Source organism: Anastrepha ludens, chromosome 2 (assembly GCF_028408465.1).
Source record: "Anastrepha ludens isolate Willacy chromosome 2, idAnaLude1.1, whole genome shotgun sequence".
In the NCBI taxonomy this organism is placed as follows: Eukaryota; Metazoa; Arthropoda; class Insecta; order Diptera; family Tephritidae; genus Anastrepha; species Anastrepha ludens.
Genome location: NC_071498.1, coordinates 102,078,681 through 102,184,066, shown reverse-complemented (window position 1 = coordinate 102,184,066; position 105,386 = coordinate 102,078,681). Strand labels below are relative to the sequence as shown.

General features: G+C 35.8%; 1 protein-coding gene across 8 annotated transcripts; it reads left to right on the top strand.

The window, feature by feature from the left end:
* Nucleotides 1–2,442: 2,442 nt before the first annotated feature.
* LOC128854928 (glutamyl aminopeptidase-like) lies at nt 2,443–54,810 on the top strand. 8 transcript variants are annotated; one of them, XM_054089415.1, is made up of 12 exons: nt 2,443–2,464; nt 2,567–3,000; nt 19,985–20,355; nt 50,196–50,343; nt 50,436–50,874; nt 51,365–51,462; nt 51,522–51,811; nt 51,875–52,018; nt 53,223–53,308; nt 53,374–53,779; nt 53,855–54,133; nt 54,203–54,810. In XM_054089415.1, the coding sequence occupies exons 1-12, from the start codon at nt 2,458–2,460 to the stop codon at nt 54,585–54,587; spliced, it is 3,087 nt and encodes a 1,028-aa protein (XP_053945390.1). In that variant the 5' UTR covers nt 2,443–2,457; the 3' UTR covers nt 54,588–54,810. The 8 variants fall into 8 exon arrangements, with proteins under 8 accessions (XP_053945390.1, XP_053945389.1, XP_053945388.1 ...); XM_054089414.1 differs by lacking the exons at nt 2,443–2,464; nt 2,567–3,000; nt 19,985–20,355 and adding exons at nt 23,010–23,133; nt 49,219–50,051; XM_054089413.1 differs by lacking the exons at nt 2,443–2,464; nt 2,567–3,000; nt 19,985–20,355 and adding exons at nt 23,010–23,133; nt 49,140–50,051.
* The last annotated feature ends 50,576 nt before the right edge of the window (nt 54,811–105,386 follow it).

Sequence of the window (105,386 nt, the reverse complement as noted above, 5' to 3'; positions counted from 1 at the left end):
GGTGTGTGATTGGGGTTAGATTCGTTAAGAACGAGTGTAGTATATTCTTTAACCCCAACTCTAACTCTAAGAGAATATTGTCAGACATCGTCAGGAAAGCACCAATGCATTAATATTTGCTTTAACAGATCAGAAGATTTTCTAAATGGACTGAGAACGGAAATATTAGTTTGGGGAATAATAAATCTATTATTTTCTCCGTAGGTGGCTGTAGTGCTCGATATCTCGGGAAGTGTCGATTAAACAATTTAAAGTTTATGCTCGTTGTCAAGGTGGTATATCACACTATAAAAATGTGTATGCTATTTTTCGTTTGGTCCATTCAGTTGGGCGTTACAGAGTGTTAACAATGAAAGAACCCAAAGAGAAAATTCGGTACATTTCGCACTTTTTCTTGGATAAAGGCGAAAATGCAAGCGAGGCCGTTGAAATTGTGAATGGTGTTTATGGTTTCGTCGATTCCGTTAAGGCATTTTTGATGTTAAAAAAATGTCGATAAAATCGCAGAAATAATCGAACTTTACCGGCATGTTACAATAGTAGTCGTAGCATCGCCCAGGAGCTAAATATCGACCATAAAACAGTTTTGAACCATTTGCGCTAAAATTTACGGAAAAATAATGAATTTCTTCTTCCCCAGACTATTTTTTGAAATGTCAACACAACAATGACTTAGTACTGGCGCATAGGAAGACATGAGTCAATTTAATTCAATCCACTGCTGTCCAACGGATAAAAATTATGTAGGCGATTGTGCGATTTGTTATCTACCTACATATTTATTTTTATCTACATTATTTATCTATTGGTAATTTGTGATTAAATTTACAAACCCCTTCATCAAAAAGTTCGCGGAAATCAATTGGTTTGAGTTTTTTTTTTTGGCTTGGCAAGTTGTATTGGACTTGAGTAAATCTACCTCTCCACGTGTTTTCGATTTTTACAGTTTTAAAAATGGATTTGAATTTGCACCCACTAGTTGGAATTAAATTTTACGTTAAAAATGGTGCGAAAACCTTCCAAATGTTGGAAAATTATTTCAGTAATCTTGCACTAAAGAAAACAACCATTTACGAGTGGCAGGACCTTCATTCAGAATGACGAACGTAGTAGCAGGGCGTCGATATCGAAAACTAATGAAAACATCAATAAAGTGAAAGAAAAGTTGATCAAAAACCTCAAATTAACCATCAGAGGGCTAGCAAAGAATTTGAACATTGCTTATGGACCCATTCAAGGCGTTGTAGTTAATGATTTGGGGTTGGGCTGTGTTGCTGCAAAGTTCGCCCCAAAAGACCTGAGTTTCGCGAAAAAATGCACCGCGTTGATAGCGCTAAGATATTACTTCTAATGCCGAATCGTACCTAACAATCGTCGAATGCATGGAAACGAGACGTGGATTTATGAGTACCACACGCAATTCAGACATCAGGCGAGTGAGTGGAGAGCTTCAAATGAACCAATACCACCAAAAACGTCATTTTAAGTAAAAAAAAAGAAATCGATGCTCACGGTTTTTACGGATTTCAACGATATTGTACACCACGAATTTTTGCCGGAAGGTCTGAGAGCTAATGAAGACGATTATTTGGGCGTTATGAAAGTTTTGCGTGTAGCCATGCGCCAAAAAAAGAACGGATTTGTGGGAAAACAGGAAAAAAGGATTTGTGCACTCCGATAACGCATCGTCGCACAGTATCATCATTATCCGTGAACTTGTGACCAAGAACAAATCCAATACCATCCAACAGCTATCGAATTCACTTGAAATATGGCTCCCTGCGACTTTTTTCTGTTTGATCGAGTCAAAAAACTTCTACGGGAAACAAGTTTTAACAGTTGAAAGGATGTTCCAAAAAAATTGATATACTGAAAATATAGTTCCAGAAATGTCTCGGTAATATCACTTTTGAGTTTTCGGAATTTATCTCATTTTTTTTAATATTAATTATGTAAGATAGTAAATTTATTTAAAAATAATTTAGATATTCTATTATCCATAAACTAATTATGACCAGGGTTGCCTGCTAATTGATTCTTAAATGGATATTAAGTTGACGAAACTCAGTAAACAATTTATGACATAGCATATAAAAAATACCCTTCACTGCAGTTATTAACGCTTTAGCTACTATTTGCTGCAAATTATTTACTGCTACAAGTATTATTTGAGTTATGTAGATACACACCGATAAAATCGTCAATTGAAGTCATAAAATGCAATAAAATGACTCGCAATAAAAAAATACATATATATACATACATATATATATATTTGTGCATACCAAATGCCACATTTTGAAATTAATGAAATTGGTCTACTATACATAGTGACCAATATCGAGACCTTAGCAAAAGCTATGAATTAGTTCGAAAGGTTCACTCCGACGAACTAGTCTACTACTTGCCATAACAATTGTCTAGCAACTGAGCAAATTATACTGCCAGTAGTACAAAATGTTACGTAAGTATAAAAATTAGGATATACTTCTTTTTAACTATATTACAAAAAATATAAAAATAGTTGGCCTTCAATTTAAAATTCATATTTAATTTATTCTTAAAGTGCTGACAGCTAAAAATTTTGCCATATTATTTGGCTTGGCCACGACGGCTTTCTGTGTTTCCACCATCGTCTTGGCCGTACAGAAGGCTGAACTAAATGATGAACTACAAGATGCTTTGGATAAATTGGATTTGTTATCCACAACCGCGGCGACACCTACTACACAACTAACTACAGAATCTGAAAATTCAACAAACACGGCTAATACAACAACTACTTCCATTCCCACCCCGCCAACAGCTAGCTCAACATCTAGCCCAGCCTCAACCGTAACAGCACCAACCCCACCTGTTGCTACAGATTCCACTCAAACGACACGCACAACACTACCCGTTGTTGTGCCAACAATAACAGTTACGTCTACCGCAGCAACACCTGTGACATCAAATCCAAACTATCCAACATTGCCAACAGGACTGCCAGATCCGGAAAATGTGAGTGAGAAATAAATGAAAGAATTAAATGTTGTTTGCATGTGTGGAGCTTATGTCTTTGAATGAAAGATTGAAATGCGTAAAGTAATGTTTAATTTTGAGAAAGTGTTCTCAGATTTGAAACCCGTATGCTATTTGAGTAATGGAATGAATGTCTTTATAAATTGCATAACGATTTTTTTGGTTTTTTTTTTGGATATCGAAGATTATTGCTCGTGGAGAATTTATGCCATTAAAATTGATTATACAATAACATAAATAATCCGTGTCGCTAATAAGGTATACGAGATCATTAGGAATTCTATAATGCGGAATAGGTAGACATTAACTGTAAGCTAACTGCACGAAACTCTCATCACTAATTTTCGTTCTTTTTATGTAGGACTATTAAAAGTGTATTTAAACTTTTTCTTGCAAGTCAGTACTATAAAATGATTCCATCAATGGATATTTAATTTATCCCTACTTAACAAATTATTTTATGTTAAACGAATTAAAAATTTGAAATCAAGTATTTTCAATATACCATTGGAGGTAAGAAAAATATTCAGTAGAGAATATGAATTGAACAGAATGATTCTCAATCACACTTGACTGTAAATTTGGGTGAATACCAGCAGTCATATATGGTATAAGTGTGTCATTCAGTACCAGTGCTAATACACACCCGATACAGCAAACAGTTTTGACTATTTACTTATTCGTTTTATAATGTCAAATATTTTTGGTTTTTATAAAAATACTAGCTTTAACCCGCAGCCCCGCTCGCGTAGGAGTAGTTTCGAGGAATTTAGGATATGTATTTATATAAAAGAATTACAAACAATAATTTCATAGAAAATAATTTTTGATTAATAACCATAACATTACAATACCCGGCATCCGATGCTATGCCTCGTTGAATAAAATCAAAACAACCAATCAGAAAAATATCAAGCAAAATTATTTTTATTAATTTTCTATCTCAAACCGTTTTTGAACTTTGCATTTGGGCCATAGTTAAACAGCTTATGCGGATTATGAAGTCTAGAGTGTGCTATAAATAGTGGGAAATAGGAAAAACTAAGATTTTGAAAATTAAATAAAAATTACAATATATTAAATTTAAGCAAATATTCGATTATTAGTGACGAATGAGAGTGGTGACGCGGCCTGGGGGCTGTGGGAAGGGAGTTCCATCATAAAAACATGCCTATAACCTTCATTAGGTGAAAATATGAATGTATACACATTTTTACGTCATTTGGTGTTGTCGTTTCGTAGTGATGCGCGGACAACGTACAGATATTCACCTTTATAGTATAATAGTTCGCTCTACAGCAAAGGCCACAGTAATTGAAGTTTCAAACTTCATATAAGATTTAGAAAAATTCAACCAATTTTCATAAAAATTTCAAAGTGTTTAAACCAATTTTTTTCAATTTGGGTACGCACTTTTAAAACTCTTTATTTATCTTATGAAAAAACCCAAAATTATTATTAAGAAATTTTGATTACTTCCTTTATTATAAAAATATTTTTCTTAAAATATATTACACTAGCAAACCCGGCCCCCTTCGCTGGGCACACTAAAATAGAATAGATATGGTTTAGAACAGAAAATATATGGTTTTCATATTATTTATTTCTTTATTCTTTATTCAAGCGCTTTGGCATAAACAATATTTTTTGTTTTTCTATTTGTTTTTGAGTAAATATAAAATATAAATTGAAAATCAGGAAAAAAGAAGAATAACTAAGAAACAATCGTCTTTTTTCCTGATCATCCATGAATTTTTCGTTTCAATTTATATGTTTTATTAAGCATTGGAGCTTTTTTAACCATTATCCATTTATATTTTTCAAAAAAACAAAAAACGAAAAAAATTTTTTTTTCCACGGACACATAATTTCATTCGGATTTCACATTAAATTCTCAAATTTCTTAAGAAATTATTCACTGTTCCAAAATCCACTCCAAAAAAATTCACAAACAATTTTTCCTTATTGCATCCAAATCAGAAAGAAATATTGACACATTGTAACTCACACTGTCAATTTGACAGTTCAGTTCCGCCCCAAGCGTTAAAAAAGTAAGCGACATTATGGCTGGTTCAAAAGAACGCTGTACCCGTTGCCAGTGCTCCGAATTACAACCAAACTTTACGAAACCCATTTTCAATACTTACTTAAGAATGTGCGTAAGTTTGGTTTAATTCGGTGCAAAGACACGGCGGGTCCACGTTTTGGCATATATTTCGAGACCCTAGTCATCAATAGGTATGAAAATTACCCCGTATTAAAGCACTTATCAACAGCTTTCATTTGATATCCATATTGTACAAACACAATCTAGGGTCCACGTTTTGGTCTCTATCTCGAGACCCTAGTCACGGAGCGGATGGAAATACTCTGACCTAAAGCATTCACCAACAGCTTCCATTTGATACCCATATTGTACATACACATCCGAAGGTTACCCGGGTCCACGTTTTGACCTATATCTCGAGACCCTGTCTACCAATAGGTATCCAAACTATACGGAAACCATCTTCAATACCTCCTTAACAATGTGTGTAAGTTTGGTTTAATTCGGTTCAAAGACACGGTGGGTCCACGTTTTGGCATATATTTCCAGACCCTAGTCATCAATAGGTATGAAAATTACCCCGTATTAAAGCACTTATCAACAGCTTTCATTTGATACCCATATTGTACATACACAGCCAAATGTTACCCGGGTCCACGTTTTGACCTATATCTCGAGCCCTATTTCCAAAATAAAATATAATCCATGTTACTCGTGGATGATGTAGCTTTCGAATGGTGAAAGAATTTTTAAAATCGGTCCAGTAGTTTTTGAGCCTATTCATTACAAACAAACAAACAAACAAACAAACAAACAAAGTTTTCCTCTTTATAATATTAGTATAAATATCTAGTTTAATTTAAACTGAAATAATTACTATTTTTAAGTGCTAATTCACTTTATTTAATTTTATGATACTTAATTTAGTTTCATTTGTATTTAAATTATTTCGTCTGATTTAATTTTAAGTTTTTTAATATAGTTTTATTATTTTAATTCTTTTATATGTTCATGACATCAGTCATTTTCCTTTTAATTTATTTTATTTTACTTTTATTTACTTTATTTAGCAAAATTAATTTAATTCAGTTATATAATCACATTTATTTGTTTATTATTATTAAATTTTATTTTATATTGTTTTGCTTTATTTTATTTTAGTTTATTCCACTTAATTTATTTATTTTTTTATATATATATACATTTTTTAAATATTTTTCTTAAATTGGATCAATATAATTTCGTCTTATTTTGTTATATTGTATTTTATTTTATTAAATTTTATTGTAATTTAAATTATTTAATTTAATATTGATTTATTTTATATAATAATATATATAATAGAATTTATTTATTTAATTCTACCTTGTTTTATTTTATAGTAGATATATTAAGTTCAATTTACATTGAAATCATTTTTAAATATTTGTGACTCATTTTATTTTATTTTAATTAATTTTTTCGATTTATTCATTTAACTCGTTTAATATTTATGACTTATTTTCCTTTATTTTGCTTTATTTTTATTTAAATTATTTTATTTAATATTAATTTTTTTTTATTTAGTTTTGTTTTGCTTCATTTTAGTTTTATTTTTTTATTTTATTTCACTTTGTTTTATTTTTTGTTTTATTTCCTTCAATTATTCAATTTAATTCAATTGAATTAATTTCATTTTATTTTATTTTGACTTTTTTAATTTTTTTTATTAAATTTTATTGATATATGAATCATTTAATTTAATATTGATTTATTTTATATGATGTTATTTTATTCAATTTTGTTTCATTTTATTTTAGAAACTAAATAAATTTTAATTTTTAAATTTATTACTTTTTATTATTTTTTATTTTTTTTTTTGTTATTTCACCTTATGCAATTTTATTTTAGTTACTTTAATTGTATTGGGTTTAAATTAAATTGTTTTATTTTCATGTTATTAATTTTTTTTAAGCTTATATTATTATTATTGACATGTTCAGGTGTTACAATACATATAGGTATATGTACTAAGAACTTAGTCTATCTACAAAAGATTTCCACATATTCCGATTGCTGGCTAGGAATTTTAATTCTTTGAATGGCTTTTTGGATTCCTGGTTAACGCATCTACGCCAAGTCATTTTGGGACGCCCTCTGTTTCTAGTGCCTTGCGGGTTCCATTGTAAGGCTGAGTAGACTATTTCATCGGGTTGTTTTCGGAGGGTGTGCCCGATCCATTTGTACTTTCTGTGCATTATTTCCTTTTCAATAGGTTTTTAGTTCGTCAGTTGCCACAGGCGAGGGTTAGATATAGTACGTGGCCGCCAGATACCGATAATGCGTCGCAAGCATCTGTTTACGAATGCCTGTAGTTTTCTCGTTGAGTCTTGTTTCATGTGCCACGTTTCGCTGCCATACAGTAACACAGATTTTACGCAAGCATTAAATATACCGATTATAGTGCCTCTTTTAAGCTTATATTGTTTTATTTAATTATGACTGATTTCTTTTTCTTTATTTATTTTTTTTATTTTAACTTATTTTGTTTATTTATTTATTCCATTCCATTTTGTTTTCTATTTTATTATAGTTAGTTTATTAGAGGAATTTATTTATATATTGTGACATATTTTTGCTTACTCCGCTTTATTTAGATTTATTAAAATCATATTTATTTTATATTGTTCTCTTTTATTTTTTTATATTATTATAAATTAGTGCAATTTATTTCTATTTGTTTTCAAATTTACTTGATACAACTCTAATTTATTGGTTTTAATTTTATTTTAATTAAATTAAATTTATTTTCCTTTATATATTATATTATATTTGATATTACATAGTTAATTTAATTTATTTTTATTATATTTAATTTTATTTTACTTTATTTAATTTTTTTTTCTATTATTTTGTTTTTAAATGAGTTAAGAAAGAGTGTAGAAATTTTAACATTTTTAATTACCGATAAGATAATGAAGAAAAGCAACAACTACGTAAAGAATTTGCTTTACCAAGTTTAAAATTTTTCTCTGGAGAATGTCCTATGAAGGCATAAGATCTCGGTCATTCATTTTTGTTTTTTCCAATACTCACACACATAAAAGAAATATGCTCAAACAGCCAACTGTTTGGCGTGAAGCCCCTCTCCTTCGAATGGAGTAACTCTCCAGAGTTACGAAAATCGAGGTTTATCATATGTACCTATTTTTGGGTAGCTTAGGGGTTTTCAAGATGGCCTAGAATGCGTCAACGTCAACATTCGAAGCATGTAATCATAACTAGTTTTCCTATACTCTAATTATTAGTTAACATTACTACCAACAAACTTTTGCTGAAGAATAATGTTAAAGCGAACCGAAGATATTGCGCCAATTTATTGTAGACTTCTTGTGGAGAGATTTCTTCAGCATTAAGCTCTCTGCCAAATCTTCGACCGTGATTATTCCTTAGGCGAAATCTGCGTTAAAAAATAGGATTTGAGTTTATTGAAGCTGTGAATTAGGAAATGGCAGGTGTGCAAATCGACCTGACAGAAGACGGCTTCCAGCACTGTTTCCAACAAAGAAGATTCACTTTGAGCTCAGTAGGGATAGGGAAGGGTAGTATGCTGAAGATAAAAATAAGTAAATATGGATGAAATTAAACGCTTTACAGTGCCAGTTTCGTTACATAATAGCGATACCTCGTATAATTAAAATCCAAGCAGTGTAAAAAACTGAGCACATTCTTACATATGCAATTAACGTTTTCATTATGTTAATTATTTTGTGATACGTTTTGTTATGTTACGTTGTGTTTTGTTATATAATATTACGAGAATAATTAAAAACTAAGCAGAGTGAATAACTGTAATTAATATTTACGTTATGTTAAATATTTCATGTTACGGTAATTTACGTGCTACTATGATATGTTACGTTATGTTGTGTTATGTTATGTTATGGTGTGTTATGTTATATTGAATTATGTTATGTTATATTAGGTTATGTTGTGTTATGTAATGTTTTATTATGTTAACAAATAATATTCCACTTACAGTTAAAAGTTTTTTTAATAAACTTCACTTTAAAATTATAAATAAGATCTAGTCGAAAGCTGCATGTCATAAATATTCTCTATAATTTTTATGATTCATATCTGCAATAGGCACCAAAGCTATGAATTTCGACACAAAAGCGCAAGTGTCATCGGCGGCCAATATGGTGAGAATATCATGTCGTAATAAAGGCTTCTACATACATACATATCGCACCCTAAATACAAAAGGGTCACAACTCAAAATGTACTTCTGCTCAAATATGAACGAGACGTTATCAATAAAACGGTCCGCGGATGACGTATGGCAAAAATAAATTTTTTGTTTTTTGGTAGGACTGTTATAAGCTTACATGGCAAATTTCAGCGTGATATGTCACATAGTTTGTTTTCTGTGCTACTGTAAACAAGTCAAGCTCGAGTGTGGAAAATTTTGAGTTGTGCCCCTTTTGTATTTAGGGTGCCATATATACATGCATATTTCTTTGAGAGTAGTAAATGCATTTGAAATTTAAAAAAAAAAACTAGATATACAACTTTATGCCCTATTACTCAATTGAAGATATACAATTTAACACCACTCAAGGTCCATTCTTTTCACTTATCAATTTACAATGCTTTTAAAATTTGTTCACTGCTATTAACAGTCTGTCTGCCCATAGTTACGAGTATATCGACTATAGGTAAGATATCCTAAATACGTACATACATACAAGTATATCTGATAAATTTGGCATGAATTTGAAAATTATTACCAGCCTTGTTGATGGTTGCAGTAAACCACTTGAGATAAACTCACACAAAATTTGTACACATATGCCATACCTATGTACCATGTAGATACATATAAAACTAATAAAATACCGTTGCTTTTATGAAGGAGATAGTTAGTGTCGGTCTCTATAAAGATACGTATTTGATATAAATGTATATACTATACATATGTATGTACAAGCAAATTTGAACGGAAATATTGATATGAAAAATGATAAAATAAAATGTTTGACGTGCAATTTTGGTAATTTTGTTTGGTTATCAAGCAATTGGGCAATTAGCATGTAAAGCCAATTAGTTGCTTTGTAGCGCTTCAACTGAAAGTTTAAAATCACTTAGCTGCTCAAGATGTTTGCGCGAATTTCGGGTAATGCATATGCCTCTTAACCAATATTATACAATTATTTAGTTAAAAATGTGTTACAGAATTCCTGACAGCGCGTAGAGTTGCCATTACGCTCTGTTTAGCAACAACTATTTTGATTGTTGCTTTGGTCGTCGTAGCAATTGATGATAGTCAGAGAGCGATACAGCTGAAGGAAGCGCAAGAGAAGTTGGATATTTTAGAATTATTTATTCGATCTTTAACGGAGAATACAACCACTGCAATACCAACTACATTGACACCATCGACAACAACGAACAGCGGCTGATTAATTATTTCAAAATTAATTAATAAATAATATTTAAATAAAATATCAGTGTTTGTAGATGATTGTATACAGAGAGTTTTGTTAAAGACTACAAAAACTTTAAGTCTCGATTCATGACAAAAGATACCTAAAAGTTAAGGTTCAACACATACACCCAAAGAAAGCGTGTCTAAAAAAATACTCCATTTTTATATCGAAGGTTTAAAGATAGATTCCTTCGAAAGCTAATAAAATTATATACTAGATAGACTCCAAATTGTTTGTATTCTTATCAGACACTTAAAATGAGCGAACAAAGAAAACCAAATTTACAAGAAAAAACAAGTGTGTCCGCCCCTGATACGCTGGTTATTGCTTAAGTGACTGGAACTTTTTTGACCGATAGTCGGTTATTTAAAGATAAAAACAATACCTAATTTCAAACTTTATGTTTGCTATTTAAGGAGCTATAGTTTTTTAAACTTGAACTTGCTTTGCAAAGTTCCTTAGAGTTTATTATTTTTGTCAGCGAACCAATTAAGTTAGCCTTGAAAATAAATGCTTTGTCACTTCAAATATCGCAAAAAATTTTTAGTCGCGTTATGCTTTCAAACAAGTTAACTCTTTGTGGCTTTAGGATTACAATTGTTTCTGTTTTAATTCCTAGACAAGAGTTTAGAATTCTAAAGTAAAAATGGCTAGTAGCCCAAGCCACCATATAGCAGATATTTATTCTGAAAAAGGAGTGTTCAATAGGAGTTCCAATGTTACTCTGCACGCTTATCGACGACGGTTTCCAAAGAGATGCACGCCTAATACAAGTACGAGTCTGTCCCTCTATATTCTGCGCCTTTGCAACACTACCTGTGACAAACTGTAATTTTCATCGAAAAGTTTAGTATTTCTTAGCATAAACTTACATATAACGTTTTGACTTACGAGCTTTAATTATTCTTTTGTCAGTGAGTTGAAAAATTCATCTCGTCAAAAAGATGGATTAACTCGGGAACATTTTCGTGCGATGGTTTATTACGATTTTCGACGTGAGTTATCGAGCCAGGACTGCATTGATGAAATTATTTGGACTTTTGCATTGAAGCACCACACCCAGTTACTGGGAAACGGTGGTACAACGAGTTCAAAACTGGCCGCTGATCCCTGCATGATGAATTTCGTGAAAGCCGTCCAAAAACGGATAATTTGACAACTGCTCAAAAAAGAAATCTTGTCGATTGGTCGCTTCGCACAGTGCGGCCGATTCCCGAAAAGCTGGCCAAAACTCAAAAAATTAAGTAATTGATTCAAAATTTCTTACTCGAGGGTTGTCGGGGTCGCTGATTACGAATTTGATCTTAAAATTTTGAAAATCCACCCCCTTCCACCCCTATTGGCCACCCCCTCACGTGAAATAGCGTATATTCAAGAGCATAATCAAGATGCATGTTAATTTATATGTTTTCGGGGTCGCTGATTAGCAAGTGGTAGCAGCTGAATCTTGTTTTATTCAGTAACCATTACTTTTTTGAGTAACCTTTAATAGGTTTCAAAGCAGCATATGACGGCGTTGTATTACTATACAGTTTGAAAACTCAAATTAAAAAAAAAAAATTGCAAAAAATGTATCTACGTATTGCTGCAGCTAAAAATTTTGTGTCGAGGTATTGATATGTACTAAAGATTTCTCGTATTTTACTAACCTACCGAAGATGATTCCATTTGGTTTTGTTCAATTTACTCCATTGCAAAATCTTTCAAATGTGTACAACTTTCACTATTCATCGACAGTAATACGATGTTCAAACGAAGGCCACGTTGCGACTGAAAATACAGAGGATACTTAGGGTACAGGACGTTGCTATGAACGGTTTTCACTACTCAAGGCATTACTGTAGCCAACCCAAAGACAAAAAAACTCTATCTAGAAACTTTTTTTTTCGACTTTTGGCCAGCTTTTTGGGAATCGGCCGCACTGTGCTTCGTGTCGGTTGGGGCACAGAAAGGTTGAAGAAATTCAGGCGCTGTGGTTCAAAGCAGGTTTGTGACATCACAACGAATCGACAAATCTTAGATTTACGCATATTAGCCGGAATTAACGCAGCAATCGACAGCACTAGTGCTTAATGCAGCAAGATGAGCTTAATCCAATAAAGTTGTTTGCGAAAGAGCCACCTCAAATCAAACGGTCGTCTGTTGATTCGGAAAATCTGGTTATGTCTTAAGGGGGAGCCTGGTTCATGAGGTCTAAAAATTGCATCTCTTTGCGACTTTTTTTTTTAAGGAAAAATTTAATTTAGCACTGCAAAGTTTTTTCTATCTTTTAATGAACATTTAAAAAGTATAAAAAAATTTTGTACTGGTTAAAATAAGTTGAAAAAAATGTTTAACATAGAAATTAGTAGAGCGCTGCTAAAGCAAAAAATTCAAACGGATTTCTAATTATCATGTTTTTTATTCTAGATGAACTAAGGAAACTGAGAGAAATTCCAAAATCCAAATTTTTGCAGGTTTTAAAGAAAATAATGCCTTTCTATAAAAAAAAATTCACTTCAACTTCGTATAAAAATCTTGAAAAATTTTTTTTATCTATTTTGTTAGTTCAAATAGAAGAGAATTTAATACTTTTCATTCATGTACGCCAATTCAAAGAAATCATAAAAATGAAAAGTCGAGAAAAAAAGATAAAGTTTGTACTAAGCTGTCCGGTCACAGCGTAACTACCTAACGCTCGCCTACCTTTGGCTTTGTATCTACGGAAATATTGAGAATTAGGCTCTGTAACTTTGTGTGAATATTCTGAAATATATTAGGAATCGCTTAAAATGAAAAAAAATTGATTTTTTTGACCTTATAAACCAGGCTCCCCCCTTAATTGTTTTACAAAACAGTAAATTTTGAATGCTACACAACCATTTTTTTGCCAGAAGTTTTCAAAGAATTAAGGAAAACCAACCGCCGCAGACGAATCAACCTTCACCAAGGCAACCTTCACAAGCACTTCTAACGAGTTTGTTGGCATTCAAAAGATCGAATTAATGGGCCAGCCACCTTACTACCCTGATTTGGCACTTTCTGATTAATTTTGGTTTCCGAACATCAAAAATAAAATGCTCGTTTTAAAGGTATCCACTTCTGAACAGCAAAAGCGCTTTGAAAATTGATTCAACGAATGCAAAAGTGTGTTGACTTCTAAGTAGAATATCTTGAAAAACAATAAAGTCATTTTCGTTACTATTTAACTGTATTTTCATTATTGTGCGCAAAATATAATAAAGGCCCTCATACATTTATGTAGGCAAGCCTAGCTAAGCAAAAATACCTAACCGAACGATACCGCCAAAAGCAGGAAGCATTTTTGCAAACACTAAGCGTGATAACAAATTTTCAATCTCCAAATCTGACACACAACAAAATGAGCCGCAAAGTAAGCAGGTAGTAGGTAGCAAAACCCCCTGTATTCATATATATTTATATATGTAGGTCTTACTTATTTTCGCTTTTATTTCCGAGCATAAACTTGTTTAAGGGAATAACTGTAGTAGTAGAATTATTGGCATACGCTACTAACTGGATAAAAAGTTGTATTACCAAAGTACTTAAACTAACAACTAATACTAAATCATCGACGCGACATATACATATAAGGGGTATAGTTATTAAATAATGAGACTGACGCTGCTGAAAGCAGTACCTCTCATTTTCGTTCGCCTTAACCCTCAAACATCGGTAATTTTTTGTTATAAATGAGTAGTTACTATAATATTTACTCATCAGGGAAATTTATTGTACAGCCTTATAGCATCGAGTACAAAATTTGAATAGCTTCTCATTCAAAAGTCCTAATAGAGTGAAGGGCTACTTATTAGATCAACCCCATCTTTCGGCTTTAACAAAAATATTGTAATATAAAACAGGAAACCAGGAAATGGATCCAAACTAAAATCGGGGAACTCTAGAATGGCACAAGCGACCTTAATCACTCCATACAGTTTTTGAGCTTCAATGCCAACAGCGCAAAATCTGCTCTAACCCTAGATAAAAAGGGCCTCAGATTTCTCTGTGGAGCACTTACAGGTCACTTTGACTGTAATAAACACTTTAACACAATATAATTACCTAGCACAAGATTATGCACGTGCTGCTGTGATGAAGAGGAGTCTATCTATGGAACATGTAATCGCCAACTGTGAGGCATAGGCCACAGGAGACATAGAATCCTGGGTTCGTACCTACTAGAGGAGGAAGACCTACAATTGCTCCCTCCTAAGGAGCTGGTTCAATTCCTCGGTATACTAAATAATTATAATCAAGTAATTAAGGGCGTACAATAGATCAATCTGGTCGCAGTGCGCAAATGCTTTAGCCTACCCCGTACAACCCTTACCATTACCATTACAGTGTAGCTCGTACTTGATTCTCACATTGAGTCAATATCCTAAGTAAATTCGAGTACAAATATTTAGCAAGGATATAGACAGTTCAATTAGAAAATTGTGTCAAATTGAGCAAACAATAGAGCATCCGAACATCAGTAAGGTGGAAAAATGTTTATACTTAAACATTGAGTTCTATTGAAAATGAACTGAACTTCGTTCCTGAAATAATGCACCAATATATGAAATGGAAACAAAATATGCTTAGGCGGCCGCCGTAGCTGAATGGGTTGCTGCGTGACTACCATTCGGAATTCACAGAGAGAATGCAGGTTCGAATCTCGGTGAAACACCAAAATTAAGAAAAACAGTTCTCTAATAGCGGTAGCCCCTTGGCAGGCAATGGCAAATCTCCGAGTGTATTTCTGCTATGAAAAAGCTCTTCATAAAAATATTTGCCGCTCGGAGTCGGCTTGAAACTGTAGGTCCCTCCATTTGCGAAACAACATTAATACGCATACCCCAAATAGAAGGAGGAGTTCGGGAAAATACCCAAAAAGGGTGTACGCGCCAATATATGAAATGGAAGAGCGCAACTTGAACGAGAGCAAAAAGAAAGACAAAACTTTAATGGGGAAATCAAATTTCAAAGCAATCAAACTGCTAGTGAAGATTACTACCTTCAAGTTTTTGTTGAGCCCAAGGGTTGTGGGTTTAAAGACTTGGCTTTTTGTGACATGTGCATGGAATGCAAAAAAACTACATTCCATTCTGTACTACATCTTTCTTTTTCAGACTATCCTAACCAATTCCAAGGAGTTCAAGTCATCTAATTTTAAAAGCTTTACTAAAAAGACTTCCGTTCATCTACCGGTGAATGAATGGATGAGTTTGATGACCGCTCCTAGACCGTAGTTTGATACCATATATAAGTCGCAGTTGACTAGCAAAAGGGATATTTTTCACTGTTAAACTAAGAAAGACTCGAGCAAGCTGTACGCAGATTAGAGAAAAATTTCCGTGTCATATAGAATACGTCAACAAGATGGTCTGGCAAAAGCGATTTAATTTATTCAAAAATTATTGCAACGATCCAATACAGTGATTTGAGTATTTTAGGTCGTCAGTCGGGATTCCCATGATGATATTATTGGCTTCCTCAATTGATGAGATAAGACATCATCATCAAGTGTAAGGACAGGAAAATTCCAATATCCAACAATAATAAAACGAATAGTATGAAGAATAAATCATTGACAAAAGTTTAGGTCAAGCTGCTCCCTAATTGTCGTGTCATGATACTACGTATGTTTATAGGTCGCTGGCCATGTGAGTAAATTGGTACTACAAGCTTTAGCAAATTTAGGCATGAAGCGACAACGCAAAAAATATCCGAACGTGTTTTGAAAATGGTCCTGCTGCAATAAGTGCATTTCGGGTAATTTTTTCGGCCATCTAATTGGATATGTTAACAAACAAATATGTCGCATTTAACATACTGAATATCCACTTCATCGCAAAATGCTGCTGGTAATGCTCGTACAGTGAATGATGAACGCCGAACGTTATCATGACAAACTTTTCATGGCCCGAATTAAATGACATGGGCGTGGAGGATGTGTTTGTTAGCATTCTTATGGAAATTTTAGTATTTAGAATCACTTTTACAAGAACAAAATACATGTAAATCTAATATTTGCTCAAGCGCTATTGTCTTTAATACAGTCGCCTTGCGTGCTACTTGCCACACAACGCTTGCAACAATGGCCCTATTGCAATCGAGCTTCCTAGGACACATTATTTCACGAAAAACGAGGTTAAATAGTCACCGACATCTTGCAATTGAACTTCTTTCATTGGGGTATGTGAAATGTATGATCTAACACATGGACTTAAAAGTCCCGGGTCTACCACATATAGGGCACTAGCGTTATTGCATTCATCACTTTTTCAGTTAGCACTAATCTCAAAAATACAGCTGTTAAATTTTCATGCTATTCTATTCATTAATTCGTGAGTTATTGTGCTAAGAGTGACGCTACTTTTGTTATTTTCAAAACAATGCATCAAAAATACTTTCTTGATGAGAAAAACATACCGCTCAAGCGTAGTAATGGCTTGAAAAGTGTTATGAGGACTCCGCTCCATCAGAAACAATAATAAAACTATGGTTTGCTGACTTCAAACGTGGTCATAGAGACACTGATAATGCACCACGCAGTGGACGTCCGAATGAGGCGATAACACCAGAAAACATCAGTAAAATCCACAAAATCATTTTGAATGATAGAAAAGTGAAGTGGTGTGAGTTAGCTGACATCGTAAAGATATCAAAAGAACTTGCTGGTTTTATATCGCATGAGCATTTGACTATGAGAAAACTACATTCAAAGTGGATGCCGCGTTTGCTCACTGTTGACCAAACGCAATAACGTGTCAACTATATGAATTGAACTTCGAATTACTCCCACATCCACCGTATTCGCAAAATTTGGCTTCCAGCGACTACTGGCTATTAGCAGACCTACAAAAAATGCTCGCCGGTAAGAAATTTCGCTCGAATGAAGAGTTAATCGCTAAAACTGAGACCTATTTAGAGGCAAAAGACAAATCGTTGTACAAAAGTTGTATTAAAATGTTAGAGTGGCGTAGGGATGGTTCCGTTGTTCTTAAAGAGATTACATTGATGAATAATCCTACTAAATTCGAGCCGAAGAACTAAATCATAAGCGTTATAAAAAATATACAGCTCAAACTATGCCAAAGAGTTAAGAAAAACTTTGACATGCTCCTCTTGTATTTCCAGAAGAGTAATGATGAGGCGGCCGCCGTAGCAGAAGAGAGAGAGCGTCGGTTCTATTAATTAAATTTACGTGCGGCTTCTTGCGAAGAGTGTAGGACCTAAAGTTATATGTTTTTATCGCTCTACGGACTGTTTCCAAATGCACCTCCTTGTCAATGTTGCGACCTAGCTCTGATGCAATCTGCACTGCGCTGCAAAAGGGATCCTTGTCCACCCGATGCTTTATTGTGCGCCTGTCACGATCGGAAAGTGCAGGTGGCCGGCCGGATCTTTTGTTTTTTTTAATTCGCCCTGCGTATTTGAATTGCCCAATGACATTCTGAATAGTGTATTTACTTCTACCCATAATTTTAGCATCTGCATAAGATTTTTGCTCGTTTGTGTGGATATGAAGGATCTTTCCACGTTCACGCGATAACTATTTTCGAGGCATTTTGTCTATAAAAATCAAAAATTTTGTCCAGTTCAAGCAAAATACGCCAACTATAATGAATTTACTCATTACTACACACATTTTTCAAAAATCCCCGTTATTTCTAAGAAGAACGCTCGCGCCAGACAGCGCAATAAAATTAAGAGTACGTAGACTTTTGTTGACGCAAATATTCCAGTGTGTTTATATTCGTTGCCATAATGTAAGACTAAAATTAAAAGTAATTGTTTTTCTTTTATAGCTTAGAAGAAAATATATTGTTTTATTAGCCTACATCGAAGTTTTTTAAATTTAACAATTGGCAAAGTTACAGGGGGATTTGTCCAAATATAACAAGAGTACGGTGACTTAAGGGGCACACGGTATACGAATTAAAATCTGCGGCCTTATTGAATCATCTTTTAGGCTCTTTTGATATTCCATAAATCCAATTATTCTGGAAAAAGTGGTTCAAAATTGGGCCTGAAATTATTTATAAGCCCCCAGTGTCAAAAAATTCGAAATCTGATTAAAAAGCTTTATACCTACAAAACCCAGTACAGTACAATCGTGATAGTCCGACATTTCTTAATCCGACACGTTCGGTAATCCGACAACCTCATAACGTCTATGGATGCAATTGGCATTATTTTATTTTGATCAGTCGTAGCAGAGCAGCAGAGGGGGATCGTGTTTCGTTTCCCGGTCACAACGTATTTGTCATTAAATTTGAACGACGCCCGTTCTCTCGCGATTTCTGACGGTGTTGATGTGATTTTTTTCTGTTTTTTCGTGTCATTAAATGGAACCTTCGGTAGTCCGGAATATTTGGTAATCCGACAACGTGTCGGTCCCGTATGTGTCGGACTATCACGATTGGACTGTACTCACATATTTATTTATGCATTATTTCTATATACATATGTACAATATATACAACTGTATGGTAATATTGACAAGTAGTAGTAGAAGTAGTAATTTCTTTATTTATTTTTAAATTTTCAATTAAATATAAATACATAAAGCTCAAAAATTAATCAAAAATTAAACTCTGCAATAAGAAATTCTCTATAGCGTAAGGCTGAGTATATAGGTAAGTTAGTCTTTTCCAAATGTGGCCATTACTTATATCTATTACTTCTGCTTCATTTAGCTCCGCTGCGTTTAGGTATCTTGTCCTGATTTTATTCAGTACCGGACATCATCCCAAGAAGTGCTGCACATCTTCTTCCTCGTTCAAATTGCAGAGGGTGCATATTTTCTGGGTATTTCCATACGTAGTTGCATTTAGCTTTAATAAACCACATCTTGCTCTGAAAATTGTTGTAATGTCAGCTAGTCGCATATCTTCTAAGATATATGGTTCCCCTCTTGAGTAGTCTAAATTTTTATAAATGCGCCTCGCGCTTTTTGCCTTGTTGTTGCCATTTCTTTTATTTTCATTTTGGTAAGAAGTTGCACACATCGATCTTGCCAGTCTATAGCGGTGATGCTTTCTTCAAACTCCAGGCCTTTCTCCATTTAAGCCAAAACGCATTTTTACTTAAGATGCCTTGGGTTAGTTTGTGTGGGAGTCTGTTGCAATTGTATTTATAAATGGTTTTCTAGATATACTTCATGTGCAGTTCTAAAGAATAAATGTGGCTATCTTCTAAATTAGTTTCTAGTGTTATTGCATAATTGGGAGTGAACTCGGGTAGTTTGAGGATTCTTTTAATGAAGTAACGTTCAAGTTTATTTACTTTATCGAATAAGACATACCCCTAAACTTGCGCTGCGTAGGTTTGTATGGCTCTGAATACCGTTTGGTACAGCTTCCAGTTTGATTTTAATGAAATGAATGATAATATTGATTATAAATAGAGCATTTACTGAAATTAACTAATTTATATTTCCATCTCCACCCAGATTACTTATCGCTTACCAACTGAAATTCGACCTATTAAATATCGTATTTATTGGTATCCAAATTTCGAAACGAACACCTGTGAAGGATATGTGACCGTACAAATTGAAGTTGATGTCCAAACCAATTTGATTGTTATGCACGCCAAGGATCTGGAGATAGGAAGTATTAGTATTCTAAATGTCATGGCCTACCTTCGTATTCGTGTAAAATCAAAATATTTGAGTCCTGATCGTGAACTACTGATTATCGAATTGGAGGAGCTATTGAGTACGGCCACACCATATGTGGTTAGTATGGATTTTACATGTCAACTGGATGGACTAAATGGAATGTACTCAAGTGTATACAATGACGAAGAGAATGCACAAAGGTGAGTTTTATATTTATACAAAAATATGCAAAACCCAATATTTTTTATAAGCAAATCTCCAAATTGTGTGTTCTTGACTGAAATATTGTGATTTCCTTTAATATTCCGATGCATCGCAATAAGGCTAAAGAGCCTGTAGTCGTCTATAAAACTCCGCTACATGGCAACACTTTTCGGGACAGAAGTCAAACAAGCAACATCAGCGCTTGCAAAAGGCTTAACATTTTTAACACGTGCGTTTCGTCCGTGCTGATGTACCTACGGATCCAAAACTTGACTTGTGACATCGACCACGAACGCAAAACGACAGGCGTTTATTAATAGGTGTTTGCGTAATATATTTAAAATATGGTGGCCAGGAGTAATAACAAACGAAGAGCTCTGGATAATAATATAATAATAAAAGCACCAAAAATGGAGTAAAGAAGAGAAAATATGGATGGATAGGGCACACTCTGCGAAAGCTTTAAGATGAAATACCGTATGCCGCATTGACTTGCAACCCGCAAGGAACGGTAAAGGACTGCTTGCAATAAAAAAATCGTTTAATGAACTGAGACTTACGGCTAGATAGAAATGTTTGACTCCTTACCCTCCCAAAGGAGTATGGAATAACTAATAATAATGACAAGTCCAATACAAAATTAACTCCCTACACTGGTGTGTGCTTACCAACCATATGAGCTCCCCCCTGAGCTTTGCATGATAGTCCGATGGACCTAAAATCGCGGCGGTGTTAATCTGGGTGGTAATTACCACTGCCTTCAATTAGCCTTCTAGGCTAGATAAATGCACTTTAGCCCCTCAACGTTCTAATTATAGGTATATAAAAAGAGATTACTAAAGAGAGATAATTAGTGAGTTCTTACATCCCACGAATACAAAGAATATTAATTTTGTTTTTATTAATTTGATTTAAGTAAATAATACGAAAAAGGCTCAATTTAAGTTGTGATTCATTAGCGTTGAAATCTAAAACTCCTGCAAAATTATTACAAATCGTAAGCAACTGTTAATTCGTTTATCCATTACGTAGTTTGCCTTATGTGTTTCATCTACTAAAAACTTATTTCTATGCAGATTAGTGGATGACGGTTTATACAATATAAATTCAAATAGTTTAAAAAACAAAGCAAATTATTTTTCTGCCTATCGCTTAAGCGTAGCAACCTTAACAACTTCTTTTTGACCTCATACGACAAAAGATCATTTGGCCATGGTATTTTATAAGTTAATATTTAGTTTGAATCCATTCATTTGAGTAAAGTGATAATTATGAGATGTACTAGGTTGTTCAATAAGTTTTACGTTGCTATTAGCCAGTTTTTTTTTTACTATGTTGGTACACTCTTCATATGAACGAATGTTGAAGTGTACAATATATAAAGATTTTTCGCCAGCAAATAGTACAGTAGAACGATGGGTTACTGAATTTAAACTTTGTCGTACAAGCCTTAAAGACGATCCACGTCAAGGACATCCAAAAAGAGATACAACACCAGAAATCGTAGAAAAAACGTGATATCGTATTGAAAAACTGTCGAGTGACTGAAAGAGATTTAGTAGAAGCCCTAGGCATCTCATTGGGCAGTGTAAGCAACTGAAGTATTGGGATTCAGAAAGCTGTGTGCCTATTGAGTGCCGCATTCGCTAACAATAGAACGAAAACACATTCGAATGCGACTTTCTCAGCAACATTTAGAGCGTTTACGAAAGGATAAAGTAGATTTTGTGCGTCGATTCATCACTGTGGATGAGACTTGGGTCTATCACTATGATCCTAAATCAAACCAAGATACTAAAGAGTGGTGTGAACTTCGATTTTCGGCTCCGAAAGGAGTTCGAATTTAGAAATCGGCCAAGAAAGTTTTAGCATCAGATTTTTGGGATGCGAAAGGAGTTTCATTTGTAGATTACTTGCAAACTGGTGAAACAATTAATTCAGAATATTATTATTAAATTTTAGACCAGCTGCATGAAAAAATTTGAATTCGTATTGCAAGCCATAAAATAATGTTATCGAACCGCAAAACTTATTATTCCAAATGGTAGATCAGCATTCAAGGACATTTCGAATGCATAAAACGCCTATATTACACCATATAAACGCATCATCGGGAAATCCATGTGTGCAAATATTCTCATAAAATGCAATAGATTACAGGAGCAAATTTTCCCACCCTGGTTGTTTTGTTTTTCTTGTAGTGAAATTTATGGGGATTTACTCACGTGGAATTCACGTAAAGGCTTATTAGCTCTTCTTTACTCTACTCCTCCGACCCTTACTTAAGCTAAACAGTGCCAAAAATCTGCATTCCTACACGTATTTGTGATTTTCATAATTCAACCCCCTTTGAGAACTGCAGCAAAGAGAGGCCAAAGTTTACGCGCAATTAAAGAACGATCACAGCTTCACTCTCAACCAACTCACATGCTCTCTGCAATAAATGCACTCCTAGCTTACTTAACTTCTTCTTCCAATATTCCAAGCTCCCAAAATAACGACAACAACAACAGCCAATAACCATTCAAGCTTAAAATGTCAAATACCAGGTTGCAAATACAGTGGCTTGCAGCGGTAAGTTTGGCAAGTCAGCGTTGGCTGAGCACGGCAGCTGATGGACTTGCACAGACGTGCGATTAGAATTCCTTCACCGCGGCTCAGTTAGTTGACTACGTGCATTTGAACGAGTTGGTTGCGAAGCACGCACGAGTTGGACGGAGAAGTGAATGATTAGCTAGTAACAGCACGTATTAAAAACGACAAATAGTGACTATGTAAATATTATACGCGTATACAACTCGAAGATATGTAATGAAAACAATAGCAATAAGCAATAGCGAATGAGGGACCACGGACAAGCACTATAAAATGAGGTGTCACTGATCGCCAATGATGAATTGCTGTCTATTTGCCATAACTACACAATTGAGTGCATACGCACCTTCTAACGCGCGCTCTTACATACTGATACATACAAACATATAACCGAATTAGAAATCGGTGACTATTGCAAGTTTATATGTGCGTGCGTTATTGGCGGCTTTAAGAAAATTACAAGCAACCATACAAAACCAAACCGAAAAAAGCGTTTATTTTGAGAAGTGAAATGTTGGCACTAAATGCGAAACAGAAACGGATCGCAAATGTTTTGTTGTTATTTGTGCATATTTCTTTAATTTTTATTTGTTGGGGAAAGGTTTTTACCGCTGCTTGTGCGCGTGTGTGTGTGTCTGGGAAACCTGAATTACGAGCTCAATAGAAAGGAAAAGAAAGCAAAAAAACAACAATCATAAAAAACGTTTTATTGTTACACCAGCAACTGTGAAATATTAGCTGATGCTGTATACAAAAAAAAAAAAAAAAAAAAATAATAATAATAATAAAAATAATAATAGTAAATCTTATCAAAAAATTGTAGCAAATGAAGCTTAGCAAGTGAAGAATATGTAGGCAAAGAGTGCAATCGGATTAGTGTGAAATTAGTTCATGACTTCAACAGCAAAACCACCAACAAGTCGTACCAACAACAGCCAAGTTCTATTCATCAACACTTGTTCTACTATTGAATAAATTATTATTGTTGGCTTTATTATTATAGTATATACAAACAGACATATGAAGATATATATTACTTATACGAGTAAAGTTCTTGCACAAAATGAGTATGTGAAAAATTGTGATTGCTGTGTACGAAGAGGTTGTGCCGAAAACGCCCACAAATTACAATTACAATTTTTTGAGTCATCCACTTGGCTTCTGAACACTTACTGCTTAATATAGAAAGAAACAGATGTGGACAACTAAATAGAGCCAAAATTATATTTTAAGCTTCTCGAAATAGTTTATTATTATCTTTTAGATTACAGTTATTTGTTTCCTTTTGCAAAGATTTGCAAATCTTTTGCGCAATATGCAGAGCAATTAGAACAATTTTATACATACGAGAAGTGGTTATTAAATAACTAGACTGTTACTGCAAAACAGTTTACTTGGATTTCATACATGTATAAAAAATAACTTTTAACTGCAGCCTGTAACTCTTGTGGTTACATCCTGCTTAAAAAAAGATAATCTATGAGTATTCTTTCAAACTCAGGCCACATAAAGTCTTCAATCAGTAAAATCCGCCGAATTCTTGAAACTGTCGAGATATCGATGTTGAAGGTTGTTCAGTAACACTTTGCGCTACAGCAGGAATATTCTTAACAGAACGTCCAATTTTAGTCCGCCAGTTCTTTTTCAATCCTCGATAGCATCAGTTTCTTGAAATTTTTCCCACAACCTCTGAATTGTCGACTCATTCGGACGATTATTTTTACCAAAAAAATCATAAATTTTGCGATATGTTTTTCTTAAAGATTGACTATTTTAATAAAAAGTTTCAATAGTTTTAACGCGTTGTTCTATTGTGTAAAATTGTACATCTGTCTGCTTGAAAAAAGTCAAAGATGACATACAAAAAGTTACAGCCTAGGAATTATTCAGTACTGACATCTACATGATTCTTGAAATTCCAACTGCTAGCTGACATGGGTGTGAGCATAACTTTGTCCTTGCCAGCTTCAACGGGCTCTTTATTTCTATTCAGGCTTTTCGTCCTTTTGCTGCGAATTTAACTATATAAAACAGGTAGAAGTGGTACAGCATAAGATCCGGGTGATTGAGACGGATCATTTAACGCTGGAATGCTGTACTCGAAGAAAAGACTGTAAATAATATGGAATGAGCCAGCATATTACCTTTTTCTACTTATATTGCAACACTTTACATATAATATTTTCGGCGAAATAAATAACACTCAAAATCAAACGAAGTCTATGGATCTCCTTGTTTTACTGCACCCTACGAGTTCTGCGACTCATCTCCAGAAACTCCAAGCCTCTTCCTCCTCAAAGGCCGGAAGGAGAAAACACCTCGGTTCAGTAAAGGGAGAGCGCATACATGAGCTGTAATCCACTGCTAAGAGAATATTGTCTAGATGAAGTATGGCGGATAGTAGAAGCCATCGATCCATTTTCGGACTTCTTCATAAGAGTGAAAATGCCGATCAGCTAGAGCATGAACCGACGATCGAAACAAATGATAGTCGGAAGCAGCAATCCCTGAATAGTGTTCCCAAGTAAGTCTTCACCGCTTTTGTAGCATGAAGCCGAGCGTTATCATGCTGGAGGATAATTTTATTTTGTCTATCATAATACTAGGGTCATATTTTCTCCAGTACTCAATTGCTCACACATTATCCTGACACAATTACGTTCTGACTACATCAGCTGATTGAACTTCTACTTATTTACCGCGGCACACTCAATATACTTAGCCCTGCCATAAGTTCTGTTACAAGTTAAGTCCATTATAGATATGAAATTAGAATACTTTTTTAATGAAGTTAGTTTTATTTAATCATGGGAAGATTAAAAAAATAAATTTTAAATTTTCAATCGAAATGATCAGCATTTGCTTTTACTAAAGCCTTCAAACGGGTAGGCTATGCAGCTATTGCAGCCCACATGGTTTCCATGGATATTGACGTTGCTGCTCGAACTGTAAGTTCTTCGGCAGGCTATGTTCTCCAATAATGACCACAAACTGTAGTCCAACGGACTCAGATATGGACTTCCACACGGGCAATCTTCCGCGGCTATGCACCCAGGAACATTGTGTTTTAGCCACTGCTGGGTGCTTTTTGCCTTATGGGCTGGAGTGGCATCTTGCTGGAAGATCTAAAGCTCTCCATTAAAGAGAATACTACTCAACTGCTGAACCACGCCTTCTAAGACATTCTCCTGGTATACTTTTGCCCCGGTTTAAACCCTTTTTTCGCAGAAATGAAGAGATGTAATATATTTTCAGGACGTTGACCGCGTACCACGGAAGAAGCTGCTTGCATCTGTGGAGTCTAATTTTCTTCAAGCGCGTTGTCAAAAGATGATCAGTTGAGCGACAGAAGACTTTCATGTGGAGATCATCAATATAATTTGCCTTGATATGGATCTGGTCGATTCATCAATTTCTCCGCACATAATTTTCAGCTTTCTAAGAATTTCCGCGAATTCTTTCTCAAACGGCTTTTATGGCCGAACTGGTTCGAACCATTCTGTCTGTCACTTCAGACGTTTGGGGAAAACAATTGATCGTGCGGTGAACAAACATCACTGCAATGAGATTTTCCTTAGCTCCCCACTCCATTGTTAACCAGCGAAATTTGCCACGAAGCTGAGTATAATTTGTGAGTAGACAAAGCGTACGAACAACAGCAAAAATAACGGAACATTTTTCTGCAAATTTGTTCTCGCCGAATGCAGTGTAAAATTTGTCACAGAATTTATGGCAAGACTAAGTACACATGTCCGGCATGTGAAGATACCCCGCGTGACACTAACCACATCTTCGTTTGTCCGCATAAGCCTATTCCCCTAACACACGGCTTCCTTTGCTCGGACTCCGTGGAAAAATTACGTTTCCTGGCCTATATTTTGATGAGATTGATAATGATTGAAGGTTTCTATGCTCTAAATCAGCAACAACAGTATCTGTTTTTAATTTAATTTGAGTATTTCGTACAATATATGTATGTATATAGTAACTTATTTGATTTTTAACTTCTTGTACGCTCTTAGTATTCTCATGTCTCATGTAAGCTCCTGAATATTCTGCGCTTCTGTGGAGAAAAAATTATTCAAAAACATTGATTCACACAAAGATAGAACCCAATCTTTAGCCGTAGAACAAAGTTGCTAAGTAATGCACAACACTGTACAATGCACATCTAAGTAATATATATTTCACACTCTTCCTCTACAATCTGCGCTACGCATAAACAAATAATACATATGACTTACCTACATCAACATCAAATACTCGTAGACGAACACGACCAACCAATCAAGCCAACAAACGGGATTTACATACATATCTACGTACATATTTATTTACAAGAAAATTTGCATTCAATTATTAAACTTACAAATGAATCAAAATGTTGCCTTGCAAGTAGATGAGAAAACAACAACAAATCTTAAGTGTAATGAAACTGTTTGCTGAGGCCGTAGAAAAGCGGTCGGTCGCACTTCGGTAACTTATCACTTTCTTTCGGAAACGTGTGCAGGTGATGGCCGGTGAGGTGATGAGGCCGGTGAGCATGATGATGGTGAACCCCAAGTGAGCTGGTCACTCGTAATGGGCACTGTGAAACTGGTTTCCCTCACATCGGTTGCAGCCTATGAGACGCTTTTGTGTTCATTTTTCATCAACAGCAACGTGCGCCGTCACCGATCAACAAACTAGCTTACTTACATACATACACATATAGGTATATATGGACATGTGTATGTATATATGTATGTTCTCACAAATGTATAGAGCTCATATTGTATGCAATTTGTGTACGCTGCGGTATTAAAAATCTGGGACATAATAATTTTAAACAAAAAATACATATCAGCTAATACATGTGTATACCCAAAAACTAGAAAATAAATTTGTAGGGAATAATATCATCTTCTAAATATGCGGGTTAAACAAAAAGTGGCACAATTTCTTTGGAAATCGTATTTAATTGTTTAATGTTTACAGTTTTTTGGAAGCTTCTTTGTAAAGCAATCTTAGTTACTAAAGAAATGAAAGCGTCGTCAATTGAGTTCAGTTCAAAACGATTTATACCCAAACACAAATGTAAAGAAGTTATGTTTTTAAGGTCGTACCAATAGGCAAGCAATTTCTCACCTTTTCTATCTTTCTCACTACATAAATATACATATGTTTTTGTTGCCTTTTAGGTGTATTTAACAGTTTCTTTAATTACTATTAACGATATGAAAAAAATACAAGGAGAAGGAATAGCTAATTTAATTGCGCTGCTAATAATAAACAGTTGGAGGAAATCCGTATGCGACGTTTATTGAGGCAAAAAATTATGGCAGCCATGCGCATGGGATATTCAATATAACATTTTATAATAAGTAATAATAAGAGGACAAAACGTTTATGGACACACACTTTTTTCTGTAAAATGAATCCCTAATTAATAATATTTAACAAAAATTTTATTGGAATTATGTTTACATACCTGCTTTCTTTGCCGGCATCCGTTTCATTTAGTTTTTATTTTGATGTTTCTCTTTACTTTCGTAATAATAATTACCGATAACATATAAAACACAGGGTTGTATGTCAAAAAGTATCGTTATTATCTAGGATTATTTTATAATCTCAGATTTTGGGAGAGAAATTTTGTATGGGAAATCGCGCTTTTTAATTACGGATTTTGAGTTAAGCGTTGCGAGATTCTGCTGACAACTGGTAGATCAAGGGCGCTCAAGGAAACTTCTAGGGCTAACAAAGTCGCAGCTCTCGAACTTTGCGGGGGTCCTTTCGGGACATTGTCAATATTGCTTCAAGGCCTTTCTGCAGCAGCTGTTTCGGGTGAGTTAGTTCAGCATCTTCTCCTCATCTGACTTGTTCACGCCAGACACATTTGAAGAATTTCATTAGTAGTATAAGACGGTTAACGCAACCGTAAATAGTTATCGTTTCGTCTCCTTCTCTATAACAATCAACCACCCATCAACCCTCACCATTATCCTTTCTCATTTTCATTTTCACTTTCTGCCTTTTACGGTCACAATGGTACCACAATATATATTTTTTATATATTCGCTTGGCCAACCATCTTACCTAACCTAATTTAACCTAGTGAGATTGTTCCACAGAAAGGTCAATCGGTAACTACTTATACACAAATTCATTGGAATGCCCAGAAAAAGGTCATTAATTTCTTCTAAACTGACATTCCGGCCAATGTGATCTGCAATTTCTACATGCCGGTTATCATGCAGCCTAAGGCAACAAAAAAGTGGTCGCTTGCTCGATATGTACAGGTTGGTACAGGTTGGTCCATATCGATGGTTTTCGAGAAAAGCGACACAACTCAAAATTCGGAGTTTTGCCGTTAAAAGCAAAAAATCAACTACAGAGTTAATATATTTTTATCTGGAAAAGCGTCATAAGCGAATCTTGAAGCAATTCTGAGCGATGGCGTTAGTGTCGTTTTCGCAGGTGATCGAATTGGCGCGTCACTTATCTAGAAAAATTACCCAACTCAGTATTTTGTATTTTTGAATTATGTCACTTTTCTCGAAAACCACCGATATGTGGTTGCCTCATCTGGCATCGGAGTAGCAGATCCGGCTAAGCCTATTTTCCTAACCCTGTTTGCAATATTTGATTCATTTCATTCTACAAGATGTAATACTGTTTTTCTGTGAAGACTTTCTGCGGAAAAGAGCTGTAACTGTCAAAATAACATTGAAAAAAAAAATCACTGCATATATTACCTAATAAAAACACTATGTATATAGGCCACCTATATTGTGCCAAACCTCTAAACATTCAATGTTAGTGATTTCCGGGCATTTTTCTCTGCGCTCATCGGTCGAATAGTAACCCAAGTGAGCACATTGCTTTCTTGGCGCTATGCTTTTATTCAGCCTTTTTCTTTAAACATAAATGCCTCAAATCTGTATACCTAACTATTAGTTTCAGTTTCCAGTTCATTTTATACTGTTAAAGGTTCAGACGGCAACGGAGCAACATGAGCGCTTATTGTGTTAATTTTTCTCGTATATTACCAACACAGTCGCAGTTTTTTTGTAAAGATACCGCTGTCATTACCCCCGTTACGTCAGCCAATCAGCTTTCAAATTCGCTGAGAGCCGGTTAACGAGGTCATCTTATGCTTATTCCAGAAAAACTGTGCTTTCGATACGGTTTTATAAGAGGGAAAGATGGGTTAAACGAGTTGGGAGAAGTGATTAGCAACTAGAGGGCTCTCTTCACAGGTATGACGTATGTTGAGTGCATCAGTGTGCGACAAGGCTGGCATTAGGAGAAATACTATGAGACTACAGATATAAACTTTAATTTTTTCCACTATGTAATTGGTGACTTTTTTTCACTGCATCTATTAATTTTTTTATATATATTTTCACTTAAAACCTGAACAATAAAAAAAATGCGAATCGAATACAAGTGCGAAACAATTACACTGTGCGACAGTGATTTTATACTTTTATGGAGACCTAGTACAACTTGTAGGTATAGTAAAACTAAGAAAAATGGTATAGGAGAAATTTCCAATACACCCCCAAAATCTCGTTTTATGGCCATAAAACCGTTTTTCAGTAGGTTGATGTGAAGAATCACTCCTAACTTCGCCAGTTTCCATCCATAGTTCGAAAGAACAAAAACAAGCCTTTTTGACAGTGTGTTGACAATTTTTCTGAAATGACAACTGACGAGACTGTAGGCGGAAGTATTTGGAATTTTTTTATTTTTTCTCTATTTTTTCAACTTTGACATCATTTTTACGATATTATCCGTTATGGAAGATTTTTTTTAGTACACTACTGTTATATATTAATTAGTAAATTTAATTTTGTACCGAATGAGCCATATTTGGCTGTAATTGAATTAAAATTAATAGAGTTGTGTGAGTTTTAAGATTTTATTTTTTTTTTTACTAATTTGGTATGTAGGTATAACTTACGCTAAATGGGAATAAGGACGTGTTTTGATGCGTTGTTATAGATACGTAATATTTATTGGAGTATATATGTATACATAAGAGTACACTGTACTGCATACAACAGAACTGGTTAGATCTTACGAAAATATCTGACATATTATAGCACTTTTTTTTTCAATGGAAATATGAAAAAGCTCCCAAGTGTACCAAAGTTCACACTGTACATTGATTAACAAAAGAAGTTTGTTATTATAATTTAACTTTATTAAAACGTCAAAGTTTTATTGTTTGTTTCATTGAAATTCAAGAGATATAAATCAAAACGTTGCCAGAAAAGACGAATTTCTCAATATTCTCCGATGATGTGGCATCATCAGCCTTATCATAAACCAGATGATTGTTATTTTTATAAAACGGACGTAAACGGTCATCATTATAAAGCTCGAAAGCACATAAAGTATGCTGATGTTGCAATTGTTAAGAACCCCGTAGTCTTGGACGATATGATTGACTCAATTGCAGGAACTGAAGGAAGTTCAAGTCATTGCTGATGATGATCAAACTGATAACAATAAACCTGATGTTGAAGAGTACTTTCCGTCTGGTTCTAAGTCTTCAGAACGACACATTGTATCATATTCAGATTTTCAGGATCTTTCTCGTGATTTACTTCTATCGGGAAGACAATTTGAAACGCTCGCTTCTCGATTTAAACAATGGAATTTAGTTGATTACGACTTCAGATGAATGATGATGATCGAATTTCTTACAGAGAAGTATTCAAAACTGATGAAGAGAATGACAAATGTACCGTACCATACTAAACTCCAAAGGGCCGTTTCCAATGCATTTTAAAGTTTGGAACCAGTTCCGTTGTGTACTGCACCGTACCATACCGTACAATGCTGCACTGCACAATACTCCAATAAATATTATGTGTTTATAATGACACTTGTTATGATTTTCATGCTTGGATGCCTACATACCAAATTAGTAAAAAAGAAAAATAAAATCTTAAAACTCACACAACTCTATTAATTTTATGTCTCTATTAAAAATTATGTCAAAGTTGAAAAAATAGAGAAAATATAAAAATAAAATTCCAAATACTTCCGCCTACAGTCTCGTCAGTTGTCATTTCAGAAAAATTGTCAACACACTGTCAAAAAGGCTTGTTTTTGTTCTTTCGAACTAAAAAAGCAAATTCGAAATCGGATGGAAATTGGCGAAGTTAGGAGTGATTCTTCACATCAACCTACTGAAAAACGGTTTTATGGCCATAAAACGAGATTTTGGGGGTGTATTGGAAATTTCTCCTATACCATTTTGTTTAGTTTTTCTATATTTAATTTAATTTTTTATATTATATTTAATTTTTTTTTTTTTTTGTCACACAGTGTTATTTTACTAGAACAATTTGAAATTGTCGGAAATTTTAGCCGCGCGAGCTCGTAAAGTTCGTTAAATTTAGAGAAGGAAAAATCATTAATCTTCCAATTTTGTGTTTGGATAACTTTTTTTACTGCATAGAAAAACGTGATTTTTGAAAATCTTTGTTTTGATTTTTACCCGCTCCATTGCTTGTCGATTTGTAGACTGCAGCAGTCTAGTTCTCTAGTGTCAAATATGATTGACGTATGACGCTATTATAAAGCTTCCAAAAGGCGATTAATTTTGCGCCACCTTGTACAATATCCGAAATGAATTGTGTCAGTTTGCTTTACCAATTAATTAAGTAATTAGTATTTGTACTGGTACTGGAATTTTGTAAGATCTCTTAAGTTGAGGTTTCTAAGAGAATACACCAGATTCACTTCAATACTGCTGTACATAATTTTTTGAGTCTTATTTGAAGGCTAGTGTTCCTATATCGTCAACCCATGTTAGAAAATATGTATTTTCTAACCCCTTTTATCGTTCAAAGTTAAGTCACGATCTACAGCGTAGCTAGCATTTGCATTTTATATGTATATGAGAAAATTTTTATAAATGCATAAAATATAATTTGCATTTTCTACGCCACATGCAGCGTAGGTATTTTAGTAGTAAAAGCCTACAGCTTATTAGATAGATAAGTAGATAGAGATAAGACACATACACACACTTACATACCCGTATATGGCATTGATGGCATACGCCGGAAAGAGTAGAATATGTTTCCTTGAGTAAATATTTATATTTTTGTTAGTAAAGTTTATTAATTCATTTAAATTAATTATTTATTGTTATTCGCCATATAAAAATTCCCACGTGATTACGCTTATGATGGCTTTTACTCAGCTGTGGCATACATAGTCAGTGGTTTGGTGCGTTACTACCATTCCGTTGGTTCCAAGTTCGATGCACAAATGGCAAGCAGTTACAAACCACTGGAGCGCATCCAAGTGCACTGGAAGTGGAGAAATGGATATGTTACGATTGCAAAAAATTGATGAAAAAACTTTACTTGGAATGGTAAAAAAAATCAGCTTTTTAAATCAGCTGATTTAGAAAGCTGATTTTTTAATTTCGTTATTCATCCTTTTTAATCTTTTTGTGGAATTCGGTGCTAGTCGTTTTTTTTTCTCTTCGAACCGAAACTCGATCTTTCGGATCTGCAACTGTACATAGTTATTACTTTTAATGGACTTTACAGCTAACATAAATTTGTATTCATAGCTTGGCATGCGCATACATACATATGTATATTAGATCGGGACGATTGAAAGGGAATTCATAGCATAATATCTATATGTACTAAAAAAATAACTGATAAATTAATGAAGTTAAAAACTAGAGAAAAATTTGTGTTGAATACAAAAGAACTGAAAGTTTTAAAGGAAAATAAAATATTGTTCGAAAACATTCTTTATCGGATGCCTTTAATGAAAATAAGTAACTAAAATGAATTTCTTTTACCAATAAATACTCGAATGTTTACTTTCCACAAAAAAAAATTAAATTGCCTTGAATATTCTAGTTATGGCGCCTCGTAGTTTATTTTAGGCTTTTGTCCAACAAGAACTTTTTGTCAATAATGACCAGATGAATCATAATTCCCACGGCGTGGTATCGTAAAATTTTATTTCATGCAAAACGCCCCAGCCTAGTGTACACCTACTTATATATATAAAATAAGTGAATGAAAATATATTGAAGTTCCAGTGGACAAGAGCTTCGCATAAAATTTTATAATAACTCAAGGAAAAGAATTAAAAGCTATGAGCTCTAATCAACTTTATGACGAATAAACCAATTTGTAAGCATTAATAAAATATTAAAAATTTACACAGTAATTTTGTGAAAGTTCAAGTGGTGCAAATATTCGTCCGCAACAGTGTTGCCAAAAAATGCATGAACTATTGAATTGGAAATTCAAATTCTAAATTTAACTTAAAAACAATACTTGGACTAAATTGGGCCGGTTATCTTTTAATCAGCTTTAGCTTTTTCTACGCTATTGAGAAGAGAAATATTTGTCCACTTTTAAATGAAAAGGTACGGTGAGAAGCCGAAAAGTTAACAGAATGGAGGTAGTGGAAAGCAGAGGTGTTTTTTTTTTCATTATTTTACTTTGAACCAATTGAACCATCAGCACCAATCTTTAGTGAAATTGGTTTAGTAATCTTTTAAATATTGCTGCATGAAAAAGTAAATCGGGCAGAAAAATTCACCTGAGAAGAAAATTGTGCTTCGTGCAGTGATTAAGTTCCTCACTAAGGAAGAAAAAATACTATAAATATAAATAATTTTGGAAGATATGTTATATCTCTACGAACACTCTTGTTCAGTAAAAAGTATTTAAAAGTGGTATAGGTTTTCAAGCGAGGAAGGATGCCAATTGAAGAGCTCAGAGAATAGAGTGGCTTCGACGGCCGCAGCCATGGTTTAAAAATTCGAATAATTTAGCTTTCAGATACACTTTTGAAAAGGAGGAAATACATAGGGGTTTGAGTATCATCTATGCTTCTTAGAACATATTCCATGGTCATCTTTGTATGTTTAAGGTTAGGATACTTCAGAAGTAACAGCGATTCGAGTGTTCCAACGAATTTTTCAATTTGTGTAGCAAAAACAATTATACATTTTTCAACCTGATCGTTACTGAAACTAAGTTTCTAAGTTCATTGTAGGCCCGAGTCAAAGTATTCACATTCTTCATTTAATAATCTCATCAACCTTATCATATCAAAACCGTACGCCACTCTTGGATTTTTGCGTTGAAATAGTTCCAATTTCTCAGATTATTATACTTTGAAACTACCATCCATAAACATCTTTCAAACTTGAATACACTATTGGCAGATCTCATCACAAATTTGCTATTGACAGGATAGAGCGTATAAAAAGTTCTTCCTGAAATATGCGCCCTTAACATATTGTCTTTGAATTGTTAGATTCAATCTCTACCCATGAATCCCGTATCTTTTTAATTAGCCTAAGTGGACTATCCTCTCTCTATCATTTGTATTTGGCAGGCTATTCTGTTCCTTATTCCAACCAGGACTTTTCGTTCATATTATCCTTTTTACAATAAGAGCTTTGGTACGAATTGTGCCATGTACGCTCCTGTAGCGCTTTCACTTCGAGAACTAAACGAGATTTCAATTCATTACGCTTGCTTTTTCTTTGTCAACGTTTTTTTTTTAATCTATTAAAGTCTAATCTATTAAGCTTATTTTACACTGCTCACAAAATGCTTCAACATAGATTATAAAATTTTGTTTACTGTTTGAATTAAATAAAACAAGAACAAAAGAAAAAAAACCTAAGACTTTTCAAAGTAGTGAATCAGTTTGAAAGATGATGATTTAATCTTTTTGAAACTCAGAGGGCAACATACCACTATACATAGTCTTTTAAAAAGAAAACAGTGAGAGTATACGGGAGTGTATGACACTACGAATATAGATGGGGGATATGAACCCGAAGTGTATTTCTTTTGCGACAGTGCGGTCATTCCCAAAATTGAGGGGCGGGCCTACAGAAAGCTGGTTTCAAAATACTTAACTATTCTTCCTAAACTTCTTCCAAACAAGCCTCTTCTGAATATAATTTATTATGAAATATCTGCCAAAAGTATTAGCCTCAAAAGAGAATACGTATATCGAAAAGAAAAAATAATTTAATAATATGGGTAAACTGGAGGTCGAAACCGACCTGATCAGATTTATCTATAAAATGCTTAGCGACAGAACTGCCTCGGCAGAATGGGGCGGCATCTCCATTTACCGGCAGGTGAGTAGGGGCACTCCGCAAGGTGGTGTTCTCTCGCCTTTCCTCTGGGTCGTTGTCGTAAATGACTTGCTGGAGGAGCTGGTGAAAGGGGGCTGCAGGGTGGTTGCCTACGCGGATGACGTCGCATTAATCGTCAGAGGAAAATTTGTGGATACCCTGTACAACCTGATGCAGGGATATCTTAACGTAGTTGTTAGATGGGCAACGGATTGCGGCCTGTCCGTGAATCCTCTTAAGACGGAGCTCGTCTTATTTACGAGGAAACATAAAATACCCAGAGCTCAACTTCCCTCACTAGGGGGCGCTCCTCTGATGCTTTCTGACAAGGTAAAGTACCTAGGTATTATCCTTGACAGAAAGCTTACATGGAAGCCCAATATTGAGGAAAGAGTGAGGAAGGCAACAATCGCCTTGTATGGATGCAAGGGCGCAATTGGTAAAAGATGGGGCCTCTCGCCTAGAGTTGTTTTCTGGCTATATAACACTATTGTAAAGCCTATCTTGTTATATGGAGTCATAGTCTGGTGGAACTCACTAGAGAAGACGACATTGGTGAAGAAGCTGGAGAGAGTTCAGAGGTCGGCACTCATTGGAATCAGTGGGGCGCTTCGAACGACTCCTACTCTGGCGCTCAACGCAATGTTAAATGTGGTACCCGTAGACATCGCAGGCAGAATTACCGCTTCGCGTACCGCAATCAGACTGAGGGGCTGGAGCTATAAGCTTAATCTCACTTATGGGCACTCAAGCATCCTCAGAAACCTCGAGTTCATCCCTATGTCAACGGATCAGTGTATACCCTCGTTTAGTCCAACCGGAACCTTCTCCACTTATATTCCGTCAAGGGAAGAGTGGACGGAGGGCTACACTTGGGGGCAGGGCCTGGTGAACTTGTTCACGGATGGATCGAAGTTGGAAGGAAAGGTTGGCGGATGAGTCTTTTGCGAGGAGCTCCCCATTAGACTCAAATTCAGGCTACCGGACCACTGCAGTGTGTTCCAGGCAGAGGTAGCCGCAATCAAGGAGGCAGCCGATTGGCTGCTCAAATGAGTATTAACGGTCAAGAAAGTAAATATTTACTCCGACAGCCAAGCGGCAATAAGGGCCTTCGGGTCTATGACGGTGCATTCGGAATTGGTCAAGGAATGCTTGACCTCGCTTTCGACTGCGTCCGAATTCTTTAACATCAGCCTCATCTGGGTTCCTGGTCACAGCGACATTGCTGGAAACTGTGAGGCATATGAGCTGGCCAGACAAGGGACATGCGAGGTGATTTCCCCGCGAAGGGAGAGAATCGGGATCCCCCTGACTACCTGCGGTCTGCTTCTGGAAAGATGGGTATCGCACCAACTCAGCGAGCGCTGGGCAAGTACACAAAAGTGTAAGGTCGCGAAATCCTTCTGGCCACGTGTAGACCGGAGGCGCTCGGGCGAGCTTCTGAGGCTGACAAAATATCAGCTCTCTAATCACGTGGGCTCTCTCACAGGACACAATGCGCGAGGAATGCATGCTGTGAGACTTGGAATCGCCTCGAGTCCTTTCTGCGCCGGATGTATGAAGGATGAGGTGGAATCATCTCAGCACCTTCACCTTAGCTGCCCTGGCGGGGCTAAGATCTAGGCATCTTGGCTCTACTTTTTTGCCACGCCTGCTGATATAGCTGGTGCTGACGTTAAAAATCTGATGAATTTCATCAGCAGCATTAAGCGGTCGACGCAAACATAGTCATCGTTCGTAATCCGCACGCTCCTAACCATCCCAGCACCATTTCTCCCCGCCCTCTCCCTGTATCCCATCGGTCTTTCTCTCCCGCCTCACCCCTCCATAATGGCATCACAAAGGACGAATCCTTCTTCGTCCAAGTGTGCCCATTCCCTGGGCAACCATATCAACCTAACCTAACCTAATATTAGATTTCATATGCCTTGCACTTAACTGAGTGAAGTTTTTACCTTCTATAGAATTATGTATGCGAACCCAGACTACATTTTGGAGAAGTTTTAGTAAGAAAACTGAAAATTACATCCATTTTCTCAATTTTGTTTTTACTTTAAAGCGATTTCAGGCAATATTTTAAATGGTGATATGGTTGCATTTTTGTATTTATTAGAGGAATTCCGGCTATTGTGGCGTAGAAGTGCACCGTAGCATAGACGGCTATCTCCAGTTCTAGAAAGTTTTTCATCACTTTAAAATTAAATAAAGTGACTTAAAGAAATGGTATTTAACCAGCCAAAGGCAAAAAACATGTGATCGTATCACAAAATGTCAACTTTGTTAGATTTTTCTCACTAAGCAAAAAAATAATTTATAATACAATATTTCAAATAACAAAAAAAATGAAAACCACAGCGCTAAGCAAAGCCTGGTTGATAGACTTGAAAAATATCTCATTGACAATTGAGAGAAGTTACGCTAAAATTGAGCAAATCCACAAATTACGATCTTGCAAGCGATTTTAAGGAATATTGTGATAGGTTTTCCCATTGAAGCATTAAAAAAACTGAAAATAAATGAAAGCACGTCGCAAGTTGGCCGTAAGAAGCCTACTATATATGTAGATAAAGTGTGATCGCCTGATAAAGGTAAACTTTTAATTTAGTAATTTTTGGCTGTTTTCGTAGGCAATAGGAGCGAGGCTCATATGGTACAAATATAGCTATTTTATATGTAACTGAGAAGTTATTGAGACTCCAGCCTAGAGTCCGGATTGGAACCCAATACAAAATAAAACATTTGAAAGGAAAAAGTGGCAAAACAAGTCCTAATTCAGCATTTGGGAGAACATTAAAAATCTCTAAATGCGTACAACATAAAAATCCTATTCCCTGACTGGAAAGGCCATAAGCAGCTACATACCTACATATATACCATAGGTTGCCAAAAGAAACGAATAAGTAAATAAGTTATGCAATGAATATTTTATGTTCTGAGAGTGATTTTTTTTTCAGTTTTACTGACCACGTTTTTGATGGTTTGTTTGGTTTTTTTGCTTGTTTTGCAAGCCATGTAATTTGACATATCTCGAGTAATTAAGTGAATTAAAAAAAAAATACCAAATCACCAATTTCGCACTTGTAAAAAAACATTTTTCTCTTGCAAATACACTTCTTGACAAACTATGCTTACATAACTACATTATTTCTCCCATTTTATCACTGTTAGCGACCCATAAAATTAAACTTACTACCCAAGCCAACCTATGCTCATTCCTAATTGACTTTCTAATTAACTTGCAGATAATAAAAAATAATAACAGTTTAAGTGGGCAAAATATGCTGCATGCATTTCCCCATACTTTCAGCTTTGACTTGAGCTCTAACTGAAGCTCTGTGAAAACTCCGACGAAAAAACCATGCAAACGTTGAAACGCAAATTGCTGTTTGTTGGTGTACTCGTATTTGGCAGCATGAAAATGCAAATACAGTGAAATCGCGATAACTCTTAATCCATGGGACCATCAAAATATTACGAGTAATCGCAATTTTCGAATTAGGAGAATTAGGAGTTATGAAAAGAGAGCAAAATTAAAAAAAATACTAGTTATTCAGACTATTTATTTTTATTACTTTATTGAAAGGATAAATTTTAATATATATAAGTACAAGGTGACGCTAATTTATTCATCCAATTTTGTTTTTGATTAACTTTTTTACTAAATACAATAAGAAAAGGTTGTTTTGAGTGCTGGAAGTCTTTATTTTGATCTTGTTTGTCCGTTTGTATATTGCAGCTGTTTAGTTCACAGGTGTGAAATATGATTGACATGAGACGTCATTTGCAAAAATAATAAATATTCTCATAGGGTCCGCCACCTTTTACATTTCACTCATTACGAGTTATAAGGCACTATCAACTGGAACTTCGAGCTATAAACAAAAAAAAAAAAAACTAAAAGCAAAAGTAACGGTTAATAATGATTTGCGATCTTTTACTACTTCGTTAATTACGAGTTATAGATCAATATGATTAATGGATATGAACTACAGAGCACTTTTGAGTTTTATCGAAATCGTGCGGCTGTGAAAAAAATACGATTTATAGAGGGGACAAAATTGCATGCAAGTAGGTTTTGTACGAGTTATCCACCGAACCGAATTATCGCGAATTTCAAATAATCGAGCTTGCGTGTTATCTGGTTACCCACTGTATATGTACTTATACAAACGTATGTATGTATACATGTGCACCTACATATCTCAATCCAGTATTTGCCAATTTAGCGGTGAATAATTGTGGCAAGTAGACAATAATGCATGGAATATTAATGAGCTTTTTGCAAAATCATTCATCCACATAAAGAGTGTACAAAAATATTGGCATACATACGCCAGTATTTATATGTACGTGCATATTTGCATAAATAAATACACAAAAATTTATTTAAACGCTATAAATTTGATGTTTTGTACTTTATTTGCTGGGGTTTCTTTGTTGCAGTCAAAAACAAAAAAAGTATATATATTTGCTGTGCGCTGAACTCTCAAAAATTTAAATGTAAATTTTTTACTAATAATTAATACTAAAAAAGGCAATAAAAAAATGCTAATTTGTTTGAGGTTAGTGGAGCGTAGAGAATATGCGTAATATTTGCGCCGAAATGATTCACTTTTATTTCACTTTAGTGAAAAATTTTATGCACACATTTATACATACACGTGTACATACATATGTAGGTCTACGAGTATTCATTCATATTAACACACACAGATATTTTTCTTTTTTGATAGGAAAAGCTTTACGTACATACTCGTACATATACGAGCGTGTGGACATTCTCAATTTTTTTGCACCTAATAAATGCCATCTACAGCAAGTAAACTAAACACATTAACTATGTACATACTTACACATATATTTGTGCGTATCTACACAGTCTTTGACCCACTTGTTACTCTGTGGGCTATAAAATGACATGTAATATATATTACAATTTTTTTTTAGTTTTAAACTTGAATTAATTTTCAGCCTAGTCACAACCGGAAAAAACTGGTGTCTGATATTTTCGTGGTCAAATTTTTGTATAACCGGCTTTCTATTTTGTGTCGGTTTCAATGGCCCAGTATAGCAATGCACTAGTCCCGAGCTGTTGCGCTTCTAATGAATTCTCAACAATGACAAGTCATCTTTTCTTCACCTTTCTATAGAAGCAACTGATGAATTTTAAACAGCGATTTTCTAGAAAATTTCAATTGCCGTCAGACGTGTCTTTCTTTCGTTAACTCCTAGCCACTGTGACATATTTTACGCGGCATTATAGCCAAGAGCGTAGGAATTCACAAACTATTTTTTAAGTATTAGTTTCGACTCTTCCGATGGACAAACAACTTTTTAGTGTTATATTATTCTACAACGAGTCGCAAAATTAATCACCCTATCGGAAAATGTGTAATGTACCTCAATCATATTTGACCCTTGTGCACTAAACACAGCTGCAGTATACAAACCGCCAAGCAATGGAGCGCGTAAAGGTCAAAATAAAAATTTCCATCACTCAAAATCCTTTTTTTTATTTAGTAAATAGGTTTTTCAAACATGGCGGCGAGGAGCTGGTAAGGTGCATGCATCAGCTTCTATGTAAAATAGGGTCGGATGGAAGCATGCCTGCCGATTGGAAGTTAAGTGTGCTCTGTAGAATCTATCTTGCCAACAAGTGCTACTTTGGACTAAGTAGGCAACTGAGCAGTAAAGTCATCTCTCGACGAACAAAACTAACACTCTACAAGACTCTCATCATGCCCGTCCTAACGTATGGCGCAGAAGCTTGGACGATGACAACATCCGATGAAGCGACGCTTGGAGTGTTCGAGAGAAAGATTCTGCGTAAGATTTTTGGACCTTTGCACGTTGGCAACGGCGAATATCGCAGGCGATGGAACGATGAGCTGTATGAGCTTTACGACGACATAGACATAGCGCAACGAATAAAGATTCAGCGGCTACGTTGGCTGGGTCATGTCGTCCGAATGGATAAAAACGCTTCGGCTCAGAAAGTATTCGATGCGGTACCAGCTGGTGGTAGTAGAGGAAGATCAGGTAGAGAAAGACTTGACTTCACTTGGTGTGTCCAATTGGCGCCGGTTAGCACGAGAAAGAAACGACTGGCGTACTTTGGTAAACTCGGCCAAATCGCGTAAGGGGTTATCGCGCCAATTAAGAAGAAGAAGAAGAAGTAAATAGGATTTTCAAAAATAAAATTGATGATTAATTTTGCTCCACCTTGTATTTATTATTAGGTTAACTAAAGCTAGATTAAATTATGTGATCAGCGATGACTTCAGATTAATTATCTTAATGATGCGGGGAGAATCCTAAATATATTGCGGGTTCAAAAATATTGCGGGAAAAGACCTATATCCAATCCAATAATGAAGTCTGCTGGATGCGGGCAGAATCCAAGTCGATAACCTCTGAAAGGTTTTGTATATAGTATATTGCGAGAAGTATTCAATTCAAAGGATCAATAAATTATCCGGCTCGTAGGAACAAAAATGTCGTGAAGTTATCCCAAAGTCTTGTAGTTTTTGAAATGATCTTGTTGTCACAAAAATCAAAATATCCTGTGTTAATTGAACTGATGATGTTTATGGCAAAAATTTAAATAATAATTTGTTTCTTTAGCTTCAAAATTACAATTTCTCTACAACCTTTATTTTCCAAAGTTTTCCCCTATATATACACATTTATTTCAAACAAAACCTACTTATTTACACAGAAAATTATAACAAATAACAGGAGTTGAAAAACATTAAAGTATTTTAAACGAATCCTAAATTGGACTCAACATATCTTCTACTTATTAGGTTAGATAAACTCAGATTATCTGAATTCATAATTTGTATTTATCCAATTCGAAAAGTACAATTACATCTGCATCCCAATGCATGAATCAAAAGTTGTATGCTTTTGAGGTCAATAGGAATTTCGGTTATAATTATTTTGTCATATTTTAAAAACGATCACAATTGACGAAGTGGCTATACGTAATATTGAAACAGAGATTAAGTAGTTAAGAGTTTCGCATATATTTTGACACTGAAGATTACTCTAAAAACCCCGGGAAATACTGTAAGATTATTTCCAAATAGAGATGCAGCTATTAAGTAACGAAACAGTTCCTAATATGGAGATGTGCTCATTTACCACACGCCCGTAACTGCCAGCTGTTTCTTTCTTTTGCAAGAAGAGCCTTTTGGTTTTATAAAAACACAAGCAAAGCAAGCATTAAAGCAGCTGTTTTCTTTCACCGGAAAAACATTAAACGTAGTGAAATTGTGGTAAAATTGGTATTAAAACTTATACTTCATTGGAAGAGGTATGGGCAGTGAATATTTAGTACGTGAAAGTGTTTTAACTGGTTTAAGGATTTCCCAAATGGCCGAGAAGGCTTTGAAGCTGATTGAAGCACTTTAACGTCCAAATTCAAATCAATTATGACTTTTTCTTTCGAATCTCATGGGATTGTATACCTTCACTGTGTTCTTAAAGGAATAAGTTGAAAACCTACCGAATTTTGGAAATCATGTATTCATTGGAAAACTGTATATCAAGGCAATGCATTGGCCCATTCCGCAATATTGGGTTTAACAAGAAGAGAGCGATACAAAGGCCAGAGAAGGCCAAATAAGGAATTAGGGATCGTATTCATGTTGTTAAGCAATACATTTTTTTTAACTCTGCTTGTATTATACTAAATGAAAAATATTTTAAGCAAACTGTCGAAGCTGACCCCATCCTTTAACTGCAATTTAATTTCTTTCGTCCAGGTGGTAAAAAGGGCTACCGTGGGTTTATTTGGGAAAAGCTGGAGATTCCTAGCATTGGAAAACCGAGAAAGGCTGGCGAAATAATCGTTGACTTTAGAACACAAACTGTCTACGGTATATATCTATGAAGTGAGACTTTCAGCTATTAGTCCATAGATGTCGCTAGGAGTATTTTTAAACCTTCCCAAATGTCTTGTTTTTTTCGTCTGTGATCTGTCAACAATATCCAGTTCATTGTTTGTTACGTTTCATACAACAATGTATTTTTGTCGCTCTTAAAAATGTCGAATTTCGTGCCTTCCAACTACGATTTGCGGACATCGTGAAACCACTTTTGAAATGCTGCTCTCCCGGTTCAAAAGAAAGTCTTTTTTGCATCGAATCGTTACGGGTGATGAAAAATGGGTGTATTTCTTCAATCCCAATCGTAAACGATCGTATGGTCCGCCCGGCCGCCACAAGCCAAAAACAACAGCCAAACCAAATCGCTTCGGCCGCAAGGCAATGCTGTGTGTTTTCTGGGATCAGCGTGGTATGATTTGGTACGAGCTATTAAAACCAGGTGAAACAGTTGACGGTGCATGCTACCAACGACAATTGGCCGATTTGAACAGCGCTATACACCGAAAACGCCCAGAATATGCCGATCGGCGTCACAAAGTAATTTTTCTTGATGACAATGCACCACCACATGCACCGCCACATCGAACAAGAGCGATCCGGGAATTGGTGGACACGTACGATTGGGAACCGCTGGTGCATGCGGCTTATTCAACAGAATTGGCGCCTTCCGATTATCCTTTGATTACATCGATGGGCAACGCACTTTCCGAGCAGCGCTTCAATTCTCACGAAGAAGCCAAAAAATGGCTCGATGATTGGTTTGCGGCCAAAGACGGTCAATTTTTTTACCGCGGCATCCACAAATTGCCTGAGAGATGAGAAAAATGTGTAGCTAGCGATGGCTATTATTTTGAAGATTAAATTTGTAACCATTTTTTGGTAATAAACGTTTGAAATTGAAAGAAAAGTCTCATTTCATAGGTCAGCCATGCCTAGTACCCTCAGCCTCACTACTCCTAGTCTACGAGCAGCAGTCTTGGTCATTAGTTTCTACTTAACCAGATGGGCTGCGATTTCAAATGAAAATACGATTTGAAATCTATAGTTTTAAACTTATAATATAATATTTATATGTATGTACGAAGTACCAATCTTCTCTATCTGTATGTTTGTAGTCACATAGACTTTAGTTCATCCATACATATAAGCACATTCATATATACATTACACTCAAATGTGTATAATTATACTGCATTTCGCATGCAATTTTCAAAGCAATTTGTTATTACTTCATCGCACTTTATTGCTCCACTTAATGCTCTGTTTTTATATGTTCAGCAAATCGAGGAACTATGATAATTTTAATTGCATTAGACACATATCTCATTGTCATTTCGCACAAAGACAAAAAGTCTTTGCGTGTCTATTGATTTCAGCAAAGAGCGCACGTTCACTGGCATAAACTGACTTCATTTGGCAATAGCAGAAATATTTAGATGCAAATAGACACGCGAATATGTACAAATGCAAATATGTGAATGTGCGCATGTGTGTATGCGCTTTGGCAAGAGTGGATTTTATTTCGTTGGGAAGAGATTAGTATTAGCATTTAAATTAAATTTTGTGAATGATTATTTCACAGTTTTACAATCACGTATACACACATACATATAAGTATGTATGTGTATGACTGCTTAAAACAGGAATTTTTAATTTCTTGACCAGTTTCAAGCCAAGTTCAAACATTTGAACATTAAAGTCTGTTCAATAGTTTCGAGTCGTTTGTACGAATTTCGTAAGAGCATGAAGATTTTATTTATCGCCAGTAAACATTTAAATATTTATGATAACATTTACATACGTACATACATGTGTACGTGTGTGCTTTTATATTCGATTTGCATTTTCTTAAACGGCGCAAAATTGCTGTTATGTTGCAATAAATTTACTCATTTCGTTCGATTACCTCAATCAAATTCCAGGTAATGAATTTTTACGAAATAAAGTGCAATGTTTTTAAGCAATTTCAGGTAGGACATTCACAAATTCAAAATAAAACAAGTTAGGAAGTTTTTATGAGTGTTCCAAAGTAAACTGGATTTTCAAATTGAATATTTTCTGTTGGTGGTATTTTCAGCCAACTTGAACACACATTATTTTGCAACCTGCAGTGCAAAATTAAAAAAAATTTTTTTTAATTTCATGACTGGATGCGAAGTTTCTGCGTACACAGTGCTATTAGTTGATTGAAAAGCAAAAATAAAAGACTCTGAATGTCTAAGTAAAATTTGTTTTCATTCGATCTAATGACCTCGAATTTCAATATACTAATTCCATGGGCGGCCGCCGTAGCCGAATGGGTTGGTGCGCGATTACTATTTGGAATTCATAGAGAGAACGTTGGTTCGAATCTCGATGAAACACCAAAATTAAGAAAAACATTTTTCTAATAGCGGTCGCCCGTCGGCAGGCAATGGCAAAGCTCCGAGTGTATTTCTGCCATGAAAAAAGCTCCTCATAAAAATATCTGCCGTTCGGAGTCGGATTGAAACTGTAGGTCCTTCCATTAGTGGAACAACATCAAGACGCACGCCACAAATAGGAGGAAGGGATCGGTCAAATACCCAAAAAAGGTGTACGCGCCAATTATATATATAATTCCATTGGTCAATACGTCCTTTACTCGACGAAAAACGCTTTCTACTAAGAAAAGTTTAAAGTTTCTGAAGATGAAGTTTTATTTCGCCAAGTATAACTCTTTCTATATTTCCGCTATAAGAGTTATGCCTATGAGTTGTTTAAAATTATCAGAAAAAATAAATTGACAACTATGAAACAAAAACGAAAGGCCCAACCATAGAGGAAACATTTTCTGATATTACGAGATAAAGAGTGATGAACTTAGAATTATGGGATTTTAAATTGAAATAAAACAACAATAATTCAATTTGATTGGGCAATTTTTTTTATTTTTGTGTAGAACCATTCATGACATTTATTTTTTAAGGATAATCATTTCAAATGTTGGCCGCAACTGCGCCGTAATTCGCCCATGCGTAAACACCAATTTGGAATGTCTCGCTGGAGGACGTCGGTTGGTATCTTGTGAATAACTTTAGTAAAGCTGGCTTCCAATGCTCAATCGAAGCCGATTCATCCACAAAGCATTTAGACTTTACATACTCCCACAAATAAAAGTCCAAAGGTGTGAAATCACACGGTAGCCAATCTACTGGTCGGCGACGAGAGATAAATTGTTCATCGGAACGACGGCGCAATAATTCCATTGTTTTACGGGCTGTATGGCAAGTAGCGCTATCTTGTTGGAACCAAATGGTTCGGACGACATGACCCAGCCAGCGTCGCCGTTGGATCTTTATTCGCTGCGTCTGTGTCGACGTAAAGCTCATACAGCCCACTCGCCGTCCCCAACATGTAAAGGTCCAAAAATTTTACGCAGAATCTTTCTCTCAAACACTCCAAGCGTCGCTTCATCGTCACCCTTCAGCGCCATACGTTACGACGGGCATGATGAGAGCCTTGTAGAGTGTTACTTTTGTTCGTCGAGAGATGACTTTACTACTCATTTGCCTACTTAGTCCAAAGCAGCACTTGTTGGCAAGAGAGATTCTACGTTGGATTTCTAGCTAACATCCAATCTGATCACCCTTTATACATATATTTTCTTCGTTCAAGAAACTTATACTCGTATTAACTTATACTCAAATTAACTATCAACCAACATATCTTTATCTTCGTCGACTTCCTCGTCACAGTGTTCAGCGTAGACATAATTTGTGGTGAAATGTTTGTCCTTCGTAACAATTTGGGGAGTTATTTTTTTTCTCATATTTAAAAAGACGTAGAACTCAAGGGTGATTGATTCTCACGTTTTGCCTTTAGCTATGATGAAAAACGAAATTGAACGAGTAACTTCCGCTGCCACGACACCAGGTACTCTACACCCGAATTCTGTCAAGGAATTATTTTTACAATGGAATTCTGTCCATCCATTTCACACGTGGAACCTACGTGTGTATGACAAGAGGAACCTCTGTAGGGTTGGAACATAGCCAATTATCATTTCTGCGGTTGGTCTTCTGGTCTTGATCAAAGTTTTTATCGTCAGAAAAAATCATAGCGTCTCAGGCATTTCAAAGTGTTTAATTTTGTTTAGGAGTTTTAATTGAATAACACGTTGTTCTCGTGTTTGCTGCGATATAAATTGTCTTCTACGCATATCGTAGGGTTTATACTGGAGATCTTCGTGGGCAACTCGACAGATCAGACCCTCAGAAACCTTAAGCTCCCTCTAATTGATTTGGAATGGTCGTCGTGAATAATTGCTTGCACTTGTGGAATAAATTCTGTAGGTCGGACAGTGTCCGAACGTTCTTCGTGTGTTTTACGTTTTGATACAGACTCTGCATCGCTGTCTGATGCTTCTAATTGACGGCAAATCTTATGAACGAATGAACGGGCGAACTTAAGAAAATAGTGTTTTCTAATGGTGCTCACACTCTCCAACGTAAACGTACGCCTGTATAAGTTGACACGATAAAACAACGTTCTACGATACTACGGAAGGGAATGGTAGTGAGAATTCATTTACATGGGACTCTCATTAGTTTCATCGTGTCAGCTGATAAGGGCGTACGTTTACGTTGGCGAGTGTGAGCACCATAAATCTGTGTGAATCGCATATACATGGACGATAACCGCTCTCTTCGTATATATTTATAATAGGTTTCCGGTGTTTGGCCGAGCTTCTCCTCCGATTTGTGGGGTGCCTCTTAATATTGTTCCGCAAATGGAGGGACCTCAAATGTTTTTTTGAGGAGCTTTTTCATGGCTGAAATACACTCGGAGGTTTGTCATTGCCTCCCGAAGGGCGACCGCTATTAGAAAAAAACTGTTTCCAATATTTTGGTATTTTATACACGGAGATTCAAACTTACGTATTCCGAATGGTAGTCACGCACCGGTCCACTCAACTACGGTGGCCGCAGAAGGGAAGTTATTGAGATTTCCAGGTTTACAATTTACTTCTATTGGTTGGCCTTCACAGTAATGGACGGATTTAATTATCCAGCTCCCCAACTTAAATTTTTTGAATAAGTAAAAATACTATTACCTTCCTTTTAACGTAAAATAAAATAATTCAATTTAACAAAATTAAAATATTATAGTGAAATCTCACAACTAAGTTTAGATCATAATGTACTAAAATTCAGTGCCAACATTTTGAAAATTAAAAAAAAATTAATTATCGAAATATTTTGCTAAAAAAGTAAAGAGAAAATATGTACCCGCAATCAAAAGTACCGCCGGTTCGACCGCGCTCCAGTTTATCAACAGACGACCATCATTACCGCGTACGAGACTGTGATTCACGGCATTGCCGCAAAAAACCGAATAACGCATTCATAACGCTTGTTGGTTTTTGCTTGGTGTTACTCGTTTTGTGCGCATTCCTACTGGGTGCGCTCATTTATGTCGGCCGAACTATTGTGAACGAGCCCGCGCTTATGAGAACTGCGGCAACAACAGCAAAATCCAGCGAATATTTGGCAAACGATCAATTGTTTTCACCAGCGGATCTATCAATTTTACGGATTAGAACAACAACAGACTTTTCTACTTCTTTGGCGACACATTCCACTAGCGATTCCAAAATGACAACGACCGCGTTAGCTATTGAACCTGCCATAGTTGCTGCCTCAAAAGTACTGCAAAAATTGAGTTTTCGTTTACCGAAGGAAATCCGGCCAAAACAGTACAATTTGCGTTTGACACCAGATTTAATCAACAAAACTTATCAGGGCAGTATTAAAATGAAGCTGGAAGTGCTTAGCCCAATATCTTACATACCGGTGCATGCGAAAAAATTAAATGTGATTACGGAAGAGGTGGTACAGTTGAGTGAGGGTGGAGCGCCTTTAGCTAAACTCACGCCAACATTGACCTTTGCACATCCGGAACTGGAGTATTGGGTTACGGAATTTAAAGATCCTTTGGAAATTGGTAACTACTCGCTGCATCTAACATTCAGCGGGTCGCTCACCGACCGTATAGTGGGCTTCTACGCATCCTCCTATTTGGATAGCAAAACAAATGAAAGAAGGTGTGGTAAAGCAAAAGCAAGCAACTGAAAATTGTATTGCATCATATGAAACTGTAACAATATATAATATTTTATTGCGCTCCTTTTTTTATAATATACTTAAGTTGAATTTTTGATTTAGTAAATGCATCTTTTTCGTTGCAGATGGATTGCCACAACTAAATTTGAACCGACTTATGCGCGCACAGCCTTCCCTTGTTTCGACGAGCCGGCACTAAAAGCCACATTTATTATTACTGTCGCGCGTCCAACTGATGGCGGCTATCATGCTCTTTCAAATATGCCTATTCAGGTAAGTTTTCCTCTTTAGCTAAGGTTGATTGTAGTTATATATGTATGCTGACAAGTTACACGTACAAACACATTTTGATATTCTAATTTCAGAGCGAAGTCGTAAATGGCAATATTACCGAAGTAACTTTCGCAGAAAGTGTACCCATGAGCACATATCTGGCCTGCGTAATTGTATCCGATTTTACTTCTCAATCGAAAACTGTAAATGGCACAGCGACTGGCACTGACGATTTTGAAATGCGTGTCTTTGCAACATCCAATCAGATTGAAAAGGTCACTTATGCCTTGGAAACCGGTGTTGGCATCACTGAATATTACATTGAGTATTTCAATGTCGCATATCCATTGCCAAAATTGGACATGGCTGCAATACCAGACTTTGTATCGGGCGCTATGGAACATTGGGGTTTGGTGACATATCGGGAAACAGCGTTACTTTATGATCCCACAATCAGTTCGAGTACTAACAAACAACGTGTTGCCACCGTGGTGGCGCACGAATTGGCGCATATGTGGTTCGGAAATCTGGGTAAGACTATTATTTTTAGTGCTACAAGATTTTCTAAATATGCTCATATATGTAATTAAAACACTATTACGTACATATGTTTATGTAATTAAACAATTAAGTAACTCAAATGCGTTTAACGTGTGAATGCTCAGCGCTCTTTTTGTATGAGCCGTCAAACAGAATCTTTTTTTTCTAATAAATTACTGGTCGAACAAGTCTGTACTATGTCCATAGCATATGGAATATTTCGTGAATTCGTAATAACTTTAGATACATTTTCATACAATTGACCAGTAAAAATGGTCTTACTTGTTTGTTGTTTCCAAAGATTTGCTTTACATTCCGTTAAATAATTGTTTACCATAAAAAATTGTTACAAAAGTGTACAGTTAGAAGCATGCGCGGTATTTTAATTGTAGTGACCTTGATTCAAGTGGACTTGTTAAAATATTAATTAATTCAGTAATACAAGTTCTTTAATACTCCTTTTTTTTTGCCCTTCTTGCAGTCACAATGAAATGGTGGAATGATTTGTGGCTAAATGAAGGCTTCGCCTCCTACATTGAATACAAAGGAGTAAATAAGATGCATCCAGAATGGGATATGGTAAATATATTTATATCAAATATTATTGTAGCTCGCTATTTTATATTCCCACTTATTAGCTTGATCAATTTATTGTCGCTGATTTGCATGGTGTACTCGATTATGATTCCTCTTTGGCCTCACATCCTATTGTGCAAACGGTTGAAAGTCCGGCGCAGATTACAGAGCTTTTCGATACAATTACATACTCGAAAGGCGCTGCCGTTATACGCATGCTAGAAGATCTAGTTGGTGAGGAAACATTCCGTAATGCCACCACGAATTATCTTGGAAAATACTACTACGGCAATGCAGAAACGGATGATTACTTTACAGAAATTGAAGCATTGGTATCTGATTCCGACATAAAGTAAGTGAGACCATATTCGTTTATGAATTTAGTTGTCTAATAAATTGTTAAATATTTCTGCAGATTAATTATGCAAACATGGACTGAACAAATGGGTTTGCCTGTTGTGGAAGTGCAAAAGGATGGCAACACTTATACGCTTACGCAAAAGAGATTTTTGTCAAATCCAGAATCCTACAATGCTACGTTTGAGGAGTCGAAATTCAAGTAATTAATTAAGTTGGTTTAAAAACAATATATATATGTACATTAGGGTGGGTCGATTTAAAAATCGCTCATTGCTCTGTGAAAATCGTATTCTAGGGATCAAAATAAGAAACTTTGCCGAAGGAACCATACCTCTAAAACGAATTCTGATGTCCCCCAATTTAAAAATATCACAATTTTTGGCCTTTACATGAAAAAATCAGCTAAATGGCTATGTTTTTTTTATTTTTATTTATTTATAATAATATTTATTATTTATTTATAATAATATCTATTTTTTCTCTTGAGAAATTTATTTAGTCAGAACATATGTAAATGAAAAAATTAATTTAAGTGAGTTATAGAAAAGAAACTAAAAAGTTCGACCCAAATTGGGGGACATCAGAATTAGTTTTAGAGGTATGGTTCCTTCGGCATAGTTTCTTATTTTGATCCCTAGAATATGATTTTCACAGAGCAATGGGCGATTTTTTTGCCTCCCCACAAATCGACCCGGTCTAATATAATATATGTACATACATACGAAACTTCTAATACAGGAGAAACGGAGAATAATTTAATTTAGATCCAACAAAAAATGCCTTTAAGATGGTTAACTGGCGGCCGCCACAGCAAAATTATAGAAAAACTTTTATCTTTTCCTTTTTTTTTTCAATATAATACATTGCTTACATATACAAAATTTACGAAATAAGTAACAAGTTTTCATATAAAAATGTGTACCTGTTACACGTACACAAGAAAAAGTAGGTTCTGCAACGTGAGAAAAAACTCTAGACGCTTTTTGAAATTTGAATGAATGCATGTACGCAAGAGTGCATGCATGTAGTAGTGCATCATGGCATGAACATACATATGTACAAGGTGGCGTAAAATTAATCACCTGAGCGGAGGATTTACAATTTTTGCGCATGGAGTTATACGTCAATCACATTTTGCACTTGTGAACTAGACAGCAGCAGTATGGAAACATGCAATCAATGGCGCGCCTAAAAGTCAAAATAAAGATTTCCATTACTCTAAATCATTTTTTGTTTTTAGTAAAAAAATGTATTCAAAAGCAAAACTGATGATTAATTTTGCGCCACTTTGTAAAATATATAAACAACTTTCCAACAAAATAAACAAAATAAACAAGGTAATATAGAATATGTTGTTTTTGTATGTCACATATGTAATCGTTTTTTTTTCCCTTTCTTCGTAGCTACCATTGGTCTATTCCAATCACATATTTTACAAGCGATAATTCTTCGGTTGAGCGTACAATCTTCAATTACAACGATAACGAAGGTATATTTGCCTGCATACACTTTACTTTTGCCTTCTAACACAAATATTTCCTTTAAACAATACAGTTAAAATAACGCTAAGCGCAGCTGTAGATTGGATTAAGTTTAATAAGAATCAAGTGGGCTATTACCGTGTAAATTATGCACCTGAACAATGGCTGGAACTGACGAATGCCTTAATTAATGCACGCGGCCAGTTTAGCAATGCCGACCGTGCCCATCTCATTAATGATGTATTCGCTTTAGCCGCTGCCTCACAGCTGGATTACAGTATTGCACTTAACTTTTCGAAGTACTTGGAAAAAGAATTAGACTATGTGCCATGGTCTGTGGCCAGTTCGAGTCTAGAAAATTTGAGAAATCTGCTCTACTACACCGATTCATTCCGCGATTTTGTAGTTTTCGTACGAAAACTGTTAGTGAATGCTTATCAAAGTGTCACCTGGGAAGTGAGCGCGGATCATTTGGATAAGTAAATGTTTCTCAAAATAAATACATATTTAACAAATTTTTAGTTGGTTATTAAGTAAAAACTTTTTCTTTTCAGCTTATTGCGTATTAAGATACTTAATTTGGCTGGTAATTTTGGTTATGAGCCAATGTTAACGGAGGCATCTACTCGTTTCACTGCTTGGCTGAATAATTCCACCGATAGACCCGATCCTGATATTCGTTCGGCTGTGTATTACTATGGCATGCAAACTGCAGGCGATGAAAAGTCGTGGGATCAAGTGTGGGAGTTATTCATTAATGAGACTGATGCTCAAGAGAAAGTAAAATTGATGGAGGCCTTGTCGGCGGTGAACTCTCCATGGATTTTGCAGCGGTAAGTAGATCATATAAAAATTTGCATATTTTCATCTTTAACAACATATTTGCTCATTTAAATTTAAAGTTACATTAACTTGGCATGGAACGAAAGCTATGTACGCGGTCAAGATTATTTTACCTGCCTCTCATACATATCAACTAATCCCATTGGTCAAAGTTTGGTGTGGGATTATGTGCGTGAGAATTGGTTACGTCTAGTTGAACGCTTTGGCATTAACGAACGTTATCTGGGTCGCTTAATTCCAACGATTACTCGCCGATTTGTGACACAAACAAAATTGGAAGAAATGGAAGCATTCTTTGCGAAATATCCTGAAGCAGGAGCTGGCACAACAGCACGCAAACAAGCACTGGAAACAGTGAAATTTAATATTAATTGGTTACAGCAGAATAAGGAGAAAATAGCGGAATGGCTAGCGACACAACAAACGGTTGACTCCAGTGGTTAGCACATAAATAAACGAATTTATTAATATCGTATTCCACCCATAGTCATGATTTCGTGAATTTATTAAAGCTTTTGTTTACTTTTTACCTATAAATAGTATTTTGAGTAGTATTGTAAATTTATATAACTACTTAAATCGGAGTGTAAAATTTGTTAACTTTTATTGAAGTGCGAAAATTGGAAACGAAGACAATAAAAAAAGGTTGTTTATAAAAGTAAGTGAATCTAAAGCTGCATTTCTTTTAGAAAGCATGATTCAATTATAGAAGGCTAGGTAAGTAAGCAGCTTTCTCGCTCCCTCTTGACAAATCGGCTCCCTTATTTGAAAACATGATGCTTCTTTACAAATATACCTATATTTTTTACGAAAAAACTTTTAAATTGTAGTAAAAATTAAACTTTTGGTGCAAATTATGTGGTCAGCAACATCGTTTTCACTTTGCCGCTTTGCCTTGTTATTATTCGTTGAAAATCATTTATCTGCTTGTAAACGTTCAAGTAAGTATAATAATAAAAGCTAATTATTTTGTAAATTAATGTAATTTTTCACTATTTAGGTCGATTATGTCTTACATATGGTGGTAGTCGATTATTTGGAGTAGCCTTTCTGCTGCCGAAAACTACCGGTTGGTGAATTTTCATACACGTAAGTCCAGATCAGACATTTGTATAAATTCTTATTAAACTTTTTCATTCATTGGTTTTTAGAACAGTGTTTTTGCAAATATAATAGTGACCACCTTACATACAATACATAAACTACAGTTAGTAAGTTCTGTTAGAATATTTGGTAATAAATTGGTTTTAAAAGTTTTTATTTGTAGGACTTCACAGACGAGCAAGTGCAGCGGAAGATGTGTGTTGAAGAGCTGGTTTTTAGAAACGAAGGCAAGTATGCGCGTATTTCTACCATCGTCACATGTGGTGCTACGGACAATTTCATAGATGACATTGAACGTGCTGTGTATGATGGTGCAAATACCTAGTAAGTGTGACGGTCATTATGTGCCTAGTTCTGCTACCACTGAAATCAATTTGGCTTCCGAACTAGCTCTTCACGTCGATACCCTACTCGGTTTAGAACAATATGCTGTACGTAGATGCATGCGCAACACCTACACGAGCAAGTCCTCGCGCTTTACGTCTACATTTACACGTAAGTTGTAGTGATATATTTATGAATTAACAATTTTTAAGATTTTTGGTTTACAGGTTTTTGATTTCTGCCCGAATCATCACAATTACTAAAAGTGGACTATTATCAATATAGAAATTTTTCGATGTATTAGTTTTAGACTATATGAATATATTTCCTAACTCTTACTAATATTAGGGACGCCAAGTATATTGAGGTAGACAAATTTTAAACAATAAACTAATACATTTGTAATTTTTTCAATTTTAACTCTTCTAACTCCAATGTTTTTCTTATGTGGAGAAATGATCGACTGAACTTCTGCTTTCGCAATGTCTTTACGGTAACAAATATACATACTATACATACATATTATAGAGTATTGATATTTACAGTTAGCCTAAATAACATTGTATAAATGCATATCAATGTAAATAACATAATTTATCTATAACAATCACTCTCACTCTCTTTATATACATACATACATATTCACCTTATTAGTAATCTTTGAAATAAGAGTCAATGTTAATAAACTGAACAGTTGTTATTTGAACTGAGAACGAGCTGGTTGTTTCCCTCTATTGATACACTACACATACATATGTATATTGTTATGCTCGAAATACGAAATTAAATTTTCTGTTTTATCTCATTCCTGTCGTTAACATATCATGGCAGCCAAATCTATATCAAATTCAATGGTTTAACAAGTTACTCTCTCAATGCATATGAAGGATGCTAAAAGTCAGCATTTATTTCAGGAATAAAAGTTTGTAAAACCAGTTATGAAAAGTACATTTACGTTCGTACGATACTGAAATGAGGAAATTTGCAACACGTCGTAATGCAAAGGTTACTAAACATTGCTTTATATGCATAAGAGTGAAATAATTTTCCAAAATATTTTTGTTTACTAGCTGCATTTCCATTTTAATGTAATGAAAATGCTCCTTTAGAGACTCCATTTTTTTACTTTTGTCTCGTTTCCCATCTAACTAATATTTGTTTTACAACTGCGAACTAACTTAAAACACATACATAAGTAACATCACATATTTCTGCGTGCTCTCGTGTTTGATAAACATCGAAAATATTCTAAGTAAATATGGGTATATTCAATAACGCATTATAATGCGCAACGTACTTTTGCAGTGTTGGCAATGCGTTCAGAAATGCAAATATGGCAGTACTGCAAATGCATCGCGTTCCAAAACACCATTTTTGTATCAAACGTCGCGCATTATTTGCAGGAAAAATTTTAATACAGCCAATCTATCAATTGCAACACTTGTCACATTGGCAGTGCTGCCAGCGCTGCAATTACTGCGCATTTATAATGCGTTTCTGAATATACCGTATTATATATATGACACAAATCCATGGGAATAGTTAAGTTAAAAATATAAATAATTAAGTACCACTTATAAAATAACATAAAATTATTCTATGGCTTACAACGACCTTTTTCAATTTTTACTACATTTTCAGAAAGGGGATAAACTTGGGTATATTCAATAACGCATTATAATGCGCAACGTACTTTTGCAGTGTTGGCAATGCGTTCAGAAATGCAAATATGGCAGTACTGCAAATGCATCGCGTTCCAAAACGCCATTTTTGTATCAGGAAAAATTTTAATACTGCCAATCTAACAATTGCAACACTTGTCACATTGGCAGTGCTGCCAGCGCTGCAATTACTGCGCATTTATAATGCGTTTCTGAATATACCCCTTATGCCCTTTTTTCCCTTGCTTCCAAATTGCATCAATGGATTAAGTAGCATCCGAAATCAGTTGTCAAATTTTACTTAACCTTGTATAATTGAATCATGTTTAGAAAGCATATTTCTAAGATAAGACTTTAGCAAGCACATATGTTGCTGTTGTACATACACATTTCCCATAAATGTTTGGGAAATGCTACTGGAGTACCAGTCCTTGACTGGATAGAGGTCAAGTGAAGTAGAACCGACTTTTTTGGGAACGATTTAGCAAGTATGTACTCGTATGGTTTGCGACACATTTTTTTTCAATAGCGCGCTCTTCTACCGCTCAGTTTAAAGAAAAACTAAAACAAAAAAAAGAGGATGTCTGTAAAGTCGATTTACTGACGATAGTTTAACGTGACAACGTCATAACAAAATACCGATGGAATGGTTGCATTTTTCAAACGAAAATTTTAATTTTATTTGTTTGATATTTTGTTTGGATATATAGAAGGAGGTAAATGGAATCGCAATGGAATAGGCCAAGCTACATTTACACAATTGATAATAATATTTTCATGGCCGTTGACCACGTGCCTCCGAAATAGCTGCTGCATCTGTCGCGCCTAATTTTTTTCAACCCCGCTGTCAAAAGATGACCAGTTGAGCGACGGAAGCCTTTCCTATGAAGATCATCTCTTTAGTATTGACATGGATCTGGTCGACATATTCATTTCTCTGGTCGTGATTTTCTGCTTTCTAAGGGAATTTCTGCGAATTCTTTGACGAACAGCTTTTATGGCTGCACTGGTTCGAATAATGCTAGGCCCTCTACTTCTTTTTCTATCTGTCTTTGATCATAAGGTGGTGACAAGACACACTTCGATTCTTTATATGTGAATATTTATAATTACAGCTAGCAAAGAGTTTTATCTTCTGTTGACCTTTACCTTTTGCCTGTTAGTTTAAGTCAGAGGGATTTATTAGTTTCCCATATCCCACAACGGATTAGGCAATATGGTATATAAACAACAATTTTTTAGACTGTACAGTTATGTATAAAGGTTTACGTAATTAAATTTTACATATTGCTGCGAACGGAAAAGCTTCGCGAACTGACTATCAACAATAAGGAGCAAAATAGGACCGAATGGTTCGAACAATGCTAGGACCACTACTTCTTTTTCTATCTGTCTCTTCAGACGTTTGGGAAAAGCGATTCAGGAAGCTAGATTCTCGAAATATTAAGTGTTTTCAGCAATTTGTAAATCTCACTTGAACTTTAACCACAGTGACGTAATGCAATCACTGCGATTTTTCTTAGCTCCCCACTCCATTGTTACCAAGCGAAATTTGCCACGAACCTGAGTATAATTTGTTAGTAGACAATGTGTACGAACAACGGAACTTTTTTCTGCGAATTTGTTCTCGCCGCATGCATTGCTAATTGGCAAGGCAAAATTATATGAATACCGATTTACTTTTGAAAATTGCGAGAGGTTCTTGCAAAAGCGTTAAGCTTTACAACCAGGTAAAAATCATTAAAATCTCAATTTTGCCCCGATTACCCTGAAATGCCGGGAGGTTCTTCCAAAAGTGTTAGACTTTACGACCATGTAAAAACATGAAAATCGGTTGTAAAACAACAAAACTGTCAAATGCCGACTGAGCCGGAGGACCTCCTAATTCAAGGCTGCATTGACTTCACCATAACTTTTTAGTAGAATGTCTACAACTCCTGAGTCGTTTAAGGTGGTGAGCAGAGGATCGATCACCATGCACCAGAGCAATGGGAGTAACCTCTATTAACGCCGTATGACACCATCTTCCTCTGCTCACACCGAGACGATTCTTTGGGCCAGCATCGAACGAAAGATGCCCATAGCGTAGTCCCTCCTATCGATATCCAGCTCTACCCTAGCAACAAGGCTTTGCAGTGCCGACTCTCACTTTCACATTTTCCACTTTGATAGGCATGATGAAATGGAGACAGAGGGTGAGCCTTCAGCGACTTCTGACATATGCGCAATTCCACCTGTCGTTCGAGACTTTTTAGTATGAAGGAAATCATGCTTGTTATGTATGTCTAGGCAAGAGGATGCGATAAATTCGAATAGCCGTGAGCCCCGTTCATTGCACTTGCTGCTGCCCCAGATTATATGCTGGGCATTAGGCCCATATTGCGCCGCTCACCGAACCTCACGAGACTAGTAGCCTTCCCAGGTGGTGGTCCTTCCAGAGCATCATAAGGAAAATAAGCAGATGCAATCACAAACTTCGACCATTCGCGTGTACCCCTATAACACACCTCCGCCGCTACCAGGTCTTGGCACCAGAATTGCTCAAGACCCGTCACAGTGAGAGCTGTGAGTGAGCTATTTGTCAGTAAAAAATGGGTCGGATACAACAAATACGGGTATTAGCTGCTCAAATACTAAGGAAGAATTAATTATTTAAAAAAATTTTGAATTACATCTTTTTAAATTGCTCCGAAATATCAAGACAATTAATAAATTATTATTATTACTTCGAACATGTTAATAAAAGTTAGTATTGCATTCAATCTTTCTTGTTCTTTTTTTAAAAGCTTGACTATTTATTTATTTATTCACAATAGATGTTAAACGTAATTTTTCGGCAACATTGCCATCGAAAATTCCCCTAATCCGCTTAAATTATCAGAACTAAGTCTAGTTGTCAATGCGCATTCTTCTTCTTTTTCTTAATTGGCGCAATAACCGCTTACGCGATTTTGGCCGAGTTTATGAAAGCGTGCCAGTCTTTTCTTTCTCGTGCTAACCGGCGCCAATTGGACACACCAAGTGGAGCCAAGTCCTTCTCCACCTGATCTTTCCAACGCAGAGAAGGCCTTCCCCTTCCTCTGCTACCACCAGCTGGTACCGCATCAAATACTTTGAAAGCCGGAGCTTTTGTATCCATTCGGAAGACATGACTCAGCCAAAGTTGCCGCTGGATCTTAAAGCTCATACAGCTGTTATATTCGTCGTTGCCAATGAATCGACGAAAAGATGTTGTGTGTCGATTCTTTTTTCGTGGGTGTTTTCCAAGATTTGGCGTATTGTCAATCCGCATTAGTTGAACTTATTTCCTCAGATAATTGCAAACTAAGTCGTTTATAGAGCTCTGGAAAGTGGGTAGATAGTCAAGGAGGGAAGGAGAAAAGTATCAGAAAGAGATAAGAAAGAATAGAGACAGAGATGAAGTCCTGTGAGAATTTTCTACATTCTTTGGCAAATCTTTAAATATCCTCCAGTTTTAGAGAACGAGAAGTTTAAGGCAGGACACTCACAGAGTCAGTGCTATCCGCCTTATCTAAGTAAGACAGGCACACTGGGTGCTCAATGATTCCAATGTTGGTCATATGCTGACTCCATGGGTTGTGTCCTCTAATAATACCGACCACCAACCAAACGTCTTTCCTTCCAAGTTTTAGTAGAAAGTTTGAAAGTTTTCTGTTCGGACTTGTCACAAAACACTTTGCAGTTCTGCAGCATTCTAGACCGGACCATCGCTCTTTATGCAAATTGCATACATAACACAGCGTTACACACATTCTGTCCTATGAACCAAATATACTTTTTCGGAAAGGGGATAAAAATAAAAATACACGTGTATCGGCGATTTTCATGTACACATCACAATTTTGTTTTTTTGTATTTTATAACTTTAAACGATCTCAGGATTAGCTTAACGGATTTGAATGAAATTGGGTACACAGATAGTGTATTATTATTATTACATTTCTAGACTTTTCACCTAGGTGTTGCCACTGACAATGTTTCTCAGGGTTGCCACCTGTTCGAAATTAAAAAAAAAAAGTTGCATGAGATATGCCGGCGTGGGTATCAAAAGAAAGGTATTTCACTCCGCATTACAATAGAGATATAAAACCCCAAATTTTTTTATTATTGTAATTTTATTATAATATATTAAAATTAAAAATTGTTACATTATAAATTTTAATGCTTTTAAAGAGACTTAGGCCTTTTATTTTTGCGTTTGTAAGCATTTGTGTCATATGGAATACTGTTACGTCGATCACGAGCGGCTGTTATTTTAAAATCAGCCGCCACTATATTCCACTGCTTAAAGCGTGATGCAAAGAGTTCGGCTGTTCTCTTTGACAAATTTCCTTCTCGTACAAGGTCATTGAAGTCGGCTTGCGTTACTGAATGCGGCACTGCAGTCCCAAGTTCATTGGGTGTTGGTACAAATTCCGATACTTTTGGTTACCCGCATCTCGCATTCGATGCAAGAAATGTTGATAGCATTGTTGGTGCTACAGTTGGTTCTCCATCCCTTAATTTGGGAACATCATCAAAAATCTCCATTGAAGCCGCTATACGTTCTTCTGGTGAGTACAGAACCGCTGGAATATCCGATTCTACATTAGCGTAGCGAATTTTGTTGCGGCGAAAGTATTGGTACCCTTTAGTTTGAGTAAAAGTTACGCAAAAGTAGCACAGTTCACTGCAGTGCCCCGTACGTGGTAGCCAAATTGTTGGTGCAGAGTACTTTATTGTTGACCTTCCATCAGTAAACTTGCATAAATTTCTATAGCAATAGTCGCACACGACTTCCAGAGTATACCACAAGTAAGGAACATAAGCAGTCTTGAATATTTTCTGAAACGAATTAACCACTGTTTTCGTAATATTTTTAAAAATTTTACTTGGTGCGAATAAGCCACAAACGTAACAAAAGTTATTTCGAGTCGGGCACTGCATTTTTCGTAAGATGAAATATACAGAAATACGTTTTCGCGCAACAGAACTTAAAACAATTGTCAAAGTTTATGTCTCCTAGTAGCGCAATTGTCAGATGGTCGGAACTTCCGGAACTGTAACAAACACACAAGCGGCACAGAGTGTGTTGTATGAAACAAAAAATTAAAGGTTAATAAGTTGTTTAAAAATTTGGAGTCCCTTCAAGTTATGCCGAAAATTTAATTCAAGAAAATCTAAGAATTAATAAAATTTTTTTTTCTAATTTTACATAATAAAAGCATTTCCACGAGTCTGCCTGCAGAAATTCAGCGCGATTGGATCACGGAAAAAGGGTTAAAAATTGATCCAAAGTTTTTCACACAGGAGGACTACGAGCTCTATATTTTATACATAAAAAAAAAATTCTGACGTGTACATGAAAATCGCCGATACACGTGTATTTTTATTTTTTCTCCCCTTTCCGAAAAAGTATATTTGGTTCATAGGACAGAAAAAAAGTTCGTTTTTGTAACGCAGTGGGAACCCATAAAAGTACAAGCCTGTTTTGTCTTGCGACAGAATTAAGCTTCTTCTTACATTCTTGAACAATCTTTGAGGTTTGCTTCGCGTTCTCCCGGGCCTTTAGTGCAGCCTGACTGTCACTGAAAACTCCAATCTGTTTCCCGCTCCATCTCCTCACGATTATCCATTCGGCTACTTTCAGGATGGCAAACATTTCTGTTTGGAAAACAGTTGCCATTTCCATAGCTTGCCATAGCTTAGTGATACTTATTACTAACGTTTAAGTACCATCCGGCTCCAGACCCTATTTCATTCTTGGACCCATCGGTACAGAAAATATCCGTCATCAGTGGAAATCTGACTTCAAATTTCCTTCCAAATGAAACTATGGGTATCAGATCGTCTTTAGGTGCCAAAAACAGTGGTTACTGGTTGGTTGGTTGGTTGGTTGCCGATATGAAAAATATTTACACATGCATTGGCATTTTTTGCTGATCACAGCGAATAGATTCTTATTTACAACAATGTTGTTTACAATAATTATGGTTTTTGGTCACTGGGTATGGCAGCATGAAATGTCACAATCTGCTTAATGTCATTATTTTTTATATCTGGATACATTCCATTTCATTAATTTTATTTATATCAGTGGAATAGAGTAAGGGTTAGGTCTTTTAATGTACATGATTATATACAATTAGAATGATTTCAGCATGAACATTTCTTAATACACATTTTTACCCCAGTTAATTAACAAATCAATCCAATGTATGTAACTTAAAAATAATAAGATAAAAAAATGTATTAAAATGTCCTAATTTCACTTACCAACTAACAAAAAGATTTTAAAATTAATAAGAGCGTACAATTACTCCAAAATGGTTGGATAATAAAATTAAAATGTGAGAGATTTAATCATTTTTCATTCCCACTTTCGCTCATCATTTCCATGCTCTTTGCGTTAACAACTTACTCTAGTTAGCCTTTGCAAATACCTCACCTACAACTCTGAAACCTTAAACATTTACATATGAATCCTTCGTTCAACTGAGAAAGGGTTATAATTCTGCTAAAAATATACTTATGTACATAAATGTAAATACGCAATACACGAAATTTTAACCAGTCAATTTTACTACAAATATGAACTCATACACACATACATAAATATCCATTGTAGTGTATAAAACTATTTGTATATAAAAGACAAGAACATACATATGGACACATAGCATACAAACATTCATACACTCGCAAGAGCATAGTTTCACTTTACTCGAAATGGAATCATAATTTATGCAAATGTGGCAAACAATTTGTAATTTATTGCTAGTGTTTTTGTTGACAAATAAAGTTTTCCCTTGGAGCGCACCATATTGGCTTAATAATGTTATTAAGGGGTTCTCTTACCCTATGTAACACTAAGAGCCAGCTCACACTGCAGACTTTTTAGTTGGCAAACTATTTGAACGGTTTGGGATTAAGGCACGCATACTGACCCAACTAAATAGTCGGGTTGGTCAAAGATAATAGATTCAAGGATCGGCCATCCGAGGCAAAATTGTGAGAGGAACATGGATCGCCAATAGGGGACTCGGCAGCGGAATTATGTTCGATCACTTCACAATCGTCCAATCAGTCGTTGTTCAGATGGCTGCGAAGTCATTTGAGTGAGAGCTCCGCTGATATTTACGTATATCACCAATAAAATCTCAGGTCTGACGTAAACAAACCGCTGTCATAACTTCTGTTACGTCAGCAAATCAGCGGATTCCTTCAACATTGCTGAGAGCCGGTTAAGGGTCTGATGTTGGCCCCACTTTCTGAATTCTGTCCACCATGGAGTTGATGGTGGGAGTGCACACTGCAGACTAAATCGTCGCGCAATTGCTTGTGCAGGGTTGCACTTGTTCTAAGTGCATAATTAAGGATTTTATTCATATACAATGTGAATTAGCCTAAGCGGACACTTCTTTTCAATATCCGCCAAAAATCCTTATATTTTTTTCTCTGGAGAGGACAACCCCCTTAATATATTTTAAACTTTATTGAATTTTTCTCATAAGCAGACACCTCCCATATGCGGACAAATTTTTCATTCCCTAGGTGTCCGCTTAAGAGAGAGTACACTGTACCACAAACCTCGATTGGAAAATTTCGAAATTTTCGCGTCTGCCCAATGATTGAATAAAATGTTGCCCGAAAGTGTTACTATTGCAATTATTGATTTATTGTTATTCATTTAGTATCCAACTAGCGCCTCCGCATCAATTTGTTGCCACATCCTCGTTACCAATTTCTTTAACGGTTATTTACAGCATAACTAAATCCAGTCTGTGCAGTTCAGGAACCTATTAGGTTGTTGACATCTAAGACAGGTAGGCAGTTGTTTGAGACTCTCGAATAGCGGTTTGCTCAGAGTTAACATTCTGTCCTTCCATAGGGCAGGACATTCACAGAGGAAAGTATGGATTGTTCCCATTTTCTCTGCTTGTTTACAACTGTGACAGTGTGTGTTGTGAGGGATGCCCATTTTGGTTGCTTGTTCTGCGATAGACCAAAACCAGTTATGTCTGGCCATTTTTTTTTCCAGCGACCCGGAATAACGTGTGCCAGTGCGTTAAGAGTGTACCTAGGACATGATCTGATTGCACCGACCGTGTCTAATCTCTGTATTCTACCAAGTAATTTGTTGTTGTATTCTCTCCCTAGAGCTTTCCACCATACTACCGAGCCATACGATAAAATTGGTCGTATAACCGCCTTATGCAATTATAATGTATACTTGGGTTGAAAACCCCATCCTCTTTCTAACATATTCGAAGCAAATTCTGCTTTCTTTATCCGTTCTTCAATGTTTAATTTCCAGCTAAATTTGGAGTCCAGAAGTACCCGTACGCACTTTGCACTGGACTGCAACCACTTTTATCCCACCTCCATTAAATTTTATTAAGATTTTGCTAATTACCCTGTGGAGTATCCCTATGGATTATGGAGTATCCCTTAGTTATGATGATATTCAGCACTCGCTTAGTAACCGGGAAAATTTCCAAGCTTCAAAAACTACACGCACGAAGAAATTACCCATTTTTTATGGGCATACAAATTTTCTTTTTCTGGAAATTATAATTTCAATACGGGTATGCTGACACGTTGGCCGACTAAAAAATCTGCTGCGGGCCCAAGTATAACCTTATTGATCAAGCATTTGGCCGATAGTTAGCAGACTTTTTAGTTTGATTGCTAAGGGGCTGCACATCCAACAACTTATTCGGCGGCAATTAAGTTGACTTAGCCGATAAAGCCAACAGTCTGTGAGGGCTCTAAAACAAACAAATATATGCGGGTATGTAATTAAGAGTATCCCTGCAGTGAACGTAGCTACATAGTTATAAACTAGCGATTTGACTAAACTCCTGTTGGCATCACTGGTCCCACGCTAATAAGTAAATATGTCCTTGGATGAAGTCAGTTGCCCTCACTTTGCATTACTATTCATCAGTCGTCTCGCTAGTACTAAAGGGTTTTCCAATAAGAGGTTTTATTTTGCTATAAGATCATTGGTTTCGTTTCTTGTATGGCACGTAGCGCCGTCTTGTTGAAAATAAACGTTGTCAAAATGAATACCATCCAATTCCGTCAAAAATCGTCAATCATCTCTCGATAGCGCAATCCATTCACCGTAACTGTTGCTCTAGCTTCATTTTCGAAAACCATAAACCGCACCAAACAGTCTCACGTTGAAGATAGAGAGGCTTTTCAACAATAACTATTGGATTTTCTGAGCCCCAGATTCGACAATTTTGCTTGTTGACGAAGCCACCGAAATAGAAATGAGCCTCATCACTCAAGATGATTTTTCGATGGAATTCCGGATCATTTTCATGCATTTCAAAGACCCAATCAGCAAAGACACGACGGGGTTCATGTGTTAACAAAATACGGTGTAATGACGTTTGTGGAATGTCTAACGGCGGCCGCCGTAGACGAATGGATTGGTGCGTGATTACCATTCGGAATTCACAGAGAGAACGTAGGTTCGAATCTCGGTGAAACACCAAACTTAAGAAAAACATTTTTCTAATAGCGGTCGCCCCTCGGCAGGCAATGGCAAACCTCCGAGTGTATTTCTGCCATGAAAAAGCTCCTCATAAAATATCTGCCGTTCGGAGTCGGGTTGAAACTGTAGGTCCCTCCATTTGTGGAACAACATCAAGACGCACACCACAAATAGGAGGAGGAGCTCGGCCAAACACCCAAAAAGGGTGTACGCGTCAATTATATATATAATTCCAAGGAACGACGAGGAATGGACAAACCTGGGTTTTCTTCAACACTTTCTGGTACAACAGCAATATTTTTGGCTGTTCTTCAGCGACGTGCACGGATTTTATTTTTCACATAACTAACTTGTCCCAACAGCTCGAATTTTTTCACCAATTTCTGTTTTGCGATCCGACAAGGTGATTCACGATGCCCCAAAAATGTTCGAGTTTTACGAACCGTCTCTGCCACATTTTCACCATTTTTATAATGAATTTTAATAGTTTCCTTGCGTTGTTTAAGCGTGTATTGTTCCATTTTTATTATGGCGAATATAAAAAAATGGCAGCTTCAAAGGTGACATCTACTGAAAAAACACCTGTTATTGGAAATCCCTTTAGTAAAATAATTTTTTCATTAGTACCAGTTACTAACAACGTAGATATGGGCTAGAAATAGAATTTTAAGCCTTGCTCTAGTGGACTGTTCTTATAATTATACGCAGAATCCGAATGTGGTAGAAATGATGTCGAAATAAATGGACATGCCCTAATTTATGTACATATAAATTTTTCCAGACACTTCTTATTAAAGCAAATTTGTAATTGATTCGTCTTACCTTGTAATAAAATACAAAGAAATCTCCATTATGACCATAAGATATATATTTTTTCTTGAAATAATTGTTTTAGTTATGTTATATATAATTTTTTTTAAATAATAAAAACTCTGAAAATAATACCTTTTCAAAATTTTTTCATTTGCTGGTAGCGGCACCTAAATATTATTTAAAAAATTAGAAAAAAATACTTACCGTGTTTTTAGAATAAAATAAGGTTAAATAATACATGGGTTGAAAAGTCTCTAGCCTAGCAAAGAAAACACGTTTTTTGTTCAAATTTAGCTTTATTTATCAGCGTTTTTTTCATCCAGAACAGCACAATCATTCCAGTGCCGCTCAAACATTTCAATAGCACTTTTGTAGAACGATTTATCTTTGGCCTCAAAATAGGCCTCAGTTTCAGCGATATAATTCGAGAGAAATTTCTCACCGGTGAGCATTTTTTTTAGTCTGCAAATAGCCTGGGAGGAAAATCTATTCAATTCATGTAGCTTTGCCATTGTTTTGATTGACTGAGTGCGTTGCATTGATGACAAAAATTTTTTCGATTTGCCATATGCGGACGTTTCTTTGCAATTTCGGCCTTCAAACGCTCCAATAACGCAATATAATATTCACTCTTGATAGTACTTCTCTTCTCAAAATAGTCGATGAATATTACGTCACGCACATCCCAAAATACCGAGGCCATAACTTTTCCAGCCGATTGTTGTGCTTTCGAGCGCTTTGGACGAGCTTCCGAGATTCCGGAGGGAAGTGATGATTCCATGTTTCATCCATTGTTGCATATCGATGCAAACATTCCGGTTTATTATATTTAAACAAGGCCAACAGTGAGCAAACGCGACATCCCTTTTTGAAAAGAGCTTTCTCATAGTCAAATGCTCATGCAATATAAAGCTAACACGTTCTTTTTAGCTAACTAACGCGACTTCACTTTTCGATTATTCAAAACGATTTGGTGGATTTTTTTATGTTTTCTAGTGTTACCACCCTATTTGGACGTCCACTCCATTGTACATCATCGATGTCTCTACGTCCGTGACCACTGAAGTCAGCAAACGTTCGTTCTATTGTTGTTTCTGTTGTTGCTTCACTTGAACGGTATTTTTTCTCATTAAGAAGTAGTGTAAAATTCTTCTTCTTCTTCTTAATTTGTCCGATAACCGCTTACGCCATTTTGGCCGAGTTTAATAAAGCGCACCAGTCGTTTCTTTCCCGTGCTAACCGACGCAAATTGCACACCCCAATTGAAGCTAAGTCCTTCTCCACCTGATCTTTCCAACGCAGAGGAGGCTTTCATCTTCCTCTGCTATCACCAGCTAGTACCGCATCGAATGCTTTCAGACCCGGAGCGTTTGTATCCATTCGGACGACATGACCCAGCCAACGTAGCCGCTGGATCTTTATTCGCTGCGCTATGTCTATGTCGTCGTCAAGCTCATATAGCTCATGGTTCCATCGCCTTTCATAAACATTTCAACGGACGCCTCATCGGATAGTATCACCGTCCAAGCTTCTGCGCCATACTTCAGGAAGGGCATGATGAGAGCCTTGTAGAGTGTTAGTTTTGTTCGTCGAGAGAGGTCTTTACTGCTCAGTTCACTACTTAGTCCAAAGTAGCACTTGTTGGCAAAAGAGTTTCTACGTTGGATTTCTAGGCTGACATTGTTAACGGTGTTAATGGTGGTTCCTAAATATACGAAGCCTTTTAAATCCTCGAAATTAGGTATAACTGTCAACAGTGACGTGGATGCCGATACGCGAGTACGCCGACTGTTTGTTTGAAGACAGGAGGTATTTCGTTTTCGCCGCTTTGCCTCTTTATCCAGTTTGGAGAAGGCAAAACTAACATTAAGGCCGATGATGTCAATATCATCCGCATACACCAACAATTGTACGCTCTTATAAAAAATTGTGCCTGAGCGATTAGTGTTAGCCTGGAGTTAACCTAAAATGTATTCACTATCTAAGTGCTCCTCTATACATACATACAAAATATGGCGGCGTGGCGGCGTGGCTGCGGTAATGGTAAAAGTTGTTAAGTTGCCTCGCTAGACACTAGCGGGATGTTTGTTCCATGCATATATATGTGCATACATTTATTTAGAAACTCTGTAGTGAACCACAAACTGTATATAATGTCCTCATATATTTATGTATGTCTGACCATTACTTTATGATTATTTTGGTGAGATTAAAACTTTGAACAATTTTTTCTAGGAAATAATGTTTTTCATCATAAATTTTCTAGGCGTCTTTACACATTTATTAACTTTTATTGAAATTATTATTTCTGCAATAATAAACTTTATTTCCTTGGTAAACTCTATGATGTGAGTGTTAATATATGTATTTACATACGTATGTATGTGCATAATAGCGACTTTGTTTTTTCCGGTTAAAACGCGTTAAGTTTATTTACAGCTTCTTTTTAAATTTCTTGAAGGCCTTACAACTATTTAAGAAGTTTTTATTTGAATCGTTTTCATGGCAAAAAGTGGTTTGACTTCCACTCAGTGGGTCGCAAAAATTGGGACGCCATAGTCCAACGCTTTAAAACTATTGGTGCTTATTATGAAGATGGGCGCTCTTTAAGAACAAGGTATTGCAAAATTCGTTATTTTGTTGGTGGAAATAATGGTCCGAGTGAGTTGACAATTCAAAGATTGGCGAAGAAATTCCAAGAAACTGGTTCTGTTGAGATTAGAGAATCGACTGGACGTTCTCTTGAGAGTATTTTTGCTGAACAACCTTTAACATCGATATCTCGACGTTCTCCACAATTAGGCATTCATGCATTGACTGTTTGGTGGATTTTACCTATAGATGTGCTCATGGTGGGCATTTAAATGTTGCCATCTTTTAGATTTATTTATTAAGAGCCGTATTTTGAATAATAATAGTGAAATAGTGAAAGAATATAAATTTGTACATATATGCTTTATTTTAAAACAACATCTCGGCATATCTCTTGGAAGACCCCTTATGTATGTATACTACTACGTGTTTCCTATGGCGCTTAATACGAGGTGAAGTCCAAAATAAACTAGACTGAACTAAAATAAATAGAAATGACTTTGTTCTGCTAATTTCGAGTTTATTTATTCAAAATAGTCCCCTCTGGTCGCGATACACCGTATTGCGCGATCTAAAAGTCGGAATTGACCGGAATGTCCTTCAGGATGTCGGTACAAGCCTTTTGGATGGCCTCCACGGACCCAAAACGTTTTCCTCTCATGGCCAAATGCAATTTTCCGAATATTTAGAAGTCACAGGGAGCCATATCAGATGAATACGGTGAGTGATTTATGGTTAAAATGCGATTTCTAGTAAAAAAATCAGTCACAAGAGTAGATCAATGAGATGATGCATTATCATGCAATACGCGCCAGCTTCCTTCTTCGCGTTATTCAGGCAAATTCACTAATGCGATCAAACAAACGCTTCTAAATGCCAAGTTAGAAAATTGCATTGACGGGTTGTCCCATTGGCACGAACTCCTTGTGGACAATTCCCTTGGAGTCGTAAAAACAAATGAGCATTGACATAATTTTTCGACTTCTACAAATGCGATTTTTTGAGTGGTGACTCATCTGGGGCCTTCCATCCTGCACTTTGGCGCTTAGTTTCAAGTTCATGTTGGAAATACCACGTTTCATCACCAGGTGCAATGTTGCAACGGAAGTTCTCGTCTTTTCTCACCTCCATAATGAGGTATTACGAATGTTGAATTCTGAAAAATGTTTGGTCCTCAGTTGTTGGTCCTAACTTGTGCGGAATGAGACGTGCACCGACCTTTCGTAAACCCAAATGATCAGTTAAAATGCGATAAATCCATGTTTTGGAGATATTCAGCTCCGATTCCATGAATTTCAACGATGATTTCGGTTCATTTCTGATAAATTTACGAACAACTTCAATGGAGCTTTCGGTGATTACTGATTTGGGCTGCCCGTATGTTAATTTCATTTATGCCCTCACAACCATCTCTGAAATATGTAAACATAAACAGAAACATTTTTCTGACACCAGTTTTGTTTGTTTTGGACTTTACTTTGTATTTTTTCTTTTAGCTTAACATAGTCGAAGTCGGCCGGAGTGGGTTGGTGAGTGACTACCATTCGGAATTCACACAGAGAACGTAGGTTGGAATCTCGGTGAAACACCAAAATTAAGAAAAACATTTTTCTTAAAGCGGTCGCCCCTCGGCAGGCAATGGCAAACCTCCGACTGTATTTCTGCCATGAAAAAGCTCCTCACAAAAAATATTTGCCGTTCGGAGTCGGCTGTAGGCCCCTCCATTTGTGGAACAACATCAAGACGCACACCACAAATAGGAGGAGGAGCTCGGTCAAACACCCAAAAACGGTGTACGCGCCAATTATAGGTATATAGGTATGTTTATATATATATATATATAGTCGAAGTCAAAACCTTTATGTTGTCTAATAAAAAATTTTCAAAAATAATATTGTTAGAAAAGACCTGATGTATGTAAGTATATGTATATATTTTTTCATCGATATAGTATTGTTGAGTATCCAATTATTATCACTTATTTTTTAGTCCTTAATAAAATTAATTTTTTCATTGAAAATACAATACACATTTTTTTCTTTTCTATGTCTGTGTCAATCCATTTGATGATGCCAAATGAGTATGTTAGTAGTGGTATAGCATATGTGTTTATTGCTTTGAAAAGGTTTTTTCAATTTAAAAATGTCTTTGGGATTATTATTATTATTATTCCCATGCCATTCTCTCCCTCCTTTTTTTAAATTATAATTTATTATATTTTTTAAGTTATTATATTTTGTTAGAGATTTAAGAATTTTCTTACTACATTGCACGTTTTAAGAATCACCGATTTTTGAATTCTGTGATGAATATTAGAGTATATTTCTAAATATTTCAGATTGGGTATACATCTTTTGTGAAATATACCATTCTTCTTCTTCTTAATTGGCGCAATAACCGCGATTTTGGCCAATCTTAACAAAGCGCAACAGTCGTTTCTTTTCCGTGCTAACCGGCGCCAATTGGACACACCAAGTGAAACCAAGTCCTTCTCCACCTGACGTTTCCAACACAGAGGAGGCCTCCCTCTTCCTCTGCTACCACCAGCCGGTACCGCATCGAATACTTTCAAAGCCGGAGCGTTTGTATCCATTCGGACGACATGACCCAGCCAACGTAGCCGCTGGATCTTTATTCGCTGCGCTTTGTCTATGTCGTCGTAAAGCTCATACAGCTCATCGTTCCATCGCCTGCGATATTCGTCGTTGCCAACGTTCAGAGGTCCAAAAATCTTACGCAGAATCTTTCTCTCAAACAATCCAAGTGTCGCTTCATCGGATGTTGTCATCGTCCAAGCTTCTGCGCCATACGTTAGGACGGGCATGATGAGAGCCTTGGAGAGTGTTAGTTTTGTTTCTCGAGAGAGGACTTTACTGCTCAGTTCCCGACTTAGTCCAAAGTAGCACTTGTTGGCAAAAGAGATTCTACGTTGGATTTCAAGGCTGACATTGTTATCGGTGTTAATACTGGTTCCTAAATAAACGAAGTTTGTTAGAACCTCGAAATTAAAACTGTCTACAGGGACGTGGGTGCCGATACGCGAGTGCGCCGACTGTTTGTTTGAAGACAGGAGGTACTTCGTTTTGTCCTCGTTCACCACCAGACCCATTCGCTTTGCCTCTTTATCCAGTTCGGAGAAGGCAGAACTAACAGCGCGATTGTTAAGACCGATGATGTCAATATCATCATCATACGCCTACAATTGTACGCTCTAATAAAAAATTGTGCCTGAGCGTTTAAGTTCTGCGGTTCGTACGATGCTCTGCAACATCAGGTTAACGAAGTCACACGACAGCGAGTCACCCTGTCTGAAACCTCGTTTGGTATCAAACGGCTCGGAGCGGTCCTTCCCAATTCTGACGGCGCTGCTGGTGTTGAACAACGTCATCTTGCATAGCCGTATTAGTTTTGAGGGGATACCAAATCCAGACATCGCGGCATACAGATAACTCCTCTGATAAGGTCCTATCAATTGGTTGACGGTGGGCTTCAGCTTTTCACACAATATGCTCGCTAGAACCTTATAGGCGATATTTAGAAGACTGGAGCAGAGCACACTTAAATTCCAATCGGCAGGCATGCTATCATCCTACCCTATTTTGCATAGGAGCTGATGCAGGCACCTTACCAGCTCCTCGCTGTCAGGTTTGAATAGCACAGCCGGCAGTCCGTCGGCGCCCGCGGCTTTGTTGTTCTTTAGACGCGTTATCCCTATTCTCACCTCGTCATGGGCGGTTAGTGGAACGACAATTCCGTCGTCAACGATTGGGGTATCGGGATCTTCACATTCTCTGGGACATGCCCAGCTGTCACTGTTTAACAGGTTCGAGAAGTGTTCCGTCCATAAATTAAGAATGCTCTGGATGTCAGTCACCAGATCGCCATCTTTGTTCTTACAGGAAAATGCTCCGACCTTGAAACCATCTGTAAGCCACCGAACTTTCTGATAGAATTTTCGGGCATTGTTCCTATTGACCAGCATCTCCAGCTCCTCGCTCCTCCTCCTCTCGTTTCTTCTTTCGGATAATACGTCTCTCATCCTTTTTTAGCTCTCTGTAGCGATCCCCTAGGCTCGCGTTGCGCCCGATCGTAGCGTGGCTCTATAGGCGGCATCCTTTCTTTCTGCGGCGGCATGACATTCCTCGTCATACCAACTGTTTTTTCGGGCTCGCCGGAATCCAATTTCTTCTTCGGCGGCGGTACGTAGAGAGCGAGAAGTATTGCTCTATTCCTCATGCATGCCGGTTTGTTGGGCAGTGGTCTCTGAGAGCAGGAGTGAGAATCGAGTGGCGAATCCTCGAATCGTACGTACACCTAATACATTAGAAGCATGTCTTTCATCTATCACAAGATGAACGATCTGGTTTCGTGTTTTTCGATCAGGAGACAGATAGGTTGCTTGGTGAATCTTCTTACGCTGGAATTTGGTGCTGCAGACTACCATGTTTCGGGCCCCGGCGAAGTCGATCAGCCTCTGTCCGCTCCCGGATGTTTAGTTGTGCTGTCTGAAATTTCCGACTGTGGGACCAAAAATTCCCTCCTTGCCCACCCTGGCGTTGAAGTCGCCAAGCACGATTTTTATGTCGTCCCATTAAGGGACCGGACATTCCAGGTGTTTGCCCTCAAATCGTATTCCTTATTTCGTTTGCAGTGGTCGTCATCAGTATAGGGAGGTCTCATCCGAGGCTTTTTTAATATTTTTATTGGCGGAATTTTTAAGTGGCGGGTCCCAAACCCAGTGCACAACCAGCTATCCTGTAATGCTTCGCCTTCTCACGTTAGCTCACTCTCGAACGGGTGTTCGGAAGCTACCCAGAGGGTACGTGGGCTAATCTCGGACGTTGTGATCTGCTTGAGCCATATGCAGAAGAATCGCCCTGGCCCCTCCCAAGTGAATGGCGATCAGTAACTTTCCCCACTTGCGTGGACTTCTACATATAGAACCATCCTCCTAAATACCATTGGTTCCAAAATATACCATTGGCTGATATTATAAATGGAATTGTTCGAACACTTTTTTGTTTCCATGCGGGCTTTGTTTCTTGTGTAAGTTCAATGTATTTCTCAATTTTTTCTGTATATTTCCTGTGTTTATTTGCATCACTTGGGGTGCTAATTTCAATAAAGAAGGTGGTTTTATTGTTAATTATAGTTTTATCTGTATGCATTGCTATGTCCCAGTATAGTGTATATATAATATTTCATTTTCTATTATATTACATGGTGTGTATTTATAAAATGGTCTTCGTTTTCCAGCAGTTGTAACTTGTTTGCTACTTCTTGGTGTAGAATTTTTTCGACTATATTATGCCTTTCTTTCGGTGCCAGCAAGTATAGGACATCCTGTGATTATGTCGTCTATCGTGTGAGCGTGTATTTGGCAATTGCGGCATTTATCATCTGAGACGTTGGGATCTTTCAAAATGTATTTTTGGTAATTTTTGGTGAGGATAACATGATTCTGAATGGCGATCGCAAATCATTCAGTTTCAGGATAAATTCTCCCTTTTGTAGTCAGATGCAACTGTTCTTCTGGCCAATATTTTGGTCCCGCATTATGTGTAAGTGTCTACCGTGTAGCTCTTTCTGTGCCCAAATTGCTTTATTTTTCGTCTATTGTTGTATATGTTATTATATGACCTGTGTTGTGAAGGTTTAGTGGGGTAAAGTTTCTGTCTGCTATAACTATTGCTCTATGTAGATTAAATGCTTGGTTTCGGAAAAATTGTTTGACATTATTTATTTGATTGTTGTGGAGGTTGTGAATGTCTATAACGCGTCTTCCTCATTCTGTTCTTGGCATTGTAATTCGTTGTATGCATGATTTTGGATGTTTATTTCTTTCTATATTTTGTCATCTGTTTTCATCTATTATTATTATTATTATTTGCTAGAGCGCCAACCGGGAATGCAAAGTAGCGAACATCAAAGAACATTCCGGCATCACGGAAATATTTTCTGTGGAAGCCATCTGTTGGCTATCGGATAGTTTCGGATAGCGAAGGACCTTTAGATATAGAGGTTAACGACAAATAAGTTACAAATAAAAAATAAGCAATTCCGGACAAGCATCTAATTAAGAAAAACTGCCAGTATCGACAAGGCGAGAAGATGCAACCTAAAAAAGCACCAAGTCCAAAAACCTTCCTCAGTGTCTGCTCCATAGTGGGCAAATAGCTGACTTGGAAATGCTGCTGTCTCCAGCTAAATCTAAGATGGCAGGCCTAGTCAATGAAGTGGGACTCTGGACTAACAATCTCTTGCTCCTGAAATATAATTGTTAATTTTTTTCTTTACAGTGCTTACAAAATTCTGGTCATACTGACCTAAAAAAATTAGTATTTATAGAATTTTTTTTTACATTTTTTCCAGAATTTTTCGCCTGAAAGAATAGTGTAATAAAGAATTTAGAGCTGGTAAGGGATTGTATAAGCTACAGGCAAAAAAAAATTATTTAATTCATAGAAAAGATTTATATACAACAAATGATTGGAAAACTTTGGGTCTGTCTAACTGGGTTTCTTCCCTGCATTGAAAACTACTGTTGACGAAGGATTTGGCTTTGCTTAGAGTTTTCGACTGTCATCGGCGCGGTAGAAATAAATAATAATCATAGTAGATGTTTTATACCCCTTCTATATATCACTATGTATGTATGTATGCATATGCGAATATTTGAAGGTTTATGTAAACTACGTGTACAAGAACCAATACATTTGCAAAATAATAAAGAAATCGTGCTTGACCTTGATGCTAAAATTAAAGAGCTATTGTATTATATTCGTACAATATAATCATCATGACCACCACAAATTATTCGTCTGATTCAGAATAGATTTTTATCTATTTAGGAGGCAAATGACCTCAATCGGTAATCATGTATGCATACATTCATTTGTACACACACACATACACATCTTGATATTTTGACCATTGGGGCGTTTTTATGGTATTGATGGTTTATAAATGTAATGAACACATGTATGTATAGCACCGTGCGACAAAAATTAACTTTTTTTGTTATCTATGAAAAATTTCATATCAACTTGAAGCTATAGACTTTATATGGTACAAAATTAAACATCCAATTTGGTTTTAAATAACTTTTATACTAAATTAACAAAACGATCTTGTGTGATGGAAATCTGTATCTTGCGGCACCTTGTTATAATGTTGCACACTCAGTTTTTTTCAGTTTCTCATCAATTAAAGTTTGTAAAGAACTTTAAAGCTTCAAAGGGCTACATTTTCAAAAAATGGATTTAAATACTTATTCAAATCTATAATACTTATAAGGACATTAAATGAAATAGAATATATTCGCCTAATAAAAAAATGTTTTTTGTCTACATTTCGCACGAACAAATATACTATAAGCTGTGTATGTAGAGTATCCACGGCGTATACTTTATTGTAGAGGAGGAAAGTTGAAGAATTGTTTTCACGTTTGTTTTTAATCAACAAGAAGAGCGAAGGTGAAAATCAAATACAGCTTGATATATAACTGGCCATGTGGGTATAATTCTGTGTCCAAACTTAAATCGTACAACTTAAAATATTGGCACTGATCTCAATAGATGGTGGTTGCAAAAGTCTGTTGATTCAGAATGGAAGGAGTGAGAGTATCTTCATCTGTATGAGGTTTTGTAAAGATGGTTGCTGCTATGATGTGGCTCATTAAATTTTGTATAGGAAACTATTTTCTGTGGTTTCTAGTTAATGCTTTGTAAAATGGTATTTAGAATGCCGATTTTAGATTGCAGAACGAGATGTGGTACCCTGGTAGAACGAGTAAATTAAAAACAATTCTATTGGATAATAAGCTGTTTTATTTTCTTCCACAACCTGAAACGTGGGCACACTTATATTGGGTGGTTTCTCTTTGGATGACAGCCTGAAAAATACGGTTAAGTTCGTGATCATATTTATTCTTTGCCTCGAGAGTAACTCGTTCACTCAACCAATCGTGCAATTTGTTTGAGTTTTGGGAAACACAACACTCTATAAATAAATAAATAATTAAATAAACCAAGCTACAACAAAATTTAGGTTGTTTTTTTTTATTTTATTTATTTTGTTCTTTGTTATTTTTCATTAATTTTTTATAAAACTATATTTAACTAAAACTAAACAAAACTGGTCCAAACGTTGTCAGGGTGGGTCATATAGCGTTTGCTTTTTGAACCACCTATTTTTTTGAGAATGGTAACACAAATGACATGTCAAATGTGTTCATAATTTACTTAAAGGTTTGACATTTACGAAATGGGACGCTATACACTCGAACAAAATTAAGAAATATTGAAAACCTATTTCCAAAGTGATGAGTCTTCTTCTTCTTTTCTGATTTTCACATCGGAGGCTACGTCAATAAGCAAAATTGTCGGATTTGGGGCACAGAAAATCCTCACGTTACTGTAGAGAAGCAAATGCATCCACAACGAGTCACTGTTTGGTGCGGTTTTTGGTCTGGCGGTATCATCGGGCCATTTTTTTCGAAAATGAGCGAGGAACCGCGGTTACAGTAAATGGCGAGTGTTACCGTGACATGCTCAACGAGTTGTTTCCAAAAATTGAAGAGGATGACATGGACGACATTTGGTTTCAACAGGACGGTGCAACTTGTCACACTGCCAAAGTTACACTCGAACTTTTGGCTACCGTTTTTGGAAACCGAATAATCAGCCGAAATTCCAATATCAATTGGCCGCCTCGGAGCTGTGAGCTGTGATTTAAGCCCGTTGGACTATTTTTTGTGGGGAGCCGTTATGGACAAATGCTATGCGAACCATCCAGAGACGATTGATGCTTTAAAACACGAAATCGAAGTTGCCATTCATGAAATTGGAGCCCAAACAATCGAAAATGTGCTTAAAAATTGGGTTGATCGAATGGCCTACTGTAAAGCCAGTTATGGCAGTTATTTGAACGATATTATTTTTTATTCATAAATGACAAACTTTAATCTTTAAAATAAAAAAAAAGTTTGAAAAAATATTGATTCGTTTTTTTTTATAGCCGATTCAAAAAGCAAATTTTACATGGCCCACCCTATGGTACTACATTTAATTTACGGACTGTACTTTTTTCATCAAATCTTCATATTCTAAATAATTTTATGTTTCCTTGTAAACTCGCAAAATTCGATTGAGAGCCTTCAGTGATTTTTTCCCATGCATTGCATCAGAAAATAGTTAAATGTGGAAATTTCAATCAATTTAATGTTCTCTAAGAAATCTAAAGCAAAATGAGCAATTCTTGCGGGTAGTAAGACCACGCAAACTACTAAATACAAGGCTATGCTGCTGCTGACGAGCTGCAAGAATTAATATATGTATGTATTACTTGTGTAACTAGAAGCGTTTAGGTTAAAAAAGAAGATAATAAAATTGTTTATAAAGGAAAGCTGATTTTTAAGTGATCCAAATATTGTGGACATAGTCGTAAAATTTTCTTTAAATTACTTTATTTCTAGGGTTGATTATAATAACATGTAAACTGGAAAATTAAAAAAAAGTAATATTTTGGCATAGCAGTTTTTAACATATAATTTTTTTTTTTTAATTTCAAGGGTAAAATATACTTAAAAAAAATTTTTTTTAACTGAGACTGTGCTTAGTCTCATGAAAGTTTCATAAACGAATTCCCATAACTTTTCTAATTATAGCGCATATGTTCGTCGGTTTATAAATCGATTGAAGCGCCGCTACGTACATTGGCAATCAAATACAAAATCTTTTTACTGGTTTGCTGTACGTCCGAAAATTATTTTGGTTTTGGTTCCTGCTGGAAATTATATTTATGTTATTATATACTGTCTTCAATTTAAATCTTAACTGAACAAAAACAAAAAACTTTATAAACAATTTACTAGCCTTTACCACTATTAGTTGGTATCCCCATGATTTCTTCTCATATTCACCCTGTTGCAAAATTATATCCATATCCATATAATACAGAGTTTCCCACTCCGTCCAAAATATTTGAAAGCACCAAAGCAACTTACAATTTTTTTTAAATTTTTTTGTTGAATTTTTCTGGGTATACCACCTTGATCAGAACATCCCCGGAATATATCAAGAAAATTCAAAATTCAAGTTTATTCCGCAAAAGTGTTATTATCACCTTCAAAGTACTCCCCATCAACTGCAACGGACTTATGCCAGCATTTGATCCAGCTCTCGAAACATTTCGATTTCTCCATTACTTCCTTTCGGCTGTTGACTCGCTCAACAGAAAAGAATCGCAGGGAGCCATTTATCAAGTAAATTTGACGGCTGCTGGATGATATTCGTTTCATTCTGCGCTAAAATTTCTCGGTTAATGATGGCACTGTGCGATGGTAGGTTATCTTAATTCAAAATCAACAGGTTCTTTCCCCACAATTTTTTTCTTTTTTAGCAGATGGCTTCACGTAAACGTCTCATAACGCCGAAAAAATAGTCTTTATTAGTTATTGGACCTTCTTAGTTATTGGACCTTCTCCGTAAAAACCGTGAACATCATTTCCTTTTTGACTGAAAAGGATGTGGTCGTTTAGGTCTTGCTTCATTCGGAGCTTTCCACTCAGTCGCCTGATGTGTGAATTCCGTGTCGTACTCATAAACTCACGTCTTGTCTCCAGTAATGATGCATTTGATGTTGGATCAGAGTCAACCTTGGATATCATGCCTGTAGCGATATCAACGCGGTTCCTTTTTTGCATGAAATATTCAAGTCGTATGCTAGCTCCCCATTTTTAAAACTGAAAAAAATATAAAACAGCAGCAGAGGTAGATTTTCTCTGGATGGCTTAATTTTTACAAATGTCAAGCAATGGCAATAAAATGTAGGAAGAATATTAATCAGGGATTTGGCAACCTAACGAAAAAAAAAAACAGAACTCAAATCAGTCGATTTAAAGCGTCAATTTGGCGGTTGTTCCAGGAACTTTTTGAACAAGGTGCTATAGTTGTACAACCCGTTTAGTTAGTTAGTTTCGAGTGACCACAAAATAAAATTTGTTTTCGTTGAGGCATCACGACTTTTCATTTATACAAAGTACATTCTCGATTTTTTTATGTGGAAGTAAAAGCCTAGTACCATCAACAAAAAGTAGCCAGAAACCAACGGAATTTTGTAGCCATTTAAAATTAGCACTTTGCAAATATTCTAAAAATTCTGGTTAAAAAGTTGCATGCTTTGATGGGATTTTGAAAAATTTTGAACAAAGTTCTTAACTTTGCGTTATAGCGATTTTGTTGTATATTTTGGCGAATAAAAGCGGTGGGTTTATAATTTTGCAACGGCATGTATAGGAGAAGAAATCGTAGGATTCCGAATTAATAGTGGTTAGGGCCAGTATACACCTGTGTTTACGATAATAGCAGCGCGACCTATGGCGAAGCTATATATATTTTATTTATTGTTTTATAAAAATTTAATCTTTTTTTATTGTTTTATAAAACATAGTTAAAAGACATAGAGCTTAAAGCTTCACAATTAGTACGAAAAATTCTACAATTTTTCATCAAAGTTTCAAACTTTATAATTGGAATTTTTAGATACATTTCGGGTTCCCAATTTTGTAATCCATTGAATTTCGGTGCAATAAAATATTGTGCCAATCTTCTCAAAAATCTCGTTGAATTTCTAGTAAATTTTTTCTATGTAAAAAATGTTGAGCATTGAGAAGAAAATGGAAGAAAATTAAGAGTACTTACGATAAAAAAAGTATGAAAAGTCAACGCGGATTTCGAGCCACTTTGAATGGGTACATTTTATATCAAAATTGCATGGGCTATAAAATACAAAACTTGAAGCTGTGAGTGATAGGGATTTTTTGTAGTAGGAATTGTTGTTTTTAAAAAAATTAAACGATTAGTCAAAACTTTGCAATAGTCGCTCTGTCATTATTGTGAAAACAGAACGTATTTTTCTTTTTTTGTTTATTTCTCTATTTATTTAAAAACTATCAAAGAAAACAGAGTTACACTCTTTGCACCCTTTTTCGCCTTTTCATTTTGCTTAAGTGTTATCTTATTAGTATTACAATAGTTTTTGATTGATTTACTTCCTGTTAACCCTTTTATTGCTACGCGACTATTTTTTTCTTTTATTTTTTCATTTGTTTTGTTGTATTTAAGTTCTAGAGCGAGTTAAAAACACGTTCATGTGCCTCAAAGATTGAAATTTATTATCTTATTTTCATCGCAATTATTCAGCTTGACTTTAATGGAGGGGTAGGGGGATATAAAAGTCTTCTGGGCCTGATATTCTGCGCCAAAACACGCACATAAGCGCTAAATACCAAAAAAAAAAAGTCTACAAAAAGGCTGATAATATGAACTCGAGAAAAAATACAATGGATATAATGCGATATCAAGTCCAGTCAGACGGAATGTAATGAAATGATACTTCACTACTTATTTGCATATATGTAAGTATGTTTCAGCCACTGGAGAAATATAAAAAAGTAAATAAATAAAATTTGATATAACAAAAACAACAAATGGAAAAAGCGGGTAATTTTTATGTTCCAATAATCAGGTCAATAATCTGATATTTGAATATTGTTAACATATAGTAAATACCACGCTACTACATGCATACTTAGAAAAGCGGGTGCGTTAGTGTCTGAACATTTGTGTGTGTGTGTCAGCACATATTTGCATGTAAATTCTATCGTACACTTACTTACAAATACATATAAAGTCTGCCAAAGCACTAAGATTGAGAGGATTAATAAAGCCAAGCAGTCTCATTGGCATAAAGGCTGATGACCAAGCAAAGGAGCTCCTACGCATACATATATACACATTTACACCCGCATATACACGCTTCCAAATAAAATTGATACACTTCTTTTTATTTAAGTATGAACTGGATGAAAATTTCCGAGCCCATCTCATTTAATATTATTAGGCATACATATCGTACACATAGCGGCATAAAAAGAGCTCGAGTAACACATATATGTACATACATACATATGCATACAAAAGTGTATAAGTATATCCTTGTATGTGTATGCGGGAATAATTCTCTTTAGACAAATCAACTAATTTGTCTGAAAATAAGGTGTGAGGAGTTCATGGCGTGTCTGAGTGTTGGCATTTTTCAGCTCATTTTAGAGAATTCGCTACAAATTCGTAACGACATACGCATCTAATACGTGTGTATGTGCAGATGCTTTCTTGTATTGCATGTACTCGTTTGTTTGAATATGCATGCAAGTAAAAATATTTACTGTGTATGTGTAAGTAAATAACTGCTTTATCAGCATTTCTAATATTTTTATGCGTGTACTAACGTTGTGAACGTTGGAAAACAACAAACATTAAGCTATCTTGTGGCAGCCTGAAGTGGCATTACTCTGTGCGTTGTTTTTGTATTTCTGCGACATTTTACTCTTGTTCTTTGGTGCTTGTGGCTCATTCAACACGACCGAATGCAATTTTTTATGGACAATTCAAATTTTTCAAGACTTTTATTACATTATTTTCCTCTATAGTATTAAAGATGTGCATACGTATGTTCGAGTGCTAGGGATGCAAATTATTAGGAAACAATTTTGATTCCGTAATTTCGGGATACTTCTAAAGGAATGCCGATTCACGACGGGACATAACTTTTTCAATATGCTCAAAGCTTCAATAGCTGAGAGCAATAGAAATAGAGCCATTTAAAATTAAAACTGTTAGTAATTATATATTTATTAATGCAGATAAACCTTAAACTAAAAATTTTTAAATTGTATTTAAAAATCCATGTGTTTAAAGAACGCATGTATCAGAAATTAGAATTGCAAACATAATTAATATAACAACATTAATCAAAACTCAAAGCTATGCATTTTTGTACTAGGTAGCACAAAATTAATCATCCGATATTGTTTTTACTGGCCTCGGTAGTCTAGCGTAAGTGCACTAGCCTGCCATCCCAGGGGTTGTGGGTTCGAATCCCACGAAAAGCACGGTCCTCGCACTTTTCCAAATTTACCCACTTTCCCTATTTATAAAAAACAAACAAAAAAAATCTCAATCCTTAAACCCAAAAACTTATCCTTTCCATCCCTACTCTCGCACATTAGTCAGCGCATTATTTGCATTGTGGCCGCTAAAAACAAGCAAACAAAAACAAGAAAAAACGAAGAAAAACACAGTTACACACTGCATCAGTGGCGCTAGCAAGAAGAAGCGTGCAACCGCGGTAATAGCGCAGACACCAAAAATTTAGCGGAGTCCTTAACCATATGTGCGATCCTTCTGGCCAAAAAATTTCAAACACAGATGCCGCTCCTAGCAGTAAGAAGGCGTTGTTCCTAAGCAACGACAGGTGGGCATTCCCACTACTTAGGATTGATAGCGGCAGGCTAATCATCTACCCTGTCAGAAATCAAAATAGATTAACGAAACCAACGCAAGACTGAGTCTTGTCGAGGCCCTATGCTCCCGAGAGGAGTGATCAAGAGAAAAAAAATGGTTTTTGAATAACTTTTTTACTAAAAAAATGATTTTGAGTGATGGATATCTTTATTTTGACATTAGATATTTGACATTTGATATTAAAGCTGTGTAATTATCAAGTATCAAATATGACTGACATACGAAGCCATTTGCAAAAAATTGATTTTTTTACGATAGAGTGATTCATTTTGCGCCACCCATATTCTTATTTATATATTCAAATTAAAACTCGATTTATACCAGATTGCTACAATTATTATTACTTTTTAGTGCGATTTTTCTGGAATTTCAATCGGCCTCGTGAGGAGCCAACTTCAAAAAGCCGAAATTTTATGTTCGAGTAAGCAACAAAAGTCGCTTCATTGAGCTAATTGTAAAAACATATATACAAAATTAATTCATCATAATTTTTTACTAAATAAAAAAAAATATTTAGAGTGATTGGTCGTCTGTTTGGTCCACTAGTGTCAAATATGATTGACGTACATTTGCAAAAATTATAAATCTTTGTGATTAATTTTACACCACCCTGTATATAAAGAGTGTACCGATATGAAACTGTGCACTTTCAAATTAAAATTTCCAGCAAAGTAGACGTGTGAACACAATTTCGGAGGTACCGCTTGTAAGTATGAATGATTATATTTTCATTGATATTTTGTAGGCGACGAACATTTATAAATATCCTCCTGTACTAAGGACAGAAATAGAATAACGACAATATGTAATGCAAAAGAACACTTTAAGATTATTTATTTTCAAATTCTTATTTACACTTTTACGAGAGTCGTTTGAAAAGTTCGTGCAAAAATAAAAACTGCTTAATTGTTGGAGTGAGCTTTTTTTGGCTTATACACTTCGTCCAACGCTGTTTTAGTTTGTTGATACCTTCCGAATAATAGGATTACTCTAAGTCTGAAAAATAGCAATTAATTTGTATAACCATCAACTCCTTTGAACAATGTTTTTTTCCCGCCAATCATTTAAATTCGGGAATAAAAAGTACGATCTTTTTACGAAAATAAGACACTGTCTTACTTTCTTTTACACGCTAGGGCTTGTTTTTGGGAAGGACGAAAATAAAAGTATATTTATATAAATAAAATTCGATGATTTCTCCGCAGTCTATTTTCAATATATTCACTGATTTACATCCGCCAATGATTCTTGTATGGCTTGTTTATTGCAATGTCAGGTGTCTCGAGGTAACCAGTCATTCCTGCCGGAATCATTATTTGACCAATCTTCCTCTCAGTAAGAAAGTTTTTCATGTCTTTAGCGCGGTGAGTAATGGCTGAATTCCAAATTAGCCTATTCTGACCCTTCAACAGTGGTGGCAGCATAAAATCAAACCATTTTTTTATAACTGCTTGGGTGCACCAGGCTTTTTCACTTTCAATGACATACATTTCTGAAACACGTTGAATCTGGTCTTTTTTACCTTTAGTGTTTAAAAATGGCGATACTTTCTTCCCATCTAGACGAATCGCCTAAATACAAATACAAGTAACACGTGCACTATCGTAACCGGTGGAAGGAACGTAAATTGGCGAAGAAGCCTTGTAGTGAACTGTCGTTTGAGCTCCTTGGCCTAGGAATACCCCGGTCGCATCATAGCAATCATGTTGGAGAGTTGGTATTTCGAAAAATCGATGCCATCAACAAAAAGCTTGGACGCAAGTGCACGCTTAACAACTTCATAGTCTTCCAGCTTAAACAATGTTGTTGATCTCCTTAGAGACAGTTCATATCGTTTGAGGAAGCTGTCCAACCAGTGTAACGATGCTTTAAATTCTTCTGTGGATATATAAAATTCAATTGTTGTTTCAAGGGCAAATTTTTAATATCAGCCCTGCGAACAACTTAAGCCATTGCTCTCCTTCTTGCAATCCATTCCCAGATGCAATCTTCCAACTCAGAATATTCTCATTTTCTTGGCCCACCTGTTGACACATGTAATCGTAGTCTGCATGCTATTTACGAACCAACCAGTATCTTCACTTTACAGAATGCTAATGCAAAATTATTCACTTTATTTTTAAATAAAATTAAGTATGCGGAAATAGTCAGACTTACAAGACTAAAATGAATGAACGCTGTATACCTGCACTATCGCTCAATGTAGACTGCTGCCTTACGTTGTATTTTTAAGATAAGTTCCAAGAATTAAACGAACTGTAGAGGTAAGCAATGAATTTCTCGAAATATTTTGGTTCAAACATTTCTCTGAAATACGAGTATTAGGAAAACTAAACATATCATTATTTATACTTAGGGGGGAACGCAACTGTGGGGGGTCAAAAAATAGTCGATTTTTGGGTATTTGTTTTTGTAAGTAGGAATGATTATTCGAGGATCGGACAAAGGAAATTTAGTATACATATATGTATTAAACTATGTTGATGTAAATTTTTATTAAAAAATATTGAAAATTGACAAATTTATGTAAATAAACGTAACGAGTTAAAAAAAAATTACGACATCTGGTGGCAGCGATACAGCAATGAATAATCATCTGAAATCAAAAAACCAAAAATTATATTAATCTACACAATAGTGGCTATCGTTGTACGTAGCGGTGTTTTTTTTTTGACAAAATGGTGGTGATTTGAATTTCGATGTGTGTTTTTCACCATTTTTTTGAATTTCAACAGGCCCAAAAAATAGTTATTTTCAAAACGTACAACGATAGCCAATGCGATAACAAAAATTAAAAAAAAAAAATTTAAATCGGTTCATTAGTCTTTGAGAAATCGTTGCCACCGTATCAAAAAAAAACCGTTTCGAGAAAAACGCGTTTGAAATAAAACATCGTATCGTAAGCGCTACGGGGCCGAACCGACGGGCGCTCACTTAAGTGCACATAGAATCGGGAATAAAGCGAATTTCGCTTTAAAATTTTTACCACGTTTTCTTGAGTAGTTATACTAACAATTTATGTAAAAAAATCGATTTTTTTGAATTTTCACAGTGGCGTTCCCCCTTAATAAATCAACAGCATTTTTTAACGAATTCTTTTTGTCACATTATTTTAACTAGGGATATTTTCTGAAAAAGACGGTTGTCCGAGGGATCCGAGTGAACCAATGTAGAGAATAGGCTGGATATGAAATGAGTTGGAACACTATTTAAATTAATTCCTGGATTCAAACGAATGTCAAACACAAACAAATACACCGATCTGGCTGAAACTTGGTGTATGTTCTTTCAAGTGATGCTACTAATTAAACATAACCGGAATATGCACCAGTAGTGCCAAACTTTTCAAACGACCATTGTATAAAAATTTTGCAAAATACCTGAATCTTTGTCAAGTATCCCGTAAAATGTAACGCAACTTTTAAAGAGAGTTAGAAATATGTCGTTTTTTAATGCGTTTAAAAATAAAATATTATATAAGTGCATACTGTTGGCCAAAACATGTTGGACTATACAGGGGCCGGCACTCGAAGTATAACCAACTTCAGACCGCTCGCGCGAGTTATCGCAGCACATGAACACATGGCAACCGCATGTCTATATATAAACATTAGATTAAGCATTCTTATCACAAACTTAGACTTGTTATTCCAAACTTATAAATATGAGACTCTTTACATAGAAAGGCAGTCTCATCTATTAGCCGAGCATGTGTACTTCGCCTAGATTTGATTTAAGCATACAATTGGTTTTGATTTAATAAAATATATTTTTTTATTATACCTAAAGGACCAGAAACTTTACTGGGGGCTCAACCGGGATATTCAAAAAATAATACATATGAATGTTATGACAAAAGAAATCCTGAGCTAACAATAAATAAAAGTGTTAAGTGTTAAACAAGAAAATAAATTCCACATCCTTTGAAAAAGCAAGGACCGTTTAAACACAAAAATATCCAGACAGAACATAGTACATACGAATACTATATAACCAATACTGGATCACCATAAAATTAAAAGAATAAAAGAATTCGACAAAAACAGGATCATGGCCGAAGCAGAACTTAGAACGCTTAAACAAACCTTACAACAGGTCCAAGCGGACTTACAAGCTCTCCAAGCCAGAGGAACAGAATCCATAGTGGAACAACCAGCCTCGACATATCCTGCACTTACCGATCCGAACCAAATCAATTATGAAATGTATAAAAGTCTTCCTGTATTCGATGGGACAACAAAAGGATACAGATCATGGAGAAATACAGTTTCATACGCCATGAAATTAATAGAACACTTCAACGGTACAAGACAATATCATGATGCTCTTTTTACGGTGCGGTATAATAAAATACGTGGAGAAGCAGATGATCTATTACAGAATCATGGTACACCATTAAACTTCCAAGCTATAATTAATCGACTAGATTACAATTATGCAGACAAGAGAAGTTACAACACATTGATCGAAGAAATGAAACGTCAATATCAAGGCAGACAAACATTATCAGAATTTCATAGTAAAATTTGTCAAGTTTTTAATGCCGCTATGACGAAATGCGAAATAGACTATCCAGGAAACTTTGGTCCACTCCAAGAAGTCACCAAAGACATTGCCGTAGATTGCTTCCGAAATGGATTAAACGATGAATTCACCCAAACTACGCTCTATGGAAGTAAACCCAGAGATTTAGAGAGTGCATATGCCATTGCAAGTGAAATAGAATATAAAAGAATGAACAACCCTTTGAGAAGGAACACAACACAAAGGAGTTATGTACGTCAAGACAACACGAGATACCAACCTGTTGTCCAACCTAGAGAAAACAATATTAAATACACCTCGACACCCATGGAAGTAGACAACTCCTATAGAAATGTTCGACCACAACAAGAAACAAATCAATGGCAACCTCAAAATCAGAACCCATTCAGAAATAATTATGACCGACAACTCGCAGGATTTCCTCCAACCAACACAAATCGAGGAGAACCATTCAAACGAGAACACCAACCAAATTCAATGAGAAGCAATACCATGCCACAGAAACAACAAAGAATAAATCAAATCCTAGACGATGATCCAGCTGAATCAACCGAGGTAAACATAGATGAAGAAGAATTTGAAAATAGGGCCACTTTTTTAGAAGAATAAACAATTTGCCGTGTCTTCAAGTTGTTGTTAAAGATAAAAAGAAATTAAATATTTTAATAGACACAGGATCAACATCCAATTATATAAAAAAAGACATTAAAGAAGGAAAATCAATCCCCATACAACCCTTTGTTAGTAGAACTCTGAATGGTTCAAACACAATAAATTCAGGAAAATACATTTATATGTTAGGAAGAAAAATATTATTTTTCGAAATTGATAAATTGCAAGATTTCGACATGCTTTTAGGAGAACAGACTTTAAGAGAAATGTATGCGAACATTGACTTGAATCTGTACAAACTAAATTATAAAATATTTAAAAACAAAACTAAAGAAACAATAAATTTCACCATTGACAATGAAAAATATAGGAGAGAGATAGAGGAAATAATGAAAATAAACGAGGAAACAAATCCTACATTACCCTTTACTACAACAATTGAAGCTACTATTAGAACAAAAAGTAATGACCCGATATGGACAAAACAATACCCATACCCTTTTTCAGACAATGACTTTATAAACAAAGAAATAGAGAAAATGTTAAACAACGGGATAATAAAACCAAGTAGAAGTCCCTATAATTCACCCATTTGGACTGTGCCAAAGAAAGGATTAAATGAAGAAGGAAAACCAAAAAGAAGAATGGTTATAGATTTTCAAAAATTAAATAACGAAACTATAACAGACAGATATCCTATTCCAGACGTTAATATGACTATACAAAATTTAGGAAAAGCAAAAATTTTCACTACTCTAGATTTAGAGGCAGGATTCCACCAAATAAAAATAAAGGATTCAGACACAGAAAAAACAGCCTTCAGTATAAACGGAGCAAAGTATGAATTCTTCAGAATGCCATTCGGACTAAAAAATGCACCATCAATCTTTCAAAGATGTGTAGACGACATATTGAGAGAATATATAGGCAAATTCGTGCATGTATACATAGACGATGTATTAATATATTCATCCTCACCTGATGAACATATCGAACACATAAGAATTGTTATACAAGCACTCAGACAAGCTAACATGAAAATCTCATACGAGAAGTCACATTTTTTCAAAAATTGTATAGAATATTTAGGACACATAATTAAACATGAAAGAATAACAGTGGACCCACAAAAAATTGAAACTATAAAAAATTATCCACCCCCGACTAATCTGAAGGAATTAAGATCATTTTTGGGATTGGCAGGATACTATAGGAAATTCATTAAAGACTATGCCAAACGAACAAAACCTTTAACATTATATTTACGAGGAGAAAACGGAATGATTAACAAAAATCAAAGTGAAAAAACAAAGATAAATTTAGATGAGATGGCTCTGAAAACTCTAGAAGACATTAAAGAAGCTCTACAAGAACAAATAGAACTTTTCCAACCAGATTTTAATAAAGCCTTTGATCTAACCACTGACGCAAGTAATTTTGCCATAGGAGCAGTGTTATCCCAGAATAGAAACCCAATCTGTTTTATTTCTAGGACCCTAAGCGAAACTGAACAAAGATACAGCACGAACGAAAAAGAACTATTAGCCATTGTTTGGGCATTACAAAAATTAAGAAATTATTTATACGGTAGATCAGACATAACGATATACACGGACCACCAATCCTTAATATACTCAATATCAGAAAAAAATCCAAATAATAAATTGAAGAGATGGAAGAATTTAATTGAAGAATACGGAGTTAAATTAATGTATAAACCAGGAGCACAAAATATTGTAGCTGACGCACTTAGTCGCCAACAACTAAACCAGATAAGCTCAGATGACGGTTCTATACACTCACAAGAAAGCTCACACACAGATAAAATCAAGCGAGTAAAGAAAAGCATTAATCACTTTAAAAATCAAATAATAATAAAAAAAGAGAAGAAATTAACTAGAATATCTTCTGAAAACATATTTACTTACTTTAGACACACAATCTACTTCGAAAAATTAGACACACTAATTTCAGATTTGAAAACTGTAATTCAACCAAATATTACAAACGCAATCACTACTAGTGAAGAAATATTGTTCGAAATACAAACCGAACTCATAACTCACTTAGACACAACTAAAATTATTATCGCGAATCCGCTAGTAAAAGATATAAAAACTGAAGACAAACAACACGCTATAATAAACATGACACACGAAAGAGCACATAGAAATTACAAAAATAATATATTAGAAATAGAAGAAAAATATTATTGGCCAAAACTAAAAGAAATGACCAAATTAAGAGCACAAATATGTGAACTTTGCAAACAATGCAAATATGACAGGAAACCTAACAAACTAAACTTTGGCGAGACACCAATACCCAACAAAGTATATTAGGTACACACTTACACATGGACATATTATACATGGACAATAAAATGTACATATCAACCATAGACAAATATTCAAAATTTTGCTATTTAAGAGAAATACATGACAAAAAAGGCACGTACATGTATCTAACGGAAATACTCTCACAAATATTTCCATACGCGACTAATCTAATGACCGATAACGAATCAACATTCACGAGTCATGCATCAAAAGCACTCTACAATCGACTACAAATACAGCATACTGTAGTGCCACCACACCATTCAACATCGAACGGCCAAATAGAACGTACGCACAGTACACTATTAGAACTAACAAGTTTACTAGCAAAACAACAAAAAACAAAACATCACGAAATAATATTTGAAGCAGTACGACAATATAATAAAACAATCCATTCTGTGATAGGATTAAAACCCGAGGACGTGTTTTTAGACTCTAAAAGGAAATTTTTTATTACAATATAACAAGACTATAGATATTAATAACAACACATACATAAATCTAAAAGATAAAATTGTAGAAATATTACATGAAAAACATAAAGAAAAATTAAATGTACTCGAATATTTAGAATCTCAAACAAATTATAAATTCGACAATATACAAGAAATATCTTCAATATTTATACCCATCGAAGAACACCCAATCATAAGTTTCACATTAATAACAATAACTATTATAAGTATATATCTCATAATAACATTGGGAATTAAATATTATAAATCACATCGAGAACAAAGAAATGAAAAGGAAATGACAAGATTACTCAAAGAAAACGAATAACAAGTTCAAATGTTACTTCGACTTAAACAAACAGAACAGGGACGTTCAAATTTCTAAGGAGGAGGAGAGTTATCGCGCACATGAACACATGGCAACCGCATGTCTATATATAAACATTAGATTAAGCATTCTTATCACAAACTTAGACTTGTTATTCCAAACTTATAAATATGAGACTCTTTACATAGAAAGGCAGTCTCATCTATTAGCCGAGCATGTGTACTTCGCCTAGATTTGATTTAAGCATACAATTGGTTTTGATTTAATAAAATATATTTTTTTATTATACCTGAAGGACCAGAAACTTTACTCGCGTCAGCTGTCTGTTAGTTGGCTAAATGACAGTTCAGAGTATTGTTTACAAGTGCGCGGAATCATTTTGCCGAGAGTAAAGGCGAAAAAAGAAAAGTGTGATTGCATTATATTCGGCTGGAAAATCACAACCATCGATTGTTCGTGAGCTCGAGCACCATAAAGTAAATAAAAGTTTTGTTTATCGCACAATTACTCGTTACAATGATACTGGTAGCATCGTGAAACGTCATGGAGGTGGTCATCAAAAGTGAAGAAGCGACTTGAGCGAAATCCCCGACGAAGTGCTAATCAAATGGCGAAAGAACTGAAAATATCTGACCGTAACATCCGCCGCATATTGAAAAATGAGGTCAAAGTCAAGCCTTACAAGAATCAAAAGGTGAGATCATCTCACACCAAAGCAGCAACAAGTCAGACTTAAGAGAGAGGGAAAGTGTTGCTTCGCTTGGCCGAAAGCGGTCAATTTCCGAACATTGTGATTTCTGAAGAGAAAATTTTTCAAATTGAACAATTCGTAAACTCTCAAAAAGATATTGTTTATTTGACCGACCGTTCATATGAGAATTTGAGTCATTGATTGGCCACCAGGAGGCAGCACCCGCCATAGGTAATGCTTTGGGCCGCTGTAACTGCAGATGGGCGATCTCCAATCGTTTTCATTGAGCCTGGCGTCAATGCAAATGCGAAATATTATCGGGAAAGTATTCTGAAGATTACTGTGAAGCCGTGGACAGACAAACATTTCGGTGGCAGACCATGGACGTATCAACAGGACTCGGCACCATCTCACAAAGCTCGAGTGAACCAAGAATGGCTAAAAAACAATGTTTCGAGCTTCATAAAGTTCCCACAATGGCTCTGAAGTTCACCAAACGCGAATTCGATGGATTATTCTCTTAGGGCTATTTTGGAGATGCAGGGTCCGAACTAAAAGTCTCTGCAGTCTCGAGGCGCTGAAAAAAGACATTGTTCGCGAGAGGGCCAAAATACCTGCAAGTCACATTCGGGCAGTTTGCGACTCTTTTCTAGACCGTCTCAAGGGCATAGTCAAGGCAAAAGGTGGTCATATCGAGCAAAAGTAAATTGATTCTTAATTTTGTATTATTTTCACACATTTTTTACTTTTAATTGAATAAAAGTAATTTTCGAAACTAAATTTATGATATTTCTAATTGGTTACACTTCGAGTGCCGACCCTGTAATAAACAAGTCTTTAAAGTATTATTTTTTTTCTTTGAGGGTAATGGGATGGAAAATGTCTAATGCATTATCAGAGCTGCCGTCGCAGCAATGGTATGTCCGGAGACTAGAAAACTCCCCCTCGTTTGGAACCGTCTCGCACTCTGGAACCGCTTTCGCATTCCTTCAGAGTGGCGTTCCACTTTCCTCATTACAAAGGTCTATACCTAAGTGCCTGCGTCCAGGTCCCACTTTTTTATCCGGAGAATTCTTTTTGCGAAACCACTAAAGATCTCCCTTGTTTCCTCGCTGCTTAGCATTTTATAGACTGCATTCTCCAGTGTTCGACGTTCTTGTTCCCAAAGCATACATTGGCGTCATCTTCGGCGGCATCCCCGTATATGCATGTGGAATGTCCGGTTTTCACCATTTTGAACAGGTATTTCTGGAAATACCCGAGCCCTGAAAGCATCTTTCAATTTGATATTCTAAAAATACCGGGATTACGGGATTCCAGATTGACATCCCTAATACGATATATGTACATCAGTGTGTCTGCGCAGGCCAAGTTGAACTAAGAATCGTGGAAATGTGTGTATTATTAGCCCTTTTGTGTGACATTGGTGATGAGTTCTCATGAGCGTTGTTTGTCATACGTAAATATGTTAGTATATTTTATCAATATTGTGTGTGTGAGTATGCGTGCGAATATATGCTGGGTAAATATTGAAATAAATAATATTGCAAGGCATAACTTTACCTCTTTTGCTTCTTCGCCAAAGACGTGAAACTCTTTTCGCAAGCAAATCAGCAAAGTCTTTGAAATGTTTTGCATGCCGAATAATATGCATAAATATGTAAACGAATTATTATGAAAATGTTTGCAAATGCATATTAAATGAGGTGCATGCTTTTAAGATTTTTATTTTATGAATGTGATTAGTGTCAAAATTTAAGTGTTATGATTGAAATAAATGCGTACATAAAGTGTTTCCAATTTTCATCATTAAGAGTGCCTGCTGAACTATTCAAATAAGGCGGCTAGCAAGTGTTGAGATGCATGCTTTAGCTCCTATGCGGAATATGGTCGGCTGAATACTCGCCTGTCGATTGAAATTTAAGTGTACACATTATTTTCCTTCTATCTATATGTGAAAGACTAAAGACAACCGCCAATGAACTAATTGGACCTTTTTATAATACATAGTAGGGCTTCGAACTAGGTTAATCTGCGATCGATCAAATATTCACAAAATACCAGATCTTAGAAGTGATTCGCGGAAGTAGAATAACCATCTATTAAGCCGCTTTTGACTGTAAGAAAGGATATTTCAGTTGATTGATGCGTCTAGGAAATTGTTTGAGCTGCTGAACTAATTTGCTGGCGGTATGGACACCGTCGGCTTTAACTAACGCACGGTTACTTCTACCTCACTTGAACTGAATCAGGGTTGATAATGAAACCTTTATTTTCACTACCACTAAAAAATCAATGATAGTGCAATGTAGTGGTAGTGCAAAATGCCCAAATCTGAACTGAATAAAGCAATAAAGCGGGGCGGGTTAGAGGCGAATGAAAACAATACCAAGTGTTTCCTGTCAGCAAACAAATAGTCAGCGCAGTCAAGTCCGTTATCAGCGTCACTGTTGACGTTTAAAATTTTGGAGTGAAATTCACTTACTTGGAACCTGCATTAATACCGTTAATAGTATCAACTTTGAAAGGCGAAAAATGTTTCTTTCAGACAAGAGTTTCTCATTATTGCCGTCCTAATATATATATATTGTTTTTTAATTTCCAATTTTATTGCAATCTGCTTTAAATTTAAACAATAAGCAATTTATGTAACTTAAAGTTAATAGGGAGATCTTGAAGAGCGCAAGATAGGTGAAGTCCAGCGAAAGTTGACGTCTCAACCAATTTTAAGAGTGGTAGATCCGCAGTAAATATTGTGTATAATACTGGGCCAAAAACACCTGCAGATATCGCGGCTAAATCCGTGATTTCGTCTACTTGTTTGATTCTGAATTTGGGATTGGGAAAGGAACGTAGCACCTCATAGTCACTGTGCGGCAATGTTTTTTTCAATTTATAGGTACAGTAACCTGGATACCAAACTTTATCGAATGCCTGTGATACATCGTGGAAAGCCGCAGTGCAACATTTTTTTCTTCTAGAGCTTTGCTTATGGTGTTATATGCACTGCACTTGGATTCCCTTTTTAATTTGCTTTAAATCTACTCGACCTCCGAAGAAATCTCGGTAGATCTTGTGGTGCCAAGGTGGTCGCTTCTTAACAAAAAAGTTGTCCTCAGAGCCCATTCTGGCTAAAGAGTCCGATATCTCGTTACCCGCGATATCCACATGTCCCGGGACACATGTTAGCATCAGGCTATTATGTCTACCGACATAGTTCAGCCTGGCTGTCTAAGGCCATGAACGCAGCTTGGCTGTTGACACATATAGATCTGCCTCTCCTGCTGTTTTCCACAACAAAGTTCGACGCTTCTTGAACAGCATACACCTCCGCTTGAAACACAGATGCATGCATTTCAAAAGTAAAGTGCAGTTTTGTCCCGCTGAATTTCACGTACACCCCAGACCCGGAGCCGTGTTCGGTCCTGGAGTCAGCCGTGAAAATGCGAAAACAGTGTTTGCCAGGCTCATTTTCTGAGTTTGACCACAGTTGAGCCTATGTCGATGTCTACTCTGTTGTCCAATGCCGTACGGGGGTCGTACCAATTCTCATTGTGCTTCAGCCTGCAGATGGCCTTGGATGAAAACATCAAATGGTGGTAGACTAATCAGAGCATCTAATGCCGGGCCTGAAGTAGTCGGAAAAGCTCTGACGCAACAGATGGTCACAGTGCGTTGTAGTCTCGATAAGGTCCGCCTGACTCTCATGAGAGGGAGTCTGCTCATCCAGATCACTGATGCATAGGTGATAATAGGTCTTATCATAGCCGTGCAGATCCGTAGGACCTTAGTAGGAGATACACCCCACGTTTTTCCAAAAACACCCTGGCACTGCCAGAAGGCTTTGTTTCAACGTGTGATTTCCAGAGGACTTTACTATCGAGGATTACTCCAAGATATTTAATTTCCTTGGATAGCTGGATTGTGACTCCTTTTAGCTTAAGCCGAACGAATCCAGTTTACTAAGACTTGGGTTATGACTGAAATTGTGAAAGTTCCTGTTCGTTTTGGTTACTATTAATAATCATAATTTAACAGTTATGCTGCGAACTATTTTTAAGTGGTTAATAATTAAAATTCAAAAATATTTCTCATCGATTTGGTTCTCTAGAATCAACTCTCACAGGTTCTATAACAAAGAAGAAGCATCTAACATATTTACCATTTCCCCTTTTTTGAGAATGGTGCCCTATTCGAAACACATTTTTTTCACATAGTCGAGGTGCAACCTAATTATGCATACAAATGCAATTTTGTAGTAAAAGACAGTGTTTTTAGTTAAAACCAATTGTATCCTTTTTTATTTCATTTCATACATTCGCTTCGTTTTGCTTCACATTTGTAATATTACATAACTACAATTGATAATTTACATAAATACAAAATAACAAAATATATATGGACACACATTTATTTATTCAAGTAAATTTCTTTTCTGCTAAAATGCAAATGCAACGAGCTAAACTAAACTATAATTTTACATATAAATTTATATAAGTATGTAAAAACTAGTTACTCATAAATAGTAGGCATACATACGGTATGTATGTACTGGGCAATGACTATACATATATGTATGTATGTATGCATATATGTAAATCGTAGAGCACAGCCATTTTCCGTTACTCTCTACAATTACGAATACATTCATAACTTCGCACATTCACTTCGGCATAAATTCAACAACTTTTTGAAAACTTCTCGTTTTTACTTGGATAAAAATCTCATTTAAGCAAATGGATGCTTTATTAAGCTGGCAGATACTCTAACAGTTATAAGTTAATAGGGCTATGAATAAGTTCGTGCGGTTTTACAACAGATGGCGTAACTTGATTATTATTCCATCGATCCACATTTCCAAACATTCATTGGAGAGCTACTGTCGTAAGGCACAAACGTCAGTATAAGTTTTTTATTTGAAGCGTAAACAACAATATTTTTACCACACTTGAAAATGTCGAATTTCGTGCCAAATAATGTGTTTTTGCGGGGAATTCTTCTTCATTATTTTAATATGAAGAAAAAAGCAGCCGAAAGTCATCGTATCTTGGTGGAAGTTTATGGTGAGCATGCTCTATCTGAGCGAACGTGCCAGAAGTGGTTTGCACGCTTTAAAAGTGGTGATTTTGGCTTGGAAGACGAAGAACGCGAGGGCGCGCCGCCAAAGTTCATGGATACCGAATTGGAGGAATTGCTCGATCAAGATCCGGCTCAAACGCAAGAAGAGGTTGCAAAAACTTTGGGAGTTGATCAATCAACCATTTCCAAACGTTTAAAAGCCATGGGAATGATCCGAAAGGTAGGCCATTGGGTGCCGTATGAATTGAAGCCAAGAGACGTTGAACGCCGTTTTATGGCATGCGAACAACTGCTTCAACGGCACAAAAGAAAGGGTTTTTTGCATCGAATTGTGACTGGCGATGAAAAGTGGGTCCATTACGACAATCCAAAACGTCGGGCAACGTATGGATACCCTGGCCATGCTTCAACATCGACGTCGGCGCAGAATATTCATGGCCTGAAGGTTATGCTGTGTATCTGGTGGGACCAGCTGGGTGTTGTGTATTATGAGCTACTGAAACCGAATGAAACGATTACGGGGGATGTCTACCGACGACAATTGATGCGTTTGAGCCGAGCACTGCGAGAAAAACGGCCGCAATACGCCGATAGACACGACAAAGTTATTTTGCAACATGACAATGCTCGGCCACATGTTGCACAAGTGGTCAAAACACACTTAGAAACGCTCAAATGGGATGTCCTACCCCACCCGCCGTATAGTCCAGACCTTGCGCCATCCGATTACTATCTCTTCCGATCGATGCAACATGGCCTGGCTGACCAGCATTTCCGTAATTACGATGAAGTCAAAAAATGGATCGATTCGTGGATTGCGGCAAAACCGACCGAATTTTTCACAAAGGGAATCCGTGAATTGCCAGAAAGATGGGAAAAAGTAGTAGTAAGCGATGGACAATATTTTGAATATTAAATTTGTAACCATTTTACGTCAATAAAGTTTCAAATTTCGAAAAAAACCCGCACGAACTTATTCATAGTCCTATTAATAATTATCTACTAAGATTAAATAAGTAAATTCGCCAACATTTAAAACTTAAATTTGCTAAGGAATTCACAACTTTTTTGTTACATTTTCACACTTCAAAGCTTAGTGGTAATTTTTAAGAGCGACTGGGGGAAGAAAAGGCTGTGAAATGGAAAAATCTTACCTTAATTTTAGATATTATCTGCTTTTATCTTTATTACATGCATGTACATATGTAAATGGGTATTTATTTTTTACGTTTGAATTCGTAAATTTACAGACAGCAACTTTATACACAATTTTGTTAGTCATAGCGATCTTCAATACTACACAGTTGAGAGTAAATCAGTATATACAAGGTGGCACAAAACTAAACATCCAATTTTGTTTTTGAATTACTTTTATATTAAAAAATGATTTTCGGCAATGGAAATTCTGATTTTGACCTTTACGCGCTCCATCGTCTGTTTATACACTGCAGTTGTTTAATTCACAAATACCAAATTTATTGACGTTCGAGGCCAATTGTAAAAATTATAAATCTGCCGATAGGGTGATTAATTTTGCCCCACTTTGTAAACGAGTTTTAAGGAAGCGCAAAGGAAATGCATTTTTCTGTACTTGGTTGGAATTTTTAGAAACTAATACTTCGCGGTGGAAAGAATATAGAAGATTTCGACATCGGCGAACCGGTATTCCACTCTCAGTGAATTTAAGAGAATTACCTGATTTGCTGACTTAATAAGTAGGCATTTATTTTCATTTTAACGCTGGAAGTAACAAATAAATCGATTGACAATTACTACGTGACAGCCAAAAACACTCTCATAGGTGTCGAAATTTTGTAATCTATCTTTCTTCCAAATAAAGGGTTTTCCAATAAGAGGTGTTATATTGATATTCAAAGAAAAATGCTATTTTTTAATATAAATGATCGCATGTTTATTTCATTATAAAGAGGAAGGTATGCCGTTAATAGTGGAAAATAATATCAGGCAAATGACCACCACGACCACGATCATTTTCATGAAATTTTCCATAACTGAATTGCAAAGTGGCTGCCCTATGTCCTCGATAGCCTCACGAATTCTGTCTTTGAGCTCTTGAATCCACCTTAGCTGCTAGCGTAAACCTTCTCTTTCACGTGGCGCCAAAGAAAAAAGTCACAAGGTGTTAAATCACAAGATGTCGGTGGCCAATTGTGATCACCTCTTTGAGAGATAACACGACCCTGAAACTTTTCCTGTAAAAGATCAATGGTTTCGTTGTGTGGCACGTAGCACAGTCTCGTTGAAAATAAACGTTGTCCAGATCAGTACCATCCAATTGCGGCCATAAACATTTTTTAATAATCTCTCGATAGCGCAATCCTATTCAAAATAAAACCGGTTATTAGAAAACCCTTTACTTGATATCCTAGGCTCCAATCCAAGAATCCAATCTCGTTGTTTTTTTTTGTAATAGTTTGTGTGCCTAGGTTGCCATGCCCGAACTAAAATTTTTATTTGCCGATGCAACTTTGTGAACTTGGAATTGAGAGCAATGGTAAGAGTGTGCCCAGTTTAACTTGTTTTTTATAATAGTAACAACAAAAGCCATATGCTGATATTTTACGCTTATGCATACGATATTTGGAAGAGTGAAAAGTTCATAATTGAAAAAATGCATGTTCATAAAATTTTTCGCAATGCAGTGAAGTGATATAAAATAATATATATACTTATATATATGTATTTTTGGAAACTTGGAGGAATACATTCTGTCAAAAAGATATGGGGAATTGCTTATTTAAAAAGCGCACGTTACACGTATGCCAAACTTTTTTTGCTGGAATGTTGGTACAACTGTCCTCTGCAGTGTCGCAGAGTTTGGTCATGATCTTTCAATTAGCTTGATTTTGGCATGTAATTATATCAGTTATATCAGATATGCTTTGCGGTTTTCTCTATGGATAAAAATATCGAACAAAGAATTCGTCTTCAATTATGTGTTTTGAACGGGGTTTCGTGTGCCAAGTCGTTGAAAATATTGCAAAAAGCCTATGGTGAGTGTGCTTTACCAAAAACACGGGTCTACGAGTGGTATAAGGCTTTTGCAGAGGACCGAGAAGTCATGGAGTATTTGCCCCGATCTGGTCGCCCATCAACGTATTCAACGGAAGGAAATGTCAACAAAGTCAAGGAAATGATTTTGGAAAACCATTACATAAGTTTGAGGGAGGTAGCTCGTTACCTTAGCGTGCCTCACGAATCAATTCACAACTTTTTACACTATCAATTGGGTATGAGATGCATGGCTGCTCGACTCGCTCCAAGAGAGTTGAATTTCTTTCAAAACATTCATCGGAAGAAGGAGACTAAATGTTAATCCAGCGCGACATAACATGTGATGAGTTTGACATGCAAACCAGGCAACAGGCGGCTGAATGGCGCTATCCACATGAGCCGAAACCCAAAAAAACAGGTCAAAGTCGGTCAAAAGTGAAAGTCATCCTACTCGTTTTCTTTGATTACACTGGATCACAAATTTCAACTTTTTTTCTGCACCAGAGACGCCGTTATGAAATTCCTATGTAAAATCACCGTCTGATTCCGAAAATCAAGGTTATTTTTTATTCTATGGTAACGTTTTCGAGATATTTACGAATTACCGTTATTTCAAAAAAAAAAAAAAATTCGGCCCACTTAATTATATATATCTCGAAAACGAATTGAGGGATTCCAAAACCGTTTAAAGCTTTTAAAAGGTAATAAAATTTGCTATAAACTGTGTGTAAAACACTTTTTGCTAGGCCCTGCAGATTCAAAGATAACGAACTATCATAACGGATTTTTTAAATTTTTTTTGTAAAAATATAAAAAAATTTGTACTTTGAGAGAAAGGATCTTTAAAACTTTTTATTTTTTCGTATATTTTTTGTTTTCACTCTAAGCTCTGTTTTATTACAAAAAAAAATAAACTTTGATTCAATAAAATCGATGAACTAATACAAAAGTTACAAATATTCAAGTAAATATATCCATTTAATACTTAAGTACCCTACTGGTAATATGTGTTAGTATTCGCATGTCAGTTAGTCACATGTAGATTTTGGAAGGGTTATTAGATACAAAAAATTGTTAGTGTCGTTATCTCAAACACAGATACATTTCAAGCAAGTTCATATGTTTAAGGCAGGTAGTGTTTTCTATGTATAACTAGGGAACCTTTTTGTATAGGTAGGCTTGCATTTTTAGCTGAATTATACTTACATAGGTATAAATAATAGTACATGTGCCTCGTTCCTTCATAATTTCTGCAAGGATCGCCGGATACTGTTCACTTTATAATTACAGTTTATAATCCGTCATTTACTTAAAAATATAATCTGAATAAAAGGGCGTGAGAGTTTGAGTGTAAAAATGATCCAGATATGTTTTGTTTCATCTGCGGGGAATTTATCGTTAAAAGGATGCGACGTGTGTTTTCAAATCCTTTGAAATTTGCATACCATAAGTGTTATGGAATTGAGCCTAGAAACAATGAAAAACCATGGACACCGAATACTGTGTGCACCACATCTCGAGTCGAATTGATATTTTCGGCAATCGGAACCAAAAGGTACATCGTAAAAATTAGGAGTTTTCTCTCTTTTAATGCATATCTGACTAATTTCTTAAACTATCTATTTAGGCGACATATGAAATTTATTACACCAATGGAGTGGACGGAACCAACTTGCCATTCAACGGACTGCTATATTTGTACTACAAAAGTATTTGGGGTTGGAAAGTCAGGAAAAGTAACCTATGCGAGCGTATCTACAGTGTCATTACCAGAACTAAATTCAACGGAAGCTACATTGCCAGAATCAAATTTAACTTTAGTTCCGGCTCCAGTTTCATTTGTCAAGGCTTTGAACAAAGAAGACGAAGCTTTTCATTATTTGAAAACAATCTTTACACAGATTTCAGAAGCAAAAATAAAGGAAGGGATTTTTGTGGGGCCGCAAATAAGGAAAATAATGGCCAATACCCATTTCAAAGAACTATTGTCACCAGTGGAGGCAGCGGCGTGGGACTCGTTTGAAAAGGTCGTTACTTCTTTTTTAGGCAAACACAAAAGTCCTAACTTCGAGCTGATAGTGAACGATTTAATCAAAAACTATGCGGAAATGGGTAAATAAAAAACACATATAAGACCGTTTTCTCAGTTAACTTTAAAACTAAACAAAAAATTTGAAAGCAGAATATATAGCCCTTAATCTGAATTTATTGCCCTGCTCCGAACAAACAAGAACGACCAAAATTTGTTCTGAATTGGAAGATTAATCCAGCCTAAGAAAATTATATGCTAATGTGTCACTTATGTATTTATCTAATTCCCTTTTTAATTTTCTTTCAGGAGTAGATATGTCTTTAAAAATTCATTTTCTGCACTCCCATTTAAATTTTTTCCCGCAAAATCTTGGCGACGAAAGTGACAAGCATGGCGAAAGGTTTCACCAGCAAATGAAAATGATTGAAAGTCGGTATCAAGGATTCTGGGATGTCGCTATGATGGGTGACTACTGTTGGTTTCTCATAAGAGAAACCGATCCTTATATAAATAAACGTCAAAACAAGACATATAACTTTTTCAATTATAAAATAAGATCATAGAGTTAAGACAGAATCATATGTACATATGCTATTATTTGTAGGGAACTTAAGTTTTACTATATTATATGGATATATTTACTTGAATGCTTGTAACTTTTGTACTAGTACATCGATTTTGTTGAATCAAAGTTTATTTTTTTTGTAATAAAACAGAGCTTAGAGTGAAAATAAAACATATACGAAAAAATAAAAAGTTTTAAAGATCCTTTCTCTCAAAGTACAAATTTTTTTATATTTTTACAAAAAAAATTTAAAAAATCCGTTATGATAGTTCGTTATCTTCGAATCTGCAGGGCCTAGCAAAAAGTGTTTTACACACAGTTTATAGCAAATTTTATTACCTTTTAAAAGCTTTAAACGGTTTTGGAATCCCTCAATTCGTTTTCGAGATATATATAATTAAGTGGGCCGAATTTTTTTTTTTTTTGAAATAACGGTGATTCGTAAATATATCGAAAACATTACCATAGAATAAAAAATAACCTTGATTTTTGGAATCAGACGGTGATTTTACATAGGAATTTCATAACGGCGTCTCTGGTGCATTTTGGCTGTAAACCAGTGTTATCATGGTTTTGTCCACTCGGAATTCATTCAAAATGGTACTACGGTAAAAAAAGAATATTAGTTGGAAGTAATGCGATGTTTGAGAGAGAATGTACGTAGGAAACGGCACAATTTGTGGAAAGAAAACTCATAGATCTTGCCCCATGATAACGCACTGTCTCACAAGACTCATATTGTGAACACAAAAACTCGACAAACATCATCGAACAACCGCCGTATTCACCGGATTTAGCCCCCTGTGACTTTTTCCTTTTCCCAAAACTTAAATTGGCGCTTCGCGGACACCGCTTTGAGTCCATAGAGGCCATTAAGGGGAATTCGTTGGAGAAGCAGAAGGAGATCTCTTCAAACGCATTTAAAAGGTGCTTTGATGACTAGACTAATCCTTGGGAAATGTGTATAAGAAAAATTAATTTTGTGAATGTATATGTATTTAAAAAAAAAACAAGGATAAAAAAGTTCTTATCTCAGGTAATTGTGTGAATTGAATACACATTCATTTTAGGTGAAGAAAATCGTTTGCATTTTTTTTCACGAGGTGAAAAGTCGAAGTAGGCGGCCAAAACGGTGGTTCCAATGATTCCCTTCTGACAATATGAACCTAGAAAATGATGCTCATTCTGGTAGAGCAATTACTATATTACTT

Excerpts from the sequence above, each read along its gene's own strand:
- LOC128854928 (XM_054089414.1), top strand. The coding sequence starts at position 49,231 with ATGTACCCGCAATCAAAAGTACCGCCGGTTCGACCGCGCTCCAGTTTA. Across the intron at positions 53,780-53,854 it reads AGCGCGGATCATTTGGATAA|CTTATTGCGTATTAAGATAC; the intron begins GTAAATGTTTCT and ends TTTTCTTTTCAG. Across the intron at positions 54,134-54,202 it reads TCTCCATGGATTTTGCAGCG|TTACATTAACTTGGCATGGA; the intron begins GTAAGTAGATCA and ends TTAAATTTAAAG.